General features: G+C 39.3%; 1 protein-coding gene across 1 annotated transcript; it reads left to right on the top strand.

Annotated features, from left to right (window-relative positions):
* Positions 1–61,098: 61,098 nt before the first annotated feature.
* STT3B (staurosporin and temperature sensitive 3-like b) lies at positions 61,099–112,910 on the top strand. The gene is made up of 6 exons (XM_089379484.1): positions 61,099–62,312; positions 64,212–64,748; positions 86,808–87,262; positions 87,421–87,543; positions 106,260–106,319; positions 112,481–112,910. Exons 1-6 carry the CDS (start codon positions 61,410–61,412, stop codon positions 112,608–112,610), a joined length of 2,208 nt encoding a protein of 735 aa, XP_089235610.1. The 5' UTR covers positions 61,099–61,409; the 3' UTR covers positions 112,611–112,910.
* Positions 112,911–144,179: the final 31,269 nt, after the last annotated feature.

The raw sequence follows: 144,179 nt of genomic DNA, 5'->3' as shown, positions 1-144,179 counted from the left end.
TGGGGCCACCGCATGGTGGCAGGTCGGCCCAGGTGATTGGCACAGGTTCGATACCTACCGGCCTCTGATAATATGGTCATTGTTTGTTTAATGGATGGGGGTGTGGGCCGGGTCCATCGAAGGTGGCCAGCGCACAGCCCAATTGTATGTGTTACATTTAATGTGGGTTGGTTGGGGGTCGGCGGGGGTCATGGCCCGTCGGCCATTTTTAAATAAATAATTTGTTTTTATATATGTGGGTCATTGGGGGGGGGGGGGGGGGGGGGGTGGAACAACCCAACAAATTCACCCACATTCAGGAGCTAGGTTTCATGCCTCGGGGTCGGTCAAATTGTAGGACATTTAAACCTGGCCCACGGCCCAACTTTGACCAAAATTTTGACTGGCTCGTTCTCCCTCATACGAGCTTGGATTTGAGTGTAGTTTGCACTGTTGGAATCAGGGCGACGAGCACTTCAATCTGGTGTTAGTTTGGGAGCAATCTAACCACTTTGAATTTTGACCCTTTTTGAGTCCTATGGGACTTCTATGTGTGTCTGGAGCAACCCGGATCAATTGTCAGTAGAAAGAACCCGAGTCCAATATAATATGAAAGCGCAGATGTCGACTTTAGACGAGATACAATTGTGGTGGGAAGCGAAGATCAATAACTATCTGAAAATTCTCACACGAAGGAATGAGTTGTCGATCGCAGAAGCCAGGCCAACTTCCTCATAGAATCACATGAGCGTTTTATCAAGGAGCTCCTATAGAGATCAAAAAGTACCTTGACATGGTCACTCATGAAAAAACCTCAAAATCAAATTGACGCCTAGTTTTTGTTGAAATTATCAAACGGTAGTTGGACAAACATACATGAGTGGCTCGAGACGATCTTGGAAGACTACTGTAAAGAGCAAGTTCTAGAAGGTTGAACGTTTGTTGAACATATAAAAACTGCATGCATCTTGAACCTCAAGAGCATACAGATTCTGTACCCATGAACCAATCTGTTTCACCTGTCCTGTGGTGACGTGTCTAAGGAAAACCTTTCCCTTACTGAAGACAACATCGTAGCCTTTGTCCTCCAACATTGCGATCGATACCAAGTTCTTTTTCAGTCCAGGCACATACTTCACATCTGTCAAGGTGATAAGAGCTCCATGCTCCCTCTGAAAAGCAATCATGCCCACTCCTAAAACATTATACCTTTCATTGTCACCCATCTCTATGAGTATCTTGAGGTCTTTCTCCTCCAAGGTATTGAATAAACTTTTATCGTTGGTCATGTGGAATGAGGCTCCACTGTCAAGAAACCAACCACAACCCATCATCGAAGACACCATGCATGCGATGAGGGTGAAGTCCATTTTGAACTGAGAGGCCAATGCCTCACCTTCAGTCCTTCCAACGATCCCTTCTTGGACTTCTTCGATGGGAAATTAGTTGCATAATGACCCATATCATGACAATTAAAGCATCTCACTTTAGATTTGTCAACCTTCTTCCCTCCATGAGAAGAATTCGATTTGGAATGAGAATCCTTCTCCTTCCCTTTCTTTGCCTTACTTGCTAAGCCCAGATTTTCTTTATCCTCCTTGGATGAAGAACCATCTCGTGTGCTCCTCCTGATCTCCTCCTGCATGAGATCCGACCACAGTCGTTCCAAATCCGACAGTTTCTCCCTTCCATTCACAGAGTCCTAGTAGTTATGCCAGCTCTTTGGAAGGCCAAGGAGAGCGAGGCTCACAATATCATCATCGGCAGTAGTTATTCCCACACTACTAAGCTCATCTCTGTAGGTGGTGACCTTGTTCAGGTATGTGGAAATAGTATCATCGTTCTCCATCTTGATTCTTCGAAGCTGATCCTTGAGCGCCAATTTCCTCTAGTCACTACTATTCTGATATAGGTCCTTCAATGTCTTCCACATTGAAAACGGAGTCTCCTTCCCATGGAGACTTGAGATATATGGTCTCGAACTCCCTCAAGGATGATCCGTCTCGCCCTCGCCACACACTTCTTCGATTTAGCCAACTCTTGTGCATTAGTTGAACCTAGATTTGGGATTTCTTGATCAATGAAATCCTTCAAACCATTGTCTTCTAATACAACTTCCATGTGATCTTTCCATGCTATGTAATTCGAGCTACCATCCAAGGCATACTCGAGTCTCAAGCCATAGAACGCCATTGACCAACCCGAAGTATGAGATGAATTCGATTTGTACCATCAATCTTGAACTTCAAACTTTGAATTTCCCTTCTCAGTACACTGTTCATAGCTTCAATCACCTTTGCTCTAATACCATGTAGAAATTCTCACTGTAGATCACCTGATAATGCAATGTAACTAAAGCAAAATACTTGATCTACTTCTACTATCAAACTTGTGGAAGCTTAATCGATTCGAGCAAGATCAAACAGAACACATATAACAGAGAAGAAGAATCAATCACACATGAAACACAAAAGAATACTCTAGGGAAAGCCTCAGCTAAAAACCCCACTATCTGTATTATCATACAAGGTGGAAATACATCAAGATTACACAAAGCCTTAGCTCTCACAGCTAACCAGCTCTCAGTACAATCCTCCTGGATGCTCACAGGCAATCAAAGCTTCTCATAAGCCTTCTCCTCTACCCTCCAAGCCTCTTATTTCCTTGCGTTGTTTCTCCTGGTTGATCCTATTGTTACCAAGTGTAACACTGATCTCACACCCTATAAAACTGCGCAATCCTCAAGGAACCTTGTTCCTTCTACATGGATGAGTGTCCTTTATAGGAAAATTCCTCCAACTGGTAGTACAATGTCCCTGTCTTTAATCTCAACTGGGTCTTTGTCTGAACTGAAATGCATGAGTTTATGAGAGAATATTCAGTTATCTAGAGTACACTAGTTTCATGCATGCATGCATTAACTGACTGAACTCACAATAAATTCCACAAACTGTTTGGAACTAATCTAACTGGACTTAACTTAGTTAACTGAGCTAACTAATTACAACTCAAATACAACTCATCCTTATCTCCTTAATTAAGGGATAACTTCCTCAATCAAAGGGATAATTGTTGCATGTCTTCACAAAGACTTCATGTTTAGATTTCTCCAACTAATTAACTGAGGATGAATTAATTAATTATTTTTCAAGCAGCTGGTGAGACTAAATTTGAATTTTAATTCAAAGACAAATTAAAATTAGAATATTCTGAATGTTATTTTTAGCATTTCTTGTTGTTGTTTTCAACAAAGATGTCGCTGTAAGGAACTGCAACATATAATGTGGATGGTGTCAACTAGCAGAAACAGGAGCAACTAACAAGTGAACCAGGACATGCTGATGCAAACCCGAGGTCTTCACCGACACCGTGGTACATTTCTTCAAAATGGGAATGAATGATCTGAAGTCGACCATGTGAGAAATCGTTTGATTACATGTCATTGATGTATACCATTAACAAACGCAAGGCTACTCACCAATAATGATGATGAGAGTCAAGGTACCCAGTACAATCTAAGAAATGCAAATAAATGAGTTGTAACTGAACACTTGAAAGAATCTATCAATCGGGAGACAATAATGTTTTCCCACTGTCAACAGTGAAGGAATCTACCACTGATGACTGCAAACCCTAAGGTACTGCCCAATGGACTCTAGATCCCTTTCCCAGAGCAATGAGTTGAATTCGATGGGAAAGATCTACTAGAAGGAAGGCATTAAGGCATCCTTCATCAATCTAGCAAGAGTATAACCCGTAGGCCAATAATGTGGAAGGATCAGATGAACAAAGATGTAGTAACCCAACCGAAGCACGTTTTCGGTGTACACAAGATGTGGCTAGTGCACGATAGAAACCCTCTGAACCAACCAATAATGAAAGCAGACACAGAGGCGACGAATCCACCAATAGGGTCAAATGGAAACCAAGGCACTACATGAATCCCAATGTGTGATAATGAAAGTTGATGTTGAACACAAGGGAAACCACCTAGTCAAAGGCCCATGATACTAATCGATGTTGAGTACAAGGTGACTTATCAATAATGAAATAGGGCCAGGGTGCAACTCTAGATCTGCCCTCAGAGCAATTTGTTGTAGTCGATAAGGACAAGCCCTGCCAGCAAGAAGTCAATGGAAAACTTCTCAAATCGGCACGAGCAAAGGACCAATAAAACTAATGTGATAACGAACATGACACTGACAACCAGGGATGGCCGACTAAAAAATACGTCAAGGGACACCGCAGACAGGAAAACTCAGGTTTACTTCCCTTGAACAAAAGCACGACTCAACTGTGACTACAAGGCAACATATGATAACTTTGTATAACTTTGTCATGCATGAGGCATAAGCAAACTCTCCATATGATTGGAAGAGGTAACTAATCGAAGGAGGACTGACTCGATAACAAGGTTAAGGCTCTCCTAAGTCAAACTAAAGCCCACCCCAATGGAGGAAAGACTTTCTTTTGAGTGCTTTGTTCAAGGGTGACACGACTGACTCTAGCTGCCATCAAAATATGGAAATAATGTCCCATTCCCGCTCTTTTTTTTGGAATATATAAATTTTTGTCTTTTTCTTTTATATGAAGCTTGAAAAAGAATAAAAGAATGCTATAGTATAGTGGAAAGAACGAGTGTCGAAAAAGTAGATGCTCTAGTTCCTAGGAGGGGAACATTCCTATGCTCAATGCAAGGTGGCGAAACTGGTCAAGGACACTCAAAGGAATGTTCTTTCCACGGGTATAAGGGTGTGTCAAGTTGCAGAGGCTAAGTGATTACAAGGTTGATTTTGCATAAGACATGGTTGATAAGTGGCTTAAACATGATTCCAAGTGAAGTCGGCTCAAGGCCAAAAGGTGCAAGTAGTCAATATGCAATGCAGCAATACAACTCAACACAAAGGAGCCTCTAGGGTATAAGGCCAGAAAGTCGTGCAAAAGAATGAGAATGAGTCTTCAAAGCACAAGTCATGGCGCACTAAAGAGGACTCCTGAGCCTACTCAATATAGTAGCATGGGCAGCCAATGTCAGCGAGCATCTAACTAAGATGCCCATGTAAATATTGGCTCTACCATTGCATCATGATTTTTAAAGTCAGCGAGTGAAAATGGTTTAAAAATCAAGATACAATGGGGTCGACCCTATGGCTAACGTATCGCAGTATGGAGGCTAGTATGAAAAATGCAGCGGAAAGTAGTATTCTCTAACCTATATGCCAGTAAGAAAACAATACCTACCATGACGGGTCTGCAGTCATGGGACAAAAAATGATGTCTCGAAGAAATATCTAAAATTTCCTGAAAAGACAACTCATTCTCAACACTCCAAGCCATAAGGTCAAAAAATCCATAAGACAAAAATCAATTTTTGAAAAAATAATTTTTATTTTTCAACTTATATAAGGACTTTTGGACTCACAGTTTTGTCATTTGTGTTTTGAGCAAGGAGTTGTGGAGACAAACCCAAAAAAGCTTCCTCTAACCAATTGAACCGTTCAAATCGCTCCAAAACTTCTAGGTAAGCCTTATATCTTGCTTGCACTTACTTGTGATACTTTTTAAATGTTTTTTTTCAAGTTTTGACTCTAGGAAAATATGTCAAAAATTTCAACTCTGCATACACGCGGGTTGAATACAAGTAACCCGTGTGTACGAGGGCCCTACACGCGACTGTGTTAAAAGGCAACATGCGTGTGCGCAAGTAAAAACTTTAAAACATAAATCTAACAGTTTGAAACATTTTTTGGGCAGGATGACCATCACTTGGCGAGAAAGAGAGAATAATGCTATAGATAATCAAGTAATGGAGAACCAAAATGCTTTGGATGCTTTAAGAGGTTGTGGCTTGCTAAAATTCTTTAAGATGCCAAACATGAAAGCTAACACACAATTGCTTGAGCTTTTGATTCATTATTGGAGTGCAAAGGATGACACATTCATGATCGATCAGATGCCCCTAAGGATCGAGATCAAATATATATACTTTATACTAGTCTTTCTCGAAAGGGAGAGGTGGTGCATTCGAATGGCAGGACGAGGGATAGTCTTACTGTAGAAGACTGTGTCCACATACACTGTCCTGGTCATCCTGAAATGATTGGAAGTCAGATTGCAATCAAACACGTAGAGAGCTTTTCCTTGAAGATTTTACTATTTACCATTGCTAGGGTAAATGGCTATGCTACTTTACATCAGGCCTCACGAGTATCTATGAGCCTAGTAGTGGAATGTCTCAATTGGTGCACACCTCTACTGACCAATATGAAGAACCAACTGACCTCCATTCAGAAGGGTCAAACAAAGAATTTTGGATATGGCACAATCTTATGCTCATTCTTCTTTGAGAAAGTACTTGGGCTTCGACCCAAGGTATTATCGACTATCAACAGCCCTAGAGATCCACGAATGGGTAGGTGGGCTGACCTGATGAAACGCCTTGGGGGTGGCGATGTGCCCAGGATGACTTTTGACAACGAGTTTTTCGCATGGTGGGATCAACAGGTCATCGCAGTCGATGACTACCCCTATGTCGGGATGGATTTCCGAGGAGATCCAGATTTAGTGTTACCATCGAATGCAGCATGGGGTGCCATAGGTAACAATTTTTTAATTTTTAAGATTTTTTAAGATTTTTTTGGTTTTTTTTTAATGAACTTAAAAATATTTTTGATGAGACAAGACACTTACAAAATATATTGATCATGTTTCAGATGTGGGACTAGTGAGACCTGACGGATTTCCCAGACATAGGCGTCACGGGAGAGATGTCGAAGGGGCTACAGCTGAGATGGAGAGAGTTCTTCATGTAGTTCAGAGGAACTTGGTGAGGCTGACTCACCAAGTACCCATGATAGCCATAGAGGATCTACTTGAGGAGATGCAGCGTCACATGGTAGGAGTACCATGGGACTGCGTGCGGCTATTCCAACGTGTAGCCAATGCTATTGTTATTGGCTTGTTGGGGCTTGACCCAGGTTCGTAGATGATTTAGCCAAAAAAATCTCGGTACTACTGGCCCTTTCGGCAACAGTCTGTGGAGTGCAGACTGAGGTCTCACCTGAAGTAGCATGGGAGTGTGCTAGAACTAGGTTTCCACACCCTGGGGATGTCTTATGGGTTCCAAGTGGTCCGCAGTTTGACCTTGCACGCACGTCGCTATGCGCACTTATCAGTACCTCGCAACCTGCGACGCTGCCTTGGCGCAGTCCTACTCGAGGCTCGAACACTGTTATTACCCAAATCCTTACTAGTAACCCAATATTAGTTGGTTAACTTAGCTTATCTATATGCTTTCAGTTATACTTAACAATATTCACCATTCATACAAGTACGTGTAGTAAATAAACAGTATAATTGCAAATGATATCAAACAGGAAATAACACAAGAACAGATACACAGAATTCAGATAAAACTTCTCTTTATTATTCTTCTTCCTTGGTTACAGACTCGACTCCACCCTGTGCACTCAGCTGCAGGGGTCCATGCACTCAGCTGCAGACTCTACTAGGCCTCTGCGCACTCAGCTGCAGAGCCTCTTCCTACTACTACGACCCAAGATACTAGACTCTTGCTCTATACTCGCTATCTTTCAGACTCCATTTGTTGGTTAACTAACTCCTTTACAACTTAGAGCCTCGCTCTATTTATACAATCCCATGGTCGACGTACCATGGGTAGGCCGACACTACATTCAAAACTTAGGGCCGATAGCCCTATGACTCTAACAATATAATTCGCGCTCTGCGCCCGCAATTCGCGGAGTCTTTACAACAATATTACTCAAAACTTGGGCTTTAATCCCCAAACCATGTTGTGGGGGGATTCCATGTCCAACAGGCCCTCAACATAAACATCGTGACTCGCCCTCGATTCACTCGGTCGGCGCGACGATCTTGGCGCAAAGTCCCTCCAGCTGATCCCGAACGGTCTTGATGTTTGCAGCGCACTGAGTTGCTACTTCTTGTACCAATTGCATTCTCTCTTCTGAGCCCTCTGTTTCCGGCGTGTTGCACTGCATCTGTGCATGCATCCCCTAAATTTGTGTGAGCTTTCCTTCAATATCTATCGTGATTATGAAGGCTTCATCAATCCATGGTTGGACGCACGCTTTGAGAACTGCTTCCTTATGGCACACCACGTCCACCCGCTCCTTTAGTGCCTTGGCTTGTTGCATCCTTGCAAGCCGTTGAGTAAGGAATACTGTCTGTGCGGTCCCCCTGATGCTGTCGTATTGTTGCTAGAGTTTGCGTGCCTCTGTCCCTAGCCGTTTGATGTTGGGGTCCTCCTAAATCATCATGAGGACCTCAAGCGCTTGTTCCAACATGTTGGTATTGTCGCACACTGCACCTCCAATCTCTTCCAACCCTGCTGTAATAGCACTGGCGCTTTGTTCTTTGATTTTTGAGGGAGTGGAAGGCTGTGCCTTCAACCGCAGCTCGGAAATCTGGAGATTCAGCTCTAGCTGCACCCTTGTTGTCTCTTCTCTCGCATCATCGACTCCACTGGCCAAACTATGGATCCGCACTTCCAGCGGTAGCTCTAGTGTGATAGCCAGCTCTGGGACGCGTCAGCAAGTGTCATCTACCGTCTGCACCAACCTTTGGTTTTGCGACACCAACTCGTCGCGCTGTAAGCTGAGCTGCTCCATATTGATCTTCTGTTCACTAAGAAATTGGATCGCGCGGTTCTCCCTAGCGCGCAATTCTGCTGTTATTCCATCCTGTAGTTGATAGAGCATTTCCCGGGGAAGGGCAGCTAGATTAAGGCCAAGGCCTTTCATCATGCTAACCGTCATTCGGTCCATCACATCTGATGATACTAACGCTCCCTCTAGCAACACTACTGTGTTGGATATCCTTGCGTGCAGCATCTGCTCTGCTGCTGAAGTGCATGCTGCGACATGGGTAGATAAGGTACCTTCCTGAGGGGGCCGCACCTGTAATCCTTGCAGCTGCGCCCTGAGGGCCCCCAACACAATCTGGTTCTCCATCGTAAACTCTTGAAGCGCTTCATTGGTGACATCACGGACTGTCTCGCCGATGTCATGGAGATCACCTTCAGTTAAGGTGATCGGGTCAATGGCGAGCTTCGAGGCCTTGACCTTCTTTCTTGGACCCGATCTCTCTGTGATGCACGACCGTTTGAGCTGTGCGAATGCAATCCCTGGGTCTACGCTCCCTTATGCTATTTCTGTGTCCTCTACCTCCTTCCCTGAGGACGTTGCTTGGCCCTCCTTTGCTTGTACTGTTGCGGCCTCTGCTGCTGCTGCTTCTGCTGCCTTCTTTTTCTCTGCGGCTTCCTATGCCACTTCGCAAACTGCTCTTACGTCAACTGCCGCTTTTTCGTTCCGCCTTCTCGTGGCCAATTGGGTGATGCGCAGCTTGGCATCATCCTTCTTTTTCTATGTTGTTGCTTTCTCTAGTTCCGCCAAATCGCGTTGTCAATGGCTACAAATGGTAGCTTCATCCACTGCTTCGCCGGATCCTTCCGCACCTTGATGTATATGTTGTGCATATCTGCCTTGAAGTTTGAAAAACTATGCAGACTATTGTTCATCGTAGGTGACAGGCGCGACCTCCTGTAGATCCACATTCGGATGCTCGCCTCCATGAGCACCCAAAAAAAATTGTACCGCGAATCCGTTTCGCGTCCTTGGTGGCCCAAAGCGAAGCGTACTTCGCGGTCTCTGGTAAGTCTCGGTCAATGTTTGGGAACTGACTATCCTCTGGCAGTTCTCGCGCTACCAACAAGATGGATAAGAGAAACCACGTGTAGTGGAAGGTCTTACCCTACTCCTGGGCTTCACGACAGTTTAACAAAAACTCCTCGCAGAGGAACTCAGCCCAGTTGAACTAGACCCCCTCCACACATTGTTCGGCCAATGCGACCACCGGCACTGGTACCTCATCGATGCAACATTTTCTCATCACTTTATCGGCCAGGAGTTGGGTGGCTACGCGCACCCCCTTATCCTTGATGCTGGAGATGGCGTATCCCCTCTTCTTTTTCTCCAGCTTATACTTTGCCTTCATGGCCTCTGCGAGAGCCAAATTGCTACTTTTCTCGACTATTGTCGTGGGGTCCTTTCCCTTATAGGGAAGCCAAGAAATTCGGTGGATGAGATCTGTCGTGATGGGAATAGACTCCTCTAGCCATAGATACCCATCATGCACCAGGTAGAGCAGCTGCCTGATAATGAAAATGGTGATGGGCGTGCGATGGAAATGTGGTATCCATAACAAATGCGGCAACCCGGCCTTTTCCACATCGCGCAACCATTTTCGTGGCTCTAACACTATCATTGCCCCCTCTGTATTCTGCTTCATCGGATTTGTCATCTCTAAGTGCGGGAACTTCTCGCTATCCGCAAGGTCCTAGTCTTCAAATTTCATTGTGGGCACGCAGCCTAGGTGCGAGCCCTCAAATATAATGCCATCGGGGAGGAGCAGGGTCTGGAGTGAACTCTTTGTTGCATCCAGATCCTTTGGTACTTTGGCTTTCCCTTTTCACGGAGGGACATACGCAGGCAGTTTCGCTACAAAGCGCAACGGTTGGATGTCCTCCTCCATGTCTTCTTCTTCTTCTACGGTGGAAATCAGGGCCTGCAAATCTTCTTCCTCCTCATCTGTTTCAATCGTGACTGCCTTCCCTTTTTCTTCCATTGATAACTTGCTATGCCACGGATTCCTCAAGGACATGCGTACTGGTCCCATTGCCTACTTATCCTTCTTCGGCCTCGGCATCCGCAGTGATTTGGGGAGTTTTGTCACAACCCCAGCGCCTTCGGGAACATCTTGTATCATGGGGGTTTGCGCGGCCTCCCAAGCGGTTCCTTCTTCAATTCCCAACCCATCCTCAGTGGTCGTCATCATCTCTACACTGTATGTTGACTGTCACGAACTCAGGGGCTCTATTATCGCTTGACTCTCAACACTCTGTGCTCTACTCAACTGCTCAATGCTCAAATGACCAAGTGTTGTCCGCTGGCTAGCCCTTTGAGTTTTATAATGTTTTTTGAACTCAAATTTGACCATTCCCCCCAATTTCGGGGCATCATTGCTTCCTTGGCGGCAGATTTTCCCAAATCTTGCCCATAACTCTCCTCTTAAATGCCCGTCGCCCGCTCCATTTGGCCTCAAATCGGACATCTCGTCAGGAATAGTGACACCAACAGTCACTTTCCAGCCGACCCATGCGTCAATGCAGCCTTCCATGCACTGTCGTGAACCCTGTGACGTCCTGCTCCTGCGCGCATTTCTCATATCGCACAGCCCCAAACAGAATGTTTTATAGTCCCGCGCTCCCTTTCAACTGCCTGGAGCGCTAAGACTGTCCTTCCTATGGCTAGTCAGGTGGGTGCACCACCCGTGCGGCACTTCATCTCATCCTCCACCATGGTTTGCGAAGAATCCCCATCTTCTATTGTAGTGATTGGCATCGCACACTTTACTATTTGCACGGCGCTGCCCTACTCACTACGTTTGGCGAGATGCGGTCTCAGCCACGGCAGCAGACTAATCAATTCACGACGATAACTTTCCAATTTTTCAGTATGATTGTATGCACCTTGCCTTGCCATCCTTGGTTTTTTGACGAGAAATGCTTCCTTTATTTTCTTTTCTAGCTTCTTGACCTCTGCGTCCAATAAAGCACTTTTCTCCCTTAGCCGTATTCGGTCTTTTTCAAGCTCGCGAAGTTTAAAGTTTCCCCATCGAATATCATCCTCAAGCCTTATATGTTCTGTTTCGCGCAACTGTGTGACCTCTTCGTTCCGATCTGTGCGGACCATCATATCTACGGGTGTTGTTATGCGTAGACTCGTCTTCGCATGCTCCACAGGGACTACAACCCCTGCTTCATACTTTAGTTTCAAAAGCGTTTGCGTGGTCAGAATTTTTCCCATGGTCCTATAAGCCCATACAACCGCTAGTACGCGCAGGTCCTAGTCGGTGCGTCTCACATGGTGGACCCTGTTCAGCACTTCACACACCTTGTCAAAGGCTTCCCCGTGTATGACTTTTGGAGCGCTAGGTTTTGTCATGCTTCCTCATTCACGCACTTGTCTTCCTTGCTTCTGCTTGTTGTTCCTGTTTCCTATCGTGATCACGGTGTGCGTTCATGCGGGCTGCATACCATATGCCTGTACCCATCTGGAAAGGTGGGAACATAAGCTATTTCACCCCTCATAACCGGCTCTCATAAATAGCTAAGGTTTTCCAAATCGTATAAGCATCCCCCTTCTACATTCGTGCCAACTCTCAATACTTTTCTAATGCATACCCCACCACCTTGCGAGCGTCGCACGTAGTGCCCATTTAAGAGCATCAAATTGCTGTTGTTCTAGCACTGCACTTTCAAATTTGTTCAGGAATTCATCCACCACTGTTAACCCGTCATACATAGGTAGATCCCTTACCTTTGTTGTCACGCAGCGTAGTGATTTAACCATCATGTTTCAATTGAGCGTAGTTACCTCGTGTAACCATTTTTGCCATCGTTTTGTTTCCTCATCTGAATCTGATGTGCGGGAGCTTTCGCACTCCCACGAAATTTGGCCATTTGTTGTAGGATTCACTCAATCCTGTTCCCAGACAGTTATCTTGTAGATTCAGTCTAGCTCGTCATCGCGCACTGGCTTTGTGTAGCGCACTCATTCCGCAAGGTCTAAAGGTACCACTACGCGTAGTGAATTTTTCTCAAAAATCATTTTGTGCTTCTTTAGATTTATTACTCTATTCATATCATTGGCCCAGTCTATTCCTATTAGTGCGGGATAGGGATTGTTGTCATAGACAATCTCTATCACCTTGAAATCTGCAAGCACACTCGCACCTTCGATATCTACTGTTATCCCCTACAATCGTCCCATCGGTAGGATCTTCTACTGGTTCGCCATCTGTAATTGAATAGGGAACCATTGCAACGCGGGCCTACCCATGATCTCCCATGTCTGCTTTAGCAACACATTCGCATCCGATCTTAGATCCAGAATTACTTGATTCGTTTCATACTCCCGCACAGTCAATCTTATTTCCCTTCATGTTCGTGATGTGTGTTTTCCGAGCTTCCGGACCAGGCACAGTTCTCCTAACCCAACACACCTAGTGATAAGTTCCTATAGCCCTTTCATAGCCTTGATGTTGCGTAGCAGTTTCATACATGTCTCCAAAAGGTAGTGATCATTAAAGGATCCATATCTGGCTCTAGTTGATCCTTACTACTTGAAGTGGAGGCCTCCCTGAAGCTCTTCTTAGCTTCCATGAATGTCTCCTTCACGGGCTCTAAATCAAATTCAGGTTCCTTTATAGGAGCCTCGCGAACCCACGCACTTTCTTCAGGCTGCTTACCTTTGTCATCTCCTATCGTGATACCGCTTACGAGCACTATGCTTACATTTGGGTCCTCTTTGTGCAGCTCAGACCTCATCATTTGCAAATTCCGAGTCGGGGGAGGCTGGAGTACCCCTTTCTCACGCAGCCTCACTATCAATGTAGGGCAATCCTCTACCTCATGATCAAACTGATTACAGTATAAGCATGATGTTCTCATCGGATTTGTACAATCACGAGCATAGTGCCCTGGCCCCCAGCAATTGTAACAAATTAGTTGTCCGCAACCCCTTCCTGGTCCCATTCCATCTTGATCTCGTCCGTGCCCTTGAAATCCAGTGCGTGCCATTCCCACATTTGGGTCAAGGGCTCGTGTTTCAGTCTACACTCTGTAGGCAGGAATCTGATCCATCATTAGCTCGTAACTTCTGCAAGTGCGCTCATCATGGCCTACTGACTTGCAGAAATTACAGAACAATTGTTGGGACATCTGCATATACTTCTGCAATAGATGACAATTATCTATAGTGTGTTTTCCTCCTATCTGACAAATCGCGCACCATAATGCAGGCACCACACTCGGTCCTACTTGTGCCTTAGGTCTTAATGGCATCGACCCTCCTCCCGCCAAGTAATTCGCGAAGACTAGACAATGGTCCTTGTCATGCCCCTCGCCTTTACATTGTATGCACCATACCTCCTCACGTGCTTCTGGGCGAGTTGTCCTGTCCTGTTTCAAATTCTGCATTTCTAAACACAAATTTTGCAGTTTCGCGTGGATTTGTTGGACTCCTAGGCCAGGTTCTTGTATTGGGGTCTTGTGCAGTCTCTTTGCAATCTCTAAAGCTTCGGCCTGGGTGGATAACTTCTATTGCGGCAGCACCATTCTTAGATGCGGTGTTAGTGACGCTATAAACCAAGTGAGTTGTTGCCCATCTATCAAGGTCATGTTGGCTTCGCGAATCATACTCTTCAGTCTTTGATCCAGATCCCATGGGGTTTCTCCTAGAAGCATCGCGATCTCATTAAACTTGATAATCGATTGTGTCTCCGACTTTGGCCTACTAAATTCCCTAGTCAGCACGACCTGGATATCTGCGATCCCCACGTTCGTATGGTCATTAGAATGCTTAATGTACCATGTCAGTGTGCGATCCTGCAATGCGCTCACCAATATTGCCTTCTTTATATTGTCATCCATGACTCCTTGTGCTTCCCATATGGCCCTTACCACAAACCAAAATTGGTCTGGATCTTCATTCCCTACTCCCCTGAATACCGGCAATTTTATCGCGCTTGCCATATTGAACTGTGGTGGTGGCAGAGGTGGTGTGGGCGGAGATGGAGGTGAAGATGGTGAGACTGGTGGCGGTGTAGGTGGAGGTGGTAGGCGCGGAATTTGCTGCCTTATCAGACTGACTGTGCTTCTCAGAGAAACTTTTGCGAGCTCTTCCTTGCTTTCCCACCGAGGCGAAATCAAGGGGTTATTCTCTATCTCTGCACTACCTTTGTTTCTATAGATCCTCCCACTTCGTGTAGCCCCAAACATCAATTTATTCGCATAACCCGCTTTTCACACAATAACATCTTAATCCAAGTGTTCAAAGATTTAATGTACTTACCTCGCGGTCCTTTGAGGAAGCGTCGTTCCACCTCGTTGTAGCTGACTGTTGTGTCTACTACGAACTCGGTGATAAACCCCCCTATAATTCGATCGAGCCAATGGTCCACAGCACACGCGATCTTATCTTTCGATGCTTCTAGTCTGCGCACTAATTCTGGAGTCCACACAATTGGTTTTTCGAGCCTACACCTTCCTTGACTGTCTGCTAGCTTCGCGATCCACTCATACAACTCAGAGGGAAAGGATAAAAAGAAAATTTCATGGATTTCCATATATAAGTAGCGCTCCAACCACTATTCCTTTGACACTTGCGGATTCCTGTTTTCGTGCGTCGCAAACTCATGAATCTTTCTATCTAACCACCCTTCAATTTCTTTCTTCGTTGGATTCCAGTGACACGACATCAGACATCCCTTATGCAGATCTTGGTCCCGGCAACGGAACCATTTGTTGGCTTGTTGGTGCTTGACCTAGGTTGAGAGATGATTTAGCCAAACAAATCCCGGTACTACTGGCCCTTTCAGCAACAGTCCACAGAGCGTAGACTGAGGTCTCATCCGAAGAAGTATGGGAGGGTGCTAGTACCAAGTTTCCGCACCCTGGGGATGTCTGATGGGTTTCAAGTGGTCCGCAGTTTGACCCTGCGCGCATGTTGCTGCGCGCACTTATCAGTGCCTCATAGACTGTGATGCTGCCTTCGCGCAATCCTATTTGGGGTCCGAACAGTGTTATTACCCAAATCCTTATTAGTAACCCAATATTAGTTGATTAAATTAGCTTATTTGTATGCTTTCAGTTATACTTAACAATGTTCACCATTCATACAAGTGCGCACAGTAAATAAACAATATAATTGCAAACGATATCAAACAGGAAATAACACAAGAACAGATACACGGAATTTAGATAAGACTTCTCTTTATTATTCCTCTTCCTTGGATACAGACTCGACTCCGCCCTGTGCAATCAGCTACAGGGGTCCGTGCACTCAGTTGCGGACTCTACTAGGCCTCTGCGCACTCAGATGCAGAGCCTCTTTCTACTACTACGACCCAAGGTACTAGACTCTTGCTCTATGCTCACTATCTTTCAGACTCCATCCATTAGTTAACTAACTCCTTTACGACTTAGAGCCTCGCTCTATTTATACAATCCCATGGTCCACGGACCATGGGTAGGCTGACACTACATTAAAAACTTAGGGCGGACAACCCTATGACTCTAACAATACAATTTGTGCTCCGCGCTAGCAATTCGCAAAGTCTTTACAACAATATTACTCAAAACTTGGGCTTTGAGCCCCAAACCATGCTATGGGAGGATTCCATGTCCAACAATTGTTGTTGTTGTTGTTGGTTTTTTTTTTTTTTTTTTTTTTTTTTTTTTTTTTTTTTTTCTGCCTGCTCATCCTGGACATGATGATGGGCATAAGCCCAAATTTATTAGGGCATTTTTTCCCAAATTTTTGTATATTATTTTGGACACAAACACTCTATCTATATACAGGCAATTTTATGATATAGTCGGATAACATTTTGATTATTTCTTATGTTTTTTAATTTGATGAATGATTTATATGCCAAGCTAATGTTTGATTAGCAATAGATTCTGTTAATGAATTTTCTGATCATGGAACGTGGACATATGTGACATAAACAAGTGATCATTGCAACAATCTTACTCTAAAAAATTGGCGATATAAATAGGGATCTCATACCCGATAAGTGTTATTCAACTGAGATACCACCAGTTGTGAGTCTAAATAAACCACTAACGAATCAACACCAAGAGATATTGCTTCGGATAGAAAATTATAACAGTAGTATATTCGGTAATATTATTCAAAGCAGGACTGATACATGTTCCTCTCGAAACCATCAACTGGCCAGATGGATAATAAATCACCCAAGCCGTGGAAGCAAGGTTCCGGGTATGCCTACTTGCGCCATCGGTGAATCCTAGATATACTGAATCATCCTTCAATACCTTCCCAAAGCAGATAAAAAATATCAATGTCACTAAAACCGCTAGATAGATATGTACAAACATACAATATATACAAACAAGCATGTGCTCGGCAAAGCCTAAGCAAAGTAATTCTTAAGGTAGAGCCCATTTCTGGGCTCCGCCAACTTGTTTCCTCAAAGTCAATTAATTCATAAGCCCCATTTTTCAAAACACACTTAACTATAAAGGGACCGTACCACATAGATATAAACTTGCTTTCCCCCAAGACATCTTTGTCTTGATCATAGACCAGGACAAGGTCACCTTCAAAAAAATTCTGAGCGCAGACAACTTTATCGTATTGAATTTTTACCCTCTTTTTATGGGGTTCGTTTATTATGGCGGCATCTTGACACTACTCATCAAGATGCTCCAAATGAACGAGGCGTTCCTTGAGACTAGAAGTTTCTAGAAGAAGTTCAACAGCTAGCTTAAGAGAAGGAAATTCACATTCAATAGGAAAGATAGATTCCAACCCGTAAACTAGTTGAAAAGGAGTAAAACCAGTGGCAGTCTTAACTGACGTTCGGTATGCCCAAAGTGCCGGATACAACATGATGTTCCAATCGGATCGAGCTTTGTCAATCATCCTTTTCAGGATGATTTTAAGGGACTTGTTCACAGCTTCAACCTACCCATTGGCCTGAGGATAATGTGGAGATGAATTCTCCTACTGAAAACCCAACTTGAGAGTCAATTCGTACATCAGTTGATTTTGGAAATGGTTGCCATCATTAGTGACAATCTCTTTAGGGATACCAAATCATGAAATAACTTGATTGAAGAGAAACAAGGCCGTTGTTTCACTATCATTTTTGAAAGTATGCATGGCCTCATCCCACTTTGTAAAGTAGTCTACGGCCACAATGATGTACTTGTGATTCTCTGTCGAAGGCGGATTACAAGTAGTAAAATCAATGCCCCACTTCGTGAAAGGACCAACGGTGATAATAGGGAAAAGTGGAGTTGGATGTTCGTGCATTTTCTGAGTATATACTTGACAAGGATGGCATCTTTTGACTGGTTCAATACAATCTTTGAAAATCGAGGGGCAAAAGTAGCCTGCTCGCAAAAAAATTTCGCTGTTGCAAGCCCTGATAGATGACCGCCACACGCTCCACTCTAGAAATCATTAAGCATTGACTTAGCTTCTTCCAAAGTCAAACAAAGCCTAAGGATTGAATCAATCCCGCGATGATATAATGTGTCACCTATAATAACATAATTCTTAGCGAGGCGACGCAACTTTCTACGCTCATCTTTGGAGAAAACAAGTGGAAACTTCAAGGTCTGGAGATATATAATGATATCTCCAAACCAAGGATCTTGTGAAGAAATGAGAAATAAATGTTCATCGGGAAAATTTTCCTCATGAATAATTTCTTCCTCACAAGGCAGCTCTGATATCAACTATACAAATACTAAATATTTCTTTGATTTAGCCGACATGAATTCAAGATCGAATTCTTGCAAAATGACAATCCATCTATATTTGCCCCCAATCACTCGCCTACTCAAGACAAACTGAAATGGATTGACGGCTGCTAAGACGAAAACTTTTCGAAGCAGAATGTAATGTCGAAGTCGCTGGACAACATGGACAGCTGCCAAAGCCAATTTCTCGATGGGAGAGTAGCGTAGTTCAGGGCCTACCAAGCCTCGACTTAGGTAGTAGATTACATGCTCACAGAAAGCATCATCTTCCTGAACCAGAACCATACCAATGGTTGATTCTACTGTAGCGAGATACAAAAGGAAGTCTTTGCTATAATCGGGTGGACTCAATAATGGAGTAGAAAATGCTTTTTTCAAAGCATCAAAAGATCGTTTCATGAAATCATCCCATAAAAATGGGACCCCTTTCTTAAGAAAATGCATAAATCCTTTTGTAATATTGGCATAATTTTTTATGAATCTCCTCAAGAAATTTGCCTTTCCTTGGAGACTTTGAAGTTGACAAATGGAAGATAGGGGAGGCAACTGAAGTATTGCCTCAACCTTGAAGGGATCAACACGACTCCCCTCTGTCGATACAATGAATCTTAACAACCGACCAGATGTGATGGCGAAAATGCACTTATTTGGATTCAACGGATTTTATAAAAACGACACCGTTCAAAGATCAACTAAAGGTGTTTAGGATGATCAATTCTCTTTTGAGAACGAGCAGCTAAATCATCTAGATATGCTTCAATAACGTGTTTGATGTCGTGAAAATCATAAGACATGGCCCGCTGAAAAGTGGCTCCAACATTTTTAAGGCCAAAAGTCATCTTTTTGTATGAAAACGTACTCCAAGGACAAAAAAAGGTTGTCTTATGCTAATCTTCTAGACGGATAGTAATTTGATTGTAACCAGAGAATCCATCCATGAACGAAAAAATTTCATTACCCACACATTCATCAATAATTTGATCAATAAAGGGTGTGGGGTAATTGTCTTTCGGACAAGCCTTATTTAGGTCCCTAAATTCAATACATACTCGGATCGTTCCTTGCTTTTTATCTACGGGGACTGGATTAGAGACCCACTCAGTCAGAGGAACGGGGTATATAAAGCCTGCCTTAAGCAGCTTTTCAACTCCAGCTTTAATAGATGCTGCTTTTCTAGGATTGACGGGTCGAAGTTTTTGACGAATAGGCTTAGCGTTTTCATATGTCTTGATTTCATGCTGGACTATAGATGGATCTATTCCCGACATTTCCTCATAAGACCAAGTGAACACATCACGAAACTCTTTGAAGAGATCGGTGTAAATTTGAATTTCTTCAGGGGAACAATTAGCTCCGATGAAGACATTTTCAATTATGTTAGGATTCCTAAAGATGTTCATAGGTACAATTCGTGAGATAAAAGACATGTTATCTTCGGCAGAAAACTATGCTGGTGCCAAAGGGTTTAAAACTGTATGAACATCACTAGTAGACAGATTAGACAAACTTGACTCAATTTCTCGCAAATGAGGGAGGAAATATGAATGATGATGTAAATCATCCCATGGTCTATCGACACCCATCATTGCTTCTAGAATTGCTTCCTCAGATGGTAAGACTATATCTAAGCAATCCTGAGCTGAAGTTGAATCGAGGGTCCAGGCCGGAGCCACATCTCCATCTAACTCCTCTAGTCAGAAAGGAGTAGGATGGGAGTTTGTAGAGTTAACAATAGACTGATAAGCAATTTCTATTGCAGATGTAGGACATGCCATTCCACCTACCTTCCCTCCATCTAATCTGGTGGTAGATGAGGGTAAAGGCCAAGGGTTCGAAAAATAATGAGTTCAAAACAACTCTCTTCGAGAAGGTCCCATGGAGGATGAAATAGCATTAATTATAGCTGAAGGAGCAGGGAGATCAAAGCTACCCATTAAAGAAGAGTACATCCCAGCTCCTAAATTCTCAATAGGTTGCTTGGTATTGTCGACTAATGGAGTCATAGAGTCAGAGGATGTGTGAGAATCACTCGGAGAATAATCCATCTAATCAACTTTTACAATCATTCCCTCATGAGGAAAACAAAGGATGCGAAATAATGATGAAACTATGGCATCCATCCCATAAATCCAATTCCTTCCTAAGAGGAGGTTGTAATCCAAGTTCGCATCAACAATTTCTACCTCAATATTTACCACATTTCCCCCAACATAGATGGGAAAGGCTGGAATAATCCTATGTGGCCTATGAGAATGTCCATCAAATTTCGTCAATAGAGTTGGTGAAGGAACAACTTGAGGTGATCCAATGGCCTTCCAACATGACATGGACATCACACATGTGGAAGCTCCCTCATCTATAACTGTTCGAAAGATGTTAGTCTTTCGATATGTAGACTTTATCTGGAAAGCCATATGATGGGGAAGTCTCTTTTTTATGTTTGACATATCAAAAGTGAGCATAAGAGAATTTTTTTGATCTACTAGTCCGATTGCCGAGAGCAAAGCACTCCTATGAGCAGGGCACAATTGGAGTACCTCTAATGCTGACATAGCGCAAGGACTCTGAGCCAGATTTTCTACAATCGAGTAGTTATGGGTTGCCCTAGCATTAGGGTTAATGGTCGAGCGCTTCGCGGAGCCTTTTGGCATCCAAGGTATAGACTCAATAGAGGGCCTCTCAATATGGAGCGACGTTGAGGATTTGGAAGCAGACTCAGCCTTAGATGATTCTGATTCACCATAATCACGTGATCGCATAGCGACGGCAATATGTGAGATCATCATATAAGCATTGGACGAATTGTCCCCTTCATGGTTGCCCCCTGTGGGGGTACCAGCATTAGAATTGGCACCAGCAAGTAATTGCTGCCCTTGGGAAAAAGGGTTAGTGAGAACAACCTGGGAGCTAGAAGACCCTGCTGCACTAATAAGTGTTGAGCGTCTTGGATCTTAGGGCAGAGATGAGTCAAATGATCCCCCTTGCATAACTTGCATGGAAATCTTACCTTTTTCTTGGACTCTTTCTTACCCTATCTGGCATCATTGTCGAGTTTGTTCGCATTGACCTTCCCATCCTGGTTCTTCTTCCTACCTCGTCCTTTCTTGTTTCCATCAGATTGTTGATTTCCTTTGGGGTTAGAAGTTTGGATGGCATTTATAGGCGTAGGTTGAGAAGGTGTAGATGTGGATGGTGATGCCTGCATAGAGGAAGAAGTTTATAAAGACAACTGCTGCGATTGATTTAGCAGGTTAATTGTGTTCATCAATCGATCCGACTAGCCTGTCGGCATGGGGACCTAACTTCGGTTTAGCTATATCCACCTTGGATCTAGGAGCGTCACGTAGAATTTTGTGAAGAACCCCAGACTAAGAATAGATTAGTTCTAACTGCTGGGCCCTAAAAATAGCCTGCTCTTCAGTGAAAACACCGAAGAAGAACACATCCTTATAGATCTCAATTTGTAATGATTTAAGAAACCATTCGAGAAGGAATTCTTGTGGGATATCGGCTTTGATGAGCCTCTTCCTTCTCCTCCATTCTTGAATATGATCAGAAATGTGAGTCGCCTGACCTTGTTGGAAATTAGCCAGAAGCTCAGTTCCAACATCATATCAGACAAGTAATTGAAAATGGTTCAAAAAGATAGTAGCCAAATCACCGAAAGAAGTGAAGGTGCCCCCTGGTAGCTCTATGTACCACTTAATCACATTTCCAGTTAGGGTACATTGAAATAATCTAAACCTGACTGAATCGTCTATCAGGGAGTTGGACGAACACCATAAGTGGAAGGTGGTTACGTGGTCACCCGGATCTTCACCTGTCTTCCCCTCGAATTTCGGGATATCAGAGGGAAGTCCGGAGGCCAAATCGGGTTATACCTAATCGGATCATTAGTTAATTTAGTGAGACCTAGCAAGTTTAACATTGCGAGAAAAGGGAGTTGTGGTTGACCTTAGGGATTCCACCCAGTGTGGGCAGAACTACTAATGTTCTGAAAAGAATGACCTAGATTTGTGAAAGCACCAGGTTGCCCGAAGTAATTCGTAGACCCAACTAAACCATAAGGAGCCCCTTGTGATGTAGCAAAATTCGGAGTTTGACCAACTCCTGCTAAAAATCTTGCGTAATAAGTAAAGTTACTCCCTAAAGAAGTGTTAAAAGGAGCAGAAAGCCCTTGATAAGGATTCCATGTGTTAGCATAGGGAGAAAAGTTTTGAAAAGAATTGACAGAAGAATATGGCATATTCCCCTGTTGGCCGAAATAAGATTGATTCCCGACTCCTAACCCACTAACCGCGGGGTTTTTCCAACTTTGAAATGGATTATAACCTTCACCTAAAAAGGAAAAAGGCATGGATCCCACAGCTGGGTTGGAATGTGGTATATGACAACCTCTAAACGGGAAACCCTGAAAAGAAGCTGATCCACTTGCCATGGATGTGGAGGTAGCTGATGGAATACTCAATGGAACTGAAGGAATCGCGCTGGTCAGCATTCCAAAGGGAAAAAACCAATGCCGGAGGCAACAGCTTGAGAACTTCCACTCGATGATGGAATGGAAGTAGAACCAAATATAGTAGTGCTAGGAGTAACAGAAGGTATAGAAATTGTTCCTCCTCCTTGTACATATATAGGAGTTTGCATACTTGTAGCACTTGTCGTGGATGCCATGCTTCCAGCAGTGGTCATCGAAGGAATATATTGATGTAAACATGGGCTCGAAGGTCTGTTGGTTGAAGTTTCAACGTATAATAAAACGTCTAGATGATCAGGAGGAAGAGGAGAATTAGGAACCGCAATAGAATCTGAAATCTCTTCGACCTTGATGTTATCTTCCGACTGAAAGAGGACTAGAGAAAGAACTGGAATGTTCCTCTCTAACTCTCTACTTGTACCAGGTCTATCTTACGAATCAATGAATCCAACTGGAGGATCAATCTCTGATGCACTTGCTGCCATTGGTTGAAAACCACTGGCAGTATGTTATGAAACCAGCTCAAGAAAATATAGAAAAGATAGATCAACGCCTTAGAATTCAGGCTCTTCGAGGGGGCAACCTCCTTTACATTACATAAATGAACAATTCTTGGATGATTCAAATGACAAAGTCTCCTTTCTATATATAGGAGTCTAAGGAGTCACAATATAATCCAATCGACCTAACAATAATAATATAAAGCCACAAAAATAACAATAGAGGGATTATATGGGGCACAGAAATAACAATATGGGGGTAATAGGGGCACAACAATATAAATAAGGGGTATAACTACAATAGTAATGGGGTAATCACTAGTATTATAGGGACCCAACATGCCCCTCTCCTTCAAAAAAGTGTTGTCCTCAACGCTTGAGTAGTTCTGGATACTTTTGCATAAAATTCTCATCCTCCCATGTGGAATCTTCAGCGGATAAGTTATTCCACTTGATAAGATACTCTGAAATTGATTGATTTCGTAGCTGTCGAGTTCTTGTTTCTGTGACTGCTTCCAGTTCCAATATAATTTTTCCTTCCTCGTCAAGTTCTGGTAATATTGTTTGAATTGGGAGCTTGTCGCCTATAACCTTCTTTAAACACGAAACATGGAAAACTGGGTGTAATCGAGAAGCTGCAGGAAGCTCTAATTTGTATGCCATAGTACCAATCTTTTGCAACACCTTGTACGGACCATAATGCTTTGGTGATAATTTATTATCCTTCTTAGCTTGCTTTAGGGACATTTGCTTATATGGTTGTAGCCGTAGGAATACCCAATCACCTACATCAAAACTTCTTTCACTGCGATGTTGATCTGCCTGTTGTTTCATTCTATTTTGTGCCAACACGAGGTTATCCTTTAAGAGTTGGAGGACTTGTTGTTGATGTTCGATGTGATGTTCCACTGCCTGAACCTTAGAATTTTCTCTTAAATATGATGTGATGGATGGTGGTTGATACCCATAAAGTGCCATAAATGGGGTCATTTTTGTTGCTGTATGGAAGGAAGTGTTATACCACCATTCAGCTAGAGGCAACCATTTGACCCATTGTGTCTATTTATCAGATACAAAGCAACGAAGATATCCTTCCAAACATTTGTTTACTATCTCAGTTTGCCCATTAGATTGAGGATGATAAGATGAGCTATGAGCTAACTGAGTACCAAGACAAGAAAATAATTCTGTCCAAAAATTTCCAGTGAAATTGGGATCTCTGTCACTTACAATAATCTTTGGGTTTCCATGTAGCTTTTGAACTGTTTCCATAAATGCAGTAGAAACTGTACTGGCTTTAAATGGATGTGATAATGCAAAAAAGTGTGCATACTTGGTAAGTCTGTCAACTACCACCATGATGACACTCTTTCCCTCAGACTTGGGTAAACCTGTGATAAAATCCATTGAAACCTCCTCCCAACGTTGGCTTGGAATGGATAAAGGTTGTAATAGACCCAGTGTCTTAATTGTTTCAACTTTATTTTGTTGGCAAACCAAACATTCCGCCACAAACTTTTGAATATCTGATTTAAGGCCATCCCAAAAAAATTCCTTCTTAACCCTGTGGTAAGTTTTTAAAAATCCTGAGTGCCCTCCTAAGGGAGAAGTGTGCAATTCCATAAGAATCTTTTGTTTTAGCTGGGAATTCTTACAGAGGTATAAGCGATCTTTGTACCATAACGAATCATTTTTCCAGCTAAATGTATCAGAAGTACTGGAATCTTGTTGTAGCTTTCGAATAAGTGCCCACACTTCTTCGTCATTCTTCCATTCCTCCCTTGCTTCGTTTATCCAATCTGGTTGGATAATAGAAATGGCACACAACAATGCTTCCACATCCTCATCCTTTCTTGAGAGTGCATCTGCCACCACATTTTGCTTCCCTTTTTTGTAGATGATTTCAAAGTCATAACCCAACATCTTTGTGACCCACTTTTGTTGCTCTTCAGAGGATAATCTTTGTTCAAAAAGTATTTAAGGCTATCATGATCCGTTTTTACCTTGAAGTGTCTTCCCATTAGGTAGGGTCGCCATTTCTTAAGTGCATGGAGTATTGCCAACATTTCCTTCTCATAAATAGCTTTGCTTAAAAACTTTCCCTTGATTGGACGACTTTCAAAAGCAATGGGTCTTTCATCTTGCATTAGAACAACACCAATTCCATTTCCTGAAGCATCACATTCCACAATAAAGGTTTTTGTGAAGTCCGGTGTAGCTAAGACCGGTGCTTGGCACATTGCCTCTTTAAGATGTTCAAAGGCCTTTGTTGCTTCCGGAGTCCATGAAAATGAATCTTTCTTCAATAATGTTGTTAGAGGTGCTGCTATTCTCCCATAATTCTTAACAAACTTGCGATAATACCCTGTCAACCCAAGAAATCCTCGCAGATGCTTTATGGATGTGGGGATTTTCCATTCCTTAATGGCTTTAATTTTGCTAGGGTCTACCTTAACTCCTTCATGAGATACAATATGACCCAAATATTCCACCTCCTGGACTCCAAAGAAACATTTGGATCTTTTTGCATATAATTGTTTCTCCTCCAATAGTTGTAGCACCCTGTCAACATGTTCAACATGATCCTTCCAAGACTTGCTGTAGATTAGTATATCATCAAAAAATACTAACACAAATTTTCTAAGGAATGGTTTGAAAATTGAATTCATCAAACCTTGAAATGTTGAAGGTGCATTGGTAAGGCCAAAGGCATGACCAAAAATTCATAATGACCCTCATGAGTTCTAAATGTCGTTTTCGGAATGTCTTCAATCTTCATTCTGATTTGATGATATCCCGAACGAAGATCCAACTTGGTGAAGTAAATTGATCCATGCAATTCATCCAGTAATTCATCAATGACAGGAATGGGGAACTTATCTTTAATAGTGAGCTTGTTGAGCTCCCTATAATCCGGACACATGCGCCATGATCCATCCTTCTTGTGCACCAATACTACTGGAGCAGAGAAAGAACTTTGACTCGGTTGAATTATACCAGCCTCTAGCATTTCTGCAACCATACGTTCAATTTCACTTTTTTGGACATAGGGATATCTGTACGGCCTGATGTTTGGAGGAACACTTCCTGGAATCAGATGAATAGCATGATCATGATCACGCATAGGTGGGAGACCTTTGGGAGTCTCAAATACCTTGGAATGATTGTCCAGGACTTTTTGGAGATCTGGAGAAATAGATGATTCCAATGTGGAAACATCTAGCGAACATAATTGTGCAATTACACCTCTTTGCTCCTTTTTTAGAAGCTTTGTCATGCCATTAGAGCTGATTATCTTTCCTGGTTTCCCTGCAATACCCCTTAATTCAACTTCCTTTCCTTCCGTAGAAAATTTGATGAAAAGTTCTTGAAAATTAAAAGCTATTGTACCCAAGGATTGTAGCCATTGGACTCCTAGTACAACATCAACACCTCCCATTGGAATGGAAAGCATTGGGCTAGTCAATACATATTCCCCATGGATAGCTTGATATTATGGCACTTTCCAGAGCAATTTATTGTTCCTCCATTTGCAATCATCACTTGACACTCTGGTGCTGGATATAGGAAGCAATTCAATTCTTTTGCTACCCTACAATGAATAAAATTGTGGGTGCTTCCTGAATCAATCAACACTATTACCTTTTTCTTCTTGATTTGTCCTTCTATCTTGATGGTTTGAGGAGTGGTAATTCCCGCCAATGCATTACAAGATATGGTCGGATTTATTTGTTCTTCATCTAGGCTTTGTTCCTGGAGTATATCCTCTTCTTTTGACCTTTCTTGCTCCTTTTCTTCTTCCTCTTCACAATCTATGTAGAATAATTTCTTCTCAGCACACTTATGACCTTTTGTGTATTTGCTATCACAATTGTAACAAAGCCCTTTTGCTCTTTTTTCTTCCAATTGTTGTGGTGTCAACCTTGTAGGTTGTGGAAGACTAGGGGCAACAACACTTCCGTCTTTATAGTTGTGAGTGGTATGCTTCCTAGTTGCCATAATTTTGCTTTCCATTTTTCTTGCTAACCTGAATGCCTTCTCTAATGAATCAGGTTCCCAAAGGCGAACATCATGTTGGATATTATCCTTTAAAGACCCTATGAACACATCAATCCTATGCTCCTATGGAATATCTTTTACCCTTATGTTCAATTTTTGGAACTCCTCAATGTGCTCCATTATTGAACCCTTTTGTTTGAGACTTATCAATTGGCTAAAAAAAGTGTTGCTTTTTGTATCCTCATAATGTGCTATCAATTCTTCCGTAAAAATTGCCCAAGTGATAAATTGTTTACGAGAACAAAGCCATTGATACCATACAAACTGATTTGGTTCCAAATATATAGTTGCCATACGTACCTTTTGTGCGTTTTGCACATTATTGAGATCGAAGAATTGCTCCATCTGTAATATCCATGTGGCGGGATCCTTGCCATCAAACTTCCTCATATCGATTTTTGGAATATGGTGATTCTTCGATCCAACATTAGCGTCTATGGAATCATGATTAACATTTCTTTTGTTCTCATCATGAGTTTCCTTTACTACCTTTTCACCATTAGTAAGTATTTCTTGTAGAAAATTTGTCAAATCTGTCTTCAAATCTGCCATGCCTGTCTTCAAATTTGTGTTCAAATCTATCTTCAAATTGTCCATCTTAGCTTCCACGCCATTTATCTTAGCTTCTGTTAACTTTTGTGAGCGTGACATTTGTTGCACTTGTTCTTGTAATTTTGATATATCATGTAGCATTTCTTCCTCTTCTTCATGAGTCATGCTAGAGCTTTCAGGTTCCTTACTAGGTGTTTGCATTTTCTTTCCTCGGGGCATCAGTTACCGATAATAATGCTCTACTATGCCCTTTGAATTCCTTCAAAATAAATTTTCAAACCAAGCTTAAGAAAAATTTTAAAAAATCTACACACCTTTTTTCACTTTGTAGGAGCTCGATATTGCCTCTGATGTATCTCTGTACTTTCCAATCATCTAGTTCTGAATTTGTGACCTGTAGTATCTCTTTGTGTCCTCTTTCCAATGCCACCAGTCTGATCCAAATTGGATTCTCCAAGAAAGAGTTATGCACAATCTCCCAAGATGACCTGATTATAGACCTTTCGAGAAGAGCGAACTTGTATGAAGTGCCACATGTACAATTTTCGATCTTTGGTTCTGAAAAAGATATACAAGAAACTACAGTCTGTCCTATTTCTGTACCGTCTTATGAAATTTCAATCTGATTCCCAGAGAGAAAGTTATGACGATTTTCCCCAGGTCACCTGTTTTGAATGTAATTTAGGAGTCTGAAAAAAGACCAACTTCCTCAGATCATATCTCCACAAATATCGCACGAAAAACTCTGAAATTCGGACCCAAGGTTCAACGCGATTTCTTCTCATATGGGTTTTTTTTGCGACTTCTGAAACATCACAGAAAAAAAGTTATAGCGAAAATGCCACGATGACCTGTTTGGAGCAGCGAAACCCTAGAATCCAAAGCTTTGATACCAAATGTTATGAAACCAGCTCAAGAAAAGATAGAAAAGATAGATCAACGCCTTAGAATTCAGCCTCTTCGAGGGGGCAACCTCCTTTACATTACATAAATGAACAATTCTTGGATGATTCAAATGACAAAACCTCCTTTCTATATATAGGAGTCTAAGGAGTCACAATATAATCCAGCCGACCTAACAATAATAATATAAAGCCACAAAAATAACAATAGAGGGATTCTATGGGGCACAGAAATAACAATATGGGGGTAATAGGGGCACAACAATATAAATAAGGGGTATAACTACAATAGTAATGGGGTAATCACTAGTATTATAGGGACCCAACACAATATTTCTCCTACGCCTTCAAGGAGAAGGCTTAGGACTCGTAAGTGATAGCTCACGAAGTCTCCTAGATCGACGAGCTGGTTGATCAACCACTTTGAATTATTTTTAAAAAATCTACTTAAAGACTCAAAAAAAATTGTAAATCTAGGCCAACTAGGAGCAAAGCGCACTCTCTAAAAGTCCCTAAAGATACAAGCAATCAAACAAATTTCAAGTATTTCCACTCCCGATGATTAGGACCAGACACCAAAATACAAGAAAGCCAAAATCAAGGGCCTTCCGAAAATAAACTCGGGTAATTACGCCTTAGCCTACTAGCAAAGGTATCAGAGACAGTTACACTAACATCCAGACAACAGCCTTTGCCAGTGCCAGCACCCAAGCTTCGCAAGGGTACCCTCCAGAAGTACTGTTGGACGTGATGCAGCATCAACTTTAGGTGCCACGGGATTCCCCTTCACAACCACCTATGTGATCCCTAGGAAAGGCAACTATGGATACCAACTCGAATCAAACGTCGGGTGAAACAGCCATGAGGCGGGATCCAACAAGTTGGAGAGGGGGTATCTCTCTTCCTTGTCTTCACTCTCCCTCGTGCTTAACTACCAGTCACGGAGCTTTGCTGGTATTTCTAACGATATTGGGTTTCGCTCTTTATTCAACTTCTACATTTTGTAATTTGAGCGGTCTTGGAGAGTTAACTCTCCACTCACCTAATCCAAGGCCTTAATGAACCTAAACTTGTTGGTGTTTGTTTAATGACAACAATAAAAGTTCTAGTTCATTTAATAATCACTTGATTTTATATAGTTGTTCTTTAAGTCAAGGGGAATTACGAGAGTGAAATTGATGATGTTTTTATGACACAAAAGAAATCAATAGAAAACTAACTATATGAATGCAGTCATTTTCTTCGATGAAGAGTGATCTCTACTTGGGTTCTACGAAAACTTATATATAAGCAAAATATTTTTCTTTTCTTTTCTGAAACAATCCACACACACCCAAAAACTAACAAAAACTAAGAATGCCTTAAAATTCAAACTAACCTAATGTAAATTACAATGATGATGCAAGATCCTAAACAACACTCATAAGCAAATGCAACTCTTTATAGAGACAATAAGCCAACTTAAAATGAAGAGGGCAAAAATTTGAACACAAATCTCTCTTCAAAGCAAGCAGAACAAATCACAAAAGATCTCAATTTGCTTTTGAACACTAAAACAAAATAAACCAAAAACCAAAAACTTGGAAAAATAAAAACAAAAACAAAGTTTTTTTTTGTTGAGATTTTTCTTTTAAAGGGAACAAAACAACTTTTCGAGGTCACAAAAGTACTACTAAAACTCGGAAGATCAATAAATAGGCACAAGGAGTCTTTCAATCTCGCAAGTTATAAACTCGAAAATGAATAAAACTTGACCAAGAAAGACTACGAACTTGCATAAACTAACCCAAGTAGCAGCAAAAGATTTCGACAAACTCACAAAAAGGTAAAGAAAGAAATACTTTCAAACTTGTCAAAAAGACTCTCAAGAAGCAAGAAAAACAACAAGGCCACCAAACAAGGGAAAACAAAGCAAGGGATTTGAAATCCGGGCTAGAAACAAAATTGAAAAAAAAAAATTGTTCTGGAAGACTAGAACAACCAAGAACTTCAGAATAAAGCCTTGAACCCAAGAAACAAACTTGCTTAACAAGCAATCCTAGGCCAAATCTTTTCAATGAGAAGGAGATTTTTGAAAAAGAAAGCTTGCAGGAAAAATGAATTCTCCAGACAACAGATGACCATACAACAGCATAAACCACCTGGCAGAAGACCTAAACGGGCAGAAATATTTGAAAAAACAATCTAAAAAATTGCATACATGATTGTGTAAAGACACAAAGCGTGCACACACATTTCTAATACAGGAAACTCGCGTATACGCGAGTCTGCCTTAAAGAAAAATATATGCTACTGTAATCAAAGAAAACAATGTATACAAAGCTTTATTAGGAAAAACAAAACTCAAGGTCTGATCAAGAAGATCAGACTTGATGCTTGGGATACTAATGGACCAAATAATACTGTAAAAGAAAGTAATCAAGAAAGTGAACCTTGATTGAGAACAAACAACCCAAACCAGGAATAACAAGATTGTTATCCCCAGTGGAGTCGTCAATTTTGGTACGGGTGTGTTAGAGCCTAGATTTACCTCAGGCTGAAAAGGTAGGATCCAGGGCCAACATCAAACCATGCTCAGCCTAGTAGCTTGCCCTACCAAGTCAGGAGAGGGCTCTCTCCAGGTCAACCTCAGCAAATTATGATCGATGAGGGCTTGAGATGACTGAAATATCTTCTGATCTTAGGCTAGGTATATGTGCAAGAGAGTTTGATAGAATAAAATGATGATTTTTTTGGCTCAGATGGAAAGGCAAATTTTGGGTGCGGGGATTGAGGCTCAGTCCTGCAAAGATCTCAATGGGGCAAGGTAGGAAAATGTTTTTGGCACTTAAAACTGAATGAGATGGAAGGAATAGACAGGTGAGGTGTTGAAGAGGGCAAGAGAAATCATGGATCCTCCCCAAACAGCTGAAAACATCAAGAAACTAAAGCAAACTTCAAGTAGAGCATTGCAATTTCAATGGATTCTACTTACACTCTTGTTTGTTTAGTTCAGAAGAAACAAGATAGAGAATGGAATACATGACATATAAACAAATTCACAATTACAAATAAAAGAAATGTACCAAGACAAATTGCCACATGAATCCCAAAGAGTGTTGCAAATCCTGGTCTCAATTCCTTAGCCAAAATGCTGAAATGAAATGTACAATGAAGCTCAAGGCTTTCTCAAAAGTCCAACCATGCTAATGACTGAAAAACAACATAATATAGACAAACATAGCTCATCCTTGCCTCTAGGGGTCGAGCACACATGTTTAGGAGCTGTTTCAACTAATTCTAAATTGAGAACTAGAAATTAGGCAACAGAACATCATGCCTCTAGAAACAAGGGAACTAATTCATTCATTTTCAAATAACCTTTAAGCTAATGAATCTACCTCTACAAGTGAAAATTTAACATATTTACATCATGATCCATCAATGTACATCAAATTACATCACAAATTTTCCATTAGGAAAGTGAAAAATTCAAACTAGCCAAAGTTGGTCGAAAAACAGAGTAAAACTTGGTCAAACTGGCAATTTTTCCTCTATGCATCGCCCCTGATTCTCTATGCGTAGCGCCTGTTTGGACCCACTTTTGGAGGCCTTCCCGATGTCTAAATGAGCTCCAGGTGTTCTTGTTGGAAAGGTCTGCCTATCTACTTTCCAACCCAAGTGGAATTTTTCAATTGCTTCCATTTTCCCCTCCAAAAGTCAATACTCCCAACACTGCTTCCTGTGTGTCAAAATAAGGGCAGTGAGGTCATTTTTTGAGTGTCTTTGACCTTTTTGAGGGCTCAAAACCTGTCCAAATTTCTTGGCCATTGGTAGGCAAACATATTTTTTCATGCCAAATACAAAAATGCTGATTTTTTGTGCTTTGGAGGCTCCTAGAAAAAACGAGCGCCACGTGGCACGGCGCATAGGGCAGAAAATCCTGTTTTTTGTGCCAAAAATTTCAAAAATGCAAAAAGTGCTCCAAATTTTTTGAAATTTGGGCTAAGTCGCCTTCATCAAACATGGTGTTGGGCCAAGGAAGCCTCAGCTAATATCTGAAGTCCTTCATCCTCTTTTTACCTCCTTGATGCTCTCTTCAACTTTTCCTTTAAACTCCCGAGTCTCGCTTGGCACACCAAATTCCTTGACAAGTAATGATATGACAGGTTTCTAAGCATATTATTCTCATTGATGGCCTTTTCTAGCTTCCTCTCCAAGTGGATATTGGCTCTTTCAAGCCATGACTCCCTATCGGCATTAACGTCCTGCTGAAGTGAAGTGAACTCCACCCTCCTCCTTTGGGCAGCTTGGAGATTCTCCCGAATGTTTTGCAACTCCATAATCACCTGCTAGTCCTCAAGCTGCTTATTCCTTTACTCCAGGTATCGTATTGTCCATTGGGCTCTATCTAAGTTGATAGACAAGGCATCAATGTCTGTCTGCTGCTCCTGAATGATTTCTCTAAGATTTGTGCTTTGCGGGCCCATATCAGTATCATCACCCTCGATGAGAATGAAATCAGTCTCCCACTCACCTGATGGTCCTTCCTCCTGTAGTGGCCTCTTGCCTCGGTTCTGAACCTGTTGTGTTGATGACAGAAGCAAGGCCCCTTCCACCCTGGGTGGAGATAACACTTGCTTTGTTGCTGCAAACAACCGTCTAGTGCCCTTCTGATAGGTGATGAACACCGGCAAGCTAGCAGTCTGTGTCTAATGGCCCTCGTGCTGATAAGAAGGTCCACCTATCTCATGCAAAGCCTCTGAAGGTCCCTGTGGAGCTTTGAAAAACTCACGAGAGATGAAGTCCTCCCAAGTGATGCCCTGTAAACCAAGCTGATGAATGACCACAATTTTAATGAGATCAAAATGGTAAACACTGTTAAAGTACTGCTAAGGAGTCTTGTGCTGCACTAGGGTGGTCATCTTCTCTATGTTTTGGCACATGAAGTAAGGGATGTTTATCATCCTTACCCTGGTAAAATGCATCAGCAGCCTGATATGATAAGCATACAAACGTGAAAACCGGCCCTCACAGCTAAAATACCTCATGATCAATTTCATCAAAGGAGCATAAGCATCTTTGAGGTACCGGAAAGGAAATACTCTGCTGAGTTGTCTCAAATAGCCCGGTTTGATATATGGTTCATAATGCCGTCGGTCAATTTGTTGCCTCTTGTTCCATTGCTCTCCAATGTTAGGAATACCAGTTGCTAGTGAAACGGATTCTGGTGTTAATGGGAAAGTGACACCAACTAGAGTGGCTTGACCATCATGTAAATGCAGCACAAACAAACGAGCCAACTCATGATGAAACTAAATGCTAGCAACCTTCTCACAAAATTCATAGCAGGACTGATGTTGGAAACAAGAGATGGCAAGAGGGCAGGCCTGTAATTCAGCAAGAGTGGTTGGTTCTTCTCTAATATGTTTGCCACCTCTATGAGGCCTCCTGGGTGCATGTACCTCTGTAGGTGAATCATTGTGGGTCTCCTCTTCATAATCATATGAAGGATCAGATGCCATGTCTGCTAGTGGATGGACTGTTTTGGAGCTGGCTTGATGAGAAGTAGGTGATTGTGATGTTTTTAACTTTTGCTACCAAAGGAAACAGTGAAATGAGGGACTGTAGGGGGGGGAAACAATGAGGGATTTAGGGAATGTTGGGGTAGGGTTTAGTTAAGGGAACAGGGAATTAGGGAGTAGTGTGGGAGTTTTTAGTATATGACTAGGGTTTTGGAGTTCGAGTTTGGGACTTTGGGAAATGGGAATGGGGATAGGGGATTAATGAATTTGGGGAATAAGGAAATCAAGGGAGAAATGGAGTAAGGGAGTGGTGAGGGAATAAAGGATGGACTTGGCAGTAAAACAACAGTTTGAAACCCTAGGCAGCAATTTGCTTTGCAAATTTTAAAGAGATAGGGTTTGATTCCTTTAAAAAATCGCCATACATCAACCACTATGAAGCAAGCATTAATCTTGGATGAAAAAGAGTGATAGAGGTTCAACCTACTTGTACCAATGACAATCCACGCATTTTGGGAAATTTTGGAGCAAATGTTTGAAGTTTCGGGCTTGCTGGCTGTGTGCACTGCGCATCCAACCCAATGCGCCGCGCCCAGTGTATGCGCCGTGCCTGTGCAAAACTGAACTGAAGGTTGAAGCCCCGTGCGGCCCGCCAGTTATGTGCGCCGCGCCTAGTGACTTGGAGCAATTTTCACCAATTTTTCCTTGCTCAACCCCAAAACGACTTTGCTTTGCTTTCACTTTGTCTTGGAGTGCAAATGAGCTTTAAACATTTGGAGACATGACTTATACATGGAGCTTTTAAATTTTAATTTTGCAAAACCCACTTTCATAATGTTTTGAAAATGACTTTATTTTTTACACTCTGTTTTTGGACTTTTTCACTTCATTTGAGCTTTGTGATGAACTAAATGACCTAAGCTTTGCTTGTTTTGCAGGTGTTGGAACTACTGGGGCTAGGGAAAGAAACCAGGGTTGCAGGGGAAGTAATTTACATATGAAGAAAATCAAATTACATAAATTTGTACCATAAAAGCAAAAATACTCTGTTTTTCCTCAAAACAGAGTTTTGAGGAAAGACACATTTCTGAGCAATTGATGATGAAATTTATTTGATGCTAGAACCTCCTCATGGCCTGCTGGTTATTATTGGACACTTTGAAACTCCTTTTGATGAAACCCTAGACCTAAATGACAATGAAACCCTAAAGAAACCTTTGCAATCTTTAAGACAAAAGATGACTGTATATGCTTTGAAATGAACAAACATGAGCCAGTAGGTAGATAACATGAGGGAAACTGTAGGAAAGCCACTACCGTCAGATGATCCATGCGCCTAATGGAATGCAGCTGACTGAGCGGGACACCTGATATGCAATGCAACAAGAGGATTTGATCTCTGACGGAGGGATAAAGATACCGACACTAACAGGATGAAACCACCCTATGGCTTTGGGTTAAGAACCCCAATAGAGCAGAGGGCAAACCTTAACAAGAAATGCTCAAACAATCATAAAAAATCCTTTTTCTACTAAATCATGTAGGAGTGTCCTTACCCAGATGTCCTTCGTTTGGGTAGATCCTGCATGGTGCAAACCCTCAACTTCTCCCAATGTTCTTGAAACCTGAAAATTATTCAAATGGAACATACACGACAGTAGAAACATAAAGCATATACATGATGTTAACTTTAAATCATATAAATGAATGACTAATTATACATCAATATAAGATTCATAAATGAATTACAACATAATTTTTATGCATAAACACATTTCATATCAGAAACATAACAACATTCCTTTTATTGAAGTAAGCTATAAATAAGGTGGAGAAATACGACCTGAGTCCTTCTCCGGCTCCAAGCGGAACCGTCCTCCGGATCCGTCCTTTCCTGACCTTCAGCAATCTTCCTCCATCAACAATGCAAGGATATCTCAAGCAAGATGGGGGATATCTATAATCAAGGAAACAAGGGTTTCCTGAAGATTTGGGGAGTGCAGGAGGCACAGGGATTCTTCAGACTTGATAAAGGATAATCTCACTATAGTATCAATATCTCATCCTTTCTCCCTTAAGGCCTTCCCATGGAGGTTTATTTATACCTATCCAAATTAGTTTTTCAATTGGGAAACAGTTGGGCCATGAGCAATAGGAGGTGAGTAACAGGTAAAACTCACGAACTCCGCTTGAAATTAAGGAAATTTATTTTTTTAAAGTGTTTTAACATATGTATGCGGGTTAGATATACGCTGACCCACGTGTACGCGCTTTTATCATAGGGCAAAGTAGCGTATAGGGAATAAAACACTGTTTTTTAGATTTTGGACCAAGTCTAGAAGGAAGGGTTACCCTAGGCCATAATCAGAGCATTAGATCTACCAAGAGTGGTAAATGGTGCTATAATAATAGGCATCTTCGTAGTGTTCACCATACTGAATAACGGAGGTGGAGGTGGAGGTGGAAGCATATGTGTGTGAGGTGGAGGTGACGGCGGAGGTGGAGTGGATGGATGTGGTATTCCCTCAGTACCTTGATCTACCAACTGCAGCACACCTCTGGGCATCTTTGGACTATTAATTTCTTCTTCAATATCATATGCTTCTAAGAGAGGATTGTACTAAGCAATTGTATCTAGATATTTTTTGAACTGTTTCCCACTTCGCGTAGCTCCCGTCGAGTCTCTCCTAAACATCAATTTAGCTCATAACCCGTTTCTTGCACAATAACATTTTAATCCAAGTTTTTAGAGACTTCAGATACTTACCTCTTGGTACTTTGAAAAACTAGCGTTCAACTTTGCTATAACTAGCAGACGTATCAATCGCAAACTCAGTGATAAACCCACCCAAAATACTATCGATCTAGTAATAAACAACATTCACGACCTTGTTTTCTAATCCTTCTAGGCACTTCACGAACTCTGGAGTCCACACAATAGGGTTATCCAACTTCTAGGTAGGTTGACCATCCGCCAATTTAGCCAAGCAATCATATAATTCACACATAAAAGAGGAAAAGAAAACTTTGTGTCCCTCTGTATACATGTATCTCTGCAACCACTCTTCTTTTGACAGGCAGGAGGGTTCCTGTTTTCTTGAGTTGCAAACTTGCATAAATTCCGATCTATCCACTTCTTTATCTCCTTCTTAGTTGGTATGCACTTATGCCACATCACACATTCCTTAGATAGATCTTGATTCCGGCAACAAAACCATTTGTTGGCTTAAGGGGGCTTGGACCCAGGTTCATTGTTAGTTGTGCTAACCAACAAAACCCTACACTACCAGCCCTTTCAGCAACAACCTGCATAGCACAGGCTACAGTCTCACCCGAGGCAGTATTGGTGGATGCTAGAACTAGGTTTATGCATCCAGAGGACTATGTGATGTGTGTCTGCCAAACTTAGGGCTTTATATTGACTTTCGCGAATCGTAACCCTTAAAACCCAGAATTTACAGTAATTAACAATTAGCAGATTTATGTCCTTCGTTGATTGCACTAAGCATGCATAACATCATATAAACAAACAGATCTACGTCTTCACGAATCTATTAAGTACTTTTCCTTATTAATTGCATTCAACAGATCATAAATACAATAATTTTAGAGATAAAGCAGTGATATACAAATAGTTCTTCAAACAAGCCTTTATTATGCTTCAGATCTTCAATTACAGTTCTTCCCAACCCTGCGCACATAGTTGCAGGGGCTCGCGCACTCAGTTGCAGAATTACCAAGGTCTCCGCACATACAGCTACAGGAGCCTTCCCCTTCGCCTAAGTATGGAATAGATAAAATCAGACCCAAATCATGCACTACTCTTACTTCTATTGAGTTATCTTATGACTCTTATATGTCTTCCTTTTATATTCTTCTTCATTACAATACCATGGTCCGCGAACCATGGTCGGGTCTTAAAACAGCTTGACTCTAACAAACTAAGGGGCTTTGACCTTCCTAAAGCCTTTTTGACTCCTATCGACCTGCACTACTCGCGCTCCGCTCCTAAAAATGCGGACACTTTACAATATTTAACAAAATGTGACCTAAGGGACCCCGTCCCAACATATAATGGCAGTGTTGCAGAAATATTTTTATTGGCCAAACCTTCGACATGATGTTGGGAAGTAAATTAGATCCTGCACTTCCATGCGCCATTGCCAAACCTACAATCAAGAAGCAAGGCTTGTATACTCCTTTTCCTAATCTTAGCTAGCCTTAGGAATCCTTCCTTCTACCAAGCACGACAACGATTGTGTTTTCGTGGTCGTCAACGGGTTCTCTAAGATGGCCATTTTGGTGGCCTGCAAGAATAACATCACAACAAAAGCCACTGCCAAACTCTTATTTGAATGAGTATGGGTACACTTTGGGATCCCACAATCCATTATCTCACATCAGGACAGTAGGTTCCTAAGTAAATTCTAGTCAAACCTCTGGTCGTTGTTGGATACCAAACTCACTAAGTCCTCGACCTTCCACCCCTAAACTGATGGCTAAACTGAAGTCGTCAATAGGATGATCCTGCACATCCTGCGTATGTACAACTTGAAGCATCCATGCACATGGGACGAGCGTATCCCCTATGTCTAGCACAACTACAACGAAGCTCTCCATAGCTCAACTAGCCACAATCCCTTTCAAGTGGGATTGAGATTCCAACAACTATGTCCCATTGATGTTGCCATACTACTTGCATATACTCAGGAAGCTTCGACTCATGCCCAATCCGAAGCTGACAGAGCTAACAACTTCATTGAGTTCATTCAAAACAAAATCGCCAATGGATCCATGACATATTGGACATAACAAATGCTAAGTATAAACATCGTCATGATCAACATCAAGTGCCACACAAGTTCTAAGTGGGTGACAAAGTTTATTAAATTTGCAGAAGGAGCACCTTGTTGGGGCCCACCGCAAGATTCGCCTACTCCAATATGGGCCTTAAACCATCAATAAGGTTGTAGGGGACAATGCTTTCAAGCTCGACATTCCACCATTCCTCGCCCTGCACCCAGTATTCAATGTGGACCAACTGTGGCCATACTTTCTCCCATTACTTGACACATCTGATGTTGTTGAGAAACTGACACCAACAAAGCTTAACCCAAGTTGTATCGAACAAGCCACAAATGATAAAATCATGGACACACAGATCAAGAACACTCACCAGCAGAGAATCTTGTTATATCGAGTTGTCAAAACGAGCCAACTCCTTCACCAGGGTAAGTGGATCACCAGGGACTAGGTTCAATAAAAATTTTCCTCACCCCATGGAGGATTTTCACACAATGGGGACCATTACTTCCTAAGGAGCGAGGACTAATCTAGGTGGATATTGGTGGCCACCTACCTATTACACTTGAACCTCTAATCAGTTTCATAAATTTCCCTTATTATAACACAATTTACTATTTTTAGCAAATTTTCGGGTGATGAACTTACAAAGTTGTTTTGACCCCCTAAACTGAGGTTTTTTTTAGGTTTGTAGCAGGCTCATAATTGTAGGAGGGGCCTTCCACAAATTGTGTAGTTCTTATAGAGACCTTTCTAATGAGGTATTTTACATGCCAAACAAAGATCATATGACCAAATTACGACCCCAAGAAGTTGGATGCCCAACTGACCCCAACAGGGACCACAAACTCTTGGTGTCCCATCTCCTAGGGTTAGGGTTTTGGTTGTTTAGGGTTTCCCTTTATTGTTCAATAATTAAAAGGCCCTTGAGTCTCATTGTAACATAGTTCAGAGGAATGTAGTTGCCACATCTCTTCTCAGACATAAGCTACCATCGCCCAAGCTAGTTTATTTCCATTATGTATGTGAGCATCTTTTAGTTCTTTGATATTAATGAAATGAAGATCTATTTCTACGACATATATGTGTTTATGTTTATGTCTATATTCTGTTTCATTGTTGCATAAGTCTGGATTAGTGGTATCAGAGCGGTTTGCTCTTCCTCTATTTTTCTTTGCATTTCCTCAAAGAGGTTGGGGTATAAGGAGTTAGGGCTCGAACTTGTTAAACCTTTACAAGACCGGCCTCGCAAACCATGATGACCTCCCATGGTGGAAGAAAAGAAATATGGAGCAGTAGATCCTTTCAAAATATTTCTCGAAGAAGTCCTCGAGCAACAAAGGAAAGAAATGATGGAAAAATTTGGCCAGATTCTTCAGCAAATGCCCACAAGCGACACCAATCCCTTCAAGGTACATGTCAACTTTCCCATGTTTAAAGGCCATACAAATGCGAATGCCATAGATAGATGGTTAAATCTGTTGGAAGGATACTTTTCAGTTCATGTTTTTTCCAATAGGGAAAATATTTCTTTTGCACTCCTCAAAGTCTCCCCCCATGTCAAGGACTAGCCGGAAACCTACTGTGAATAGAGAGACAAGAGAGAACCCTCATTTTTTTTCAGCCACACCCACTTGGAATTCTTTCCAAGACGCTATCAAGGAACAATATTACCTCGTGGGGAGCTATGAGGACAAGTACATACAATGGACTACATTGTGACAATAAAGGGATCAAGATGTGCATGAGCTGACGAATCTTTTCCATACGCTGCACATAAATTTGGGTATCAAATATTGTAAGAAACATTTGTTGCTTAAGTACCGTATTTGTTTGCACAAATATATTCAGGAGGAGATGGAGTTCCTAGACATCTCCTCGCTTGGTGCAACATGCAGATATGCTGCCTAGATTCAACAGAAATTCAAGCAGAAGAAGCAAGACTTTGGATCTATGAACCCAAAGTGGAGCAAAGGCGCTCCCAAGCCACAGAGAAAAGGGGCAGAGTCAGGAAACGAACCCCCAAATAACTCCTCGAAGTTGTAAGCCAAGAATAATGGGAAGGTGAAGAAAGACACCGACAAGTGGTGTGAGTTCCATAAAGCTCCCACTCACAACACGAACGAATGTCGTGTGAAGCAGATATTGATGGTCGAGATACAAGACTTAAAGACAGATGCATTATATGATTCTAATCCAGAACCTGATAAGGGAAATAAGATCATTAACATCGGACCCACTGCGATGGTAGCCACCACCAAGCTCCAAAAGGTGGAACCTGAGGATCCACAGGAGGGGGAGCATATCTTCCACTCACAGATGTGGGTAAATGGTTCGTCGGTGCAGTTTATCATTGACAGCGGGAGCCAGAATAACCTAATCTCAGTCGATGTCGTTAAGAGATTGAAGTTGCCAATGACGCCGCTTCCACAACCGTACACCATCGGTTGGCTCCACGAAGGGCAAGATCTCCATGTCAACCAATAGTGCCACCTACCTTATAACACCAAGCCCTTTGCAGATGAGGTATTGTGAGATATTGCCGCTCTGGAAGTCTGTGATGTTTTATTAGGTTAGTAATACCTATGAAGGCATCATGTTGTATATGAATCTAGAACTCATTATGTTATTATTACTTTGGATCAAAAATTGTAAATTTTACTAGAGGTAGCGCCACATACCACCTTTTCTTTTATCTCTGCTAAACAATGAAGTAAGATCATTTCCCAGATTGGGAAATTTGTCTTCCTTATGATTCACCCTCAAAGAAAGAGGAAGATTGTGGTCACATCCACAATGTCTAGATAGGGCTCCTCTACATGACAATAGCATATGGACAAGGTTGCGGAGGAATATAGGGACATCTTCACCTCACCCACAGGGGTATCCCTACATTCTCAGGTCAAGCACACCATCAATCTAACCCCGAGCGCGCTACTACCAAATGGACCAATCTACAGATGTTCTATTATGGAGAACGATGAAATCAAGAGGTAGATTCAGGAGTTATTGTGAAAAGGGCACATTAGGCCAAGTTCGTCACTCTGTGGCAGCTTGGTCATGTTGGTACAAAAGCAAGACGAAACTTGGAGAATCAATGTTGACTATCGGGCATTGAATAAGATAATTGTCTGGAATAGGTATCCAATCCCATAGATTGATGACCTGTTGGACCAACTCAAGGGGGCCAAATATTTCAACAAGATTGACTTGAAGTCTGATTATCACCAGGTAACGATCGAACCCTCTGATGTGTGGAAGACTGCCTTCAAATCCAAGGAGGGTCTTTTTGAATGGCTAGTCATACCTTTCGAGTTGAAAAAGGCCCCCCCAACCTTTATGTGATTGATGGACGATATCTTGTGGCCCTTCACCAACTCGTTCGTGGTATATATGGATGACATCTTGATCTTTAGTCATAGTTGGGAAGAGCGCATACACCATATTCAACATGTCCTTCAAACCCTGGGACAACCCAAATTATGTGCCAATTTGGAGAAATGCACTTTTGGTATGACCCAAGTTCAATATATGGGGTACATCATTGATGAGCGGGGTGTGCATGTGGACCCAACCAAGATACAAGTTATTCGGGATGGAAACCCTAAACCACTCTAACAAAACTCTGTAGCTTTCTGGGTCTTGCCAATTTCTATCACAGGTTCGTGTTGGGATTATCTCATATCACTTGGCCTTTGATTTAAGTCACTAAGTGTAGAGAGAAAGCAAAGTTCTTTTAGTTTGAATCCCAACAAAAGGCATTTTTCGAGTTGAAGCATTGCCTCTACTTTGCACCAGTGCTCACATTACCATACCTGCAACAACCATTTGAAATTGAGACATATGCCTTTGACTATGTTGTTGGTGTAGTTCTTACCCAACAGGGGTATGTGATGGCATATCACAGTGAGACACTTTCAGATATAGTCTGAAAGTATCCCACTTATGACAAAGAGATGTATTCCATTGTGCAGGTCTGCTGACAATGGAAGCATTACTTTTTGGGGAAGGAAACGATCATCCACATACACCACCGACCCTTGTAGTTCATATAGACACAAGGAAAGTTGTAGAATGATCACCATCAGAAATGGTCCACATATCTGCAACAGTTCCATTTGAACATTAAGTACAAGAAGGGAAACACCAACAATGTTGCAGATTGCCTCAGCCAATTGTCGGTTATGCCGTTGACCACAATGCTCGACTCTTGTGGACACGAGACTTCGAGATGGTCGCATCTTTACAAGAGTGATCTAGAATTCAACACTACATACCAGAAGCTCCTTGAAGGTAAATAAGTTCCAGACTTTCACCTCCATGACACGTTGTTATGCCCCTGGGACACCTTTTTGTTCCTTCATGCAAGCGTGCCAAGATTAATTGGGAGGCGCACTACAATTAGGTTGTTGGGAATTTTGGTGTAGAAAAGATCGCCGCAGTGTTGCAGAAGTATTTTTATTAGCCGAAAATTTGACAAGATGTTGGGAAGTACATTAGATCCTGCACTTCCTGTGCCATTACCAAACCTACAATCAAGAAGCAAGGCCTGTATACTCCTTTTCCTACTCCTAACTTGCCCTGGGAATCCATCCCCATGGATTACATGTCGAGCCTTCCTTCTACCAAGCATGCCAACGACTGTGTTTTTGTGGTTGTTGACAGGTTCTCTAAGATGGCCATTTTTGCGGTGTGCAAGAAGAACATCATAGTAGAAGCCACTACCAAACTCTTCTTTGAATGAGTATGGGTACACTTTGGGATTCCACGGTACATTGTCTCAGATCGGGACAACAGGTTCCTAAGTACATTCTGGTCAAGCCTCTGGTCATTGTTGGATACCAAACTCACTAAGTCCAAGACCTTCCACCCCCAAACCGATGGACAGACAAAGGTCATCAGTAAGATGACCTTTCACATCCTACGCTCGTACAACTCAAAGCATAAAATGGGATGACAGCCTCCCCTATGTCCAACACAACTATAACAAAGCTCTCCACAAGTCAATTGACCATAGCCCCTTCAGGTGGGATAAGGATTCTAGCCACTATGTCCCATTGATGTTGGTTGTTGGTTGTGTGTTATATTCTTTCGACAACTAGCTATATACATTGTACATTACATCGGGTGCAACAGGGTGGTAGCTCCCCTGCACGGAGTCTGGGGTAGTACCCCGAGACTTTTTTTGTGGACCCAAGGATGGGGAGCAGACCCAAAGATGGTGGATGGACCTACCCATATTTTTGTGTATGGGTTTTGCACATGGCTTTGGGCATGATGGTTTTTTGCCCATGGTATTTCGTACATCTGGTCAAGGGAACTACGGTTATGTTATAATCCAAGGTTAATGGATTGGGGTTTATGAATACTTCAACATGTATATATATGTATTGTAACATTGAAAGGGATATAATGAAAAATCAATTTAGTAGTCCTGAATTTGGGATCCACACGAAAATATCTATGTTATTTGTTTTATGTTCTTGCCATCATTATTATTATTATTTAAGAATTCGTTTGTAGGTAATTTTTATACACGGTTAAATCCTACATTGCCATACCACTTGCAACTACTCAGGTAAATTTGACTCATGTCCAGTCTGAAGCTGACAGAGTTAACAACTTCATTGAGCACATTTAGCAAATTCGCCAGCACGTCCAAGACATATTGGACAGAGCAAATTCTAAGTACAAAAATGTCATGATCAAAATCAAGTGCCATAAGTTCTAGGTGGGCGGCAAAGTTTGCTTACATTTGTAGAAGGAGCGGCTCCTTGGGGCCCACCGCAAGCTTCACTCGCTCTGATATGGGCTGCACACCATCACTAAGGTTATAGGGGACAATGTTTTCGAGCTCAACATTCCATTGTTCCTTGCCCTACACCTAATATTCAGTGTGGACCGGTTGCGACCATACATTCCCCCATTACTAGACACATCTGATGTTACTGAGCAACTGACACCATCAGAGCTCAACCCAAGTTGTATCAAACATACCAAAACTGTTAATATCAATAAAAATCTCCAGTAAAGGATTCATCTATATCGAGTTGTCAAAGCAGGTCAACTCCTTCACAAGGGCAAGTGGCTCACCAAGGACCAAGTTCAACAGAAATTTCCTCACCTCATTGAGGCTCTACATGCAATGGGGACCATTGCTTCTTAAGGGGGAGGACTGATTCAGGTGGATATTTGTGGCCACCACCTATTGCAGCTGGACCTCCAGTCGGTTTCACCAGTTTCCTTGATTATAGCACAATTTACTATTTTTAGAAAAAATTTCAAATCCTGAACTTCTAGAGCTGTTTGGACCCCCTAAACGACATTTTCTTAGGTTTGCAGTAGGCTTGTAGCTGTTGGAGGGGTTTGCCACAAATCTTGTAGTACTCAAAGAGACCTTTCTAACGAGGTGTCGTATGTGCCAAACAGAGATCATATGACCAAGTTACGACCCCTTAAGTTAGCTACCCAACTAACTCCAACAGGGCCCACAAACTCTTGGTGTCCCATCTCCTAGGGTTAGGGTTTTGGTTGTTTAGAGTTTCCATTTATTATTCAACAATTAAAAGGCCCTTGAGCCTCATTGTAACACAGTTCAGAGGCATGTCGCCGCCACATCTCTTTTCAAAGATGAACTACCATCACCCGAGCTAGTTTATTTCCATTTTGTATGTAAATATTTTTCAGTTGTTTGATATTCATTAAATGAAGAATTATTTATGTCACATCTTTGTGTTTATGTTTATATATGTATTATGTTTCATTCCTTCATAAGTCTAGATCAAATGGGGATAGGCAAAGAGGGTAGAGCCATAAAAAAATGTCAATCTGAGAAGCAAATGACACAGAGCAATGCTGACCAGATCACCAAGATGGGTAGAAGAAGCTAAAAAGAGAGTCCAATCAAACTAGGAGACAACATAAACCACAACAAGCAACCACAATTTTTAGGAGGACTAGGGAGTATAAAAAGACAAATAAGCCAAGACTAAAAAAACCAAGTGAATTTGAAGATAAGCATTACCTCTAAAATGTGTGTTCCGAGGGAGAAACCATAGACCATGGGTTGAAGAATTCACTGGAATGAGGTGAGGAAATAGGAATTCCCCGATAGAGCCTTTGAAGTCCATTTGCATCCATGCAGATATTTTTTCCCTCTTCCTCCACTCACAAGAATCATAAACATCAAAGTCTTTACTTGCACACGAAATCATGGGAAGGGCAAATCTCCTCCATGGAGTACCTTCCCGCTTTGCCTAATTATTTTGATGTTTCTCCCTTTTCGCATACTACCGTGAAAATAAAGTATTACCCATCATAACAAAGTGTGGTGAGATGACTATGTGGGAGCCTCCATTACCCTTGTTACAATTTTGATGTTTGTCGTATGTACCGGGAGTTCTAAAAGGTGATGTATGAATGAGAGGGTGAATGTACTCTTCATGAAGTGAGTTGGGGAGCATAATGGGAGAGCCCTCCATTCTAATAATTTTTTTTTTTTTTTAACACATGGATCTTGTCATATGTAACATCAAGGGAGATGATCTCCTTGGATCTGTCCTTGACAGGCTATATCTCCTTATTGGAGAGTAGGGCCAAGGTTGGCCATTTCATCTGCTACCAAATTATTCACCCTCAATACATGGTAACATTGAATTCTACGGATGAGAAGAAGTTTCAGTATCTGTTTGATAACCTGAGCTAGCTTGAAATCATTGGGGAGTGATCAATTTACAATTCTAGACAGGATGAGAAGAGAGTCTCCAATCACGATGATCTCTTGAATTTTTAGATGCAAATCTTGTTTTATTCCCTAATAAAGAGCATTAATTCAACGACATTGTTGGTCGCCTCTCCCAATCCCCAAGCAAATTTGAATTCCTGATTGATCTCAGGATGAATAATCAACCCCCCTCTCGCTCTTTCCACCCCTAGTAGTTAAAAAATAGTTTTACCAATGCATGAGATGTTGTTTCTCAGGCTTTTATTCCAAGCGAATAACACAAGAAATATAAAAAGGAAATTTCTAAAGATAAATCCTAATCTTAATGTGTAGTTATGACATCAATTTCAAAATAGGGAAAATGCATTAATTATGTTACACACTGAAAAAATATTAAAAGAATGGAAAGTGGAGTGTAATTAAAATCATATTTTTCTCATTTTACTCTCTTTTCTAGTGGAGTCTTGCTTAGAAAACTAATCATATTAGACATTTTACATCAAAGTCCTTACAATGGTTAACTAATAGAAGTTGAAGATAGAACTTGGACAAAAATGTTTAGTGAATATGATGATCAACAAATTGAAAAATAATTAGGAGAGAAAATAGGTAAATTAAACTTTCCTAAATGCATATTGGTGATGACTCGTCTCCTACTTTTGACATAGCTGCATTATTTGAGTGAACAAAAGAAATGTAATCTAATTGTTAAAAGAACCAAACATTCTACTTCTAAACCTACTCTAGTCTACTTTGATGATAAAATATATGTAACTTCTAGTGTAGCCAATTATATTGCATTAAACTTGAAAATATATATGCATCATAAATTAGAAACATAATTTCAATCAATAATAAACTATATGAACAAGTTTAAAATATCTAGACCTATATCCAACATATGCAGGAAAAGAACATTGTTACTTACATAAAGTTTTGTACAAAATGATTCTTCTAACCAAACTTATGTGTTATCATGATATATACAATAACTAATGTAGAAACATTGGAAGAAATATATAGATGAGTGAGGACAATGTGTAATAATGTTATGAAAAATATCTTGTGGAAGTTTAGAGATATCAGCAAGATCATGAGAACCCGACATAACCATTGGTTGCAACCGAAGTGTCTCATATTCTTGATAAGTTTTCTTGGGAATTCATATTTCAAATAACCAACTTGTAATGAATTAATAGGGTCAAATAAAGTGTATGGACTATCTTCCTTAACTATATACGATAAATTGTTATTAATAGGATGACAACTTTTAACATCATTTGTTTGATTAAAACTTTTAATCTCACCTAGTTGATTACTTAAAGAGCAAGACTCTCCGTTGATCATAAATGTAATTGAATCAATAGAGGACATTTTATGAATTGTGTTTTCTATAGAAATCCCTTCTTCCCATATAAAAGGTTGATAAGACTTAGATTCGTGGGAAGAGATGATATCATTCTTTATATGTCAATTAATATCATCTTGCACTTTGTTAAATTATGGCCTTGTAGAATGAAAGTCCGCAAGATCTAAAATAATTATTCGAGAATTACAATCATTGAATAAATCAGGATATAATGAATAACAAGTGTAAGATGAAATCAAATGAAATGCATCTCGTGAAAGAGTAGCCTTCATGTTTGATTTCAATTTAGAACTTTGTGCACTTGCTTCTTATCCTATAATGAATTGATCAATATTAATGGTATGCTCTACTAGAAAATCATTTTCATAGTTAAGCGGTAAAGGTAAGAGCACATCACTAGACTTTTCAAAATGAGAAGATTGAAGAGTTATTTTTGACAAAGAATTAACATAATAGTCAACAATAGAGTCCCTAAGGAATTAGTCTTGAATCTCATAAATTGAACTATGAGAAGATTGTTCTATATTATGAATGCAAATTTCTTTCGTTCCTAAGATCGTTGTAGACTTTTCTAGATTATGACACTTTTCTTCATCCATGTTCAAACTCCCCTCATCATTTAAAGTAGATGATGAAAGATAAGAACAATTAGAACTTAGATATACTTCTTTATGGAATATCATGTTCTTCATGAGTCACATCTATACAAGTGAATAAAGTTGTTAAACATTGTTGTTCTTCTACAACTTCTAAATCTTGTAAATCAATTTATGAATGAGTATTAATGCTTGATTTAGATTGATTAATATTTAGTTAATCATGTTCATAAGAAAGAGAAACTATATGTTGAAACCTTTCATTGATAGAAGGCAAATCAACTAAAGAAGATCTACAACAAAGATGAATAAACTTTGTAGAAAACTCTTCTAATGATTAATCTGATTTCATCCTAAGATCATTTATTTCTTCACATAATTTAATAAAATCAAATTTTCCAAAGGAAGAAAAGAAACTCATCTATAATTGTTCTAATGAAAGAATTGATGCAGCCGATAATGTTTCACACCATTTCTTAACCTGGCCTTCAAAAGTCAAAGTGAATATCCTGCACATGACACTTTCATGAAAAATGTTATGAGAAATACACTTACGAATAAATTGAAAAGCATGTTCAATTGCAATAATTTCACTCTCACCATCAAACTTAGTTTTTGACAAGAGTTTAACTATCTCTACTAGAGTGCTCCATGATACTCATCCAAAAACACATCTCGAAATAGGAATTTGAGAAAGAGCCATTGATAATACACACTTTAAAGCTAAAAGCACCAAAGAGTCAACTTGTTAGCATGGTCCTCCTTCTAGTGCCAATTGTTGATAGGCAAAAATGTCCTACTTGCAACAGGGGACATCAACATACCAAACAAATACAAGCCTAATTAGGGACTTGATCGAGTGACAATTCCATGTTCTAGGAAAGACATCTATGCTTGTCAATAGATACACAGGTTAGCATACTAGACTAGATACTTCATTTTATATAGATGAGGACTTGGGGCCATAAGCTCAACTAAGGTTGAGAGGGGATAGAATGCCTTCAAAAGATGATGGGAGTTATACTTATTGGTAACAACAATAGGGTGATGTGATGCTAGTAGAAAGGAGGGAATCTAGGGAACCAAACCACAACTAAAAGGAGAATAAATAAGTCTAAAATGCATAGTAATGGATCTAGTGGGACCTAAATGAGGTGATTGTAGAGTCATTTCTGACGAAGAATTAACACAATAGTCAATAATAGAGCCCCTAAGAAATTGGTCTTGAATCTCATAAATTGAACTATGAGAAGATTGTTTTATATTATGAATGCAAATTTCTTTCATTCCTAAGATCGTTGTAGAATTTTCTAGAGTATGACAATTTTCTTCATCCATGTTCAAACTCCCCTCATCATTTAAAGTAGATGATGAAAGATAAGAACAAATAGAACTTAGATATACTTCTTGTGAAATATCATGTTCTCATGAGTCACATCTATAAAAGTGAATAAAGTTGTTAAACATTGTTGTTCTTCTACAACTTCTAAATCTTCCAAATCAATTTATGAATGAGTATTTATGCTTGATTTAGATTGATTAATATTTAGTTGATCATGTTCATAAGAAAGAGAAACTATATGTTGAAACCTTTCATCGATAGAAGGCAAATCAACTAAAGAAAATCTACAACAAAGATGAATAAACTTTGTAGAAAACTCTTCTAATGATGCATCTGATTTCATCCTAAGATAATTTATTTCTTCACATAATTTAATAAAATCAAAATTTCCAAATGAAGAAAAGAAACTCATCTATAAATTGTTCTAATGAAAGAATTGATGCAGCCAATAATGTTTCACACCATTTCTTAACTGGGCCTTCAAAAGTCAAAGTGAATATCCTGCACATGACACTTTCATGAAAAATGTTATGAGAAATACACTTATGAATAAATTGAAAAGCATGTTCAAATGCAATAATTTCACTCTCACCATCAAACTTAGTTTTTGACAAGAGTTTAACTATCTCTACTGGAGTGTTATATGATACTCGTCCAAAAACACATCTCCAAATAGGAATTGAGAAGGAGCAATTAATAATACAAAATTTAAAGAGAAAATCTCCAAAGAGTCAACTTGGTAGCCTGGTGCTCCTTCTAGTGCCAATTGTTGATAGGAAAAAATGTCCTACTTGCAACAGGGGACATCAACATACCAAACAAATACAAGCCTAATTAGGGACTCGATCGAGTGACAATTCCCTGTTCTAGGAAAGACATCTTTGCTTGTCAATAGGTACAACGGTTAGCATACTAGACTAGATACTTCATGTTATCTAGATGAGAACTTGGGCCATAAGCTCAGCTAAGGTTGAGAAGGGATAGAATGCCTTCAAGAAGATGATGGGAGTTATACTTATTGGTAACAACAATAGGGTGATGTGATGCTAGTAGAAAGGAGGGAATCTAGGGAACCAAACCACAACTAAAAGGAGAATAAATAAGCCTAAAATGCATACTAATGGATCTAGTGGGACCTAAATGAGGAGGCAAACAATATTAAGAGGCCTCAAAGTAGATAAAGGAAATTGAAAGAGGAAAGTGTTAAATGAACTTCTCCAAAAACTTTGTACAAGGGCATTGAGTGTAGAAAATCTTGTAGATTCACAAGCTCATGTAATCTACTAAAACAAGAGACAAGAATCTACTTCTACTCTTTACAGCGGAAGCTCATAAAGATTGAGCAAAACAATAATCGACAAGAGGAATAACATCAATGACACGTAACACAATAAATATCCGGGGAAAGCCATAGCTCAAAACCCCACTATCTGTATTGCATTAATCAGAAATCCAAGATGATACTACAATGCTTGTTCTCATAAGAACAATCCCAGCACTCAGTAAAAAGAATCTCCCAGCTCACAAGCAAACTCGAGCCAAATCAGGCCTCTTCTCTGTTCTCCAAGCCTCCTATTTCCTTGCACCCTTGGTCAAAGAATTTGGATAAATACAATATGATCTGCTCAACCTTGAGCTTAACCTGCACAAGTATTTCCTATATTTCGCTTGATGACTTCCTTTGGCCAATACTTAGCCAAATTTCCAAGCCTCCAAGCTCATAATTCTTTGCACAATTCCTGAGAGAATTAGCCCGTAATTAAAGGGAAATTCCTCATCAATAACTGCGCAATCCCTTCTAGGTTCAATTCTTGATTGCATGCACCATTTGTACAACTCAGAAAATTATTCAACAAATAGTACACTGTCCATGCACTCTAGTCTCAACTGGGTCTTTCTCAGAATCAACATGCATGAGTTTGTGATGAGGGAATATTCAGTTAACTGGAGTAGCACTAGTTGAGTGCACTAATGCATCAACTGACTGTTAACTCACTATTAGTTCCTCAAACAGTTTTGAACTAATTTAACTGGACTTAACTCAATAAATGGTGCTAACTAATTACAACTCGTACTTAACTCATCAGGGACCCCTACAATATAGGGAGAACATATACATGACTTCAAAAAGACTTCCAACTCGAATTTCCTAAGTTAACTAAGTCAACTCACTTTAGTTAACTATTACAAGTTACTATGAGAATAAATTCGATTTTAATTCTTAGTACTGGAGGTCTCTACATGACTGGATGCCTCCACTCAGTGTCCTCTCGGCTTCTCCAAATGTGACTGCTCCACAATTGTCTAGACTGCTTCTTCTCTACTTGAGTGGAACTCTCCACTCGGTCTCCTCTCAACTTCTCTAGTTGTGGCTGCTCCACAACTTCCTGAAGCTGCTTCCGAGGCTTCTTCTGGGGTTGCATGTTGAGAGGTAATTTACTCTCCCTCTTAACCACCAAGTCTCTAACCTTTGCCTTGCTCCTCAAGGCTTTGCATGCATCTTGAACCTCAAGAGAATATAGGTTCTTGGCTAGCACACCAATCTGTTTCATCTATCTTGCCATCACGATTTTTTTTGGAAAAATAGTTGATTTTAAATCAACGATATCTCCCTCGTTCAAACTCCGATTCGACCGATTTTTGTTTGTTTATTGAATTTGGGTATTTTTTCACAAAGAATCCAAATCAGTTATTTGTTTCTGAAAATTTTGCACAAAAAATTTCGGATCTGCTCTGCAAACTTGTGGCCCAAAACTCAAAACTTCGAAATCTGCTCTAGTATATTGTTCTCAGCTCCGATACCATGTAGAATTTCCTATAGATTCACAAGCTCATGTAATATACTAAAATAAGAGACAAGAATCTACTTCTACACTTTACAACAGAAGCACATAAAGGTTGAGCAAAACAATAATTGACAAGAGGAAGAACATCAAGGGCACATAACACAATAAATATCCAGGGAAAGCGACAACTCAAAACCCCACTACTATATTATATTAATCTGGAAAATCAAGATGAAATTACAATGCTTGTTCTCTCTAGAACAATCTCAACACTCAACAAATTCAATCTCTAACTCATAAGCAATGATATGAAAATGGGGCTTAAAGACTTCTTGTCAAGTTGACAAGAACCTCTCCCACTTCTAAAGCTTAAATGTTCCCAAGATCTAGCGATTAACCAATACAGAATTAATAATGTTCTTGACAATAGGTGTATGTTGGGATTTATTTTTGATTGTTTATGTGCTTTTAAAATTTTGTCGTTTATGCTGATATAACATACATATAACAGTAAACAATGCAACAATAAAACAAACACACAAAACAACAAGTTAATTAGGAGTTCACCCAAAAACTCTTGGGTTACATCTTCGTGAGCTCTAGTCAACTCGACTAGGCTCTCTGGGATTATGGCAACAGTCCTTTAACAAGCTCCTCGCTCAACTCCATTGGTTCACACAGAACTCAATGGGTTTAGACACCATCTTATCCCTGGCTCTGAAGTTCTCGGCTTTCTGGCTCTGTGCTCTGGCTCTGGCTCTTGGCTATGGCTCTGGCTTCTCTGAGCTCTCTCTCTCGGCCTCTACGTGCCTTTGTGATCTGCTTGACCTCCAAGTGGTCCTCGACAACCTTCCAAGGACCCTTTTTCAGTCCTCTGGCTCTTCAGCAACCTTCAGATACCTTCAGCAACAACTCACTACTGTCAATGGAGCTCTCTAGTTCATTCGACCTCCAAGTGACTCCCAAAACTCTCTCAGCTCTCTGCGTTGCTTGCTTTTTCTCTGTCTATTCTCTATTTCAGCAACTCTTTTGTATGTCCCTGACATTGAGTGCTTTTAAGCCTATCAACGCTTGTCTGTTCGTTTCCCCTTTCAAACTCTCTGGCTCCCGGCCTTTGTCCGCTCATATCCCCTCTAAGCGTTAACCAATCATGGTGTAACGTCTTCAGGTATGGTGGCCACCTACTTTTAAACGGAAGGGACCATCAGTGCATTTGAAATCCCAAAACAGTCGTTTCTATGTTCACACAGAGAAATACATAGAAACACTAAAAAAATCGCCAAAACGCCTTTTATTGGACTTGAAATTCCATCAAATTGCCCCTATAACCCTATCGGGTCTGCCATTAGGCAGCATATCACATCGCATAAGCGGATTGGGCAAAATCCCAAATACACGGGAAAACACTGAAAATTCGATAAAACACTTTCTATCGGACTTCAAAATCCATTAAATTCGCCCCATAATCATATCGGATCTGGCTATCACTATCGCAAATCATATAGGCTTGCTATCGAGGATCGCCGATCACCAATTGCTGATTTAATCTTGGTCGTTGATCTCGTTTCCGATCTGACGACTAAGATCGCAGGCCGTGGATCGCTTTATCACATATCGCATATGTATCGGCCCCTTTTATATCTTTGCGATGCGATATATCGCAATTGCATGTCACATAGCCCCGAGGGTCCTTCCCTTAACTCATGCCATCGTCAACACCGATATCGGCGATCACAATCACATTGCCCAGGGTCCCGCCATCAAATACAGGCCTATCTCCGACCCGATATATCGAAGATCGGTGATCGGGGGTCTCTTCCGCCTTTGCTTAAGTCCATCTCTTGGACCATTCCGATGCGATTTGCCTTTATAAGGTTTTTTTTTTGCCATTTTTGAAGATTTTTCTTCTTTTTCAAAGGATAAAGGGCAACTTCTTTTTGTGATAACTTCTACATCTGAGGTCCGTTTTAGCCCATTCAAGTTGCAGTAAATTTAGAAGGAAAGGGTCTCTGCAATGAGGCTATTTCTAGGAAAATCCTTGGAATTCCATTTTCCTCTGTGAGGAACACTTAGACTTAGGAGTCTATTCAAAATCCATTTTGGATCACGCTTTCCCACTAAAGAACTTTTGGTCTCCAAAAGGTTGATATACTGATTTGAACAGTAAATGAGAGTAACAACACCCTCTTCTTTCAGCCTCCACACTCTTGCCTTGCATAGTGCCTCTGAACCAAAGCCTTTTACCACTTTCCTTCCTAGATGTGCTGGTCCTCCTGGGAAGAACTACCTTCCTCCTTGCCTTCCAGCAATACTCCTATTGAGATGGTCATAGAAGGTAGTTTGAACTTTTCTGCCTTGATCATTGATCCAAGGTGGCTCAAACAAATGTGAAGTACATCTGCTCCACAAAAATTTCATTTGTACTTGTTTGACAAGCTATCATCAACAACTGTTAACAACAATAGAAACACAAACAACGACTGGATGGACTAAACTTTTGCTTCATAAAAGAAACAGATTTCACATCTTGTGAACACCTCCATGTCTTACATCTACATACAAATGATGGACTAGATAACAAGCACACAAAACATGCCTTTAAAACAAATGACCCTTCAAGTCAAGCATGTAGAAAAAGACCATTAGGACTCATTTTTTTTTAAAGATGAAACACTTCATCATTATCTCCATCTTCGAGACCAAATCAACTTCTCTCAAGTCAATATTACATGCATGTTTAAAGCAATCAGCCCTTCAAGTTAATTACACATATAGGTTCAAATACAAGGAAAACATCAACATCCCTGTATTCATGCATCTCATGCTCATGCATTTCATCCTTCAAATTTCACTTAAGCACACCGTACTTTCGAAGCTGAAATGAAATATAATGTTGCAGCAACAAAGTGAGCCTCCTACTCAACTTCCCCATTCACCTTCTTGGTAAAGTCCTACAACTTGCCTTCCATTAACAAAGAAATGCAAATGGATGCATCAATAGATATGCAATCTTAATTGGATAAGAACTCTAGCCATTTCTTACCAATCCATTTCAAAGGTCCTTCCTTTGCCTACACATCAACATCAACACGTGAATCATCCTAAGACACATCATTCATGGAATCTTCCTTTCCATTTTTGCCATCTTCTCTTTCCACATTCTTCAGCTTTTGTGGAAGCATTGCTGGAATCAGAGCCCAACACCTTTCAACAAGATGCCCTTGCTTATGGCAATAGGTGCAACACATGTGCATCCTCTTAACATCATGATTTGCCTTGTCCAATGGACCTTTGGCTTCTTGCTTCCTTTCCTTCAAAAGTTTCCTTTATGTGGCCATTCTCTTCCAACATCTAGAAACATGATGGTTATCCAAACCACAAAAGGAACATGCAATTCTTTTCCCATATCTATTTGGAAATTTATCATGCTTTGAAAAATCAAAAGGAATATGTTTAGAACCAAATTTATACATTTCTCTTTCACCTTTATTGCCTTCACGAGGAGGTGAATTGAATGAAGAAGTAGCTCCATTTGGAACACCATCAATCTCTTCAAGGCTGTCAGAGTTTCCACAACTCTCTGGTTCAAGTGTGTGCTTCTGAACACCTGCATCCTGCAAATGATGCTTCAAGCTATTGCATTAATCCTGAATACAATCTTCACACTCTTGAGGTAGAATACCTACAATGCAACTCCTTCTTGGAGCTGTTTCAATGGCCTTCATGGCAGCGTTGGAACTTTCTCCATAAGACTCTCCATAACCAAGACCCAAATACTTAGGCATTTCCTCAATTATTATTGGCTCAACAATACCTTGTGCATGTTTACCTAAGCCTTTTCCTTCATAGCCCATCTTGGACATTAGCTTGGAACCTATGCCTCTAGTATGTTTTTCAAAAGAGCCAATATAAGCATTGTTAGGAGAATTCGAAGACAAACAAGAACTATTTACCTCTTCTTCAAGTTGATACTTGACTAAGGCTTCCTTAGCAACAAAGAGTTGTGACTCCAACTCATGCATCCTTTTCAGGTTCATATTTGCAATATGAAGTTGCCTCTCCATTTCCTGCAATTTGTCAGAAAGCAACTTCTTCTCTTCCTCCATGGAATTCAACTGCTCTCTAAGTATGTTGCTCTTCCTTCCATCCTCATACATTTCTCTCACCATATCCATCATGATGAACAAGTCTTGCTTCATGTCTTCATCAAAGACTATTGTGAAAAAAGCAGAATTTGAGGACTCACTTGTAGAAGTTGTCATTATGCCAATGAACAAAAAAATTCAAACAATATTAACAAAGAGCTTATCCAAGCAACCTTTTGCAACAAACCACCAGTGCTTCAAGGATTGCTTTGAGGTCCTTTGGGATAAGAAGAATGCCTTCAACCCTTCTTTCTTCTTGTCCTTCCTGGAATGAGCTATCAATAACTTTCCCTTCACCTTTGCAAACTCACACAATAGTCAGTCTGCAACAAGCATACAATCAATTCTTGACTGCCCAAACACCTTTTAGACAAGCAATCTTTGCTCTGTCAATCAAGCATTCTGATATGACCTTCTTTGAAGGTGGGGTTAATCAATCTTAGGCTTTGATACCACCTGATCTGAAAATGGGGCCTAAAGGCTTCTTGTCAAGCTGACAAGAACCTCTCCCACATCCAAAGCTTAAATGTTCCCAAGATCTAGTGATTAACCAATGTAGAATTAATAATGTGCTTGACAATAGGTGTATGTTGGGATTTATTTTTGACTATTTATGTGCTTTTAAAATTCTATTGTTTATGCTGATACAACATACATACAACAGTAAACAATGCAACAATAAAACAAACACACAAAACAACAAGTTAATTAGGAGTTCACCCAAAAACTCTTGGGCTACGTCTTCGTGAGCTCTAGTCAACTCGACTAGGCTCTCTGGGATTATGGCAACAATCCTTTTATAAGCTCCTCGCTCAACTCCATTGGTTTACCTAGAACTCAATGGGTTTAGACACCATCTTATCCTTGGCTCTGAAGCTCTTGGCTTTGGCTCTGGCTTCTCTGAGGTCTCTCTCTCGGCCTTTACGTGCCTTTGTGATCCGCTTAACCTCCAAGCGGTCCTCAACAACCTTCCAACGACCCTTTTTTTCGGTCCTCTAGCTCTTTGGCAACCTTTAGCTACCTTCAACAACAACTTACTGTTGTCAATGGTGCTCTTTGGTTCACTCGACCTCCAAGTGACTCCAAAAACTCTCTCAGTGCTCTGCGCTACCTGTTTTTGCTATATCTATTATCTATTTCAGCGTCTCTTCTTTCTGTCTCTGACATTGAGTGGCTTTTAAGCCTATCGGTGCTTGTCTGTTCGTTTCCCCTTTCGGGCTCTCTGGCTCCCGACCTCTGTCCGATCAAATCTCCTCTAAGCGTTAACCAATCATGGTGTAACGTCTTCAGGTATGGTGGCCACCTGTTTTTAAACGGAAGGGACCATCGGCGCGTTTGAAATCCCAAAACAGTTGTTTCTCTATTTACATAGAGAAATACACAGACACATTGAAAAATTTGCCAAAACGACTTTTATCGGACTTGAAATTCCATTTAATCGCCCCTATATACCCTATCGAGTCCGCCATTAGGCAACATATCGCATCGCATAAGCGGATTGGGCAAAATCCCAAATACATGGGAAAACACTGAAAAATCCGATAAAACTCTTTCTATCGGACTTCAAAATCCATTAAATCCGCCCTATAATCATATCGGGTCCGGCTATCGCTATCGCAAATCGTATAGGCCTGCTATCGGGGATTACCGATTTAATCTTGGCCGTTGATCTTGTGTTTGATCCGACGGCTGAGATCGCACACCGCAAATCGCTTTATCGCATATCGCATATGTATCGGTCCCTTTTATATTGCTGCAATGCGATGTTGCGATGCGATATATCATAATAGCATGTCGCATAGCCTCGGGGGTCCTTCCCTTAACTCATGCCATCACCGACGCCGATCCACCGATATCGACGATCACAATCGCATTGCCCGGGGTCCCGCCATCGAATACATACCTATATCCGACCTAATATATCAGAGATCGGTGGTCTCTTCTGCCTTCGCTTAAGTCCGCCTCTTGGACCATTTCGATGCGATTTGCCTTTATAAGGTTTTTTTGCCATTTTTTGAAGATTTTGCCTCTTTTTCAAAGGATAAAGAGCAACTTCTTTTTGTGATAACTTCTGCATCTAAGGTGCGTAGCCCATTCAAGTTGCAGTAGATTTAGAAGGAAAAGATCTCTGCAATGGGCTATTTCTAGGAACATCCTTGGACTTCCATTTTCCTCTGTGAGGAACACTTAGACTTAGGAGTCTATCCAAAATCCATTTTGGATCAAGCAAGCTCAAGGGCAAAGCTTAACCTCTTCACAAGCTCTCCAAGTCTCTATTCCAATGCATCCTTGATCAAAGAATTTGAATAAATACAATATGCTCTGCTCAACCTTGAGCTTAATCTGCACAAGTATTTCCTATCCTCCGCCTGATGACTTCCTTTGGCCAATACTTAGCCAAATTTCTAAGCCTCCAAGCTTCTAATTCTTTGCACTTTGGTCAAAGAATTTGGATGAATACAATATGCTCTACTCAACCTTTAGCTTAACTTGCACAAGTATTTCCTATCCTCTGCTTGATGACTTCCTTTGGCTAATACTTAGCCAAATTTCCAAGCCTCTGAGCCTCCAAGCTTCTAATTCTTTACATAATTCCTGAGAGAATTAGCTGAGAACAACATACTAACCTCCAAAGAATCACATCACGTCGACTTATTGACAAAGCCTAACCTCAAGGGCATCAATGAGAATTTACCCCATGACCTCCCATTAGCGAGGTGCTTTACTAGTAGAAGCTCAACCAATTGAGCTAACCCTCATGGCTTACTATTAACATGTTATTGTTTTGAATATCAAAATATTATTCTAAAGATTTAGATAATAAACGTCACACAATCCAACTAATTTATTTCTCATTACATTTTATTTGTTTTCAAGGAAAAAAATCGTAATTTTATTCAAAGACAAAATTACATTTTGTAGATACTCGAGGGCATTACATACATATACTGACCAGAAAAACGCTTTAGGGCGAAACAAAAAAACTAGGAAGCCAACAAAAAAGCTAGCTGAAGCTTTAAACAAAACTTAGGCACAAGCCGCCCAGATAGCTCAGATAACCCCAAAAAAGCTGTGACAAAAACACAACAACAATGGGGTCAACAACAAAAGAAGAGAAAAGAGGCATGAAGCAAAGGCCAAAGCAGCAGAGAAGCCACTTTAACCCTACCCCTTCAACTCTAATCTCCACGACAAAGGTGACAAGGGAGCCACGCCAAAAATGACCCCATCGCACCCAACATTAGCCAATGACAGAGACCCTTAACGAAGTTAATGCGAGGAGAAGTCGCCAAAACACTGGGCTGCAAGGTGTAGAACACCCACGGAGATCAACGTGGCAAACCATAACGACAGAGCATGGCCACGAGCCCAAACAAGAGCTGACGAAAACTTCAAGAGAAACTCAGAAGCCCCAAGAAGAGCATGGCATAGGGCACCTGCAGAGCCAGGAGAAATTGACAGCAGGAACCTAAAGAAGAAAAAACAACACCCAAAACTCTATGAGTGCCGAGGCAACAACAAGGCAACAAATCACTAACCAAAGCGACAAAGAAAATAGTCGTGAGAACCTCAACCACTATAAACGAAGAAAAACCATCAAAAATATAAACCACAAAAGCGACAACTAAAACCCTAACCGCCCCCTTTGCACCCTCGACTCATTGCATTAGAAAACCTTTACATTCCATTATATATAATAAACATTTGATTTATTTACACACAATTTGATAATGATTAATTATAAGATATATCAACAGAATAATAATGCAAATTCAAATGATTGATCATGATGATAAGATACCACATGAATGCTCCCCCTTTTAGATGTAAGATACCATATGAATGCTCCCCCTTTTCAATGTAGAAAAAAACATTAGAAGATTTGGATAAACATGACCTTTTTAACAGGTTAAAATTAAAAGAAAAATCATAGTTTTGAATGTATAAATAGAACCCTGAAGTCTGCTATTACTAAGTCTTAGTCAATAAAAGACTTGTGCGGATGTTGCACTGGTAGGTTGATCCTCATGTTTTCGAAAGTAATTTCGGGGTTTTATAAGGGTTTCCACGGGTAGATCCGTTCACATCTTGCCAGAAATTGTGCCGATCTGCGGCATTTTGGATACTCTTTGCCAAGAATACTCTCAGTTGATGCTTGGAGCCATCTTACCGTGCTTCACAATTGCAGAACCGGAGTTTCAACATAAAACAACTATGTACTGGAGATGCGTTGAGTAGAAACCCTAGCGAATTCAGGACTAATTTAGTAATGCAATGACTGGGAAATCGAAAATAGAATTGAACTCAGTAATGGCACCTCTAAGCCTAAAGCTTGAAACCCTGCAGCTCTCCATGAGGAATTTGAGGCTCAAAACCAAACAACAGGAGCTACTACTGCGCGTGGGGATTCTCTGTCTGATCTATGTCCTCGCATTTATAACGAGATTGTTTAGTGTGCTTCGCTATGAAAGCATGATCCACGAATTCGATCCGTATTTCAACTACAGAACCACTCTGTACTTGACGGAAAAAGGTTTCTACGAGTTCTGGAATTGGTTCGATTACGAGAGCTGGTATCCCCTTGGTAGAATCATCGGAGGAACCCTTTATCCTGGTCTTATGGTCACGGCTGCTCTTCTTTACTGGACTCTCAGATTGCTCAGCTTTGCAGTGCACATAAGAGAAGTCTGTGTGTTGACGGCACCGTTTTTTGCATCAAATACCACTCTGGTTGCTTATTTTTTCGGTAAGGAGATTTGGGATTCCGGTGCCGGCCTTGCAGCAGCGGCTTTGATTGCCATTTGTCCCGGTTATATTTCTCGGTCTGTTGCCGGGTCGTACGATAATGAAGGGGTGGCGATCTTTGCCCTGCTTTTAACTTTCTACCTGTTTGTGAAAGCTGTTAACACTGGATCCTTGGCCTGGTCAGTCGCCTCAGCTTTCGCTTACTTTTATATGGTGTCTGCGTGGGGAGGTTATATTTTCATCATCAATTTAATTCCTATTTATGTCGTGGTGCTTCTGGTGACTGGGAGATATTCATTGCGATTGTACATTGCATACAATTGCATGTACATCCTGGGAATGCTTCTCGCGATGCAGATCCGATTTGTAGGCTTTCAGCATGTGCAGTCTGGCGAGCACATGGCTGCCATGGGGGTCTTTTTCTTGTTACAGGTGAGTCCAATCCATGAAAACATTTAAGGAACCATATTCGGCAAATTTGGCAAATTTTTACAATACTAAAAAATGTCAACTGCAAAGATTTTTAGGTATTTTATGCAAATATTTAACGATCTTTTGTAGGAAAATAATTTTATCTCGTAGAGATTTGAGCAACTTTTCACTTCGAATCGTCTAATTGAAAGAAAAAAAAAAACAATTCGCTTTTGTAACCCCTAAAAATTCTTCCGGTCTAATTGTTTTTTGTTTCTGATGCCTTCTAGTAAATTTTCCAGCTTCCGGAACATATTGTCGTGGCCTTAAAGGATGTATATCTCTTTATTTGCAACTTCTAAGTTCTAGTTTTATTTAAGATGGAAATTAGGCTGCTAGTAGCTGTTGCAGAAGGAACAAGGTTCTATAGAGCCTTTAATGTGATGAGTTCTAATGCAATGTAAAATACACTTTCAATCCCAGCAAAGTTACCGGGTTTAGTCAGAGACGAAATCAACTCAACGTTTGAGTGTTTTTTAGTAGTATAAGTATTTCTTTTAAGTTCTCTGAATTACTATTTGTAATGTAAATTTATGTATTTTTCTGTGGTTAATTGAATTTTGGAGTAATATTTATGATCTTAAGTATACATTTATATGTTATATTAATACATCTCTGAACCCTTTTTTCAGAACTTTTTAATTGTTTTCAAGCTCTCTAACTTTTTTTGAACTGTTCTAAACAGCATGAATTTTGTGAACATAGTTGCACTGAAAGTAGTAAGGTACTTCTAGATCCTAGTATAAGAAAGATGTTATTGTGTGGATAAGGTCTATGTCACCATATGTGGGGCTTGAAAGTAAAATTATATTATTTAAAAAAATAAAGAAATATATTGATTGTATATAGATACAAATAGAATTAAATTATCTCTATCTGTATACAAGAGAGATGAGATTTACATATCAAAATCCCTATACAGAGATAAAAAGTGAGATACATATTTACACATAAATAAAATTTATTATATTAAAAAAATATATATTTCTACCATAACCAATTTTTATTTTTATTTTATATATTTATATATTCATAAGTTTTGGGTTCTCAGTTCTATGTACTGTAACCATTTGAAATTTGTTCTATATGATCAAAATTTTTTCCTCCCAAAGGATTTGATCTTTCTTAGAGCCTGATACATTTAGGGTGAAGGTGAATCATAACAATATCATAATTATTATTTTAAAAAGGAACCATGAGATGTATCGAAATTTATAATAAAACAAATTAGCATAGATCCATCATAATCCCATAATTATGTCTCTATTTTTGCTGATCACTCTCGTTGCTTATTAAATCCAAGATTAAGATGGATCAATGCAAGTAACTATCAATCTGAACATGTTCGGGAAGTTGCATATATATTAGGTAGGTACAAACAACTTGTGGCATATAATAATGTTTTTGAGTGGAATGTTAGTCTTTATGTAGTCCTTATCTGATAAGAGTGTGTGCTACATAGCTATGATTTTGAGTGGAATGATTGTCTTCAGTCAGTCCTTTTCTGATCAGAAAAGTGTGATAAAGGGAATTTGATTCTTTAGATTTAAACCCCGCTTCCATTTGTGCTCTTGTGAGAGGATTTTCTAGAATTTGCATTCTAGTTGTTAAAATTTCTAGATAATTTCTGCAGTAATGCCTTTTTCGGTTTGCATTTTTGTTATCCTATGTTTTAGAGTACACTCCAGGAAACCCTCTTTTTATGAGGCCCTGTTCTTATATAGACTCTGCAATGAGTGGCAAAGGTCATGAGTTCTTTCCTTTCTTGAAGTATTTAATGATGGATAATATTTTCTGACTTAATTTGGATAGATATAGATATTGGAGAAAAATTGCCTAATTCCTTTTCTTTGATTTCAGGTATTTTATTTTGTAGATTGGGTTAAACATCAGCTAGATGATCCAAAACTCTTTCAAGCTTTTTTGAAGATAACTGTGACTAGTGCAGTAGGAGTAGGGGCACTAACACTTGGACTTGGCATGGCTTCCGGTTATATCTCTCCCTGGACTGGACGTTTCTACTCGCTTCTTGATCCAACATATGCAAAAGATCATATACCAATCATTGCCTCTGTCTCAGAGCATCAACCAACAGCTTGGTCATCATTTATGTTTGACTTTCACATCTTGCTTTTCTTCTTTCCAGCAGGGCTCTACTTTTGTTTCAAAAGATTGACAGATGCCACTATTTTTGTTGTGCTATATGGCCTCACTAGCTTATATTTTGCTGGAGTGATGGTACGTCTGATCCTTGTCGCAGCTCCAGCTATGTGCCTTATTAGTGCTATAGCAATATCTTCAACTATGAAAAACTTGGCCACTCTGGTTCGCAGTAAGCCTAAATCTGCATCTACGGCTGCCAGCAAAGGCTCAAGTAATGTCAAGGCATCTGCCAAGGTAAGAGAAAAAATCTTTGGTGTTTTTAAGTGCCAATCATTGGATAGCTGTAGAATTTAAATGCTAACAAACATTTTTGGATAATGCTAGCTAAGTACATAATTGTTTTTAAGTTTCACTTTGAGAATCGAACTTATCTTTGCTTCTCCATTAAAATAAGCGACTTTCAAATTTATGTTTTTTATGCATTTTATGTCCATCAATTTTCTGTCAAGGATGTTCTCTTCGAAGTTCCTAGTACCTACTGTTAAATTTCTGCTGAGTTAAAATTATGTTACTTTCTAAAAAGGGACAGTTCTAGTAATTTGCATACGGAGTTTCTGCAGGACACAGTACAATTGAAGAGAATGCTCGATAGTAGATATGTATTAAAATTGCCTGAAAATTATGGGCATTATAAAATTGCCCAAGGTTAGACCCATTCAAAGTAATTGGTTTTCGTTCAATGTTGTGTGCTATAGACTTAATTTTCATGGTTTATGTCTGTTTTTCATTTATCAAAATGCTTGCTTATTTGCCACCAATATAATTAAAGGCAACATATAAATATACAAATGGTTTATTTATTCCAAAGTTGGGAGTATTTTAGGTGAAACCAGTAGTACTAGAATCCCTGATTGATTGGCAAGTTAAAAAAAAGTTAGTTTTCACCAGTTTTAATTTAAAAAACTTGTTTGGTCAATTTTTTGGTATTTCCCAATGTTTAACTGATTTTTATACTTTGGACCGTTGCCTAATTATTGCTGTAGTGGGAAGTGAGTGTCACACCACTGCCCGGTTTTTGGAGGAAAACTGTGAAAAAGAGAGTAAGGAAGAGATGGTAGGCCACTGAATTAATTAAATAATTAATTATTTATTAATGACCTACAGCGGGTTATGGACTGATATTTGAGTGATTTGGGTTGACTGGAACAGCATATAAACTAACAAGAGAGTAATCAAAGCAAAGAAAACAAAGCTGGTTTATTGCCCTCTTTATATTTGGTGATCTACTAATTAGTCTACATGCTAGAAAAGAAAGTAGAGAACATAAGTATTTAGCCTAACCAACCCTTGTTTGAACCCAATGCAAACATCAATCAACAAGCATTAGATTCATTATCCAATTCAGTTGATATAGAAGCAAATGGGAAGGGGTCCCGGGGTTTATTTCCTACATAGCAGGGTGAGAACCCTATATTAAACTAGTTTGACCCAACATAAATTAATCTAACCTGACCCAACATAAACAAATCTATGTCAACTAGTTGGGCTTCGAGAAGAGAGCAAACAGTGGGCAATAAAGAAGGGATAAAGCCTAATCTATGTACTTGAAGTGCAAACCTATCCTGCACTGGGACTAAGTAGTATAATCTATCTCCAAAAATCAAAGAAAGAGATCAGGCAGACCACACAAAAATATATAACCATATGTACAAGATATGGGCGACCTATAAGTGGCTTCAGTGAGAAGGTAACCTCCTCACTCACATGCCTGTGTTGAAGCTTCCTTTGAAGTGGGGATGAAGGTTGATTGAAGTGCAAATAGGGACAGTGCCAAACACCATAAGATGCAACTGACTGATTCATCATTTGACAAAGGGAGATACATCTTACAAGCCAAAACAAGGTGGAGACACCAATTATAGCGACCTCCATTAGGTGGGGTTGATGGAGACAAATGGTCAAAGCAAGCCCAAGATTGTGGAAGGTGGAAGGAAATCACAAGTTCACTGGATATGACATGATAAGATAATATTATTAATGTCCACAGGTGACCAAAAGTAGGTCAATGGGACTCAAGTTCATTAGTAGTGATGAGTGACGAGAATGCAAAAACAACACTTATAGCTAGAAGCTAAAATTAGAAGAGAGGAAAAAAGTACTCACAATAGCATCAATGAAATAAACAATAAGTGACTATATCCATTGATATAAAAGTGAGTGGTTTACACCACAATCTTTGTAGAGTAAAACTAGAGGAAAAAGAGGAAGAAGAAGTTGCTTTGAGGTTCTTAAAGGGGGATGATTCTATCATAACAGAGAAAGAAATGCATACATCATAAGGATGGTACCTATGAATTGTCAGAGGATGTCATCAAAAGTATATTTCAGATTGAGAGGCATGGTTGCACAATCTGGGAAGGATGTTTGGAATAGTTTGATGACACTTTCATAGTATTAAGGACATTCGTCAAATTTTGGTGATAGAGGACTACATCTAGTGACTTGTAGATTGAGCTTGAGCATGATAAAAGTGTGTACTCTACATAAAAAATGTCATGTTGCCAAGCGGTTGTGAGGACATGTGCAATTGCATTGATATGTTGTGAAGTGTGTATGGGGTCTTATTGTGCCTCTTATTGTGAACGGTCATTGTGACAACATGAAAGAATGGTGTAATCCTCTCGATAGAATCAAGTTTTGAGAGGGTTGTGCAAGAACTATCCCTTGTATAAAGAGAGCCAAGCATCTTTGATTTGGATGTTGGAAGAAATAAGTGAGGGACCCCAAAGACTCTCGATACAAGCAATCAAAACACCCTTGGTTCTTGTAATAGATCAAGCATTTAGCCTCCTGCAAATGGCATAATTGACAATTCCTCTCAGGGTATAAGATGTGATGGTTAGACAATACTTGAAGTTGGTGAAAAACATACTTGGAATTGGCCAAGAGGTATTTGAATTTCAAAGGCATATGACTTGTGTGGTTGGGTCTATTTAGGTTGGACAATAAGATCATCCCTTAACTACATGAAATGCTTAAGGTAGAAGGACATCTTAGGTTCGAGATCTTGGGGTGGTTCTTAGGGTAGTGCAAGTAACTTAAGTGGTACTGCCTATAAATGTCTTCTTCGACCACTTGGTCACTTGTACAATGTCTTAAATATGTGAACCAAAAAGCCCTTAGCATTGTAGAGGTGAGTGATGTAAAATCAAATGTGGAACTCTTGGATGGCTTTGCTAGTTAGTGGACATGATGTGAAAGAGGTGTTCTCTCCTTAACAATCAAACCACTAGAGTTGATGAATGGATAGCTGGTAGGAAAAAACAACTTCATGTTTGATAGGAAAAAACAATCTTTTGTTCCAAAAGAATGTTCAAAAGACCACGAGTCACAGTGTTATTAAGACATGATAAGTTGTGGCTAAGAGGTGTGCCCAAGCCACCAAGCCAAATGACAAACTTAACCAAATAAAATCAAAGACTATGTGCCCAAATGGATTTGGGAACATTTGGGGACTTGAATGAGTCTTTCTAACCAATTGGTGCACCCCACTTGGGGACCAATTGGTGCATAAGGTTCAGAATTGATCCAATCAGCCATAAGGGGACCCAAACAGGGGACCAAAAAGCAATGTTCCATGGGGGTGTGTCCCACAGAGTGAGGAGATTTCCCCCCACTTTTCCCACACTCCGGGGATGGTGAGGCACCAATGGAAACATTTTCCCATGTCTAGCTTTGGGGAAAACACATGGGGAAGCACCATTTGGTGCACAAGGTTCAAAACCTGTCCAGTCATCCATAATGGGACCCAAATAGGGGAGGACCAAGAAACAATGTTCTCAACCAAGCAACAATGTTCTCGGGGGATGTATCCCTGGTTGGGGGGGGGCAGGGGGGGGAGCTCGCCTCCAACTTTCTAACACTTCGAGGATGGGTTGGTGCCTAGGGAATTGTTTTTCCATGAAACACGTGGGGCAACATTTCCCTAGAGTGGGGGCTGTGTTTCCCCAAAAGGGGAGCATCTGGACGATCCCCTCTCCTAGAAGGGGTGCTTGGGTTACCCCTTAGATTTTTTGTCAAACCACCCATAAAGATAGAAAAAGATAAAGGATAGGGCTTTGAGGAGTGCATGACCTTCGTAATTAATGGTAATATCAACTTAAAGTAAAATGATAGAAAAGGTAAGATAAAGGAAGAGATAAGAAAAATGAGAATGCCAAAAGGTAAGATATAGAAGAATGTTAGATAAAGGAAAGGTAAGAGAAAGGAGGATGTCAAAAGGTAAGATAAAGGAGAATGTCACTTTTTACTTGAATTTTTAACATTATTATTAGTTGTTTCAGGATGTTTGAGAGTGGTTCTAATGTCATTAGACTTCAGATGGAGATAGAATTTCATATCCCAGTCTGAATTTGGCAGACTTAACAGTTTTCAGGATCTTAGGATTAGCTGGATTATAGCATTTCTACTGTATTGCACAATGATGAATTTGCATGGGATGAATTGTTGTTGGGAGATTTTATCATTATATTATTTCTATCTTTATAGTTTTAGAGATGGGGACCCCTATGATAGGGAACCCTCCGTCCCTTAAATTTGGGGGGTGGTCTCACACGTCCCCATTGTGTATCTTCTTGTTCCCGTGCTCCCCCATCCCAGAAACTGGGTGGAACATAGCCATGTATTTTCCTCTGAGGTATCTGACAATCATGAGAAGAAAACATGAAACAATCCCAGTATCAGAATCACAAATGGCTGAATCTTGATCTCTTCAAAAGATTAAAATTCAGTGAATCCAGCCTCTTCAAGAAGAGTCAGATCAAATAAGCAGAAGCAGTGCTAGCTGACAGTCGAGACATGCAGAAATCAAGGCGCTGTTTTATTGACATCAAACAATCCATGAAACAGAGGAAAATCTCAGACATCATTGGTTAGAAAATGGAAAGAAAAATAATAATAACTGGTGAAATGGCTATCAGCATAACCATGAATCATTTTACAAGTTCTTGTTTTATAATGTCCTCATTTTATACCGTTTTAAAAAGTTTAATATGTTCTCTTCAGCATTTTCCGTCTGACATGAAATGACAATCATTGTCATTTAATGATCATTCTTACAAAGATCAAGGGTTCCCTTGAACTTCCTGGGGCTTGTCTTAAAATTCAAAATACCCTTGGTATTTAGAAAGCTGATAACTTGAATTTCATGGGATTAGATGGATTGATGTTATTCTTCTGTTTTGCACTCAATGTTTGTCCAGTTTGCTTGTTTTTTGGAGGGAAGAAAAACGTACCTGGACTTGTGTCCTGCCTTTGCATTGTTGATTTTAATTTTTTTTGTTTGTTTGTTTCCAGTTGCTTTGCTTTTACAGAATCTGGTGCTTTTACATTGCGCCGAGTAATTGGGATGCTCAATTTGTGGTACCATATTCAAAGTCACGCAATTAACATGATAGGGAAATGATTGTTAATTAAGGATCATTCTTACAAAGATCAAGGATTCTCTTGAGCTTCCAGGGGCTTCAAAATTACCTTGCTAAATAAAAAGCTGGTAACTTGGATTTCATAGGGACTAGAGGGTTTTATGTCATTCTTATCTTTGACACTCAATGTTTGTCCAGCTTGCTTGTTATTTGGAGGCAAAAGACATATCTGGACTTGTGTCTTGCCTTTGCATGGGGGATTTGCTTGAGTTGCATAGCTTTTAAAGAATCTCGTGCTTTTCCATTGCACCAAGTAATTGGGATGCCCGATTTGTAGGAATTATATTCAAAGTTATGCAGTTAATCGAGAGTCTATTAATTGGTTGCTATTATTTAGATATTTGTTTTCTTTAATTATATGCCTGATGAACACACAAATTTCACTGTTTTTTTGGTGCGCTTTAAGTTGCCTATAATATAATCTAATGAACTTCCCCAACTTTGTTTTTATTTCCAAAATCACTTAATAAGATGCTGGGAAGCCTCTGTTAACCGTAACAGTGCATGCAAAATATATGAAAATTGTTTAAGGCTGTAATTTCAAGCTGTTTGTTACTAACAAGTGACCAACAATAAGGAAAGATCAATCTTGCCATGTTGTCTTAATAGCTTTTAGATACCCAGGTTTGGTAGATTCTTGCAAAAACTATTCAACTGTTCCAAGTAAACTCTCTTTCTTGGTAATTATGCTTTCTTTTACTGGAAAAAGGAGGTTGGTAAATAATAATATTTGCTTGTATGCAGTGGAGACTTATTTATTTATATCTTGCCAACCTAATTCGGAATCTGTCTCATCTTTGCTCCAACAAATTTACATCTCTGTCCAACGTCCAAGATTCTGATCTGTGGTGGGTGGGGAGGCAGATTGCTATTCAGAAGATCATTTGTTCAGTGAATTTTAGTATTGGACTAGGCAAAGCTTGCTTATGCTTCTTTGGATGAGAGAAGTTCTCCATATTGTTGTGCTGTCTAAGTTGTGACAATCATTAGAATGTGATATTGTTGCAACAAAAGAAAGTTTAAAGTGTCGTTTCCTTTTGTTTGTTATGATCAATTCTGAGTGACTTGTCACCATATATTTTCTGGTTCATTCCTCCAAAATCAGATTGATCTGTAGCTACCACAAGGCACATTCCAGCAGGTCACCTGTAAAACAAGTTGGAAAAGTTTGCTAAATAGATCAAGATGATGAACCACGACTTAGCAGTGACATTTTCACTACAAGCTGCAAATTTCTGATATTAGTCCATCTTCATGAAGGATTGAAGGGCACATTATTGCATGACCATCAATTTAAAGAGTTCCATGAGGAGTTCATTTCAATGATATGAATTTATATATCCTCGTATCTATAATCTTATGGATTGATACCCAAGGTTTTACAAATGATAAAAGGGTGTTACTCATGCCACATTGGGTCTTATAGCTACATTCCCTTTTACAAGTATACATTCAACAATACAAGTCAAGAGCCCCTATACTTAACTAGAAACCCAAAAGGAGTTACAAGGATGCTAGGAGAATCTACCCATCTAAAATAAACTTCCTTATGGCTAAGATATCCACCTTTAAAGAAATTAGGAAAGTAGTTATATTTCCTTTCAAAAGACCTCTTTTTTATAGGTGATTGTTGCCTTCTATTAAAGGAGTCCATTTGAAAGGATTTAGTTCAGTGATGGCTTACTAGGGTGGTGAAAGTAGGGAATTTCTATCGCTTCCACTAGGGTTCAAGTCTCTTAAATGATCTGTTCTTGTTTGTGCTTGTGTTTCTATATGCGCAAGTCGTCCTTGCAAAACGTGTTTGGTCTTTAGGTGCAATTCTTAGGCAACTTTGGCAGAATAGATACTCATAGTTGAGGCCTTTTAGGCAAAGGAATGCTTCAAAGAGCATGTGACACTTCTACCATATTGTACCGTTTACATCAAATAGTTGTTACTCGCTAATGTTCAAAAAATAGTTGTTGCTCACTTGTGTTCAATGGAATCGTTCTAATAAAAAGGGATTTAGTGGCAGTAATTTATTACTTGATAAAAAACTAATGTTAAACTTTGGAAGTGATAGGCTTGGAGTCAAATGTCTTTGGTGGTTGTACTATAGTGATCTCATGTGATCAAATGGTGGCATCCAATATTTGCGGATGAAGACTATTTTAATCCTTTGCAATGCTTCATCTTTGTCAATTTCAAATATCTTTGGTGACCAACCATACATGGTATTCAACAATGATCCTCTCATTCCATAGTTGTTGAACACTTTGCCAAAATAGCTTTGTATGGCGGAAGAGATTGATACATATTTTGTGGTAAAACGATGAGAGTAGTTTGGAAATGGAGAAAGAGACAACAGTCTTCCTTCATGTCATTTTACTATTCTCAAAGGAAGTGATGTTTTCTATGGCTATGTGGCTATGCTATCTTGTCCTACAACTTCTTCCTTTGAGCCCTTCAAGATATTTAGTTTTCATCATCTTTGTAATTTTTTGGAAGACTTGGATTTGAGAGAGAAGGACATTGTTGCAAGAGTCAAAGACTTGGGCTCATTGTTGAAATTTTGATGTTCTATGCTGTTACAATCATTTAAATCCAGAACTTCTTCATGCTGCAAAATAAGTGAAGTAATTGTAGATAAAACATAAACCATATAAACCATATGCACAATGGAAGACAACAAAGAACTCAATGATACAGAAGTTAGGTCAATGACCAGGGCAAAACCCACAAGGGGAAAGCCCAACCAGATTCTTCTTCTATTAGAAATCAATTGTTCAACAGAGATACAAAGTACAATGAGAGAATGAAGAAGTTCACCCAAATATGAAGAATCTCTGATAGCAGTAGCTGATGCAAACACTGAATCACTTTGGTTCTCTAGGTTTTGCTCTTGCCCTTCAAGACCATATCTCTCTCTCAATCTTCCTCTAGACTCACTTGACTCCAACTCTCTCTTTCTCAAGTTTGAATTCTCCTTTCACAAGCACAAGTGTATAAAGTGAGGATGAGAGGCACAAATATATAGGAAGAGCAAGAAGGTTGAATTCATGAGGAGTAACCCCTGTGCCTTAAGGAGTAGTTGCATATACCAAAATAGGAGTGTAACTTATGCCATAAAGGAGAGGAGTGTAACTTTTGCATTTAGGGGAGAAGTGTAACTTATGCATTAAAGATGTGTAAGAGGAATCTTTTTATGATGAGTCATTAAAGTGTGTAAGAGAGTGTAAGAGGTGCGTAAGAGCATTAAAGAGAGAGAGGAATGAACCCATTTAGAGAGAGTAACATATGCATTAACTGAGGGGAGTTACATATGACATGATTGAGTCTCATGATTGAGAGACTTGAATTTATTTTTATTAATAATAATAATAATATTGATGATTTAGTTGAAATTGAACTATTAGGATTGATTGATGATCATAAGGGATTTTCCATCAATAATAATTGATGAAAGGTGATTTACTATTTTTGGAAAGTCATACTTGAGACTTTCTATTTTAAGAAATTATATTTTTAGACTTTCTATTTTTAGAAATTCATCCCCGAGCTGCGAATTTTCAACACTTCCTCTCAGTTAGTGAGGAATTTCTGTCTGCAATAAAGATCTCTGCTTTCTCTACTCATCTCTGTTCATCTATGCTCTGTATTGTTTGGAACAATGATGTCTCACACTAATGAAGAAGAACCATCATAGGGGAGATTCTTCTATCACCCTATATTCACTTGGGGGGAATGCCACTTGCCAACATATAACAAGGATCTCACACAACCAAGTCTCATCTCTACTTGGGGGGATCCACTTGTCAACACGTGACAAGGATCTCATACATCCAAGGCTCATCTTTGCTTGGGGGCATCCGCTTGTCAACACTCTGTTCATCTATGCTTTGTATCGTCTGGAACAATGATGTCTCACCCTAATGAAGAAGAACCATCATAGGGGAGATTCTTCTATCACCCTATATTCACTTGGGGGGAATGCCACTTGCCAACATATAACAAGGATCTCACACAACCAAGTCTCATCTCTACTTGGGGGGATCCACTTGTCAACAAATGACAAGGATCTCATACATCCAAGGCTCATCTTTGCTTGGGGGCATCCGCTTGTCAACACTCTGTTCATTTATGCTTTGTATCGTCTGGAACAATGATGTCTCACCCTAATGAAGAAGAACCATCATAGGGGAGATTCTTCTATCACCCTATATTCACTTGGGGGGGATGCCACTATGATGCCACTTGCCAACATATAACAAGGATCTCACACAACCAAGTCTCATCTCTACTTGGGGGAATCCACTTGTCAACACGTGATAAGGATCTCATACATCCAAGGCTCATCTTTGCTTGGGGGCATCCGCTTGTCAACACATGACAAGGATCTTGCACATCCAAGGCTCATCTCTGCTTTGGGGGATCCACTTGTCAACACATGACAAGGATCTCTCAAATCCAAGGCTCATCGCTACTTGGGGGGATCAACTTGTCAACACATGACAAGGATCTCACACATCCAAGGCTCATCTCTGCTTGGGCTACATGAGTTAGTTAGACTCAGTTAACTCAATCAATCACCAGTTTGATTTCTAGAAATAATAACATGCCAGATTTAGCTTGTTCGAAAAGCTTACAAGGAGGACTAAGGCACAAAATTGATCAATTGTTTTGTGAGCACGAGTTGGCGAGACAAGGCAATAAAGAGCACAGGTTTGTGTGCAAAAGCTTGTGTGTGGGAAGGGCGTACTAAGGAGAAACTTGTGTGCAATTGATAAAGGAGAATTTCCTTGGGGTTTTTGCAAGGAAATAGGGAAACACGATCAGGGTTCTTGCAAGGTGTTTCAACTTAGGACAAGTAGGGAGAATAAGACTGTTTTTTATTGAAACAAAGTTATATTGTAAGAGATCTATTGCTCAAAATTCTATCAATAAATTTCTCAAACAAGCAAAGGGTTTTCCTAGTTGGGTTCCTTGGAAAATATTTTGTTTTTTGTTATTGCGTGAATGTGTTATTTCTGTTCCTATTCCACTGCGAATTAAAGCAGAGAAAATTCTGCGTCTTGAGAGTTACAAGTTAGTTTCAGATTTGTTCATTCAAGTAGATCAAAATTATTGTGGACTTTGTACATGGTATCAAAGCTCTTGGAATAGATTTAAGATCATCTCAAATGCATCAAATCATAAGAGAAGGAGATATGAGGGAGCCACTTCCTAAGAAGCTGTAGTCGAAGTTAAGGAGAGGTCTTGTTCTTGTGACAAGTATAAGAGAAGAAAGGCAGATGTTGGTCGAGGTCTAGGAGGACAGTTTGGGCATATTCTATGCTACGTTTGTGGGCTAATTTTTGCAAGATCAGGTCATAGGTTTCTGTGCAAGAGGTCGAGCTCTTGTAGCCTAGTTTGGGTGGGTCGTAAGCTAAGTTTACCGGAAACGTCCCTCTAAACCCCCATAAATGGTGTTCAACATTTTGGAAACAAAAATAGGTACGAAACGACACGGAAACTGTTGAAAAGTGTAACTAGGTTCAGTCTTCATAATGACATGTAATTATGATTTTATGTAAAGAGATGTAAATAAGAAAAATGAAATTATCATATTGACTTGCTTCATGGGTTTCATGAGCAAGGATTTTGTTTTTGAGTCAAGACTCCCTTTGAGACTCTTTAGGGTTTATTCATCAAGACATCAGAGTCATTGTCATGTAAATGAAGTCATGTTACACTCTGTAATAGGTCAATATTGTCTCTGTAAAATATCCTCTAAGAACTTGTCACCAAACCCCTTCAAGTCTAGCTACAAACCATGAAGAAACTCCAAGATGAAGTCGACCTAAACACTGGTTGTCAAGTCAGCCTAAAGGGCAAGAACGGTATAAATAGCCCTACTCGACCTCATTTGGAGACACACAATTCAGACAAGCATTCATTGGAAAAGTGTGAAGAAGAAGGCAAAAGAAAAGGGCTAAAAGGAAAGAAAAGGAGCAACAAATGAAAAGTACGAAGATTCTTCTGGGTCATCATCTTCTGGGTATAACAAAGATTCTTCTAGGTAGTGCGAAGTCTGGGCAACAGATTCTTCTGGGTAGTGAAGTCTGGGCAACAGAGTCTTCTGGGTAGTGCGAAGTTTGGGCAATAGATTCTTCTGGGTAGTGCGAAGTTTGGGCTATAGATTCTTTTGGGCAATAGATTCTTCTGGGTAGTGGAAAGTTTGGGCTATAGATTCTTCTGGGTAGTGCGAAGTCTAGGCAGCGAAATCTTTTGGGTAGTGTGAAGTTTGGGCAGTAGAATCTTCTGGGTAGCAAAATCTTTTGGGTAGTGCGAACTCTGGGCAACAGAATCTTTTGGGCAGTGCGAAGTTAGTGCAGTGAAATTCTTCAGGGGCAGCAAGGGAAAGAAGAGACCGAGTATTCTCTCAAGAATACTTAGAGACCGAGATTCTCTAGGAAGGTTGTGAAGGAGCAGTGTAAGAAATAGAGACCGAGTTTCTCTAGGAAGAAAGGCAAAGGAAGGGAGAGATAGAACATCAAGGTGGGAGACAAAGTTCTTGGAAGGATACTATAGTCAAGGGTCCATGTCATGGTCTTGGTACTAATCAATTCAAGATTTAGAAGAAGAATTTTATCAGGTTTTCCTCTCAAGAGGTGAGAGGTTTTGGCCCTGGCTGGAGTATCCTATATTTTGTGTCACTTGTCTTTATTTTGATAATTGTCTTGATGAAAAAGAACACACTAATAAGCTAACAAAGTGAAAGATCATAAGTAAAAGAAGAACAACATATCACAAGCAATTATCAAGCAGAGAAATTGTTAACATTGAATGCCCTAGATTTCTCAACATGGTATCAGAGCTAAGGTGTTGAAGACAAGAAGGGGCAGTCAAAGCAAGCTGACACACAAGAATCAATCTTCAAAGAAGGAATCAAAGAAAATCAAAGGTTATCAAGAAGGAGATCTAGATTCTCATCAAACCAAAACCCTAGATTGAAAGCAAGAATCTTGAAATCATCTTTAAGAAGGAAGCAGAAACCCTAAAAGCATTTCAGATATCATCACATCATCAAAGGAAGTGGAAGCTCTTCAAATCTAAGGAAGATTGAATCAAAAGTCAATCCTCTCTCTTGAAGCAAAGATCTCATAGAAGGTAGACCTCCCTCTCCAAAAGACTTGAAGCAAGAAGCAGTAAGTTCATCATCAAAATTGAAGATTTGATCTTCTCAAGTAAGTACCTCTTATTATAATACAATCTTGGAAAATGACTTCATGTTTTAAGGAAGATCAAAAGCTGGTTGGGGTATCAAACTTCCTTGTTTGTAAAAATAGGATAGACATTGTCCTCAAAGTAAATGAAGTCATTGATCATGCTCATGGTTAAGTCTCCAAGCCATCAGAAGAACTAGCATTATCTGAATACATGGAAAAGGATCTCATGGCTCAGAAGATACTCAAGTAGTCCATCAAAGATTCAATTATTTCCTATGTAGCAAAGCTAGAAACTTCTAAAGAAATATACGATAAGTTGGAAGAACTTTTCTCCAGAAGCACGATAGAAAAAATCTTAACACTTAGATTTGAACTTGATAAGTTGAAAATAGATGAAGGGATATCATCATGCCTCTCTAAGGCATCTCAAATAAAAGAACAACTGAAGGATCTCGGAGACGGAGTATCAGATAATGAAATACTCTCTGCTATTCTAAATGCATTAACTGACGAACAAGGGAACCCCATTGCCTCTAGGGAAGAGGAAGTCATCCCATTATGGTCTCTCATCAAGGTAAAATGAGACAGGATGAAGAATGAAAGTGAAGAAAGATCAGAAAGAAGGAAACAATTAGTGACAACGAGAAGAAAGATTTGGAAAGATTTGGTTTTCCAAAGAAGAAAAGGAAGAACATGGCTAAAGTAAGATGCTATAATTGTCACAATTTTGGAAACTTTAGAAGGAACTGTCCTAATCTCAAGAGGGACAGGGAAGAAGACTATTCTATTAAGGAAGTAAAAGAACCTAAGACAAAGAAGCGTAAGAAGGAAGAAGCTAAAGATGATCTTCTTCTTTAGAAGGTTTCTTTTACTTGTAAGTCATAGATAGGAAGCAATGTAAAGCAGATAGGATGCATTAGAAGAAAGCATCGTGATAAAGGCATTAGAGATAAGAGCTCATGACATGAGAAGAAGAAAGTATGTTTGGTACAAATTCTATTGATAAGGAAGCTCATAGGAAACCTCATGGGTTTTTATATGAAGTAGAAGTCATCATCAACTAGGATCATCATAGGAGAAAACATCTGCCAGGGGAGGATATAAAATATCCTCAAGGTTCTTTGCTAGAATTCTCATCAAAGGATTCACCAATAGAGAAAGGAAGCAAAAGGTTTTCATTAGGAATTCTAATTTGTGAGATTCAATGAGTAATGGTATGATGACACAACATGAAAGCATGTTTGAAGGATAAAGTCCTTTCAAATGAAGCTACTACAAGAAGTCTGGATGACTGAAAGAAAAATGAGGTATGTATGTTCACATAAATTATGGGAAAAAGTCATGTCACATAGTTGAAAATATTATAGGTCACTATTTCCATTCTGGGAAGTATGATCAAGAAAGAATCTCCTCTAAAGAGCATAAGTCATGCTAGATGAAATCAACATATATATATATATATATATATATATATATATATATATACGCATCATGAGGAAGTTGACTACAATCAAGGAACTTTGATCATCGAAGAGATCATTGATTATAGAAGGCATTCAACATCCGAAGTCCAAGAAGATTTGACTAGGATATCTCCTGGAAGGATATGAAGACTCTGATAGAAGTCGAAAAAAGATAAGAGACCTTTGACACTAAATATCTATGGGAGCTGTGTCAATCTGCATGCAAGATGCCGATACTTACAGAAAGATGTCATGATGAAAGATCATTACAAAGGTAACTTTGATTTGAAGTGTTCATTGATTATTTTTGAACTAACATTTGGATGGGCTTATGTAGGACTGTCAAAGGGAAGATCTGTAAATGACTTCCAAACAGACCATATAGAAGGATGTAATGTCCTTCCGAGAAATATGGCATGAAAGCATAATAACATGAAGCAAAGTCAGATGGAAAATTTGATAGATCACTTTCTGATGAATTAAGGACATGATTGACTCATGAACAAAAGTGATGAATGAGTATAGAACATATGAAGACTCTTTATCGTAGAATAAATACATGACATCGAAGAAAGGAGCTTGTCATGGAACTGAGTGTTCTAGGTTCCCCACATGAAGAGCTGCTATACGTCCTTGGTTAAGAGGGAGCCTGAGAAGAAGTTTCTTACTTGGAAGAAACTCTGAAACTTCTAAGCCGGAAGCTTAAGTACATTCCTCTGTGATAGGAATGAGTACATTAATGGAGTAAAACTTCTTGGTATAAGAAGGAGTGATAGACATGTTGTTCTGTGCTTCACCTGAGAAGACAAAATGGAGGATTGGGTAATCATTTGGCATTCGATGCTCTTGTGGGATGAGATAGGGAATCCCATGGAAGAGTAGTCGTGGAGGATCGATATTCTTTTGGGGACTGGGGAGTCCAAGAAAAGAATAGTCCTCATGGAACATATCTTGAGAGAACCTAGGTGGGGTATGTTCTGAGAGAGAGAATGATGAGGATGTCTATAAATCATTGGTCTCACCAACATTTTGCTTTGATCTTATTGAGGGATAGAGTTGTTATTCAAGGCCTTGCTATATAAATGGTGGTTGGTATGATGCTATACAAATGAGTTACAAATCCGAATTCTTCTTAAGAGAGATTCTTCAGATTGAGAAAGTCCAAGGTACCATTATGATTACCTCCCTAGTTAAGAGGGAGTGTTAAAAAGTGTAACTAGCTTCGGTCTTCATAATGACATGTAATTATGATTTTATGTAAAGAGATGTAAAAAAGAAAAATGAAATTATTATATTGACTTGCTTCATGGGTTTCATGAGCAAGGGTTTTGTTTTTGAGTCAAGTTTCCCATTGAGAGTCTTTAGGGTTTATTCATCTAGACATAAACGAGTCATTGTCATGTAAATGAAGTCATGTTACACTCTGTAATAGGTCAATATTGTTTATGTAAAATATCCTCCAAGAACTTGTCACCAAACCCCTTCAGGTCGAGCTACAAACCATGAAGAAACTGCAAGATGAAGTCGGCCTAAACTCCAGTTGTCAAGTCGGCCTAAAGGGCAACGAAGAAGGGTATAAATAGACCTACTCGACCTCATTTGGAGACACACAATTCGGACAATCATTCATTGGAAAAGTACAAAGGAGGCAAAAGAAACAAAAGAACAGTACGAAGATTCTTCTAGGTCATCATCTTTTGGGTGTAGCGAAGGTTCTTTTGGGCAATGTGAAGTTTGGGCAGTAGAATCTTCTGGGAAGTGCGAAGTCTGGGTAGCAGAATGTTTTGGGCAATGCGAAGTTAGGGCAGTGAAAATCTTCTGGGGCAGCAAGGGAAAGAAGAGATTAAGTTTCTCTTAAGAAGACCTATAGATCGAGATTCTCTAGGAAGGTTGTGAAGGAGCAGTATAAGAAATATAGACCGAGTTTCTCTAGGAAGTAAAGCAAAGGAAGGAGGAGGCAGAACATCAAGGTGGGTGACAATTCTTGGAAGGATACTATAGTCAAGGGTCTATGTCATGGTCTTGGTACTTATCAATTGAAGATTGAGAAGAAGAATTTTATCTGGTTTTCCTCTCATGAGGTGAGAGGTTTTGGCCTTGGCTGGAGTAACCTATATTTTGTGTCGCTTGTCTTTATTTTGATAATTGTATTGATGAAAAAGAACACACTAATAAGCTAACAAAGTGAAAGATCACAAGTAAAAGAAGAACAAGCATATCACAAGCAATTATCAAGCAAAGAAATTGTTAAACATCGAATGCCCTAGATTTCTCAATAGAAATGACACTGAAATGTTTTAGCTTTTTGGAAACGTGGTATTTTCAGTGTTTTTGGAAACGCAGAATCCTATTTCTGAAACATTTTGGGAATTTTTAAGGGTTTTGGATCCGTTTCTAGAGTTGCTTGAGTCAGATATGACGTTGAATGCCATATCTCATATGACTTAGTTTGACTTGGAGGCACCAATAATTGCATCATCAAGTGAACATGGCTGCAATGCTCCCACTCATGGAGAGGATCTAAATGTTTATGTGGATCTTAATTACATGGATGAAGGCATATTTGATGATATTTAAATGTAATTTATGATGATGTTTTAAAATTTTGGACAATGAACATTGAATACCATAATATGTCATATGATAGTAGATTGCTAGTCATAGTTCATTTTGTAATGTGTACTATGTAGTGTGCATTTAGCATTAATTATTGAAATTGGAAACAAAAACATGATGTTATGTTGAATTGATGATGATGATTTGTTTATGTTTAATTAATGACGATGATCATGTATTTTTAAATATAGGATCTAGATTTTGAAAGATGAATGGTAAGATGAAAATTTTATTTTGTCCTATACATATATATACATGTCGTTTCCTTGTCATATCGCATTCGTTTTTTTTTGAAAATTTGTCGTATCCATTTCAAACTTTGTTTCCGTATACATTTCAGTGCAACTTAGGCTGTAAGGCTTAACAAGAAGTTGGAAACAAGGGTCGAGTAGCCTCATAATTACAACATAGAAGTGAACTTGATAGAGGAGCGCAGGTTTTGCATTAGACTGAGGTAGAGTTTGGAGGTTTGTAGCAGCTACTACATCTTTAACGAGGGCCAAAGATTGCAGACTTTTATACTAACATAGGTCTAGAATATTGGTACAAAAGTCAATGTCTCAACTCTCAAGGTATGTTAAATCTCCTTCAAGTATGGTGTTGATGCTAGGTTGGTGAGAGTTCAGGATTGGGACATAGTAGGTGGTAGCTTAAGAGCTGATTGGAGGGCTGCTAGAATGGCCCTAAGTTCAGTCCTTGTGAAGGACTACAAGGCTGATAGGAGAGGCAAAATTATTTGAGCCCTAAGTACAACTTCATGTGAAGGACTACAAGGTTGTTAGGTAGATGTTAGAGAGCTTTCTGGGGAAGTAGGATGGTGTACCAAGGATTGAGAGTAGACCACTGTTTAGAGGGAACTTCGAACTTCGTTCCATGGAAAGGGAGGATCACGATAATGCTCAAAGATAATTGGGTGGGAGAGTTCATCAATCAAGCGATAGCTCCACCTCAAGATCCCTAGCAATTGACCCAACATAATAATAATGATATCAAGGCAAGGATGATTATTCTAGAAGGGGTCAGAGATCATATAGTACCACATATCCATGAGAAGAAGACAACATATGAGATGTTAATGTCATCTTAAAGCTATATTAGGGTACCTGTGATACTAAGAAGCTTGCTCTTAAGGAGAAGCTGAGTATCCAAATGAGCAAGGATGAGCCCGTCATCACATATTTGTCAAGGTTCACTCCGGTACGAGATGAACTAGGTGGTGTGGGCGTGGTTGCCTGATTTGGACTTCACAAGTCTTGGAAAGGGTTCCAGGACACTATTAGTGGTAGAGAGAACTTTCCAAATTAGGAAAGGTTTTGGACTAACTGCATATAGGAAGAGATCCAAAGAGGAACCATAGAAGGGAGATCAATTATGATAGTGGACGAGGAGAACCTTGCCCTAGTAGGCAAGGCCAAGAAGTGGCTGAGTTCAGTCAGAAGGGCAAGAATAAGGATCTAAGTAAGATCAAGTGTTTCCATTGCCATGAGGTTGGACACTATGCTACTAAGTGTCCTAAGTGGAAGAAAGAGTCTAGTAAGGATCATGTAGCTGCATTAGCGAAGGTAAATGCTTTTTCAGTTGAGTTCGAGAAATATTTCTCATTGATTGCTTGCATGGCAAGCTCAACAAACAACATTATATAGTATATTGATTCAGGAGTATCCTTCCACATGATTAGGAACAAGAAGAGTTTCAACCACCTGAAGGAGAAGGACATGCAGTTTTAGATTGAGCTAGGAGATGATCGTCAGTATGCAGTTAGAGGAGTTGGTACTGTTAGTTTTCAGAGGGAGTCAGGTAATCCTCTTCATCTCAGAGATGTTCTCTATGTTCCGGGATTGAGGCCAAATCTTGTTTCGGTAGCTACCCTTGAGGACAAGGGATATGTTATCATCATCAACAGAGGTAAGGCGTACCTCCAACACTTAGCTTTTGGATGTAAGAAGCAGATAGGTGTGAGGGTGAAGAGTCTCTACAAGTTGCAGGTAGAGACAGGTGTAGCCTTGAGCAACAAAGCAAGTGGAGCTCAAAGTAGAGAAGTGGTGGTTGAGCGAGAGCAAGATAGAGCTCTCAAGATGGAACCGCAACCAGTATTTCAATTTCAGTCTAAGCTAGTTGGCAGTTGGGCTGACCAACGGGATGATGAAGAGCATAACCCAAGGTGAGTGGAGGCAACCACTTAGTCAGAGACTCCCAATATAGGGAGAGTTCGAGCCAAGTGGGCAGAGAATTTGATTAAGGAAGATCAGTAAAGAGTTGAATCTTCCAGTATCACTTCTAGCCAGAGAAAGCAGTCATAGAGTTACATGGGGTACGTGGCACTTATGAATGAAGTGATGGACTCGCAGAACATAGTGGGAAAGAACAGGTCTTTAGATTAGGTTCCGCAGAGGAAAGCAGGGAAGTCTTCTAGTTCAGATTCTGGGGGGAGCAACTATAGCAGCAGATGACATGGTAGTGTTGGAGACAGATCCAGGTGGACAAGGTTATTCTAGAAGCACCTTCCTCGAGAGTGTTGAAAATAGTAGCGAGAAAGGTCCTTTGACTTGTGCCTTAGTCAAAGAGACCAAGAAGTAGTATTTACTTAGCATGCACGAGTTCCTAAAAGTTAGGACGAGTTCCTAAAATTTAGGACGAATTCCTAAAAATGAGGGCAAATTCCTATAAGTTAGGACACTTCATGAAGCAGTTCGACTGATGCACTGGAGTGGGAGGCTTAGTTGTTGTCTCCTAGTGCGAGTTATCTTTGGAAAAAGACAAGTGAGTGAGTCTCAAGTTTTAAATTTGGGTAGTACGAGTTACATGAGTCAGTTGGACTTGGTTAACTTAATCAATCACTAGTTTGATTTTTAGAAATAATAACTTGCTAGATTTAGCCTATTTGAAAAGCTTATAAGGTGGACGAAGGCACATAATTGATCAATTGTTTTGTAAGCTTGAGTTTATGTGCAAAAGCTTGTGTGTGGGAAGGACGTACTAAGGAGAAATCTGTGTGCAGTTGATATAGGAGAATTTCCTTGGGATTTGTGCAAGGAAATAGGGAAGCAAGATCAGGGTTCTTGCAAGGTGTTTCGGTTTAGGACAAGCAGAGAGAACATGACTGTTTTTCTATTGAAACAAAGTTGTATTGTAAGAGATCTATTGCTCAAAATTCTATCAATATATTTTTCAAACAAGCAGAGGGTTTTCCTAGTTGGGTTCCCTGGAAAATATTGTGTTTTTTGTTATTGTGTGACTGTGTTATTTTTGTTCCTATTCTGTTGCAAATTAAAGTAGAATTTTTTTGTGTCTTAAGTTACAAGTTAGTTTCAGATTTGTTCATTCAAGCAGAGCAAAATTTCCACTGACTTTCTACACGCAGCATGTGTGATGCTTTGTGGAAAAGGTCCTGATAAAATTGTGCATTGAGAACTTGTGTTTTTTTCAACTCGCCGATGTTATTGACCGAGTTTTTCATGATTTTTTCAAAAATGAAAAGCTCCGGATTTAATTGTAAAACTTGGGATGACATTGGTAGTTGATCCAAAAACTTGTGAGTGAAGTGCTGGGTCATGTATAAGTTAGGAAAATACTGATTTTTCCACTCATTTTGCACTCTAACCTTTGCGATTTGTGCCCGTGGAGAGAGGAGGTGTTTGTCACTGCCCAAGAGGAGGAGATTTACCAGTTTTATGGCGTGGATTTGGAGTTTTGTCCACTGCTCAACGTGATAGTCTCAGTGTGCTGATTTGTAGGTGCCAGGTATGGATTCTAATTTCTCTCTGAGTCTTTGTAACACAAATGGTTCCCATGAGGAGGAGCAGGAACAAGAGGCAGCGGAGGAGGAGGAGGAGGAGTTGACACCAACAAGGATGGGAAGTACAGAGTCAACCTCCTATTTTTGCTTCTAGAGGACAACAAAATCCATTTGTAGCACTAGGGGCAGGGCTTTCTTCCTCTAGAGGAAAAGGCAAAGCCATTCACTATGCTCGTAAAAGGGGTAGAGGAACTCATTGACTGATTAGTTTATGACATGTATATGACTCATGATGATGATATACCTTTATTATATTTTTTGTTGATATTTTGACTCTTCAGACGGAGTTAAGACTCAAGATTTAGGACTTGATTCACTGTTGATATGTGATATAGCACTAGACTTCTTATATGTCTTATATATTAGGTTTCCTTTCATATTTATGTGGCAATGCATTTATTTGATGTTGTGGATACTTTAGAATCTAGATGCTAAAAAAAAATAAAATATTTTTGTACTTCTTAAACTTTGCTGAGTTTTTGCTCTTTTTTTCAAGTTTCTCCAGACTTTAACAAATTTTTCAATTTCTGGAACGTTGCTGATTTATTCCCGAGGTCAACTTTTCCCACATTGATGTGATGTGCTTCTAATAGTGGACTGTTTTTAATAATTATTATTATCATGATGATATCCCTTAGCATTCCTTCACTGCACAATGTATGTATGTATGCCCAGTTCCATTGAACATTTTTGGTCATTCACTGAAATTATGATAAATTCTTTTTTCTCTTGAGATGCATACGTGGATGATATATTCTTAATATAGCTAGTTATATTTGATTGGTCTTAGAAAATTGTTTTTCCCCTTATTTCCTCTGTTTTTTTGTATTAGTAGTAATCATATGTATCTATAGTTATGCATGTGGTTCCCTTTAACTGTCTTGGGGATATTTCAAATGTGTGATCTGACATTGAAATTTTGTACATTTTTATATGCCGCTTACCTTTCATGATGGTATTTGTCTCGAAATTTTGTTTTGTTGTGCATGAGTAATAATATGAGTGAATATGTATCTATCTTTATGGAGGTGGTTCCCTTACCTGACTTTTGGGCAATTTCAAAATGTGTGAAGTGACAACAGAATTTACTACATTTTTATATGCCTCTCTACTATTTGGAAAGAGTGTTATTTCATGAGTGGTATTTGTCCCATTATTTTGTTATGTGGCAGATGGTGGAAGCTTGAATAGTATCCTTATGTTGCAGAGTTGGAAGATTAACTGTTTACAGTATTTGTATTGAAATTCCTTTTGACTAGGAAAATTGGAATTTGTAATGTTATCTGGGTGTTTGGTTACATATATTTTATATATAGTATGTATCACAGGCCTTTATTTTTATTTTTATTTTTTACTTTTTAATCATAAGGCAACCATGGTTCCTGTCATTGAGAGGCCGCTACATCCACGGGCAATAATCCACAGAGATCCACCAAAGGCGGCCTAATATATCGGGCCTAACCCCAAGGGCATCGAGGATATTTGACCTCGTGACCTCCAAATAGGCAAGGTACTTAGCAACAAAGGCTCGACTAATTGAGCTATCCCCTGGGGCTAATATCACAGGCTTCGTATTTGTTTGATAACCTGTATTAGTTTTATGTGTTCTTTGCAAACTGCAGTTGTGATAAAGTTCATAAGGAAAGAGAAGTCACAAGACACAATAAGATAATTTTAATAATGTCCAACAAATGACCACAAAAGTAGGTCAATGGGACTGAAGAAGAGTACAAGGAACTGAATAAATTTGTAAGCATTGTTGATTTTTGGTTTATATTAAGTTTTAACACTCATTGTTTTCTTAACAGGTGTCTTCAGATCAGTCATTGCCATTCCAGAGAAAGGGTGCAGGCATCATACTCTTAGGTGTACTTTACTTACTTACGAGATATGTCATCCACTGCACCTGGGTGACATCAGAGGCATATTCATCTCCCTCTATCGTTCTCGCTGCTAGGGGTGCCCATGGTGAGAGGGTTATCTTTGATGACTATCGTGAAGCGTACTTCTGGCTGCGGCAAAATACCCCTCCTGATGCCAAGGTAATGTCGTGGTGGGACTATGGATATCAAATCACGGCAATGGGAAACAGAACTGTTATTGTTGACAACAATACATGGAACAATACACACATTGCCACTGTTGGGCGGGCGATGTCATCATATGAGCATGAAGCCTACGAGATCATGCAATCACTCGATGTGGATTATGTGTTGGTTGTATTTGGAGGTGTTACTGGTTATTCTTCTGATGACATTAACAAGTATGTTTAAGAAAGACTTCTAAAATTTTGCTTTTACTTTTTCAACTTGCTTCTAGGAAATTGAGCTATCCATGCCTTATTTAAGTTCGTTTATAATTTAGTGTACTTGGATATTACACGTTGGTTGTCTTCTTATGCACTGACGTTTCAATCACCAGATTTTTATGGATGGTTCGCATTGGAGGTGGAGTGTTTCCTGTTATCAAGGAGGCTGATTATCTTGTTAATGGAGAGTACCGTGTTGACAAAGGGGCAGCTCCTAAAATGCTGAACTGTCTTATGTAAGTGGTTTCGAACTTGTTATATATAAAGTCAAGTTATACACATTTACATTTTGAAAAATAATACTGCTTGCCAAATTATGCACATTGTTTTTGAAAAATAATCCTGCTTGCCAAATCATGCACGTTGTTTTTGAAAAATAATACAGCTTGCCAAATTATGCACATTGTTTTTGAAAAATAAAACTGCTTGCCAAATTATGCACATTAACTTTTTGAAATAATACTTCTGATTTTGTGTTAGCCAATTACTTACTTTTCATGTGGTGAGAACAAATGGATACACTATTGAAACTTCAGGGAAGTAAATTTGTAGTCCTTTGTTTTGGTTAATCCTAACCGTGGAAAGATCAGAGCTACGATTGCCACTTTGAAACAACTAGAGGTGGTGAGGCACTTGTCAGATAGAGGAGCTATGATTGACAAAACTCAGGGCAACAAAAGATCAGAGCTACGATTGCCACTGTGAAACAACTAGAGGTGTTGAGGCACTTGTCAGATAGATCTTTTGGATTTAATTTTGAGCTGACAAATCTCAGAACAAAAAATGTAATTCTGTGTTTATTAGTTACCCATGTTCACACTGTCTTGAGAAGTCTGCACCAGTGGCTTATGAGTTTTCAATCATCACTGTGCATGCAATTATCATTTTTTATGAAACAGTCTTGGTGATGTAGAACACTCCACAAATCTTGGTGAAAATATCCATCAATATGCCTCTGCTTTCACTAAATACGAGGCAAGCCCTACCCATACCGGGGATATGTAATCAATTAAAACTAAAGTGGAGGCATAGTGACCACAAGAGCTGCAAGTGTATACTAAAATGAAAAACAATGATGGTGTCCTGAAACAAACACACAGCTAATGACTACACATTTGAAGTAGATACTACAATATAGTTATTGTTATGCTTTGCCCTCACCCATGCAACATACAAGATTGCTAGCCTTCATTAGTGTCTTAATTGAGTTGTGTGGCCAACCATCCTATTTGCCTAAGCCAAAGGAGTAATTTGAGTGCCCTTCATTAATTGTCATACTGACCACAAGGACTTAGGAGACCTTAATGCTTAAATGCAAACAATGGGAGCATCCATAAACACATTGTGGAATAAGCGCAACAAAGATCTCTATATTTGAAGTGGATACCTGAATGTTCTTTGCAGATACTTTGCTGTCACTAAGCAGACTCCAATGGGGTCTGAAGTGAGTTTTGTGGTCGACTATCCTATATGCCTTTGTAGAGGGCCGAGGCATAACTGGAGTGCTCCTAATTAATGCTTTCAATATATATGCTAGTTACGATTGAGATTCTATCACAAACATTCAAACAAGATAACGATCTCTAATTGAGTTAGAAACTTGTTGGGTTTAAGATTAGCAGCAAATATTCTCGAACATATATCAAGCAAGGAACACTGAGAATTTACACTCAAGAAACCCCTGAAGAGGAAATTCTATTCAATCCTTTCATTCTTGTGCGTATTTCAATTCTACAATAGGTCCCTTTATATAGAATAGGTGACCATATCAGTTTGTCATAATAAGATATTCAGTTCAACCATGTGCATAACAATAGCTAATAATCTCTGCCGTGAATCTTTCAATTGATTCTTTGAGAACCCCATCCCTAAATTATTTCATTCTGGCGATCCTTGATTCATATGTAGACTTTAGGCGTGTCCTACTTCACTACAATACAATCATATACTTTAAATGTTATTGAACACAAGTAGGACTTAATTCTTCTTACTTCCCTGTAATGAATACTTGTGTTTTTAATATCAATATCTTCTGTCTCTTCAGCTGGGATTTTCAACTGATCTGATCTTCTTCTCTGCTATTTGTCTTCAATCTTATTCACTCTACATCCCTGGGACTTCTTTAACTAGAACTTGCACCTGCAATATATATATATATATATATTTTGTTTATATCCATACAAAGAAGTCACTATCCACCATAATACATGGTCACCAACTGTTGTATCTGCTGGCTCTCGATGAAGCTTTATCTTGTACATGGTTCATCAACAATTGTCAGATTGCAAACCTTTTCTTGGTTTACCCACAACCACAGTTTGGGTTTTTGTAGGATACCCATATCCTTTACATATCTGAAATGGTTTTTTGTTTACTAGAAACCATTCACTGCACCGAGAGGTTTTTGGTTGATCCCAAACTATCAAATATCAAAATTATGGAGGTATGCTTGCCATATCAGGGCTTATAACTATTTCATCATCATTTGACTTGGGTACACATGAAAACTTACCGTTATGCATTTTCTTTGAGGCCTTGCATGAAATGGGGGAGTGATACACGTTTCCAAAACAGAAACATGTTGGAAAAATGGCCCCTCAAAACTTTGGAAACAGGGAAATATGATAATATATAATGCGATATTTTATAAATAGCACATTATGTTGGAACTTCAAAAGGAAGCATTAGGAATAAATGAGCAAGAACATTTAAATGACAAACATAAATGACAAGCAATCTTCCACCATTGCTTATGTTGGGATCCTCATCATTGGTATCTCTTTGTCTACCTTGATCTGCTAGGGACATCACTCAACACCATTCAATTTTGATGAAACAACTTAATCTAAGCCTTAAAATATGGTAGAAAAAGCTTAACATGCCTAATCAATGATTTTGACTTGAGTGAAGGGTACCTTTTTGCCAAGGCCATAACAGAGGAGTTTAAAAATTGGTGCCACCAACATTGGGTTACGCAAAGGGCTGGTTTTCTTGATTAATTGCCAATCCCATACCTTCATACATGATAGAATGCAATGAAAATGCTGCAATGCTGTCAATCCCGAATTCCAAAAACTGCCAAGTCTGTTGAAATTTGAATGGGCTATGAAATTGTACCTTATCCATATGAAGTCCAATCAGGTTGGAACTGTTCTCAAATGCCCAGCAACAATTAATTGTAATGTTAAAAATTCAAGGATGAAAGTAATGATAAAGGAACAATATAGAACATATTTGTACAGGTGGAAACATGTTTAAGGGCCATATCACACGTGTTTCTGTACAAAAACGCGCCTGGTACGGCCTTGTACTACACGTTTCCTGCAAGTTAGTTTGAGGCTAATCTATCCCTTTTGCAAACATAGTACCATGACCATTTTCAGGATCATCAAACTTCTTAGGGTTTTCATTTTCAATTGATTTCAATTACTTTTGACATGTAGTATTGCTTTCACTACAAATTCTTACCTTGCTTGCTGCTTCAGTTTACTTTTATTGCTTAATTTGATTTACAATTCTTTAACTTTGCTCTGTGTCTTCATTAGTATTTGCTTGATTCTCCCTTCTATTTCTTCGTTGTCGATTTGTAACTGTCTTATGTTCGTGCCTATGAGTATCTTATTTCATATTATTTTGTTGCATCATCTGTGTCAAATTCTTTCTCTTGCTGCACTTGATCATGACTTTATTTTGCCTGCTCTAGATCGACATCATAAGATTCTTCATATCTTCATGAAATTTTGCTTGGTACTAAACACTTTCTGGAAACAATTTCAAATAAGATTTGTTTAATGTTAGAATGGCCAGTTCCAACATAGGCTCAAATTTGCGACAATAATTGGCCAAATGAAATTTCACAACAATGATGTAACACTACCTACCGTTCCCTTACAATAATATGGGCTTGTGGAAGGGTGTTACTGACATTTTAACTGTCGATGATCAGCAATATACTGGATTTCAAAATGGCTTTTATTTAAAACTTGTGGAAATGGTTATTAATGTGACCATTGTGCCCAACCCAGTGAGATTTTCTTGATGATGTAAAACTACTTGTTGATTATAATCCCGGATGCTACTTGAAGGACGATCTGTCTTTATTACTATGGCCCTAATAACCCTAGCATTCTACATGGTTCTTAAATGGTTGCTCTATTTTAATTTTGGTCTTCTTGTGGATCCACGATTCAACTCTAAGTTGCACGAAATGCCGAAACGTCTAGAAGCTTCCAAAATAGGGACAGCCCGAAGCAAGACCCTCGGAATGATTTGCTTGCTCCTGACTCTGCCTTTGGGAATGATTTGCTTGACCTCTCGTATCTCTTCCTAGTCTCTAGTTGATTTAATTGAGTGGTCTCTAGGTGTTTTCTCTCGAAACCTTTTCTAAGTTTTGGAGATCTCGTGTTCCTTAGTCTCTTAGACACAAATCGAGACTAAAACACTTGTTCGATGCTACAAAAACTAACACTCACTCTTAGTGGGGAAGGTATTCTATCATCTCCACACGACACCTGTTGAATATCCTGTAGCTTGTACTATCTCACGCTGTTGATGTCTGACAATTGTGATACAATTAGCTCTCACTGCCCATCAACCACTGTGCATACTCTGATACATTTGCCAACCTTGTAGCTGAACCACCCTGCATCTGTGCTGCTACTGACATTGCATTGTGCCTCCCTGCAATGTTGCTAACTCTGCTTTGTGTTGCAAATGATCTCATGCTGGTGGTGGTGCTGCAATTAATCTCATGCTGGTGGTGCTACTGCAACTACTGCAACTGAGAACCATGTCCCAGCAACTGGCTCTGCCTTTGTCCATTGAGTCTTTGACTGCAATTAGTTCTACTCTGTCCACTGATTAACTGTCTACGCACCTCAATAATTGAGTGTTACTAGTTCTGCGACTGTCACTCTGAATCTGACTGTGCTTGCTGCATAATACAATCCAATTGGTAATGAAATGGGTTCTCCACTATACCCGTATATTCTTTGAAATAGACGGACTTAGCTCTCTATAGAGCTTTTGTGAGTATATCTGCAATCTGCTCTTTTGTGGGAACATGTTGTAGTTGGACTGCTCCACGTTGCACACAATCTCTGATGAAGTGATATCGGATGTTTAGGTGTTTTGACCTATCATGAGACACTAGATTTTCAAAGAGCCTGATGTAACTCTGATTATCACTGTAGATACTGGTCGCCTCCACACTCTGACTGAACAAGCTCACTAGCAACTTTAGATGCCATATAGCTTTGCATGTGGCCATGCTAGCTGCCATGTACTCCACCTTTGTAGAGCTCAGTGCCACGGACTTTTTCTTCTTGCTGCACCAAGAGACCACCCTTGATCCAACGTTTAAGCAACACCCAGATGTGCTCTTTCGATCCATTGAACTGCCTGCCCAATTTGCATCTGTGAAACCACATAACCTGATACCATCACCTCAAGTATACCACAATCCATACTTAATTGTGCCACACAAATACCTCAGAATGCGCCTCGCCGTTGTCCAATGCGCTCTCGTCGGTCCCACCATAAATTGATTGAGAGTGTTGATCGTGAAGAAAATATCTGGCCTAGTGTTAACCAGATACATGAGGGAACCGATAAGCTATCTATACAAGGTGGGTTCAATGTCCTCATCCTCTAATGCATATATTTTCCTCTAGTTCGTAATCATAGGCGAGGACATAGGTCTATAGTCTTGCATCAAGAACCCTTTAGAATCTCTGCAGCATATCTCCCTTGACCAAGGAAGATCTCCTTGTCCTTCTGCCATACTTCTAGACATAGGAAATAATGCATTAGTCCCAAATCCTTCATGTCAAACTCCACTGCCTTGTTCCACTTACATTCCTCTATGAGCCTGGATGACCCAATCAAGAGGTCATCCATATACAACACTAGGATGAGTGGCTCATCTTCCACTATCAAATAGTAAAGGTTAGGATCTCTGTCACTCTTGACAAATCCCATCTCCTGCAAGTAGATGTCAATCTGACCATTACATGCCCTGGGAGCCTGCTTGAACCCGTATAAATATTTCTTTAGTCTGTACACATGTGAACCCCTTTCACGTGTCTCGAAGCCCTTTGGTTGTTCTATATATACCTCCTCTATCACCCCTTTCAAGAACGCTATCATGATGTCCATCGGTGAATCTGCCAACCCATTTATGCTGCTAGAGATATAACTGACCGGATAAAAGTATATTTGGCAACTGGGACGAAGGTCTCCTCATAATCTATCCCTTCCTTCTGCGCATACCCTTTTGCCACGAACCTAGCCAATTACTTCTCCACGCTGCCATCTGTAGCATACTTGATCTTATAGGTTTCACAGAGAGCCCACAACTGACTTGCCCATAGGCCTCGCCACCACCTCCCAAACATCAATTGTCATGATCAAGCTATACTCTTCCACCATGGCATCTATCCACTTCTGATGTTGTGCGACCTCTTGATAGCTGGAAGGTTCTACTACCTGTGCCACCAATGCTTGATACTTGTCTAGCTGTCTGCGTTCTCTCTTGTTTTTCCTAGGAGCTCCTACGAACTCCTTTGCATCTCTTAATGTCTGATGAACTTCCTTGTTGGTTTGACCACTAGTAGTGGGAGGATCGACCAACTCCTCATCCTACCTTTGCTGCTCTGTTTGCAATGAAATCACAGTGTCTTTTGCACCTGAGGTCATGCTTGTACAGGTAATTGTACTAGATCCATGTGACTGCCCATGCTGCTGTCCCCGCGGTTTCCCCTGTAGCTGCCCTTGCTGCTGAACCAATGGAGCTTATGTTGGCTCACTCTGATCACTAGTTGGCATCTTGCGAGACTTCTTGAAGGCTTTGTCCTCCATGAACTTTACGTCCTATCTCACGATAATCTTCATGTTGCTAGGAATGTAGATCTTGAATGTCTTCGAGGTCTTGCTATGACCAACGAAGAAACCCTTTTCTATAGTCTGATCCAACTTAGTGCGCTTCTCGTATGGCACATGGCAATAAGCTATGCTACCAAGAATCCTGAAGTGACTGGCTTTTGGCTTCTTCCCTAAGAAGAATTCTTCAAGTGTTGTCTTCCCCAATGCCTTGTGAGGAACCCTGTTTTGTATATACACAACTGTGTTACATGCCTTGTCCTTAGAAACTTGGGCAAATCCTTGTCATATAACATCGCCTTTGCAGCCCTGACTATAGACTTGTTCTTCCGCTCCACTACCCCATTTTGTTGTGGATTGTAAGGAGCTGTCCATTCCCCACTGATTTCTTCCTTCATATAGAAACCCATGAAGTCACTATCTGTGTACTCTCCTCCGTTATATGAGCGAAGCACCTTGGTATTCTTCCCTGTTGCATTCTCTATTAGAGCTTTAAACTCCTTGAAGTAGTTGAGGACCTCAACCTTGGTCTTCAAGAAGTGGATCTAGGTTTCCCTGGAATAATCATCAATGAAGGTGACAAAACACTCGTACTCCTTGAGAGATCTAGTGGATATAGGGCCACAAATATCTGTGTGTTTAAGCTGAAGCTCTCCACCTGATCAATTGTCACTTCTTGGAAATGTTGCCTAAGCATATATCCCAAGCACGCACCCTTTGCACACATCATCGCGTTCCATGCTCAATTCTAGAACACATGTTATTATCTCCCTGAGAATCCTAAGTGCTCCATGGTGTAAATGTCCCATCCTCCTATGCCATAACTCATTCAGCTCTTTCCCACTGTTACTGCTATCACTGTTAACTAGTGCCATTGGAGAGTCGAACTGCAAACTATACAATCTATTGCTTCGTACCCCATTATGTTTCACTTTCTTCCAGTTCCGGTGTTTGATGAACACCTTCTTCCTTATGAAGTGGACATCATATCCTATCTTGTAACTAGGATACTGAAATTAGGTTCATACCTAGTCTCGACACATGGAATACATCTGTAACACTGGTGCTTGCTCCTGACTCCCTCTGAATGTCAATGGTACCTCTCCCGACTGGAGTACATTTAGTCATGTTTCCCATTGTTATCTGGATGTCCATCTCCTCCTCATTATAGCTAGAGAAGTATTCTCTAACTCCTGTCATGTGGGCTAATGCTCCACTGTCTATATACCAGACACCTTGTGAAGCAGAGCTAGATAGACAAACTATCTGAGCAAATTTGTCCTCCAATTTGGAAGACAAATCTATAGCCTCTTGAATGTCCAATTGGTCTACAGCCATACTGGAAAAATTTGAGAAATCTATTGAAGACATCTTGAGTATAATTTCGTGTGCTTTTCTCTTCCACCCGTTGCTGATTTGCTATTGCAAAACTTTCTGCAGAATCACTGCGCCCAAATCTGCTCAACAAACTGACTTATATGCTCACTGAAACTACTTCCCGACAAATCCACTGCATGCAAATCTTTGCTTTTGAGGCTAATTGAATTTTCTGCTGGCTGCAACTGACAGTCGAACCCCTGCCCGACCTGGCCTCTGCACAAATCAGAAAATTTCCACCCATGGCCTCTGCACAAATCAGAAAATTTCCTCTCTAAAACTCCCTCTAAAGTTACAAAATTTATCCTTCGCTACTGAGCTGTCTTCAAACTTGCTTTGATGCCATGTGAAAATTTCCTTGAAATGCAACAACTTGAATTTATTCTTCTAACTAATTAATTATGCAGTTTATTTGTTACGACAAATAACGAATGAATAACACTGGAATTCTTCACAATAAAATTACGTTGCGGAAAATAAACTGAAACTGAGAAAAATATATGCACACACAATGAAATTGACACCAATATTTTCGGACAAAAGTCCCAGAAAAAACCCAACTGGGAAAACCGATGTAGCATATGAGGGTTTATTTTATTATGCAACAACAAAATCTGAGTACAATATATGAATGCCCAAACTAGCAATCATCCAACAAAATAATCTGGCCAAAATATTAGTGAGACAATTTGTGTCACCGACCACTGATCTCAGCTTCAAAACTGGCTCTGTCTGGGCTACTTGAAACCCTAGCGTCAGCCTCTGCGCATGCCCTTTCTACACTGTCTCTGGAACTCACTAAAATTTGTTTCTCTGCCTGACTCTGCCTATGGGAATGATTTGCTTCACCTCCTAGATCTTTTCCCAGTTTCTAGCTGTTGAATCGATCTCCCTCTCAGCTAAATCGAACTAGCCCTCTAAAGCTTCTGTGTAGGCCTTGTGCAACCTCATTGAGCAAATACGACGACCTCTCTTCTGCTGGCTCTCCGACACTGAAAATTCACTGGAACTCTGCTGCTAATCCCTCAAACATTGATGCTTTGGCTCGAACTCTCTCTTGTTGAATCTTTGCGACTAGATAGCTCGATTTGCCCAAGGAACTCGCTCTCCCTCTCACTCGATGTGTTTATCTCCATCCCCATCGACCAACTCTTATAATCTCTCGTTGGTGAACCAACTACTAAGATTAGATCTTAATAATCTCAAACTCAATCTGTGTGAGTTTCTAGAGCATTCTCACTTTTCTTTAATTAATTATTATTAATTAACCAATTTTCCTAAGTTAGACATTTTTTAATTATTGATGAATTAATTTACTTGAGTTGTCTCTAGGTGTTTTCTCCCGAAACCTTTTCTGGGTTTTGGAGATCTCGTGTTCCTTAGTCTCTTAGACACAAATCGAGACCAGAACACTTGTCCAATGCTACAAAAACTAACACCTCTCGTTGTTTAGATACTCTCTTAATGCCTTTGGTTGACTCTTGTCAAATAGGTAGGATTTGAATGGGATCATCAAAAAGAGGACATCATCAGATAGTATATTGGGGTTACTTGTGTTGAACCACTAGGTAGGCTAAACCCTAAATGGCCTTATATGCAAAAAAATAATCTTGGAGCTCCTGAGAGACAACCTTTCAACACACTTTGATATTGGATGTATGCTTTTTAGATCCCTATTGGGCAATGGCATCTAACCTCAGATGATATGGATCCCTCACTATAAATGATTGTTATTGTTTTGAAAACCAAATTTAGGACATTTAGTCCAAGATTGACCTCATGGACAATCACATTAGATCCACTATTCTCTATGGTTCGTAGGTTTGGGGACCCAACTTATTGGAGTCAAATTGTCCATGATAGAGAGAGTTTGGGCTCTCATGCTTCACCGCATCATTAGATGTAAGAGGACAGTTTGCCAAGCCATTATTTAACAAGAGTTTGTGGCACCCACCCTTCACATTTGAAACTATCTTTTGACTAGCTTCCCTTTTGTATTGGGGTTGACACTTTGTGAACTCCTTAGGAAGTAGCGATTAGTATACCATCCTTGGAGACCGTAGCCATTACTAGCACCTTTGATCAAGCTTGTTGGTTTTTAGAGACTATTGGTCTACTTTAGTTGGTTGGTATTTGGATATATTGCATCTCTCCATTTAGATACTCTTTTGATGCCCTAGTTGACTCCTATGAATCAGTAGAAGTTGAATCAAATCATTAGAGAGTATATTATTATGTGGTATATTTAGACTACATTGATTGACTCACAAGGGAAGCTAAACCCCAAGATGGCCTTATATGTAGAGCACCTCTTGGAGCTGAGAAATGGCCTTATTGTTTGACCCCCTTTCACATTTTGACATTGGATACATGCTCCTTGGATCCCCTTAGGTAGTTTTGGGTTGGTTCACTGTTATTTTTTGTAGCATCGGATGGTGTTATAGTCTTAAACTTTGTGGAGAGGCTAAAACACATTAGTTCTTCAAAACCTAATTATTTTTTATGGAAATTCCACCTAGAGATAACTCAATTAAATTAATTGACCATCATTTAAATTTTTCCTAAGTCTAACTTAGGAAACCTGGTTAATTAATAGTAATTAACTGATAAATGTGAGAATTGTCTAGAAACTCACACTGATAGACTTGGAGATGATCTCAACCATCGATTAAGTTTTAATATTGGCCGTTGAAGACTCAATTAGAGATTCTAAGAGGAGGTCGATGGGTAGATGGAGAAACACATAGAGTGAGAGCTAGTAGTGCAAATTCCTTGGCAGGTCAAGCTATCTAACTTCAAAGGTCGATCAAAGGAAGAGTGCTTGAGCCAGAAGGGACACAAAGGGGCAGAGACAATGATTCTAAAGGAGGATTCCGGTTTTGGAAAGTCATGATAGGAGGCTGAGTTATTTCTCTAGGAGGCTGCGCAGAAGCCTCAAAGAGGTAGTTCGATTTAGTTGCATTGGACGTGGATTCCCAATAGGTGTGCATTCACTTCAAGGGAGCTTTTTCAACTCCATAATCGACTTTCATTGTTTGTTGTAATTGTAAGTTTTATTGTAAATTGTCAAAATTTCTAGCTTTCATGTGTTTTGGTGTAAGGCAATGTTGCGAACATCGTGATCGAGATGAAATCGATGAGGGGAAAAATCGGGAAAAAATTGGCAAATACAAAAATATTCGTTTTTTTGAATTTTTCTAATATCTAAAGCATCTACAACATAAAATAAGTGCATTGACACATAAATATGATAAAAGAACTAATATACAAGATGTGTAATATCATTTCTAATGCTACATCACACATAACAGTGAATCATGTCTTGAATAGTAAGTCCCGAGTCCCAACTCAGCCTCAAAATATCAACAAAAAATATAATAATGTATCTCATATCATAAGTCATAGTGTCATATATAATGAAATGAACCAAATAACTAATACTACTGATTTCCTTTGCCCCTCTTGCAAGAAAATGCAATAGTTTTCCCTCTAGATGTAGATGGCGGTGGAGTTGGCAGTGGACTTTGTTGTGCTTTAGAAGCTGAATAACTAAGAGCTACAGGAGGTAGACCACGTCCTCTGCTAGTGATGGGGGTAGCCTGGGTTGGTGGTGTCACCTCCTCCTCCTCCTCCTCTACCCCCTCCACTACCTTTTGCTCTAACCAATCAACGACAGACTCCATGAGAGGCCTCTCGGCCTCAACCCTCCATGCAGCGGTGGTGTGAATCCCATCCATTGAGATGGCCTCCATATCAGGTGTCCTCTCAAGTTGCCTCACCCACAATCGAAGATTGTAGTAGACATAAACCATGTCATTAAGTCACTGGGACTCCAACCTGTACAAGGGTCATAAAATAATAATTATAAAAAATATTATTTAATGAATTCAAAAAATTAATTGGAAATTTGGAATATTTTAAGGTTTACCCTGTTGCACTTCTTGGTGTGTATTTTTACAAATACACTTCAGTTGCGCTTGCATCCTGAGGAGCTACATGTTTGGCTAAGTACTCGAATGGAAAACCTTCGCAGATTGGGTGCTTTGTCACCATAGCTTCTCCACCATGCATCTACAACAAAATTACAAATAATATAAACATAAGCAAAAAATGAAATTTGAAAGTTGAAGCAAAGTATGAAGTTACGAACTTGAAAAGACAATGAAATTTGAAACAAACTAAATCATACTTGGCATTTTAGTCTTCCTATCAACCAGAGCCATGTCAAAGCTAAATGTGCCACCTGCCATCCTGTATATTTCCATTTCTTTGGAGATTTCTGCACATTCTGTTGGAGATGGCACCATCTTCTGAACACGGGTGAAGAATCCATCCATGACCTTAACATCAAATAAAAACCCATAGGGGTAAGCAAATGTGAGGTTTAGGTAGATCCCTGCAGCGTGAATGGGACGATGGAGTGTGATGTTCCATCGTTTATCAATCACTTCCCATAGGAGGCGCTCTTTCTGAAACCTCTCATCTCCTTTATCATCATAGTAGGTCCGAATGGATTCTTTGGCCCTGTCCATGGCCTCATACAAGTAGCCCATTGTGGGCTTGTCACCATCAACTAATCGAAGGATTTTTACCAAAGGTTTAGTAATGCTACACACCTTCTGCTGCACTCCTGCCCAAAAGCTTTCCTGGTATGAAACTAATCTACATATGGCCTCTCCCTTTGGTTTGCGGCTAAATGCCAAAGCATGTCACTCATCTGAAAGAAACGTTCTCTTCACATCCCACATAGAATTCAAGAGGGATTGAAGAGATATGAAATTGGTGGCAAACTGTGTAATGGAGGGGCGCACCAACTCCTTTTTGTTGGTGAATGTTCTCATCAAATGAAGCACCGATGCATGATTATATATAAATTTTGTAATGCTTTTTGACAAGTTAACAATATCTTTGACAAAATGAATTTTTTCTATGTCCTTCAACATCAAATCAATGCAATGTGCAGCACAAGGTGTCCAAAATAAAGTAGGATGCCTCTCATAAGCATCTTGCCAGCAACAACATAATTTGTAGCATTGTCTATTATGACTTGGACAACATGTTATGGACCCACCTCCAAAATAAACACATCCAACAAATCACATAGTAATCGTGCATCTTTGATATGTTCAGATGCATCAACAAATTTCATAATCATTGTACCCTTGGGACAATTAACCAAGAAGTTCATAAGGCTTTTACCCTTTTGATTGATCTAACCATCTGACATCACAGTGCATCCTGTGTGTGTGTGCCCATGATGCCCTAAACTCCTCCAATCTCTCGGTGCAGTCAACCTTTTCATTTTGAAGAATGTGACCTTTAAAGTCATCATAAGAAGGGACTTTGTACCCTGGGCCAACAATTGCAATAGCATCAACAACAGGTTGGAAAAATGGATTATTCCTTGCAACACTGAAAGGAATATCACTCCAAAGAAGAAACTTGCCCAACAACTTGTCAACTTCTCATTTTTCCTTTTTTTTAATAATTGAAGAGATAGATGGTTGTGAACTAGGCGTGGTTCTAGGAACAAAATATGATGAGGTAGCTACAGCGTTGGTTGTAGATATTGATGCGTAAGTAGAACTAGTGCCACTCTTATGTTCACCTCTTAACACTCTACTCCCTGCCAGTTGGCTCTTATTTTTTAAATGTCAATTTAAAAAATAATGGATGCTTCGTTGTATTTCTTCCAATGATCTGAGGGCTCTTCGGATGATTTCTGGATTTGTATGGGTGCAAGGCCCTACTTCATGTCCATGGATTTGTGCAAGGTGATACTTCAATCTATATACCCCCCTTCATATGATGCTCACACAACTTGCAAGTCAAGTTTGATTTGTCAAACCCTCCATCAGGTTCACCAAATTCCCACAGAGGGCCCAATTCCCTTGGCATGTTTGTAACTTTGTTGACCTCTTGAGTTTTAATGTAAGATGAAGTTTGAAGTTGAACCTAGGGCACAAGAAGTATTGCAAGTTAAAAAAATAAAAATACAATTTACATACAACACATTGAAGTTTTGACAAAAAACAAACCTCGACTCAATGCAACAATAATGGAAAAAATGTACATTCAAACCTAGGCAAAAATGATGCAAAAAAACTAGGGCATAAGAAGAAATTAAACTTATAAATCTAACAATCAAGTTTTTGCATTTTTGACCAAAATGAACCCTCTCCATTCTATGCAATAAAAAAAAACACAATCAAATCCACTCAAAAATCATTGAAAATCAATGGGTTACAGAAACCAAAGCAAAAACAAGCAAAAAACCAAAAAAAGGGCCAAATTTGATGCCCATACCCAGAAACCACAGTTTGCTGAAGAAACTTGGTCCAAACTCGAATTTTTCTTGCTTGGTATGCTAAATTCTTTCGCTTTTCTCCTCTTCTGCCCTTGTAGATGACTTCTTCTCCTCCTCAGCTCTCAAACTTGCCCATTGTCTGAAAAAATGACACAAAAAAACCCAAAATTGGCCCTCTAAGCGTGTTGTTTCTGACTGTCACGATTTTTGGGGATCGGATCGCGATTTTTTTTCGAAAAAATCGCTATTTTTTTCTCGATTTTTTTTCAAATAAAAAAATCCCAAGAAAAATCAGCGATCAAATCATTTATGCGAAAAAAATGCGATTTAATCGTGATGTTCGCAACACTGCGTAAGGGTTTGCTGCATAAAAATTGCAGCTATCGTAATGCCTAAATAATAGAAAGTCATGTATATGATTATGATTACTAGATATTACATGAAATGTAGAATGTCCTCAAAGTTAACAGTTGGTGCTATTGATATATCTTGGTAGCTAAAAATTAATTTCTGGATGTTGTTTTCATGGTATGATATGTAAAGTGGATTTTCCCAATTCAATCACCTATTGAACCTTTTTGTATTGACAATAATTTGAGAGCTTGGGATACAATAACTGTTCATAATTATATGATCTACTAAGCATTTTTTTTCATGGCAAATGAAATTTTAATTTATTCACAAAAGGATTGCATTGTGCGAGTTGTTTTCATATTATTATTCATCTTGAATTTTTTGATTTTGCCCTGGTGAGGCTTAGGGATCAAACATAACGCCATGCTTGTGAGTCTCCCATGTTCTCTCTGTGGCTTGGGACGCCTATCCTCTCTGCTAAGAAAACTCCATATCACATTTGAACATTTCTATAGGACTTCATGAGAGAATACAATATAACTTTATTCAAAATGTTCATAAAGCCACTGGCCTATGAGATGGGAAGTCTTACAATGGACGGAAAATATCCATCAAAACAAGATAAGTTAATTTTATTGATGTCCACAAATGATCAAAGAATGGGCCAACAGATTGTGGGATGAGAAGATACAACTAATTAACATTAGACTACTGTAGTGCCAAAATCATTCCTAAATGCTAAAAGACTAAAATATATATACGAGTAATTGATAGGGTTACATGGGGATGTTCTCCCCCTGATGGGTGGCATGCCCCGATGCTTCCCATGTTTTCGGGACAAGGAAATGTAGTGGGGAGCGGGCATTTCCCCTTGTCCCCCTTCTAGGGAAATTTGAGAGATGCCGGGGGTGCTTTTCCCCAGAAATTGGGGGGGGGGGGGGCGTGTTTTCCTAAGAAATGGGGGCCCCACCCCATGAATTTTTCCCAGCAGCTTTCATAAAAAATGTCAATTTAAAAAATAATGACAAAAAATCAAAAGAGTAAAGTGAATTTTATAATTTATTCCATGCTTTTGTTGTTCATGTTTGTGACTTGTCATTGTTTAGCATTTTGGATGGGATCCCCTATGTCGAAGACCCAGATCTTTCCAATAATTTTGCCTAAAATTTGGAGGGTGTCTCCGCATGTTCCATGGATATGTTTTAACATTGGTCCTGGAAAGTTCGTGGAACATTCGTATTAGAATAATGATGCAATCTCCAAAGTATGGTACAAAGAAGTTTTGGACTATATTTCATTTGGATATGGCCTTCTCCTCTGTAACATCAGTCCCCTATCTGGCTGTAGCATCTTTTATGGCTTGCCTCTAGTTCATGTCGTCTTTAGGCTTGTCTTGCCGCGTCTTCTATGCAGCCTTCCTGGAATGCTGCCTCCCAACTGTGGTTTTCAGTCTTTCTCTCATGATGTGGTTGTGTGTCTCATAGTCCATCAAGAAAACCTGTTTTCTCTGCATCTGTTCTTCCCTGCATACCTTGTGTATCCTCTTTTTATATTCTCGGATTCTTTGATCTTCATGTTTTACATCTCAATCTTGGTTAGCTGGTTGATAGCTAGGTCATTTTTTGTTTACATTGAATGCTAAGCTCCAAGTATTCTCGGATCCTGATTTTTGCTTTGGCTTGAAATTGTGTGTGTAGTACTGCTGCTTCCTCTTGAGGTGTATTTTTCACCTACCTTTCTAGTGCACATTGTTCTTTAGGCTTGCCTTGCCGTGTCTGCAATGCAGCCTTCCTGGAATGATGTCTCCTAACTGTGGTTTTTTCTCTCTCTCCTCATGTTGTGTTTGTATGTCTCATAGTCCATCAAGAAAACCTGTTTTCTCTGCATCTCTTCTTCCCGGCACACCTTGTGTGTCTTTTTATATTCTTGGGTTCTTCCATCACGTTTTACATCTCATTCTAGATTAGCTGGTTGCTAGATAGGTCAATTTTTGTCTGTGTTGAATGCTAAGCTCCAAGTAATCTCGGATCCTGATTTCTGCTTTTGCTTGAAATTGTGTGTAGTACTGCTGCTTCCTCTTGAGGTGTATTTTTCACCTACCTTTCTGGTAGCACTCTTGTATGTGCCTTCTCAGGTTCTTCCTATTTCACTGGGCAGCTTTCTTCTACTATGTCCCAAATTCCAATTGGCGAACCATTTTGTATGTTGTCCCATGTGCTTTTCCACCTTTTCAATTCTTCCTGGCAGATTTGGCAGGTATCCTTTCATTGGTCATGGCTGTCTCCTTTCCCCTCTATATATCAGCTTTTTTACCGTGTCAAGATATATTGGTTATAGACCTGTTTTGGCTTAGAGTATCTTGTATGAGGTGCTTATCATTACCCTATGGAAGCTTGTTCAGTATTATCAAGTGCTATCCCAACAACCCAACTGCGTGCCAATTTTATTCCATTTATTTTTGGGGATACTCTGCACCTATATCTTACACCTGTATAATAGTGTGAGTATTATGAGTGCTTGTAAGAGGGAGCATAGCATACCCCAATCCCATATTCCTTGTGCAGTGCACCTATTCTGAAGTAAGAAGATTTCTTTGCACGCTCCTAGTTGTTTCTTGCTTGTTCATGATCATTTTAAACTTCTTATTTAATTTTAGCTCTAGTATTTACAGCTTTGGGTCCAGGTCTATGTCACAAGGTTCGTCAAACTTTAACTTTGAGGTTCGAATTTTGGTAAACCTTAATTTTTTTTTTTGAGGTTCGACGAACTTCATCGAATCTCATAGCCATTGACCAAGTCCATAGATCAAAACTCATAACTTCATGTCACAACTCAAGCTTGTAATTTATCCTTGCAGTTTCCATGTCAGTGAGCATATTTGATGTTTACTGATGTTGATTTCTTACTATTTTATCCTATAATTCATATATATATATAGACGAACCTAATGGCAAACCTCATCAAAAAATTCGAACTCAAACCGAACCTAATCATTGCCAAACCTGAACTCAAACCTCAACCATGTGACATTGATCCAGGTGTTCATTTCTGAAGTTAATTTGGGTTTTTGCATTGGTTTCTTTTCGAGTGAAAATCTGACAACCTTAGAATTGGTCTCGTTCTCATTCATCCTCACCTCCATACAAAAGTTTTCCAGTGCCGATAAATGTTCTTGCAAGCTGCATAGATTTCTTGTTGTCCAGATTATATCAGCTTTGTACAACAAATTTTTTAGTTTTATCCTTGCTATGTTTTGCCCCCTTCTTTCTTGTTTACCTGGTATTGTTTGTTAATTTAAATCCCAAATACTGCGGAGGAGAGGGATGCCTTACCTCACCCCTACATCACTGTTTATAATCCATCATATGTTCTGATTGTGGCCTTTACCTTCTCCCATAGCTTGTGTATATCACCACCCTCCATTTGTTTGGAACTCCCATTTCCACCAGCCTCACCCACAATTTTTCTCTAGGTACTGTATCAAAAGCCTTCTCAAAGTGCACAAAACAGCACCATATATCCTTATCTTTGGGGCGATTGTGCTCTTTTTTAGGTGCCTTATAGAGAGTAACCCATTGGCCTTCTGCATGCTCTAAGGAGAGGGAAGTCTCGATCCATTCAGACTTTGGCTCATTTCTGGAAGGAATTTAAGTGCACGTTGCTCTGTAAATGCAATTGTCTTCAGTTTTGGTCTCAACTTCTTTTGGAGTCGGAAGAAGTATTTTTCTCTACTACATGTGGTATATTTTTAAAGAATTTCAGTGATTAAAGCAGGTTGCACAGGCATGCTGAATTGTTTGCAAATTTGTTTTCACGGTGATTCAAGAATCTTACAATTGCAACCATCGTAGAAGATGCTGATAGTTCCATCCAGAGTCATTGGGGCTATTAAGATGTGGGCAATAATAACTTGAATTTAATCTCTAAATTAATGTGGGCTCTCTTGCTTGAGTAATCCATTAATTTATACGTTTGATCTTTCAAATAATTAGTTGTCCTATTTTCTTTCTAATTTGTCACTTCTCTTTTGAGCAGGTACAAATTATGCTACTACAGATTTGGGGAGCTTGGTACTGAGTATGGCAGGCCTACTGGGTAAGCATTATCTTTCATTCCTCTATTTTGATTTAGCAGTATAATCAAGATCCATTCCTGCTATTGATTGAGAACATATTGTTGACATTCTTTGTTTGGATTTTGTTTCCATAACTAACTTGCAAGCTGTCATTTTTTATGCCTTGTTAAAATTATTTGGATACTTGTATTTTTGTGCTCCAGGATATCTCATAAAGATCAATCCTCTATGCATGTTGTACTTATCAGACTCATTTAGGCATGTATACTCATTTGTGGATATTGATGCAATGTTTTCCCTCTAACCCGAACAGTGCATGGATTCATGTAAACTTTAGTTATGCTGTGCATTGGCAGTGCATGGATTTGTGAGTTGTAGTTTTGCTGTGCAGTTGCTTTCTAATTCTAGATTTTGAGCTGTAAGAGTCCTAGCAGATGATCAATTGTTCTATAACATCTTTTAGAGTGTTGTATTCAGTCTGTATTATTAGGCAAAAAAATAGATACTCTTTTTGTTGTTTTTGATTATGTACAAAATGAGTGTGTTATTGTGCATGTTAGACATAAACAGCACATTTACTTGTTCTATAAAAAATGAAGTTTCTGAAATCATGCACAATGTTGGCCGTCATGTTATAATAAAGAAATGTCCTAGTGAAAAATTTGAAGAAATATTAGAAATATGTTTCAAGGCAGTTTCCCCTTCATAAATTCAAGAAAATTTCATGTCGACACCACTACTTCTAGGATGAAAATTTTGTGATTTGTTGTTTTTTTTGAAACCATCAAAAGGAGTTCTAACGCATTAATGGTATGTGAGATTAAGAGCTTGTGGGACTCTTTCTTAATGTTTTTTTTTTATCTCTGTTAAAAATATGATTACTGAAATCTCACAGCTTGGAATGGTTATAAATCATAATAACTACGAGGGTGCACCAAAACTGGGGTGGCAGATGAACCAATCTAATTTTTAATGAGCAGACCTCCCATTGCGAATAGATTCAAATTCAGTATCTTTTTTCAATGATATGAGTGTTGAAGAATCTAGGGCTAATAAGTGGAGTGTGATTCTTCGTTACTTGATAACATTTTGTGGAGTCTTTTTACTTTTTCTTGTTAGCTTAATCTTCTTCTTCTTCTTATTAATGCATGTGTGTGTACTTCATCAAACTGCTACCAAAACATAAGAACAAGAACACAAGATGTTGGCTCTTTGCTAGGGCCAAAACCTCTCTTCTCTTGAGAGGAAAACCCTTTAGTAAGTTTCTCTTATTGAAGCTTCTTATTGATCAATGCCAAACCCTAGACCCCTGACTTGAATATCCTCCAAGCACAAGTCAAGTCCTTCCAGCACTTTTGTTTCATCGGCACTTTCTCCTTCTGGCACTTCGACCTCCTCCTTTCGGCACTTCGTCCTTCTTTCTATTGTTGATAAACCTTGTTGCACTTGCTCTAGAAGAGACACCTTTTGATAAGTACCTTTTCATGTGATGATCCCTTCCTTCTACTTGACCAAATGAGCTCCTTCTTCAAGGTGTAGGTGCAGACTTGATATGACTGTCCTGCAGCCGTAAATTCTCGTACATGTGGTGGCTTACTTCTTGTTGTGGCCTCTTTCCTTTTTCGCTTGAGTGCCCTTCCTCTTCGCTTGATTGGGAGGCCTTATAGGCCTTGTTTACTAGCCCAAAATAGAGAGATATGTCACTGTGGGTTTCTGCTGTTATGACTGCAGGCAGACCCTTCCTTTCTCGCACGTGTGGCTGTGTTAACCCTAGAAAAACAGTCCCTTTCACCTCGGCTTCTTTCTATCTTCCTTCGCTACCCTAGAATACCTCTTCTTTGTCCTTTTCTTGAATTGAGTGGACAGCCTCTTTTTATAGAGGACTGTCCCTCCTTTTAGGCCGACATGTTAACTGTTTGTAGGCCGACTTGTTATGCAAACTTCGGATGGTTTCTTTGGTGGTGTAACATGCTTGAAGGAGCTTCTTTGATGGTGCCTTTGCATAGGAGGGGACTTGACTTTGCTTGGAGGAGTATTCTTTGACTTCTATACATGGTGCAACATGCCCTTAACATCTTCAACCTATTCTTTTGACTATTTGACTCACCTATAACACTTTAACTTGTGCTAGACCTATTTCAATGAGCAAGAAACTCATTGACATATATTGTAAACATCATATTTCTTTTCTTGAATAAATACAAATATCAAAAGTACATTTATGAAGACCAAACCTAGTTACGTTTCCTTCAACACTCCCTTTTAACTAGGGAGGTATTCATACAACATTACAAGGTGTTTGGCTATGTTTCAATTTCTGAAGAATTCACATAAGAGAAACTGGATTTGCAATCCATTTGTTATAGCATCATAATGACTAACATTGTTTCCATAGCAAGGCCTTGATTGATAGCTCTATCCCTCAATAGATTAGGGTACAATGTTGGCGAGACCAATGACTTATAGATACCTTAGTCATTGTCTCTCAAGGTACATACCCACCCGAGTGTTCACTGAGTATGACCTTCTAGGACTATTCTTGTCTTGGGTTCCCAACCCTCAAAGAATATCGGTCCTCTTGCCTACTCTTGTTTTGGATTCACTACTCATCCTCAAAGAGTATGGGATGCCAGATGATTACCCAATCCTCCCATTCTTTCTTCCCATGCGAAGACAAAAATGGTGTGTCTGTCTTGTGTCTACAGTTCCATTCATGGCCTTCATCTAGACTTACGACTGTTAGTCCTAGTCTAGTGCATGAAACATGAAATGGAAAACACAATTGTCACTCCTTTGTAACTAGGGGTGATCCAAAACTCCCTCTTGATCAGGGACTTGTCAGAGCACCCTCTTAACTAGAGACTCTTTCATTCATCAACAACTTCTTTTTCGTGGGTCCTTCAACTGCTTGATCTCCTTCCTTTCTTTGATGTCATGAAGTCTTTGTTCAAACTTCTTCTAGGTAGGGCACCATCTGTCGATCACTTTCCTTCCTGGTTTGTCATGCCATTACTTCCTTTGTGGCAAGTGGCTTTCTTGTCATACATCAAGTTTTCTTGTCATTTGGCTACTCCATTGTCATCTGTCCATGCTTCAGAATACTCTTCTCATGGATGCTTCGTTGTACTTGCTTGTTTACATGCTTCGACCTAGTAGCCCATCATGACATCATCCTGATATTGCTTCAACATTGCTTTTTCTTATGTTGGATTGTTTCTTCATTATGACATCTTTGTAGAGTAGAATCAATTATTTGCATCTTTCATATCTCCAAGGCCTTCATAGGTGTCAAGGGTCCTTCCTTCCTTTGTCAGAGTTTTCCTACCTTCTTTCGGGAGATATCTTCAATGATTCTTTGTGATCATGGTGTTCTTCACATGCTTGATCTATTTCTTCATTTGCTTCTTCTTGGATAGATTGGTCAACCACCTTATGCTCCTTGTAAGAGCACTTCTTCATTGCTTGATTCTTGGACTAGTCAACATTTCTTCTTGCTTCTTAGTCAACAATATTATATTCTTTATGTGAGCATATCCTTTTGTTGACCTTCATTGCATTGTAGTAATGGGCATGTCCTTGGTGAAAGATATTCTTTCATATTTGATCATGTTGTAGAACTATTCCCATGACCCAATAATATACACATGATAACATAACTAAACTTTGATGCATACATACCTCATCTTGATTCTCCTTTGATCATCTTAGCTTCATTTGGTTGTCCTTGGTGTGGCCCTTCTTGCTTTATCTTAGCTTGCCTGCATATCATTCTTTTCTTGAATCCCATGAATGGGATCCCCAATAAGACATCTGCTTTGGTTATGAACCTTCGAACTTCTTGGCGAGAAGTCCCCTGAGGAAAGAATTCCCTCAGTGTGTTCTCTTCCTTCCTCCTGACGCTATTTGCACTAGCAAACTACTGCAAAATCTGCGTCCTAGCTGAAGATCTTCTTTGCAAGGAAACTATTGCTACTCCCTTTGCCTCTGGTACTCTTCGATTTTGAATTTTTTTCTATTTTGACTCACTCAGGGAAGTAAAATTCCTACGAATAACTGACCCTTCTGGCCAAGGAAATACGCTGCTCCCAAGGGTTTTGATTTGCTGCCTACGCAGAAATTTGAATTGCCTCCTTCCTTCTGCGCTGAGCTCTCTGGCTTACGATATGTGCTCTGATACCATGTGAAAATTCAGTTATCCGAATTCTTTATGTAGCCACCGATTAAATTTCTCCTACTTGTTAGTTTCTGAATCAAGTTATTTACAATGTTACATAGTAAACATCGAAATAAAATCCACTGAAACCTTCACAATATAAAATAATGCGGAAACAATACACTGCACAAGAGAGAAATAAACACACACACAATTACATCGTTGTTTTTGGATCAATGACCCTAGAAAAACCCAACTTGGGAAAACTGGTGTAACAACTGAGGGTTTTATTATTATGTAGTAGTAATATGAGTACAAATCATTAGATGCCCAAATTGGCAATTTGATACAGAGAATAAACTGGCAAAGATGTAGTGAGAAAAATCTTACACTGTCACTGACGATCCGAATATGATCCAGGCTCTGGATAGCTAGCCCCACGTTGCTTCTGCGCAATCTCTGCGTCACAGCCTCTAGGAACTGCGTCACCTCCTCCTCTGATCTTCTGTTGATTGGAACTTCGACCCTCTGGCCCTTTGGTCTCACACCTCAGCTTCTGACTTTAGATCTCAATAGCTCCCAACAAAAATACAGACTCTCTCTGAAGCTCTATGTTGCCTCTGCGTGGCATTGCATTGCCTCTCTGAACCTCTTGTTGCTCGAGTCTGCCTTGCACTCTTTGGAACTTGAAAATGCTCCTCCGGTCTACTATCCCTACCTCTCATTGCAAGAAGATCACTTGAGATCTCTCTCTGGCAACTCAGCGTTGCTACTCTTAATAAATTCGATCTCTAGATCTCGTTATCTCAGTGTGTTCTCCAAGTGCCCATCAAACTCCTTATAATCTCTTGTTGGAGCACCAACGGCCAAGATTAAAACATAATCAAAGGCTAAGATTAACTGGGAGTTGATCCTCGTCTTCTTCTAGAAGATTTGCACCAGATTTAATTAATACCCTTTAATTAATCACATTTCCTAAGTTTAGACTTAGGAATACATTAAAAATGATCAATTAGTTTAATTAAACCATCTCTAGGTGGAATTTTGTAGGTGGAATACAGCAATCACCCTTTGTGTGAGGCTTGAAATTCTGAAGATGTTCAGAGGGATTTGATAATGCAATGTTATGGGATAGGAGTGGTAAAAGAAACAATGCCATTTACACTAATTAATCCTTCATTGTTATCCCACGTTGGCGTGGTGACTGACCTCTCGATTTTGCACCCTTGAAACCTGATAAAAAAAGAGCGATTTAAAATGGTGGCGTACTGCAATCACCCTTAGCGTGAGGCTAGAAATTCTGAAGTTGTTCAGAGGGCTTTGATAATACAATGATTTGGTAACAATTAAAGATTCGCCTATTAGTGATGCTTGAGATACACCTTTTTTTCATTAGTATGGATAAGCCTTGTGAGGGTGCTTGAGTCTCCACCTCATGATTGGATGCATGCCCTAAATCCCCTAGTGAACTCAGCTTTTTTCTTTCCATCTGGATCACATATTCCCCTGTGCTCCTGCTGTCCTGATATGATATTTCGAGATTTATAGAATTAATTGTACTGGTAATTTACTTCAATTGTATTAAAATAAAAATAATTAATTATCAAATTAAGTTAATTAGTTAAAGGGTATATTATTTGATTCAAACTTTTATACAACTTGGAATTATTGCCAATGCATAGAAAATATTATTAATAATTCTAAATCAGCCATGGCCTACTTATCTCGAAAAGTTCATCTGCTATCATTTTTGTAATTCTCTTCCCTATTATTGACTAATTCTCAGCATGACGGAAAAAAGTCAGTCAAATCCTATGTGTTTACAAGGTTAATTGCTAGCTGACAGTTTCATAAACTCAGCAATTGATAATATGAAACATTTTTTGATGCTTAGGCAGGCTTCTTATCTGGTGGTCAATTTAATTAGTCTCCTTCCACATCCCGTTGATCTCTTTCTGTATCTCTTGCTCATCTGACATGCTTGAAATTTGTGCCGTTCTTAATTCTGACTTCTTTGTTCCATTGCAGGTGGGATCGAGCCAGGGGAGTTGAAATAGGAAACAAAAATGTGAAACTTGAGTACTTGGAGGAGGCCTTTACAACATCGAATTGGATAGTGAGAATTTACAAAGTTAAGCCACCTGTCAATCGTTGGTGAGATTTCTACCATACTTTGGCAAGGCTAAGCAGGGGCTGGACTGATTGCAGAAATCTGTGTTGCGTGTGAGATCCTTGGAATAATTTGCGAAACCTAAGTAGCTTACCATTTGATTGAGGCGATTTAGTAACAAGAGAGTTATTTGCTTTGCGAAATTCCACTCTGACAACAAATCAGTGGTACTTTTTGAGATGCATGAGATATGGTCGGCTTGCATTAATAGACTTCGAACACAATTAAATTAGATTGCTGTCTGTATTTTAACATTGAGGCTTAGTTTTGAATGAAAATTTTCAAATATGAGGGGAAATTTTCTGTGGTCTGGTTTACATTTTTAAAATCTTGCTAATTCCTGATAGTAGAAGTTTATAATGGAAGAACCTTAATCGTGCAGCACATTATTTATATTGGTGGAAATGCAACCTTGTCCTGGCAATTTAAATCAAGCAGTTTAGTTTTTGTTCTGTTGAGACTTTCTAAACTCGGAATTTTTAAATAGCTAATAGAACCTCAACTTTTAGCAAAAATTGCGTCTGAAGTCTGGTAAGCACAATATTAAAGCTTGCTTTTGATGGATGACAAAATACTTGTAGTGAATAATATTCGAAAGAGAGTCCAGATATCAGTGCGTTCTTGCATTTCACAAGCGGTGGCAAAAGTTGAATAAATAGTAATGCATCACATTTACAAAATTGCTTTACAAGGGAAAAACAACGTCTTTCACAATTTCTTTGTGTTGCTACTTGTATGCGGCAGGCAAATTTGGTTAGGAATTTTTTGAATACGATAAAATATCTAACTGGCTGAATGTTATGGATTATTGTTATGATACCACAGTTTCTTTTTATTGATTTGTTTTGTTATATTGTTTAAACAGGCAACGGCCATGATACAGCGAGTGCATGGTAAGCCTAGTTATTTATCTAAAAAATAACTGTTGATGCGAATTTGAATGCTGTAACTGTTGTGCTACAGTCCAAATAGGTTGTACAAGATAAGTGAGAAAGAAAAATATCCGGAGTTAACAGGGCTTATCAATGGTTTTGTTCAAAGGAAAATTTAATAAATACGGGAATGTAGATTAAAAGTATTTAAAGAAATTATGCACAAAAGAATTAATAGAAAAGTGCGAGAGGTGAGAAAGAAGGAAAGCTATCTAGGTTTTATCAAGGGTTTTGTTCTTGGGAAAAGTCCAAAAAATATGGAGGCCTGGTTTAAAACTAGTCCAAGAAGTTTTGAGTAAACGAGGCAAGATCAATGGAAAAGAAGAAAATGTATCAGAATTTCAGAAGGGAATTTATATCAATATTAAATAACAGTATAAATGCTGGTCCTTGTGCAAGAGCTGAGAAAGAAGAAAAGCTATCTAGAGTTTATAGGTTTTATCAAGGGTTTTGTTCTTACGAGAAGTCCAAAAAATAGAGAATCGTGGCTTAGGAGCAATGCAAGAAGTTTTGAATAAAATAGACAAAATCAATAGAAACGAGGAATTTCAGTGTCATTTAAAAAAAGAATTTGTCATTAAGAAACAGCAGCGTTGTTTTGTAGAGGATTTCGAAGGCAACTCCCAGGTGAGCAATGTATCTTTCATATAATCAATATCACCTCTATTTATACAAGTGGCTATTTCTTTTTTCATATATTCCTTGTATGTGTTTCGTTCCTTGAGGGACTGCTCCAACAAAAAGGCTACTCATTGTGAGCTCAATATGCCACATGCAGGAATTGAACCCGTGTAAGGAAAACAACAACATTTGTCTCAACTACCCAAGTTAAACCCATTTGACCTATATATACAAGTGGTTGAATTGAGGTGTAAGTTATTTTATGAATAACCTCTCATTGATTGTATACCGAGGTGGTTCACGGACCTCAGAGATCGGTGACTGCTATGTCTACATACTATTTATACCAAACAATTCTACCCAAAGGTATTAGTTCATGTCGCCTCAACCACGGAACCCGATCTCGAGAGTGTTGAGAGAATTGAACCCATGACCTCTCAATAGCAAAGGTGCTTTGATGAGGAGGACTCGACCAATTGAGCTAACCTTTAAGGCTTTTTATGTCATTGTTGTTGTTTCATTATTTTTGTCATTAAAATTTTATCACCCTATTTTACTATAACATTAGCTTTTTATCCAAAAATAATTGGTGATGTTAGTATTTGTCAGATTACAAATGGACTAGATTGTACAAACTAGGTGATATGAAAAGCAATTCAGTTAATAGGTACTATTCATCGAAAATCCAAAAAAAAAATTAAAAAGCACAAGTTCAACTTAAAACACTCCAAGAAGTCGTCAATAATCATAATTATGTGTCAGAATTTTTTTAATATATGATTGCTTTTTTAACATAGGATATTCTCAAGTCAGCTGTCAAGTGTTTTTGGTACCTTACAAAATAGACACCCTCCACTTATAAGAGGTTATTAGCAAATACCGTTGGAAAATATATAATCTTTATTATCTTGAGAATTATAATAGATGAGCCATATGTTGCTATTGTATGGAATACCAGGTTTTTGGCCAGTGGAGTGCAAGTTTGCTTGTCACAAACTAGAGTTGCGGGCTTTTTTAATACCTTTTCATTGCTTTTAGTCTCAACTAATTGTTTGTGGGCTTCTTTTAATACCTTTCATTGCTTTTAGTCTCAACTAATTGTTTGTGGGCTTCTTTTAATACCTTTCATTGCTTTTAGTCTCAACTAATTTGAAGGTCTAGAGCCTCCTTTGTGTGAGGGAGGTGTTTGGCTTGCCCGAATTTGTTTTCCTTTATTAATATGGAACTTAACACATTTGACCAACCAAATTGGCATAAGTAGGCATTAATATGATATTTCATATTTTTTATTCATTATGTGAAAAATCATTGATTGCTTGCTTTTTGCAACATCATGAAATATTCATTCAGCCATGTGAAAAGATAAAACTTATGATTTCCTTTGATCCAAATCAAAATATAATTTTTAAATTAATACCGTTCTTTACACAATCTTCCATTTGCAATGTAAATTGTTTTACAAATTAGACAAGTTTTTACCACTTTTATTAAAGGTTTTGGAATTTATGTCATTACGATTTACATTATAATTCTTGATATTATGACAAAAGTGTTCTATTATTTATGTCATTACGATTTACATTATAATTCTTGATATTATGACAAAAGTGTTCTATTGTATTATAAAAAAAATAATTTTAATCTACAAACTAATCAGGTAGGCTAAGGTTTTAAATGTTGTAATTGTCATGCTAGACACTAATTAGTACAAAGTAGGTGAGTTAAGTTATCTAGAGTTGATAGGTATTGTCAATTCGTAGGAAAAAATTCGAATAAATATAACCAAGAAATAAGCACCTTTCACTAATAGTTAATAAATCTGTGTAAATAATGAAGAGCTGTGTCAAAATTTTAAAAGCAGCAATTATCAATATAAATAACAAAAATGTGTAGAAATTGCAAAAACAATTTTTGATAATTAATACTGATGGTGGTTGTTTTAAGGATTTGGTGGGAAGGTCTCAAGTGTGTGATAGATATAACATATATTTATACAAGTGCAATTCTCAAGTGTTTAGTTGAAACACACACGTGGTTGTTTAATGACAAGTTTTTTTCTAACTTGAACAAAAATATACATTAATAAAAAATGCTATAGCTGAGGCGACGACAATTTACATGTTTGTTGATTCAAGGGTGTTGAAAAGTGTAACTAGGTTCGGTCTTCATAACGACGTGTAATTGTCATTTTATGTAATTGATGTAAAGAAGAAAATAAAATTATTTTTGTGGTACTTGAATCATGGGTTTCATGATCAAGGAATTTTATTTTAGTTAAGGTTCCCATTGTGTACCTTTAGGTTTTGTCATCAAGTCATAAAAGTCAAATTGACTCAATGTCATGTATGAAGGACCCTTCTTGGGCATGTTACGTTTTTTTATGAGTCATTAAAAGAATAAGAGGGCCCTCCAAGACCAAGCAAAAAAACCTCTTACAATTCGAATTCAAGGACAATGAAATCTCTCCAAAGGACATGTTGGCCTCATCCCTATCAAGTCAGCGTATATGCATGGGAAAATCACTATATATAGGTAGCTTGACTCTCATTCGAAAGCAAGCAATTTGGTCAAGGATAAGCCTGCAATAAAGAAGTGCGAGGATCATAGAAGGAGATCTATATCCAAGCAAAGGAAGAACATAATGCGAGGAAAGGGTACTGTCCATTGCAGAAGAAGCGGAGTTCTTGTTGTGATACTCATAGGTCAAAACAAGTAGATGATCAAGGTGCATTACAAGCAGAGTTGCCAAGGAAGATACCTCCAACTAAAGCGAAGAAAATCAAGGCATAAGAGGTCATTTGCATGTACTAGGGTTTCTGAATTAGGGCTGAAAAAGGTTGCAAGTCTAAAGCAAAGTCAAGGAAGCCAAATTCTGAAGGGTAACCGAGAAGGAGGAAGGAGTAGGGGTTTGACTATTGTTGACTAAAGCAAGAAAGATCTCATCAAGGAAGCTGTGTGTCTTGGTCTATGAGTGGCAAATAGGTCAAGGGTCTTGGTCTTGGTATTCGTCAATTGAAGTTTCTATAAGAAGAAGAATTTGCTTGGGTCTTCCTTTCAAGTGGGATATGTTTTGGCCCTCGCTGATAATGTATATTTTGTGGCTCTTGGCTCTTTGTTGTTTATGCATTGGTAGCTGTTTGATGAAGAAGAACACCATAATAATATAGAGAAAGAGAAGATCCTAATCGAAAGTGAAAACCATTCACAAGCAGTTATCAATAGAAGATAAATCACCTAATTGTTATGCCCTATATTTCTCAACATGGTATCAGAGCTATGGTGACAAAATCAAGGAAGGGAATCTTATCAAGGGGCACTCAAGGATCACATCTCAAGAAAGACATCAAAGCAAATCCAAGAAGATCACCAACAAAGTCAAGATCTACAAAGAAGCGACAAAACCCTAGATCGAAGAAAAGGTCTACATCAAAAGGTAGTCTTGGGAACCTCCAATGATCATCAAAGGACTACAAAGACCCTCGTTAAGTTGAAAATATCTACAAATCAAGGTAGCTTGAAGTTTATTCATTCAAGGGAAGAAATGGATGTTGTCATCATCTTCAAAAGGTTCTAAGGCAATTTCCTCTCATTAAAGCAAGGATTTCATCCTTGAAGAAGATCATCCAAGAAGCATCAAGAAGTCATGATGGATCATCATCAACAAGGGCAACACCATCAAAGGATCTAAAGTGATCCCCCTCCTTGTGGGGTCAAGGATCATTCTTGAAGAGATCTATCTTCACCAAGGATACATTCTCTATCATCTATATAATCATCAAATTCAAGGAGGCAATGAGTAGAAGAAACATCTTCACAAGTAAGTATATTTATGTCTGAATCTGTCAAAATGACGTTTTGCAAGAAAACAACAAATTGGTTGGGGCTTCAAATTATCTTGCATGGAAGAAGAGGACAAATCTTAATCTCATTGAAAATGAGGTTATGGAACATGTAAAAGGATCTATCACCAAATCAGCGAAAGAAGATGCTCAAGCACTTGTGAGATTTATGAAAGGGGAAGTGAGGGCTCAAAAGATTCTCATAGAATCTATCAAGGATCCTATCATTCCATATGTATTTGAACTAGACACCTCAAAATAAATATATGACAAATTGGTAGAGTTGTTTTCTGTAAGCGCTGCAGGAGAAGTTATCTCTCTAAGGCAAGAACTCTACAAGCTAAGGATACCGAAAGAAAAAGGAATAACCTCATAATTTATGAGGATATCTGAAATAAGGGATCAATTTCAAGACCCTGGAGAAGTAATGTCTGACAAGGAGATGACCATTGTAGTACTAAATGCATTACTAGAGGAGTGGGGTAACTTTACTTCAAGCATTTATGGGAAGAAAGAAGCTACTCCATTTTAGGATCTATGGTCACTATGCAAGATTGAAGAAACCAAGCTGGAGGCTAACACTGATGTGGGAATCAATGAGCAAAATCAAGCATATACTGTTATGACAAAGAGAAGTGGAAAGTCTAATTCTCAGAAAAAAAGAAGGAACATGGCTAAGATTCAATGCTATGAATGTCAAGAATATGGGCATTACAAAAGAGATTGTCCTAAGCTTAAGAAGGATAATAAAAAAAGAGGTAGAGAAGAAGCCCATATCATCGAAGCAGTGGAGGAAGTTGAAAAGAAGAAGACCAAGAAAGAGGAAGTAAGATCTCTCTACTATGATTGAGATAGTCTTCCTCACCTAAGTTCTTTTCAAATTCCTGCTCTTAAGTCTTCTGTTGTAAGATATGACTATCATGATTCACTAAGAAAAATGATGGGACGCATCATGGCATCATAGAAGCATTGAAAGCAAGAGCTCGTGACATCATCATAGAGAAGAATGAAAGATGGTTGAAATTGAAGTCCATGGCAGTGACCCATGGAAGGATATAGCTCTTGGAAACCTCATTAGTAACATAAGTGGTACTTATGGAAAAGAAAGATAAGTTCATCTAGTACAAGGCTCATCATACCTCTGCCAAAAAGAAACATCTGTTGGATGAGGATACTCAAGATCCTCTATTGGAATCTTCGTCGGAAGGTTCACCAATCAAAAGGAAGCAAGGGTTTCATCAAGAATTCCAAACTTGTGGAATTCATGGGATGATGGTATGATGAGAAAATGGGTGAAGCAAATCAAGGGATTGAAGTTCTTTCAATCAAGAAAGCTGTTGAAGGAAGTCTGGATGACATAAAGGAAAATGAGGTATGTATGCTTACATTCGATATTGTAGAGTCATGCCATATGGTTGCAAGTAAACATGGATAAATGCTCTATCTCGAGACCATGATCAAAAGAAAGGATTTCCTCCTTTGAAAGGATGCAAGAAAACATGAGTCACATTTTCTAGATGAAATCAACATAATATGTCCTCATATGAAATATGAGGTGGTTGACCGTGATTGGAGGAACTCTGATTAAAAGTTCTTGGGAAGAAAATGTGTGAAGAAAGAAGGAAAGAGATCGTGGAATATGCAACCATGAAGAAGGAAATCAACATCCAAGGACTGAGAGATTTGACTAGGATATCTCCATGAAAGATATGAGGACTATGATGAAGTTTGAAAAATAAAGAGACCATTGACAATATATACTCTTGGGAGATGTGTCAATGCAGGACGCTGATGCAAACTAGAAGATGTCACGATGAAAGATAATTACAAAGGTAATTTTGATTTAATGTTCATTCCTTTATTTTTGAATGATATCTGGATGGGCTTGTGCAGGGCTTCCAAGGGAAGATCTATGGATATCTTCCACCCATGATGTCCATGTAGTAGGATGAAATATCCTTAAGGAAACATGACATGAAGAAGGCAACATGGCATGAAGGAAGGCCAGATAGGAACTGATGGATCACTTTCTGATGAAAGGAATAATGACATGACTGACTCATGGATGAAAGTGATGGATGGTTTGTGCCCTACGAAGAAGTCCCAAAACATGAAGACTCTTGAATAAAGAAAAGAAGTTCATGACATCATGAGGAGGAGTTATTCAAGCAACTGGTTGTCCCATCATCTCCACTTGAGGAGCTGATGTAGGTCCCTAATTAAGAGGGAGCTTGGAAATAAGTTTCTTACTTACTAGAAACTTGGAAGCAAAATTCCTAAGCCAAGAGGGAGCTTATGTGCATTCCTTCATTGGAATAGGTATGTGCTCCCTAATTAAGAGGGAGAGGTAGACACATCATTCTTGTCTTCGCTTGGGAAGACAAAATGGAGGATTGGGTTAAGATCTGGCATTCGATGCTCTTTGAGGATGAGTTAGGGCATCCAAGATAAGAGTAGTCATAGAGGACCGATATTCTTTGAGGATTCAGAATCTAAGATAAGAATAGTCCTAGTGGAACACACCCTGAGAACCTGGGTGGGGTATGTTTCGAGAGAGACAATGATGAGGGTGTCTATACATCATTGGTCCCGTCAGAATTGAACTAAGATCTTGTGGAGAGATGAGCTGTTAGCCAAGGCCTTGCTATGTGACAATGCTGGTTTATATGATGCTATACAGACAAGTTACCAATCCAATTATTCTTATCAGATTTGGTCTTCATAATGACGTGTAATTTTGATTTTATGTAATTTTTGTAAAGAAGAAAATAAAATATTTTTGTAGTACTTGAATCATGGGTTTGATGATCAAGGAATTTTATTTTAGTCAAGGTTCTCATTGTGAACCTTTAGGTTTTGTCATCAAGTCATAAAAGTCAAATTGAGTCAATGTCATGTGTGAAGGACCATTCTTGGGCATGCTACATTTTTGTATGAGTCATTAAAAGAATAAGAAGGCCATCCAAGACCAAGCAAAAGCACCTCCTACAAGTCAGCTTCAAGAAGGACAATGAAATCTCTCCAAATGACATGTTAGTCTATATCCCTATCATGTTAGCTTATACGCATGGGAAAATCACTATATATAGGCAACTCAACTCTCATTTGAAAGCAAGCAATTCAGTCAAGGATTAAATCTGCAATAAAGAAGTATGAGGATCATAGAAGGAGACCTATATCCAAGCGAAGGAAGGAGGAACATAATTAAGATAATTCTGATATGTTTTTGGGATAATCTACTCCACATGTGCGAGGAAAGGGTACTGTCCACTATAGAAGAAGCTGAGTTCTTGTTGTGATACTTGTAGTCAAACAAGGAGAAGATCAAGGTGTATTACAAGCTGAGTCGCCAAGGAAGAGACCTCCAACTAAAGCAAAGAAAATGAAGGCACAAGAGAAGGTCATTTGCATGTACTAGGGCTACTGAATTAGGGCCGAAAAGGGTTGCAGGTTTGAAGCAGATTCAAGGAAGTCGAATCCTGAAGGGTAGTCGAGAAGGAGGAAGGAGTATAGGTTTTACTGTCATTGATTAAAGCAAGAAATATCTCATCAAGGAAGCTGCATGTCTTGGTCTTGGAGTGGAAAATAGGTCAAGGGTATTGGTCTTGGTATTTGTCATAAGAAGAAGAATTTGTTTGGGTTTTCCTCTCAAATGGGGAGGTTTTGGCTCCGGATGATAGCCTATATTATGTGTCTCTTGTCTCTTTTTTGTTTATGCATTGGTAGTTGTTTGATGAAGAAGAACACAATAATAATCTAGAGAAAGAGAATTTCCTAATCTAAAGAAGTAAAAAGAATTCACAAGCAGTTATCAATAGAAGAGAAATCACCGAATTGCAATGCCCTAGATTTCTCAGCAAAGGGTTGTGGTATAACCAACAACAATCATACATATAAACCTAATTAAGAATATTGGTGCTTTCCAACCTCTCTTTACAAAATAGGGCAGAGAGAAACTAGATATTTCTATTGGTACTTTTCATATCAATTTCTTGACTACATGTATAAATTCTCAAAATTTAGTTACAAATTAAAATACAAAAAATAGCATAATTAACTCAAGAAAAAACATTCGAGGGATGCTTGGGGTCCTAGGTGGATATTTATTTTTGCTTTGTGAGCTGTCCAATGCTAGCTGAATTTCCTTCCCTTTGTAAGGGGAGAGGAAGGATTTGGATGGTGGCTCAAGTTGAACTTGATCTTCTGGCTCTGCCTCTTTATGCTCATCCTAATTTGAATCCCCATCTTCCTCCTTTATTTCCTCTAAATCCCGATCTTCCTCCTATTCTTCTGCATCTTTATTCATTTCCTGTTTTTCCTCCTCCTTTTCTTCTTGTGCATTGTACATTGGATCCTTAGGGGATGGATTGATACTACTATTAGGATGAGTTGGCTTCATATTGAAAATTTGTTGCTTTCTTCACTTCAACCTCCTCTATTTTCTGGATTAATTGTTTCCCTTAAGTTCTTGACAACTTCAAATTTGTTGTTGCTTGATGAAGATGGACCCTCTTGTGATGGCTTTGGATTAGATGGCTTCTTTTGTTGAAAATTCCTTCACTTGCTTGAAACCATCTTGAACTCAAGTTCCTTTCTTGATTACAACTTTGTTAACCACTACTTTGGAGGAAATTGCTCTTCTTTTGAACAATTTTGAGCAAAAGTTCCACAAGCATGATAGGGCATGCATTTGAATGGAATCTGCTTGTAATTTAGAGCTTGATGGTGATTCCACTCATTAAGATTGATTTGCAGGGCTTCTGAGAGTCCCTTCTTCGAATCAATCTTCACAAATATTTTCACGCAAGGGTATAAATTCCCTGTTGGTTATGCATAGTCAATGAAATGACCCAATTTGTTTCCAATCTCTCTAAGAGAGCTATCATCTTGAAGATTAGTGAGAGATGAGATAATATGACCCAAATTAGGGTTTCTCTAATTTTTTATTTTGGAATGAAATTGAGATGCACAGGGACATACATTCCCTTGAATCCCATGAAGTATGATCTAGATTTGAATATTAAATCTCCCTTTTCTTTCATAAAAAAGAGAGATATAAAACCAACAACTAGAGGCAACCAAAATTACCTATTCATTAATTTTTTGGGACCATTGTTCTACTAGCCATATCTCAATTATCTTGGATTGGGCTAGAGGCTTTTGGGGACCATTGTTCCAAATGAGGAATAACTTCCAATGTTTTGACAAAATGAAGTTGTTGTGGCTTTTGTCATTTGCTTCTTGTCAAAGATAAAACTAGAGCATTGAACACTTTAGTTTCATTGGATAAGTCTCCCATGTTAGCCCAAACCTTACTAAAAATTAGCGGGGGACCTTTTCTAGCTTTGACAATGGCAACGACATTTCTTTAGTCTAGGGAATTTGGCCAACGCTAGGTCTCAATCCATGGGGGTATTCAACAACTTAGCTATAACTCTATTCTTGCGTGGGTCTCTCAATTTTCTTAGGAATGGGAGATCAATCCAACACGGGACCCGCTTCAAGAGATTTGAGAGGGTGAAGATGATTAGGGTAAACCCTAAACACTGTAGAGTTGGCCCCATCAATTCATTGGTTCCTAAAGAAAAAATTCCATAATGTAGGTAGGTTTTGTGAAGTTACAAAGATAACTTGTGTAAAGACATAAGCTAGTATGCAAGTAATACTGATTAAATTTTTTGATATTTCAACTCATTAGTATCCTATTGCACATGGCCACTTATATTACTTAGGCCTGCAAATATTCAAGGAAATAGAATGATGGGAACACATCACCATCATCCCATGACAATGCACATTGCAGAGGAAGAAGTAAGGCAAGCTCTCATCGCCAGAATTGCACCAGAGACAATCAAGAGAGGTATAAAAAGTCTCAGTATTCTAGAGTTCATTTCGATTACAAGCATATTGTTAATGTTGAACATAAATCATGACGTACAAAACCATGTAGTTTTTATGGTTTACATAACCATTGGGTTGCTGAGTGCTGGAAAAGAATGGAAACAAGAAAGAGGATGATGCGTCAAAGACCTTCTCCACATCAGGGAAGGAAGCAGGTTAAGCAGGTCTAGGGGAAGAATACTTTTTTCAGTCATTGAAAAATAGATGGTCATCAAAATGCCATGTGTTGGAGGCTCCATCCAGAGCAGTGTCTCAAGGACGAAGCACCCATGCAGAACTAGTTGAAAAAGTTGTTCAATAAGCGAATCCACCACAGGGAGGTGACCCATTCATTTTGGTAAGTGAGAGACAATGTTTTTAGATATGGTAGCTTGTTATGGCCTCATCTTGTAAATCATGCATTGAAATTTAAATGTAAAAGTGATGATGTGTTTTCCATCGCTTATTGAAGAAACGACGATATTTTGGCCTTGTATTGCTAGTTGGGGAATTGATTTCTAATTGATGTAAAATTGACCACAAAGTATGTGTTATAAACTCATGGAAAGTATGGGGAATGCTTGGGTCATTATTGGTCATGTAATTAAAGATGTTATTTGAAAATATGGTAATACAAGTTTGCAGGGGATGCAGGTGTCGACTTATCGCTTATGGCTTCGAAGAACAAAGGTGAAGGAGAAGGAAGGGTGACCTGTCAGGACGCTTGTGGTGTAGACCATGTACACAACAGTTGCAGACTATGTTCATGATTTTGGAGGACCAAAAGCTCCTAAGTGGGGAGGAATGATCCAGGTGGCTCCAGAGACGCTCATAAGTAAAAGAAGAGCTCAAAAATCAAAGTGGTCAGACGAAGTGAAACCAAAACCAGATTGTAGCGATTGTTGCCCTGATTCCAACAGTGTGAATGACACTCAAATATGAGTTCGTATGGTTAAGTTATTGTTGGTCAAAGTTTTGGTCAAACTTGGCCAAGTGGTAGGCTTAAAGAGGCAACAAATTCACCGAGACCTGGCACATGGAATATGACCACTAGAACGATTGAATTTGTAGGATGGTTAATTTTCCCATTGACCCTTATTTTCGGTAAAATAAAAAATAGCCAAATTGTTGTTAAAGAAGAAAAAAATAATTAAAATAGGGGGGCAAGCCAGGCCTGCCAAACCTGCCCACCCCACCGGTCGTGTTTTTCATATTATATAAAAAAAATACAATGTGCTTGATCAATGGGTGGTCAAACCCCGTTGACCCCAAGCCTCATATTACACCGTATATATATATATATGTGTGTGTGTGTGTGTGTGTGTTTGTCAAACTGTTTTAACGGCGCCATGGGTTGGAAGGAATCGAACCCGCCCGACCATGTGGCTGACCCTCTCCATGGGCGACACACTCCATGGGCGGCCCAACCGTAACACAAAGTATTAGACCAACCACGGTGCAAAAATGTTACAACGGTTTCAAACAAACAACCTATGTTACCATGCTGCGTTTGTGAAATGCCGACTGTGACCACCACAACCTTATATAACTGTTTACCAAAAATATAATATGGCCACTGCAAAAATTTTGATAACTGCCCAGACTTAAAAATAATACATGACATTCTATATGAGGGGTTGGTGGGGCTTGAACCCCCAACCTGCCCGCTCACAACGCGAAGTTTTACGAACAGGCTAACGTCCCTATGTTGCGATATCCACCCAGAACCTTATTAATAAGCCTTCAAACTCATTTGACCGATAGATGCAGGAGCAGAGTTTCAACGAACGGAATTAGGAGTGGAACTGTGAGTTGCAGGAAGGCAGAATAATGAACCTAAAAATGTGAAGATGTCGAGAAAGATTCCCTTGAGGGCCAGAGATGTCGGTGATAGAATTTGACAAGTGGATAGTCATTTTTTCACTTTTTATCGCTAGGAGTTCAACCGTGCAGTCAAAATATCCATATGAGCAGCAAAAAGCAGGGGTCCAACAACTAAGAATCTTTGGAGAATCTTGAGGAATCTTTAGATTCCCTTGGAGGCTGATTTTTTCTAGTGTCAAAATGATGTCAACTTTATAGTCATATTTCTTAGAATTTCATAAGGAGCACATTAGTGTGGTCAAAATATTCGTCCGAGCAGCGAATTTTCCGAGCATCTTTAGGAATGAAACTTTAAAGAATCTTTAAGATTCCTAAGGGCCCAAATTTTGACAGTTTTAGAATTGGACAAATTCACAGTCAATTTTTCATAAATCATCACCAGGAATTTAGTGGTGCAGTCCATTTTAGCAGCTGAGCTTTGTATTTTTTGGCCATCATTGAAAATGGAGGTATATGATGCAATTATGCTACAAATTTCTTCTTGATTCACTGAGATGATGTTTTCATTATTGAGATCCCTATTTACCATTATGTTGAGGGATACTTGTATGCCACATCATGTGAGATTTTATTAGCTTGTCATGCTAAAGGAAGACCCATTTGAGTGAGAGTTCATATAGGGAGAACGTCTCAAGGAGAGACATGCCAACCTTGTTGAGGGAATTTGCCCATATAAGTGAGAGTTCCTAAGAATGTATCATGGAGAGACATGTCGCTCTGATTGAGGGTATTCATCCTTGTAATGACAAAGAACATGCCCTGTACATCATCATCATTTGCATCACTTAATGAAGCAACCTCCCCGCTCCTGACACCGGGGCCAAAGACGTAACCCACACTGGGTGAACTCCGTTATCAATGTGTTTGTGTCCTTTGATTTGATGACTGTATTTATGTTTCACTTTCTTTACAGTATGCACATGTGGATTTTCATACTCTTTTAAATGAAATTTTGATAACATCACAGAAGTAAAATATCTTGGTTAATTATGATAGGTGAAGAGATCCAAATCAATCCCTATCAGCAAAAGTGTTTTGACTATCACCATTTGCATAATATCTCTGACCTTGGGCTAGTTGTCCATGTCCACTCATATCGTTAGCTCTCATTATCATGCCTTTCCTGACCCACACTATTACAATCTCTTTACACCTTATATTGATTCCCCGATACAACATGTCGGGTGATTGACGCTTCTTCCCTGTCGACTCCAACAATCATATTCTAGGATCGAGGCAATACCTTGGATACTCCCCGCTTGAAGGGATATTCTCAGGTGGCACAATGGGAATCACTATTACCCACTGATGTCATTGGTACCCTTGACATTCAAGACCAACACAAGTTTTCATGTCAAGGTGGTACCGTACTTAATAACCGTTATAGTTCTTTCATTTAGTCGAATATCCCTGCATCACTAAGCACCTCATTCAACAATGCTTAGATTATGAAACAGGGGAGGTACCCAAAATAAGATATCCATGCATACCTTAGCACCTCATTCAAGAATGCTTCACCTTTTTATGCATGGGGGAACCAAATTCAATATATTTATCGAAGAAACACGCCTGAGGGCTTCAGCATTTATCATCACCAGGCGTCAACACGTCAACAACCATAATGTTGACTAGACAAACTATTTCTTGTCTGTTTGTAATAATTCATCACTAGTCGTCATAACAAGCATGGGAAATATCAACTTCGTATAAACACTTTTTTACTCTTTAGGTTTTCTTCAAAGCATGGTTATCCTTTATACTCAATTAAAGGGTTTCCCTACTCATCTCCATAAGAAGTTATCCTCTCTCTCAAAAAGTTAATCAGATTCTTCGTCAGAACAAAAAACATGATGTATTTCGGCTATACATTTTCTCCTAACCTCAAACATCAGGGGGCAATTGTTAACACTAGAAAATTGTACACATGTTTGCACAATCCAGAAGATGCTAAAATATGTCTAGAAAAATGCACAAAAGAAAATTTTCTAGCTTAAGACATCATAAAGTTTAAAAATTTAATTTCTCCTAAGGTCCAAAGTTTATAAAGTTAAAAAATTGAGGATTCCACCACTATTTCTTCGATAGCTGCACACCACAAAAAATTATCTTCAAAAGAGGCGCGATCGAGAAAATGGATGACTCAATGAACTCAGGAACACTTGAGACACTTGGAGGCGATTACGTGATAGGATATCAGTCAAGGACAACTGAATTCAAGTTGCCCTGAAGATATTCTAACACCCTTCTCCCATATCTACCCAAGCAACTGGCCAACCGGGGTAAACATGCGATGAGAGGCCACTATGGATAAGTTTCAACCTCCTTGGTGACTTTAAGGAAATGGAATCGATATGTAATCTACATGTGTAAATAACACAATTGAGTGTAGGGATCTCATACTTATTCATACTTATATGAGAATCGCTATGAACCATTGTTCCCTCATGCCATTTGCTGCATTATCCTTTATTAAGTCATAGGCACATTCTCTAATCACATACAAGTAAAAACATGTTGAGAGCCATATATAGTTGCTGTCATAAAATGTGAATATAATCAACATAATAGGAACAAAAATACAATAAACATATCAACCATCAAATCCATAAATACATCAATACCTTTACACATGAAAATCAAGGGAATTGATTTCTCATTATGCAATGAACCAACCAGAGATGGGACTACCACATTCGACTCGACCATAGAATGGATGAGTCAAATCTCTCTTCAGCTCTTCACCCCCGTGCCATATTCTAAGCATGAATGTGGGATATCATAGAACACATCAATCAAAACTCATCCAGGGATTCCAGAGGCCATCCACCTCAACCCATCAAACAGTGATTCCACCTCACAGTCACACATCACCAAAAAACCATAATTAGATTGGTCTCCATCCAAGCCTTCCATGGCTTCCAGAGCGTTTGTCCAACCAAGGATTCCACAACTAGTAACTCAACCCACAACTTATACAGGGCTTCTAGAGCGTTTGTACAACCAAGGCTTCCAAGACTAGTAACTCAACCCACCAAGGGCTTCTAGAGCGTTTTTCCAACTAGGGCTTCCAAGACTAGTAACTCAACCCAAACTGTTATAGGGCTTTTAGAGAATTTGTTCAACCAGGGCTTCCATGACTAATAACTCAACCCAAGCTAAGGAAACATGAGAACCAACCAAAACAAAACAATGAAAGTAGATCCACAATCACCATGACTATCCAGGAAATGCAAAGGCTAAAGAATCTGTTAGCCTCCTGTCGCAACAGGTTTCATATTTCATGATTGACAGTGGAAGTGCCAAAAATGTTCATCTTTTCCATACTGCAAAAGTTCCATTTTTGAAAATTTTCTCAGTTAAAGGAAGACCAAACAGCTCAATCTTGGCTTCCTTAGGTTTAAATTTCTTGTGTGGGACATAGAGAATAAATATCTGTCCAAACAGCTTAAGCTTAGCAAATTAATAGCTAGATAGAGAATGAAGGTGCCCAACTGTCTAAACTGGGCTCTTGGAAGCAATAAGGGTAGTTTTAGATAAGAGGGCAATTAAAAGAAAAAAGCAATCAGGGTTTGCAAATCTAAGTGCACCCTTCCTGAAGTAACAAAAAATGCTAGGAGTATTGCGCTGGGTAGGTAGCCTGGGGTTGCAAAAGCCAGATTATCTTCAGTTTTGGCCCTGACAAAGAATGTTAATTTCATCAATGACAAAGGTAGCAAAGCAGTGTTTATGGCAGAATTTTGAGAAGCATGTCTAACTTCCCATCACTCCCCCTGAAAATCTCTTACTAATATTCCCTTAAAAGACATTGGGATCTGCCTACCAACTTCTATTTTCAGTTTAATTTTTGTGAAACATTAAGTCAAAATTTTGGCTTTCTCCATGAAAGAAACCACATTTCTTGTGTAAAAATCATTTTTTCACTTCCTATGCAAATCCTATGTATATCATCACTTCATAAAATTACCGTTGCTCTCTTTCCATTTGCATTTCACAAACTCATATTAACTTCTAATCCTATTTTATAGCTCCCTAACTAAATTTTCCATCCCCTTTACTTACAAAAACTATATAAAACTTCCAAAAATATTAAATAGCCCCCTCTTTGGCACTATAGCCATATTTCTTAATCCCGGGAAATAGTAGTCCATTTGGGGCTCCTATTAACCCTTCCATGTCCTAACCTGGAGTTAGTTTGACTGCTGCTTAGACTAACAATTTTTCCCCCTTTAATCCTAACCCTATAAAACCCATTTTCCACTCTTATCCTAAAGATATGTATATAAAACATTTAACCCCGCCGGCGCATGACCCATAAAACCACATGCCTAATGTTTAAACCCCCCCCGCTGTATGAATAAACAAAATTTATGCCGCGGGCCTTGTCCCTATCCATCCGCCACGTTATTTGTCCCGCCGACCGTCAGATCGGGCGCGCCCAAGATCTACGGTGGGTGGGTCTTTTCGTGCCCCCGACATACCGAGGGTTAGCGTCTAGGAGATGGGCGGTTTTCCCGTCGTACTCCTACCACGCGTCGACCTCTCGGCTGTGGCGGAGCCCCTCCCTTCGAAACCACCTGCGCACAAAAGCAGTGCGCCTAAAACCAGTTACCGCCCTCCCCTGTGTGACGTCGGCGCCACGTTTTCCCATGACGTCACCTCTGCGCCTCTGCTGTTGTACCACCATTGCCGCCACCTCATCCCTTTCGCGCCCGCGCCCTGCCCCCGTGTCATTGCCACGTCACCCATCCGTACCTCAGGCCCGCCGATGACATCATGCTGACATCATCCCGAAAAAGCACCAAAAGCGCCAAAATGTCATTTTGCATAAAAAGCGCGCAAACGACCGTTGCATTTCACTTTTATCGGTTCATTTGCAAAGCACTGGCTCGCTGTTTTACCATTTTCTCATTCCCAAAGCTTGAAATCGACCAACCAAGCTGCTGCGGCCTGTTTCTCGACGCCATAGCTTGCCATTGCACCAGCTCGCCCACTCTCGGCGCCGTTTTAACCAGGTATTTGCCAATTTCTTCCCTCTTCGCTCCGGTTCTTCCATGTTTTTTCCACTGTGCATGCTGCAAACCTGCAAACTTCCTTAATTGGTAAAGCTGCTACACCCAAGACTTCACTAAAACCCACTGGTAAGCCCTTATTTCAAAAAAGCAATCTCGTAAACCCGCACCCGTTTACAGTTTCACCATCAGTAGCTCCATTTAAAGCTTGAACTCCAGATAAAACCTTGTAAGAGCTCAAAATTGCCCAATTTCACCTCGCTCCATCGTATACAGTAGTCCTTTTGAAGTCATAATAACTCCTTCCCCTTCTGCATTGCTCCTCGCAGTCTTTAACCCCAGAAAGTTTACTAAGAAAAGGGAAGTTGGCTCACAAACTTTGCAAAGATTTTCTCTCTCATAGCATAAGTGCCAAGCAGTCAAGCTATCATTACATTTGAGTTCAGTCCTAGGTTCCTATGCTACTCCTTACAAGCGACCTTGTTAGCCAGCTATTGTATCGACCTTCCTTCCCAGCTCAAACAGTGAAAGGTTCCATAATGGCCACTCCATCAGAGCCGAGCATCACTCCCGTGAATCCAGCAAGCAAAGAGCTTGAGTCAATGGCCTTGGCTGACACAGATTATTTCATTCAAGACCTAATTGGGGACAAAAATCATTTGCATACCTACTGCCAGCTAAGAAACAACTTCATAAACAACACTGACATGTATGGCATATGGGAGTCCAACTTGCCACATTATTTCCTCCCCTCTGTCAATATTTTTCCTGAGATTGTTCACCTGTGTGCTACAAATTATGATCCAAATCAGAGGGTTGTTAAGTCTCCATCTGGGAGCATACTTTTCTACATCACTCCTGACTCCATCAACCAGATGTTAAATTTCAAACAGACTGAGCTACTATTGCCTTTCTCCATGAAGCACTTGCTGGATGAGGCCTCCTGGCTCCCTGGCCCCAGGATTGAGAGAATTGCTAAGACATTTATGAGGGTAGATTGCCAACCTAAGGAACCACCTCCATTTCCTTATGACCATTTCAATAATGTGGGAAAACTACTTGTAGACATGATATCCTATGTGTTAGGCTTCAGAACAAGTGAGCATGTGGACGAGACAGTGCTGGTTCTGTTGTCTTCATTCAGCCAAGGACAGCCTCCTGCTATCAAGTATAATTATGCCAAGTTCATAGCAGACAAAATTCATGACCAGCTCACTAAGCTAGATAGGCAGGGAGTTTTCAAATATTCCTCATACATCTATCATTTGTTCATGTTTTACCAGTCTGAATGCTTCCAATGCCCCATCAAGAAATTGGATTCAAAGGGAGAAAGAAGATCTGTTGTCTTCTGGTCATCAGTATTTCATCAAATCCAGCATTCTCCTTACTCTTACTGTGAGTTCATTGACCAGTTTGTTTATCCAGTCTCCTGCCTCTTAATGAAGGCTCCTCCTCCCAAAATAACTTATGAGATGCATAAGACACTGCAGCGATCCAAGAGCTACAAAGTAGGTGATTGGTACCTCTACCAGGATCACACTGTAATCAGAATCTATGGCTGTGAGCTTTGTCCTTACAGGCTCCCAAGATATGTACCAATGAGGTTGTTTGCCTTGGAATACTACAGGCAGCTTATCAATTCAGATCTAACTTATTTTCACAGCACCAAGAAGAAGGCTCGACTGAAATTTAAAGACCACCTAGGCCCCTTTGTCATGAACAAGAAGGAAGGTTGGCAAGATGCTGTCCTGATACTCAAAGATCAGCTTAAGCTGAAAAGAAGTTTCTGGTGGGTTCCTTATGACCCACTTGGCTTTATTAATGCCAGAAGAGTCAATATAGGCTGACACCCTATGATCACTGCAAAACCCCACACATTGAAAAATATGCTAATCAAGATGCATGGGCACCAGGCACCTTAGTTGAAGAATTCACTCAGGAGGAAATTTTGGAGCAAACTGCTAAAGATCTTGAAAAAACTCTTGACTTGGATTCTGCTGACCAGGTAACTTTCAAGCTGCCATACCAAGTTAAAGAGGGTACTTCCACAGCTGCAGCTTCACAAGCTGCCCAAGGAACTTCTACATCAGCAGCAGGTACAGCTAAAGGAAAAGAGCCAATGGAGACAGAGCAAGGAATGGTCACAGATCAACCTACCACCTCAATAGAGCAAACTCAAGGGCAGGCCCCTTCTCAACAAACAGAGGTGCTACAAGTGCCACCTTTGCAAACTCCCGTCAATGAAGAGAGAAACAAGAAGCGAGACAGGGAAGAATTTACACCAGCTGGTGGCTCTGCACTGCAGCCCGAAACTAAAAGGCAAAGGGTTGATTCTCCATTTGAGGAGGAAATCAGTGAGGAACTTATAGAAATCCCAAGAAGGGAAACAAGCCAGCATACATCTACGAGCTCTTTCTGACAAGAGCAAGACAGACAACATGCCATGGAGGTGTCTTCCTCCACACAACAGAGCAAGAAACCAACTAGTGTCAAAGCTAGTTTTAAAGAAATAAAGGCTCAAAATGAGCTACTGAGAGTGCAATTGTATGACCAATTCCTGAAGGCAACACCTGCCAAGCAGGAAAGGTTGATGGCAACATATGACATTAAAGAAGAAAGGATGATTCTCACCCACTTCAAGCCCAAGGTTCAGCAGCCACAGTCAGTTGCAGATTATGTCAGGACAAGATTAGAGGTCCTATCCAAGGACATTCACCCCATGGATCAAATAGAGTTACATAAGAAAACAGGGGAGATGGTTTATGCCACCCTGGTAGAAAAGGCCACATTGGCCCATGAGTTGAAAGAGTCTCGGAAGAATACAAACACTTAGCTCGATTTAGAAAGAGTGTCCTCCACAGCTAAAGACAACAAAATTAAAACATTGGAGGAAATCATTATTGACTTAGGACACGATCCTAAGGATCCTAAAGGTGTGAGGGTGCTTATGAAAAAGAAGGATGATGATATTGCTGCACTAAAGAAGCGTTTGAGGTTGATTCCTACTAAGTCCCTCAAACAGGAGAACTGGTGAAAGAGAAAGAAGCTGAGGATTCATTGGACCTGCTAATGCAAATGACCAAAAAATAATTGAGATGGAAGGAGAGTTGGAGAGAGCGCTACAAGGCAAGCAGGGAGAGTCGGCCTCCCAGCCACCTCAAACAGTTCCAACTGTTGTTACTATTCCTCCTATGCAAGCAACAACTATCCCTCCAATTATTCCAGCTACTACAACAGCTACACTGGCTACAACGACAACAACAACGGCTCTTGACTCTAGCATGAGCGTGGATGAATTGACAAAAGCTGTCAAGGAGCTAGAGCTTCAAGAAACAGAGATAAAGGAGGCCAAAGAAAAGTTGGCCAATCTTGAAGGAAAATATGATAAGTCCAAAATGACAGTGGCTGAGCGGACAAGGGAAATTAAAGCCCTGAAGGACAAGATAAAGGCCTTGGAGAAAGAGCTATCTTTGGACAAAGCCCTGGCTGAAATAAAAAATATTATGTGGGCCAAGATGAATCAGTCAATCACAAGCCAGTCGAGGTCAATTCAGGCCATGTATGAATAGGTAGAACTAATTGGCTTGGCTCAGTTTGAAACTCAGAGAGCCAAAGCAGCATTGGGAAATATGCCTGAGCAGGCCAACAAAATGATCATTTTTTTAAATCATTAGACTAAGGAAGAGTTGGCAGCACTCCATATCATGAACAGGATAGACGCCATATTGACGGCAAAGAGAGTGCTAGTATTAAGAGGCTTTGTGCAGACCCTGGAAGCAAGATGTCGGGAAATACAAAGGGATGTAGACAATTTTGAAATAAAACTTGCAGCACTACAGACGAAAGGATTTCCCAGCCTACTGACCAGCGCTGGGAGATTATTGACACGTGACCAATATGCAACCAGGCTCAATAATTATGTCACAAATCAGCTTACTGCTTCACCAAGTTCTCCAGCGCAAGCAGAACCTCCTTCAGGACAGACTCTCTATGACAAGCTGGAAAACTTATTCTACATAGAGCATGAGGTTAACCATCTGTTTGAGATGCCACCCAACTATTACAAGTACACAGAGGCTGATGAGACACTCGTCAAGATACAAAAGCATCAGTTGCCTCCTGAGGATTGGTGGTAGGCAATGCGGGCCATTTTTCCCAGGTAATCTCAGTTTTTCCCCTTTTTGTTTAATTCAAATCTCGGTCAGCTATAAGTCAGCAAAAGAAGGCACCAAAGCACCGGTTAGAGCGGTCAAGGAACGCGCAGAGCAGGTTGGAACAGTGAAAAAGCAAAGAGCTGGCACGGCAAGCCTAAAAGCGCAGATTTTTGAAAGCGCAGCCCAGCCGACTTAAAATGGACTCAAAAGTCAAATTTTTCTGACAGAATGAACAACTGTCACATTCATGTTTACTTCGGCATTTATTCTTTCAGCTACTACTCCTTAATAGTTGGCGAAGAAGTTATGATCTATTAATTCATCATCTAGATATTTTGTATCTGATTTTTTGTATATATACCACCCTCTGCGTTGTAAAAGGGGTTGGTTGGTTGTATAGCTCCAAGAGAGATTCGCTCTGTATACCTGATGTTTTACTTAATCAAAGACTGCTGAAAGATTGGAGGAATGACTGTGTGCTGTGTATGAATGTTCTGAAGAATTTAATGTGGAGTTCTTGTGCTGCAACATGACTCAATAAGTGTTTCTTACCTCAGTTCTTCATTGATGTATCATCCAAAATAGCAGAAAGAATGAATAGTTTAGAATTGGTTTAATTGCCCTCTATGCTCAATTTCTGCTGTTTCTATATGTTTTCATCTGAATTAGAAATGAATATGAATTCCCTGTGGCTCATATTTCCCCTGATTCACTCATGTTTGACCGTTATCTAGGGATTCTTCACTGCTCCTAGATAGAGCTCATTCACCTTCCCTCTGCTAAGCTGAATGAGAGATTCTTAACTGCCTCTCATTCCTAGCCTTCACTCCATCCTTTAGCCTGAAAGATTGTTTCATGTGCAGCTAGCTTGCTCCATATTCCCTCTTGTGACCAGGAAAACGCACCATCAATCCTACTCCTTGAATCCACGCCCAATGGTTCTAAAACTTTCATGCTATCCCTGCCTCTTTACTTGAAAGCATCATCCATCCCATCAAAACCAAAACAAAACCCCTAGTACCGAATAACTAGCCCAAAATCATCATCAACAAAGCTAAATCCTAAAGAGAGAGCCCTCTCTGACTGCTGGTGGGCTAGCACTTGCAGTCCAAAGATTGGTTTGTTGTTACCTCGGCCGTATCCCTCAAGGAGCTAAGGGACAACCTGAGTGATAACAGAATCCATTATCGATCCATGCAATCCTCCATGCCAACGACAGATCACAACCAAGAAACCACATGCATGTGCCATTCATGTCAAAATAATGAAGAAATCATACATGCAACTCGGTACCCGCAAACAAATTTGATGTAGCTACTGATGTCGATGCCTTCTTGCACTTCCATTGCCTTCTTGCTCCAATAGTCCAAGTATGCCACAACCACCAAGAATGCTCCAAGAAAACTCTAAGTCTCCAAGAGCATGAGGGAGAGAAAGAATATTGAGAGAGCTCCAAAATTGAACTGACAAAAGGTTCACACTGAAAGGAAGAAGCTTGCCAACTGATCCTTAGAAGCATTTTTATGTATGAGGCCTCTATTTTCTTCATTTCCATTATTTTCCTTCATTTTCATCCTCACATGCAGCTTGTGACCTTTCACATCATTTTTCTCCTAATTTCCATTATTTTCCTCCATTTTCCTCCTCACATGCAACCTATGACCTTCACCTCCTTTTTCTCCTAAGTTCCGTTATTTTCCTTCATTTTCCTCCTCACATGCAACCAGTGACCTTTTACCTCATTTTCCTCCTAATTTCCATTATTTTCATAAATAAATGTGCCAAAATTCCATTTTTCCTTTTAATGCCTTAGCCATTGCCTTAGCCATAAATAATCAAGTGAACACCCCCTAGGATGTCTTGCCCACCATTCATCTTGGAATACGTGCCCCATCATCCATGGTATTTATATATTTTTACATGTAATTTTCACTAGGGTTGTTACAGAACCCTCCCCCTTGTGGGAACACCGTCCTCGATGGTCAATGACACCTATAACCAACATGACTGCTAAAAACAAAACATACTACCCATGGAACTTTATAACACATCTTGTTGCAGTATTTATAATGAAATACCTGCTCAAAATCAAAACATCATGACAACATACCGCATACTAGAGCTTTATAAGATAGCTCATTATGGTATTTACAATAACCACATTTATACATATACACATATGCACATTTTCTCAACTAGCAATTAGAAGAATATGATGCCTGCATCTGAAACAAGGGAATCCATAGGATCACACCTCCATCCTCTAAAGTAATACCTGGATCCACCTCCTTCTTAGGAAGTCCAGAATCCACTGCAAAGTCAAATCTGCATCCAATGTCCAACGTTATAATCCTGTGCCACTTGTCCTCTCAGTGATTAGTTACTGACTCATTGTTCCAGGGTGCACTCCCATTGTGCATTTGATCCCATCTAGCAACGCTAATGACAAAAACAAATCCATTCGTTACCTTCCCTTCTCCTCTACATAGTCCCTCAAGAATCTTGTCACCCCTTCCGTGTAGTCACTCACCTTCCAAGTTCTGCTGGCACCCCCATTTTGGGCAGTTCATCCCTTGGCAAGGCTTCCTCGCATCGGAAGATACAAAAACCAAGGCATATACCTGCCTCAACAAATCATATCGGTCATAGAATGCTCATGGAAATAAATGGACACTATTGGGTACCAGTGTTCCACAATGGCCTTATTCCTAAATACTTTACCAACATGCTAGTGTAGATTCTAATTTCTTTTGATATTGTTGCCAATTATTGCATCTGATTTTAACCACCAAACTAAACATTTTCATGCTTCCTATACCAAGCACATAACTTCCATTAGATTCAAATTAAATTGAAATAACTTCAAATCATACCTCATTGGTAGCTCGTCAATAGGGTACATTTGCAATCCTGTTTACTTCCAGTCACAACAAGTCAAACTAACTGTTTGATAAAAATCATGTATAAACATATCACATATTGTTAGCTCAAAACACAAGCATCATATATCTACATCATAAATCATATGTAACCATCATAAACCATAATCATAGATCACATATAGTCATCATATATCAGAGTCATAAATCACATGCATAGTAAAACTAAAATAATATACTGATACTTATCCTTCATCGATCCTTACTTCTTCCTTTGTTTTTTTGTACACACACCAGATTGATTGCTACACCTAGTGCCTTTTCCTACACCAGGTGCACATACACATAGTGTGCATCACACACATACAACCACACACACCATACAAAACCATGCAACACATGCACCTATGCCTGACATATAACACATACAACTACACCCATTGTATGTACATATACATACACAATATACATCACAAGACATGCATCCGCACACAACATGTGATGCCACAAATGCATACACATACACCCGATATACAACACAACTCATACATATATACCTGATGTACAACACCACACAATACATGTACCCACACAGAGTACAACACAAAGTACGCATGTCATGAAACCACAAATACACAATACACATATATAGTACTGCAAGCCCACAACACAACATGTACAACATGCACTCAATTCCACACGTACACCAGTACCACATGTACCAAGCACCAACTACACAATATGGGCATAACATCACATGTACATGGCACCACCTGAACAATGTGTACACAATGCCACATGTACATAGCACCACACACATGACATGGACACGACACCATATGTACACAGTGCCACATGCACGACATGTACACAACACCACCTGCACACAGTACTACTTGTACAACTTGTACACAACACCACATGCACACATCACCACTTGTACAATGATGCACACAACACCATATGTACAAAGCACCACATGTATAGCATGCATGCAACACCACCTGTACATAGCACTGCATATCCAACATGTACATAGCATTATATGTACACAACACCGCATATCCAACATGCGCAGAACGCCATATGCATACAAAACTACATATCCATCATGAAAATAGTACAATATATACATAACAATGTATATCCAACATGTTCATAACACCATCTATACCCAACATTGAATATGAAAAATTCATACAACACTATCTATACTAGCACCTTATAAATAACATTGCATAAAAAACAGGTACACACACTAAATATACACCACACCTCATGCACACATCATCATAAACCCAACATGTAGAACACATATAATATATGCACAACTGTATTACCACACATTCAAAACCACAATACCTCTGCCTAGAAACCTTGCTTCTAATGTCTTACCCATGCTTATCTTAGCATGCCGCAGACCCCACTACTTTCATTTCGCTAATGTATCCCTTGGTATAACCTGTCCATAACATAGACATAGTATAATCACATAATATCAACTCATAACCACATGATACTAACCTCATATATTTTTCATGACTACTCTTCCCACTTGTTTCCTCATGAACTAGGAACCTCTTCACGCCATTCACTTGCATCAACAATTATTCCTTCATAAGAATGATCCCTAACAACCCTATCAGAGAGTGACATAGATACATAAATACATACATATATAATCATTAGCATAAAACAATCATCATCCTGTTAGACAACGACATACATACATACATGTATACATATATAAACATCAACATAGTCGTGATCACCACTTAATTACCAGATATCATAAGGTCAAGGTTAAGAGAACTTCATTTATTCATGCAACACATGTGCAACATTGAGAACAATAGTTCCCAACATAGCCAAGGCATATGATGCATCAAATCCATTTAATTTACCTTTTCCATTACCTTTCTCATGACTATACTGCCACCGTCCATTTACCACAAATTATGGATCTAGCCAATCCAACCGACTGTCATAGTCTTACCTTTTGCTGCACTTAATCATGCATCGAGCTTCATCCAAGCCTTACATCACTTTTCGAGTGCCACACATCTCTCCTCAAGCTCCATTAACTTTCCTTTTTCCCCAAAAAATTCCCAAGGCTTAAAACATAAAAGGCAAGACAAGAAACAAGCAAGAATAAAACAATGAAAACCAATAACAACACGCCTGCGCAAAAAAGTGGCATGATCATGCACTAGACACAACAAAACTACAAATCAAGCACAAGAAAATAATAAAAGGTCAAAATCACAAGACTAAAAACAAACACCATGACTCAATCGCCATGGTTCCCAAGGAAATTTCAACCTGAGCCTTCTTCAATATTTCATGGAAACCTCTCTTGCCATGCAATTCCCTGCATCATGCTGCTAGAAACACATAATTGTCAATGTATAAATAAGCATAACAATACACTAGTTACCTCATCTTGTTGTGCTAAGCACTTACTTGCAACTAAACACATCCGCACCATCTCTCAAGGGACTTCAATCCTTTGACAGATCGGCTTGTAACTAAAGGCTATCTAATATACCTGTCAAGTACATGTTCATCACTATAGCACATATCCACATAATGTCAGACAAAATCAAGGTTGAGAAGACTTCCTGTATGTGAGGTACTCATTTGTTTGGAATTATGGTTTCCAAACATAGCCAAAGGAATTCTTGTCCAACTCCTTCCTTTTACCTTTTTACTTTGTTGCAATCGAGGGTTAGTATGTGATGTCACATCACCCAACTGTTAGTGATATAAACACATAAACCATTACCTTGTCACGCTAATACCAAAATGTTACCTTGAAACTGCTCACACATGTCAACCACGAGTTCCAAATATCGAGACAATCATATCTATCAATTTGAAATCAACTGTTACCAAGACTAATGACCATGTTATAATCCATAGTCAACTCATAGTCGTCAGTTATAATACTACAACTATCACCTACTATACTCAAGTAAATATCAACTGTCCCAACACATGTGTTAGTACAATCATCTTAAAACAAGATCATTTGAACACATACTCATATGATGCAATTCATTAAACGTTCAACCAACTTGCAACATACCACGTTAAATAAATTAACTAGACGACATAATAGACACCAAACATTCAACATAAATAGACAACATAATCAAGAATGAAGCACCATGTATACTACATAAGCAACCTAATACCTTAGTGTACCTAAGGGGAGGTTAACTTGTTCGCACAATCAATTTAGGTTAGCATGATACAACTTCACAACATATCAACTCAAACATAAATCATGATATCCATAGCAGTAACTAACTAAAATTTTATCATCATAAGCTTATAAGAATTTGTCATTCATGCATAACAATCACATATGTACGATTAGTCTAGATTAGTACGACACCATATCACAAATGTGTTGACTCATACCTAAATATCACAACCATAACCATCTGCATAGGTCAAACCAGGTTAACACAATAAATATAACATCAAGATCTGCAATGCAATGAACATAACCACCACACATATGACCAATCCAAATTACAACATCAATATCTCAATGAAATAACCCTAATCATCAAGTTAATAGCATATAACAACAATAAGTTATATATGATGCTCATCAAAAACATATAACCTAATCATCAAGTTATCTAACATAAAACAATAATAGCAATGCATACAAACACATGTTACTATCATTCATGACTATTCAACACATGTGCATATAACCACACTAATCATCTAACATCTATCATGAATGTAACCATAACATCAAATACATATTCATAAACATAATGTATATAACCCTAATGCATATAACAATCCATTAATTAACATACCTGCATGCCGAACATACAATACCTGTATGACGATCTGCTCTTACCCCAAATTCCAATGTTGCAACCTCATTATGATGATCTGCATCTCCTACTCTATCTCAACCAACACATTAACATCATAACAACCAATAACATCATGATGACTTGAATTGCGTACAATGACTTCACAAGGCATGTTTGACCTACTATACATGCATAATCATAACCAAGACCATACATGCATAACAACTGCACATACACACATAACAAATGAGTACCAAACCATATACTCATCATTCTAGCCAGAGTCCAGTCATCAATGCACGTCCATATCAAATTCACAAACCATGACCTCATGCATGGAAACAACCATTTCTCCATTGTACGCATTTCCACATACAACCATCAACATGCATAATATATGCATAATGAACTACACACACATAAACGCATGTAGTCGATCATAAGCGTTCAATTCTTGTAATCAACCTACAAGACTGATACATGTAACCTAACATACAAGGGTGTAAGCAAGTGACATAAAATCAACACGTAATAAATATATAACCATATACAACCAGTAACATACTCATGACAGATGCATTCCATAAAATCAATATCAAATTCTCCATGATAACCATACTACAACCACAATCAATCATCAAGCAAGTGCAACAAGCACATGAAATGCAAGTGTAAGAGACACACATGCAACTAACATGAATGCATGACCAATACCTTCAACCCATCCAGTTTGAGAGTTGAACCATGCTCTGATACCACTCTCTAACAACCTCCTCCCATATATACCCAAGCAACCGGCCAGCCGGGGTAAACATGCGACGAGAGGCCACTATGGATAAGATTCAACCTCCTTGGTGACTTTAAGGAAATGGAATCAATACCTAATCTACAAGTGTAAATAAAAGAATTAAGTGTAGGGATCTCATACTTTTCTGACAATCACTATGAACCATTGTTCTCTCATGCCATTTGCTGCGTTATCCTCCATTAAGACATCGACACATTATTCATTCAAATACAAGTAAAAACATGTTGAGAGCCATATATAGCTGCTGTCATAAAATGTGCATATAACCAACATAATAGGAACAAAAATACAATAAACATATCAGCCATCAAATCCATAAATACATCAATACTTGACACATGAAAATCAAGGGAATGGATTTCTCATTAATGAATGCAATGAACCAACCAGAGATGGAACTACCACGTTCCACCCAATGGTAGAATGGTTGAGCCAAATATCTCTTCATCCATTCACCCCCGTGCCATATTCCAAGCATGAATGTGGGATCTCGTAGAACACATCAACCAAAACTCATCCAGGGCTTCCAAAGGCCAGCCACCTCAACCCATCAAACATTGATTCCATCTCATGGTTGGACATCACGAAAAAACTATAATCAGATTGGTCTCCATCCAAGCCTTCCAAGGCTTCCAGAGCGTTTGTCCAACCAAGGCTTCCAGAACTAGTAACTCAACGCACAACTTTTACAGGGCTTCCAGAGAAACTTTCCAACCAAGGCTTCCAGGACTAGTAACTCAACCCACCAAGGGCTTCTAGAGCATTTGTCCAACCAGGGATTCTAGGACTAGTAACTTAACCCAAGTTGTTATAGGGCATCCAAAGCATTTGTTTAACTAGGTCTTACAGGACTAATAACTCAACCCAAGCTAAGGAAACATGAGAACCAACCAAAACAAAACAATGAAAGTAGATTCACAATCACCATGGCTATCTAGCAAATGGCAAGGCTAGGCAATCCACTATCGATCCAGGAAATCCTCCATGCCAATTACAGATCACAACCAAGAAACCCCATGCATGTGCCATGCATGCCAAAATAGTGAAGAAATCATACATGCAAATCAGGTACCTGCGATAAAATATGATGTAGATACTGATGTCGATGCCTTCTTGAATTTTCTTGCTCTTCCTTTGCCTTCTTGCTCCAAGAATTCAAGTATGCGACACCACCAAGAGTGCTCCAAGAAAACTCTAAGTCTCCAAGAGTATGATGGACAGAGAGAATAATGAGAGAGCTCCAAAACTGAACTGACAAGAGGTTCACACTAAAAGGAAGAAGCTTTCCAACTGATCCTTAGAAGCCTTTTTATGTATGAAGCCTCTATTTTCTTCATTTCAAATTATTTTCCTTCATTTTCCTCCTTTTTGTAACATTATTTTGTTTTTATAAGTTAGTATATTAGCCAAAAATAATTTTAAAATGTTAAGTTAGGATATGGATGCAAAAGAAAGAAAAGTTAAAATGTTAGCCCAATTTAATGTTTTATAGGCATCCATATCAATAAAATGATAGGTGTTAGCTGCCCTAAACAAATAAGGCAAAGGAAAATAAAATGTTAGGGAAGTAAAAATAAAAGAATGGCTTCATTTCATATTTTTATAAATGCGCATGCTGTTATTCAAAAATGCGCCACATTGGGAAATGTCAAATGATGTCTTCATGTGCAGAAGAAAAGGAAAAGGAGGAAAGCTTTTCTCTAAGG

Source organism: Pinus tabuliformis, chromosome J, assembly GCF_031772625.1.
Source record: "Pinus tabuliformis cultivar Carrire ecotype Pingquan chromosome J, CPIR1, whole genome shotgun sequence".
In the NCBI taxonomy this organism is placed as follows: Eukaryota; Viridiplantae; Streptophyta; class Pinopsida; order Pinales; family Pinaceae; genus Pinus; species Pinus tabuliformis.
This window is presented reverse-complemented; position numbering and strand designations above follow the sequence as displayed.

Coding starts and splice junctions, on each gene's coding strand:
- STT3B (XM_089379484.1), top strand. CDS start 61,410: ATGACTGGGAAATCGAAAATAGAATTGAACTCAGTAATGGCACCTCTA. Junction 62,313..64,211: donor GGGTCTTTTTCTTGTTACAG/GTGAGTCCAATC, acceptor CTTTGATTTCAG/GTATTTTATTTTGTAGATTG. Junction 64,749..86,807: donor ATGTCAAGGCATCTGCCAAG/GTAAGAGAAAAA, acceptor TTTTCTTAACAG/GTGTCTTCAGATCAGTCATT.